Here is a 144,179-nt window from a genome sequence, read left to right as displayed (position 1 = left end):
TTGAATGAAATATAAACAACTGAAATGCAGCACTTTTAAACTAAAATATCACACTTTAGTTACAGGAAATGAATATTTAAAATACTCTTTTAAAAAAGCTAAATAAATGTACAAAATGATTCTTGGTTGTAAATTTGGACTGGAAATAAAGAAAGTTACATATGGAAAAAGTATCTCTAAATCTTAGAAACCAAAAATACTCACACACTTTAAGTCTTTTAAAGTACATTCAAACAATGCAGGCATGTGTCGACATGTCTAAAAGCAAGCAGCAAAAGAAGTGAGCACTGCACTGCACTCACAGCCTCTTGAGCTGTCAGTTCGGCAAAGGTGGTTAATCTACTAGTGATAGAAACAATGGGGAGACTGCTTAAGGGAATGATGAGCAGGACTGTAGCAACTGGTGGCAACCAAAACCTCACAAGAGTTGGGGTTCCTCTATGCTCCAACAAAAAGTCAAAGGATAGCTTCTTGATCCATGCAAACAAGTATCTCTCAGCTGATTTACTCTATAAAGACTGAACTCTTCAAACTGACAGATCAGGCCACCTTCATCTCATCTAAACCCATCCTGAGTCATCTGACTTTCTTTAGAGGACAAATACAATGAAAAATGACATTTATCTTTAATTAAGATGCAATTTTTATCTACACGTTAATCCACACGTGAGAGTCACTCACTACATAGTTTTTTAGATACACTGTTTGTTGAAGCAACTCAGTACATTTAGGCCTGTAGACACTCTCAAGACGACCTGCTGAAGTTCAAACTGAGAATCAGAGAGAGAAAGAAAGGTGTCTTTGGCATGGTTGTTGGTGCTAGATGGGCTGTCCTGAGGATTTCAGAAGCTGCTGATCTATTGGGATTTTCTTATACAACCATCTCTAAGGGTTACAGAAAAAGAGAAAATATTCAGTGAGCGGGAGTTCTCTTGGTGAAAATGCCTTGTTAATGTCAGAAGTCAGAGGAGTATTGCCAGACTGAGCTGAGGTGGATGAAAGTCAAAGTAACTCAAATAAGCACACACTAATTACAGACAAGGTATGCAGAAGAGCATCTCTGAATGCAAAACACACTGATCCTTGAAGCTGACGGGCTACAGCAGTAGAAGACCACACTGGATGCTGCTCCTGTCAGCTAAGAGCGACAAACTGAGGCTACAATTCACACAGGGTCATCAAAAATAGACAATATAAGACAGAAAAATTGGAGGTCCAACCCAGCAATAGTAAGGCGCACCTAAGAAAATGGCCAAAGAGTGTATAATGGAGTATTTATGCACAACAAAAAGTATAGTTCAGTAAACTATCTTCTGTTATTACCCTTTAACACTTACAAACCTAGAGCGACATGTACTTACCCAGGAGTGGGTTATAATTAGGAAAAACTTTTGCACAAAACAGGTGAAGATATTCTGCCATTGACATTTTGTAAATGTCAGTCGCTGGCATAAATTCATTTTATTATAATAGTAAAAGCTTTTATGTAGGTTTTTTTTTTTTCAACTAATATCAAAGTCAGGCTTCTCATACTCAAAGTTTGGTTTGTTCATGTGTTCTTTCTTATTGGTGACTAATTACAATCTCACAGTGCACCTGAACGTGGACTGAACCTGTATTTATTTCTGTTTGGTTTTCTTCAAGTGGGAAATCTTTGTTCTCACCTGCAAAAAGAGTTCAGAAAAAATAAATTAAGCGCGCTCATCTTGTGTTTCCTCTATAATTTTAACACATCATTTGACTCGATCCATAGACTCCAGTGGGAACAAAGATTTGTCCAATACAATTTAGATTGAAGAAATCCTATTTGCCTGTATATCTGCGGACACCGTTACACTGGGCACTCCAATCTTGACTTTCAGGGTGTTATTGTTTCTTGTTGTCCTGTGGCTGGGCAGAAAGCCTGTGACTCAGCTGTTTGCGTGCAGCATTTGAGAATAATGGATGTGAAGGCACACCAAACACGGACCTTTAAAAATGCATGAGTGCCCCCCAAAATCCTCCCTCTCCCCCCACCGAATAGAGCTATCACTGGTGCCTGTTATCTCCCTGAACCCCCAGGTAGAAAATGGTAATGATACCACTTAACATCGCTGCACATATGGAGGGAAAATGGAAATGCCAACAGCACCTCAACTATAAAGCAAATCAAATTGAAATATTAATCCGCTGATTAATATAACATTATGAGAGCCCATTCTCTTTGTTGTTAAACAACAAAGGGTTGCAAAATAAGCAACTGCCTAAGAGGTAAGGGGTTTAAAAGAGTCCCACAGAGGTGCTAAAGCCCCTTTCAAACATCATTACTCTGCATAATGTATTCCCTTCCACAGTGCTGAGATTTGATATTGATGTTTACTCATTTATTTTTTAATTAACGTTCGTTGTTAATGAATTCTTTGATGAGAGGCATTTTGTAAATCATTATCCTTGGAAGAGGCAAAAAGGGATGCATCGCTCTTGCCCCTTATACTCATGACAGAAGAAAAAATGCTAGGTGTAAGGGGAAAAAAGTTACAGATGAGAAGTAGGGTCATTGTTTAAAGTTTGTTTTGTGATGCGTTGATTTCCCCCCGCCTCGCCCCATGTTGGTGTTTTTATGATTGCGTCGCATCTACGGGGATGAGCATACCGAAGTCGACGGGGACCAGAGCGGGAGCTGGTGTGGATACTTAGCTAATTACAGGAATATAACTCAAGGCTTTCAGAGAGCCGCTCCAGTGGGGAGGACGGGTGCAGTTTTATCCACGGAGCCCTTGGTGGAACTCTGTCCTTCCCCTCTTTAATATTGATCACTGGGGAACTCTTGGAGAACAGAAAGTCGGCTTAGAGGCTGGGAAAGTTTGTCGAACCAACAGTTTACTCTTTCTCACAAGTGTCACGAGCTCAAATACTTTTTTCAGTCTCGTGGGCCACACTGAGTGATCTATCATCTATCTTCCAGTGCATGTGACATCCGCTTTGTGTTGTGCCATTGCCTTTTCTAAATCAGCATCATCACAGTTTAAGGAAGGAAGGAAATCTTGATCTCAAAAGATTCCTCAGTTGTAAAACCAATAAAAACATTAAAAGACCAAAACCAGCAACAAATAGTTTCAAACAAATACAGAAGTCTAAAGTGTGCAATTCCTTTGTGCTGTGGAGCTCCATTGTTGCACAAAAGCTTTTAAAACCACGCAGTTTAATCATTGTTGCATAAGGAATATGTTCCTTCATTACAATGAGGACACACATACGTACTGTAGCTCAGTCTGAGGGAATCTGACACGCACTCAGGATCTGGATCCTAATCCACTGTTGAAAATAGTTTGTTTTAACATTTATGTTTAGTGAAACCACTGAGATACATGAGACGTTTAAACTACAATATTGCCTTGAAGGTTTACCTGAAGGCTACAAGACACTGGTGCAAAATTCTAACATGCCACTTTGGGCTCTTTTGTGTTGCTGTGGAGATGTTTTTTCATTTTTAAGCACATTGAAGTTCTGTTTGTATTTCATGCTCAGCATATCAGCGTATCAGTTGCCAGTAATAATTAGAAAATGAAATGTTACATTGCACAAGTGAAAACTGAGCATCCGTCTGACGTTTTTTCAATTTATTTAAAGTTTTTTTGTTGTTGTTTTTATCACGCTCATATGTTCAGGTCCAGTAAGGTCACTTTAATTGCAGTGAGGTTTTATTATTCAGTGAATGCCTTGTTTTATCTATTTTTTAAATTTTATTTTAACTTAATTAATAGATTTTTAATAAATTATATAAACTAAAGGAAAATTCACTATATCCTTGTGCATTTTATTTTATTGCGGAAGCCTCTATGTTGCACTAAAGATGTAAATGGAAATATTACACATGATCAAAGTGGAATTTAAAATGAGACACTGAACAAAACTGATCAGCAACAACCACACAGTATAACCACTGTAAAAAGAGCGCAGTATTGAAAACTAAAAACATCATTGATAAAACTCATGTTTTAAGAGTTTTGGCATCTCAAGTCTTCATATTTTTTGGTTAATTTGTAAATCTGCAACAACTCATGTATTGTTTGGCCAAACTGGTCGCCAACAGTAAGCTGTGAAGCAAAGTTGCCAATATATCAAATGCGATACAAAAAATATATAATAAATATATGATAAAAATATATCATCACAACATGATAAAACAAGAAAAAAATGGATTTTGTTATAAGGGTTAATAAACATCTCAGTTCCCCCCCCCAAAATCAGAATTTTCTTGCTATTTTTTGATGGGTTGGGTCTTACAGCGCTAAGGTCGACCTTTAAGCCTAAGATGTTAGCAAACAGTGCAATTGGTGTATCTTTCTGTTTCTTTTTTCAATATCAATTAACTTTAAATATAAGTTTTTCTGTAAAAAAACAAAACAAAAACAGCTGCGGTGAGAGTGAGCCAAAACAGAGGCAGACTTAGGTGATTTTTTTAAAGTTAGACAGCCTTAGATTTCTAAAATTGCCACATTGACATATTTATTATAAAAAATAACGATTAAAGCTGTTTGAGCTGGAAACTGATTTGTCTGCTAGACATGCATTGGTGAGAAGAAGTAAAGGTGAGGCTGTTTACAAGAAAGCTCCAAAGGGTATCTTTACAGCGTAGAGAGGAGAGAGATCAGCAGGGAAATGCATCATTTAATAATGCTTTTCCAATATTGACAAGAAGATGCAGAAACACGTTTCTGAGTCTTGTTCAGGGACTTTGGGTTCATGATACTGTAGGCTAGTCTCAGTGTGAGGTTTAGACCAGTTGGCCACAGATGAGTCTCAAGCCCCCAACCCATCTGGAGCCACCTTGGAGATGAAGCAAAAAGCTGGAGCTTGTCCATCTCTTGGCAGGGGCAGTCTCGTCTGTACACATACGAGGCGGATCGTCTTTAATCCTACCAAAGAATTAATTGCTTAATTGGATCAATTACGTATCCCAATAGGTTGATGTGCGGTAGGTGAGTTAAATATTATTGAAGTGGTTTTTGTATCCAGGTTGTTATGTGCTAAGAGTTATTTGGATCTCGATCATATACACAAGTTTTAAATCTTACTTAATATCCATTTGCTCATGTCACAGTTTCGTTTCAATCATGCAAGCACTTTTTCAAGTTTGCGTCACTGAGCGACATTATGCAGTGCTTGTTTTCCAGACAGAAGAACTATTTTCATGACTTATGGCATTTGCAGTATCTCAAAGATCGCACTGCTGTTTTTCTTCCTTCAAGCCAGTTTTAAATGGAGCCAAACTGCACAGCTTTAAAGGCACATTCATCAAAAAGCGAGTGCACTGCAGATGCTGCCACTTTTTCCTAAAAAAAAAAAAAAAAAAAAAAAAAAAAAAAAGATTGCAAGTAGAATTATGGCTTTTCATCAGCCGATAAATTTCACTTGTGATTAATTGCAACACTCACTTTTGGGATCACTTCTACACAAAAGAGCATTTCTGCTTTGTAAAATTCATATAAAAGAAATGCAAATCAATGGTGTTCTTGGCACCAAACATATGCTGCCACAATGCCAACAAGCCTGCCCCTGACAACCCCAGCTGGGGGCTTGTAAGACTTGCTCTTGGCAAAAGACGTTTTTTCCACCCGCTTTGCAAATGATCACCAATTAATACGAACAGCATCCAATTCTAATTTTGCACCTGGTAAGATTGTGAGTATCTTGTAAAGCTCTTCTAAGCTATGGATCCAAATTACTGGATGCTTTCCCCCCCTCCCTTCGGGGATTGCAGAAGGGGGAAAAGAAAAAAAGATGGCAAAAGTCCATAACCTATTGAGACCAACATCAGTGGAAACCATGAAAATGACCGTTTAGCTTGAAAGGTGTTGTTCTTCAGATGATGAAAAGAGAATTTAGCTGAGGGGTGAGAAATGCAATGACGTGTGGGGTCTTTTACTCTGATTCAACAATGTGATATAAATACAAAAATAAATCTGCACAAACATACCACACAGGGGCAAAAGAAACACTCTTTCCAACTTCTTAATAAAAACTATCTGAACATTTATTCTCTTTCCTTGAATCCGTATAACTTCTTCCTTTGTTATCTCCAAAGGAAACTCACTTTGTTGTATCGTCACACTTGTTTTTTAAGTTAGTTTTCAGCGTTTCTAAATCGGCAAAATCATCACCATTGGGTACATTAGGTATGACAGTGACACTCTTGTTTCTATTGGTTTACAATGTACTCACAATTCGAAGTTTTTAACTCCGGATCCGAGCTGGCCGAGTGAGATCTCGAGGGAGAACAAAGGGAAGCGGAGGCGGCCTAGAGGGAAGCGAGCCGGCGTCAGGAACAGGCTGAGAGCTCGTGCACACCGCACACCTCTGCCTAGCATCCTGCTCGCCAACGTCCAGTCACTGGAGAACAAGCTTGACGACCTCAGGGCCAGGATAAAGTTCCAGAGAGACATTCGGGACTGCAATCTCCTCTGCTTCACCGAGACATGGCTGAACCCAGCGGTGCCGGACCACGCCATCCAGCCGGCCGAGTTCTTCTCGGTTCACCGCATGGACAGGACACGGGACTCGGGGAAGTCAAGGGGAGGCGGCGTGTGTTTAATGGTGAACAACAACTGGTGCAACAGTGCGAACGTTGTTCCTCTCACACGCTCCTGCACACCAAATCTGGAACTACTGTCCATCATGTGTCGTCCTTTTTATCTACCTCGGGAATTTACATCGGTCATTGTAAGTGCCGTTTATATTCCACCACAAGCGGACACGGTCACCGCCTTATGCGAGCTGCATGAGGCACTCACACAGCACCAGACACAACACCGGGACGCTGCGCTTATTGTGACGGGGGACTTTAATAGCGCCAACCTCAAACGCGCAGCGCCGAACTTTTATCAACACATCACCTGCCCCACCAGAGGTGAAAGGACACTGGACCACTGCTACACTACGGTCAAGGACGGCTACAAGGCACAATCCCGCCCCCCGTTTGGCAAATCTGATCACGCCGCCATTTTCCTCATGCCAAAATACAAACAAAGGCTGAAACAGGAAGTTCCGGTTCAGAGGAAGGTCGCGCGCTGGACGGACCAATCGGTGGCCGCGTTACAGGACGCACTCGATGACGCAGACTGGGACATGTTCAGGAACAGCTCCGACGATGACGTCAACGTGTTTACGGAAGCGGTTGTGGGATTCATCGGGAAACTAGCGGATGATACCGTGGAGACAAAGACTATCACAACGTTTCCCAACCAGAAGCCGTGGGTGGATAAAACCATCCGCGACGCTCTGAGATCCCGCACCGCTGCCTACAACACGGGACTCATGACGGGGGACATGGACCCGTACAAAGCCGCGTCATATAACGTGCGGAGGGCGGTGAAAGAGGCGAAGCAGCGCTACGGGAGGAAACTAGAGTCACAACTCCAACAGAGTGACTCTAGGAGCCTGTGGCGGGGACTAAGGACAATAACGGACTATAAAGCACCAACAACCGGTATGACGAACGCGGCCGTGACTCTGGCAGACGAGCTGAACACTTTCTATGCTCGCTTCGAGGCTGCAGCTAAGGTCTCCAACAATGCTAGTGTTGGCGGCGCTAACGGCTGCAGACAGGAAGATACTGCCAGCACCGGAAACGTGCTCGTCATCTCCGAGCATGAAGTAAGGAGAGCCTTCAAGAGAGTGAACACCAGGAAAGCAGCAGGACCAGACGGCATCCCAGGTCGTATCCTCAGAGACTGCGCATACCAGCTAGCTCCTGTGTTCACTGAGATATTCAACATCTCTTTATCTCAGTCGGTGATCCCCACATGCTTCAAAGAGTCCATCATTGTTCCTGTCCCGAAGAAACCCCACCCTGCTTCTCTCAATGACTATCGCCCTGTAGCCCTCACCTCAGTAGTGATGAAGTGCTTTGAACGCCTGGTCAGAGACTTCATCATTTCTTCACTACCAGACACACTGGACCCACTACAGTTCGCTTACCGTCCAAATCGTTCCACAGACGATGCCATCTCTCATCTCCTCCACACATCACTCACTCACTTGGACACTAGAAGGGGGAATTATGTTAAAATGCTCTTCATAGACTACAGCTCTGCATTTAACACCATAATTCCCTCCACACTCACCACCAAGCTGGAGCATCTGGGACTCAGCTCATCTATGTGTCAGTGGATCTCCAACTTCCTAACTGGCAGACCACAGGCAGTAAGGATGGGCGGACATGTCTCAGCCTCCACCACTCTCAGCACTGGAGCACCCCAGGGGTGTGTTCTGAGCCCCCTGCTGTACTCTTTGTACACATATGACTGTGTGGCCACTACCAGCTCCACCACCATCATCAAGTTTGCTGACGACACCGTCGTGGTGGGCCTGATCTCTGATAACAACGAGACGGCCTACCTGAAGGAGATTAGGAATCTGGAGAACTGGTGCCAGAGGAACAACCTCCTTCTAAACGTCAGTAAGACAAAGGAGCTGATAGTGGACTTCAGCACTAAGCAGGAGAGGAACTACCAGACCCCTGTCATCAACGAGTGCCCAGTGGAGAGAGTGGACAGCTTCAAATACCTCGGAGTTCACATCACGCAGGACCTGTCATGGTCCTGTCACATCAACACCGTGGTGAAAAAGGCCCGACAGCGTCTCTACCACCTCAGACGCTTGAGAGACTTCCAACTGCCCTCCAAGGTGCTCAGGAACTTTTACTCGTGCACCATAGAGAGCATCCTGGCGGGAAACATCTTAACCTGGTTCGGGAACAGCACCATGCAGGACAGACGAGCTCTACAGAGGGTTGTGCGGTCAGCTGAGCGCACCATCCGTTCCGAGCTCCCTGACCTGCACTCAATCTACAGCAGGCGGTGCTGGACCAAGGCCAGGAAGATCGTGAAGGACCTCAGCCATCCCAACAACAGACTGTTCTCTCTGTTGAGGTCAGGAAAGCGATTCCGCTCCCTGAAGACCAACACAGAGAGACTGAGGAGGAGCTTCTTCCCGCAGGCGATACGGTCTCTCAATCACACCACCACACAGTACTGACCCACACATATGGTTCTTACACACACACTGGACTTTCTGGACTTTGTTTTTGCACAACACTGGTCACTATATTCTTCATTTCCGGTAATACTTGTACAGCTGCTGTTATTGTGTATATATATTTATATTTAGATTTCTTCATACATTCTTATATAGTTCTATATTGTGTATTGTGTATTTTGTTGTACAGTTATTTTATTTTCAACTTTAATTTATATATTTTATCTTATTCTTCCCAGTTAAATTTACCCTTCATTCTAATTTGTGTTGTACAGTTATTTCATTTTTAACCTTAATTTATATTTTATTCCTTCCTAGTTAAATTTACCCTTTTTAATTTTTCTTTTTAATTTTTCATATTTATTTCCTATCTTATTCATAGCCTTTCCTTTTTTTGTTTTCTTTGGGTCACGAGCAGTTGTCCAAGCATTTCACTGCATATCGTACTGTGTATGACTGTGTACGTGACAAATAAAATTTGAATTTGAATTTGAATTTGAAAACTTTGAGAGGATGGTAACGCAGCAGCATCCATCCATGTGATAAATTCCAGATATTTCACAAAGAAATGAGACTTTAACAATTCAAAGGCGTTTCACGTCACTAATTGCTCATCAGAGTTCTAAGCATCTCTCTGTCTCTTTCTCTCTCCATCTCTCACTCTGAAATTGATACTCGCCATATGACTTATGATGGATAGGAAGCTTTAATGAGCTCTTACAAGCAATTAAGTAATCAGGGATCCCTGCTGCTCTGTGCTGGAGCTCGCAAGAGCAGTGACAAACGGAGGCCCATCAGTACTGTAATCAGCACAGGACACAGTCACCGCTGCTCACCACTCCCTAACCAAGGGCAGCAATGGGCCAAGCAGCAGGCTCCCATCTCATGTTATTGTTTTGTCTGCAAATAGTCTCGGAACTTTGTGATTTTGAGACATGATCTAGTCAGAGTCTCCGCATATCCACATCATCTTATACGCTGTTGTTTTTTTTTCTGAGTGGGGGGTGTAAAACTGCATTGTTGGTGTGAGACTAAAGCTTTTGAATGATGCAAAAAGAAGAGCAAAGAAAACAAAATCGTAGAAGTGTGGGAACAAAAAAGTGCAGAGAGTAGGTCAGAGTTCCAAACGGAGAAATGACAGACTTACATCGCTTTAAAGTAAAAATGGGCAATAAGGAACTGGTGTGGATGCAGGTCACGGTTAATCCTAATTAAGCTAATAAAGTAACACTGCATGGGAGAAGTGAAGTGAAAATCAGCCACTTTAAATACAGTCACAGATAATAATAAATGAAAAAGTTCAAATGACTGCTTGTTTTATTGTGAATCACACTTGTTATAATGTTAGCTTTAATTTGTCTCTTGCTCTTGGTTTTGATTTCTTTAAATGTAAATTCTTCTCCTGCAACAAAAACACTGAACCACTAGTTTAGTAAAATCTATAAAGGAACCTCCTGAGTGGAGTTTATTCAAATGGTGGCAACAGAGTGAACAGAGCTTAGAGGAAAACTCCACCTTCCACTGTTAAGGGGCATCACAAACAGATGTTTCTGAAAATGAATCATCGTTTATTATTTATTATTATTTATTATTTTATATGATGTATTCTGGCCCTGGCTCTGTATCATCATTAATGTTTTTGAGGCTGTTTTTTTTTTTCACCGATAAGCCGAAAAGATTTCAACAAACATGCAAAACAGACAAGGATACTTTTAATCTTAAGGTAAAAAATATATATATGTTTATACTTTTTGTATCAATCTTTTCTGCAGCTTTGATAAACAAACCAAATCAGGGTGATGCACACAGACTGTATACAAAAGATGGAAACGAGGGCTTGAAAATTAAGCCAACACAGACTTGTCTTGAACCTGTATTTTTTTTGCATGGGCAGCAGGGGGCGACTCCTCTGATAGCAAAAACAATTACAACAGTATAGAATTAAAGTATAAACTCTAATGCTCACTTGTCATGAAATCTTGGTAAAAACTTAACTTAATGGTTAAAATTTATGTAACTAAACTGGTTGTCTCCTTTGTCTCCTCTCTAGAAGAGTTATATTCTATTTGTATATGCCTTTTGTATTACTCTTTTACTTACTGTGCTGCTGTTTCTGGTGTTGTTTCTGTACAGTTTATGGGTGCAGCTGGCTAAACAGCTTTTGTATTATTATTGTATTGTATTATGATGGTACAGCTTTACTTTGCTATAGCTATGTGCTATAGTTTACTCTTATTAGTGGTTTTTACCTGTGAACATAATTCCACACTTATATGACTCTGATATCATAGTGTTAATTGTTTTATTTTTTTATTCTTTTATGTAAAGCACTTTGGCATGCCCTTGGCTTTTAAATGTGCTCTATAAATAAAGATTGTTGTTGTTGTATTAGTGATGAACTTAGCAAGCACTCCAACCTCAGGTCTATATTTGGTCATTTCTGGCTCCAAAAAAGCATGGTAGCAATTAAAATGTTAATTTTGAGGCTTCAAAAACAAAAACCAGTGTCTGACATTTTAATGTTGATCTTTCTTGTAGCATCTGTGTCTAGATTTCTGCTAGATTTCTTCTGATTTGGCCCTTTGAAGTGGAAGCATTTCCATGCTTCAGGAACTCTTAAAATGCTTATTTACGTCCTGTTCCTAAAACTAAATAAAAATAAATTATTTAAAAAAAAAAATGCTTATTTACGAAAGTGGGAAGAAACCACAATTTAATAATTTTGAGCACTTGTTAAAATTGGCACATCAAGTGCATTCCAAGTTCAGAACTCATTGTATCACATTGTTTGTACTGAGTCCAAACTATCACATTACAAGACATCTACATGGCAGTACGTTTTACGGGTACGTGTTTTCGAACACTAGCTATGACACATGATGTCTATTTTAATCTTCTGTTGACACCTAGTTTCTGCCACATTATTTAATTTTTACCAAATCTGTGACGCAATGCTCACGATTAGTTGTTTCGGGACAGTTTGAGCTTCCGTGTGCTGCATGTGGTAAACAATTCTTTTCTTTGTGACAAGGAAAATGAAATCTAATTGCAAGATTTGGCATTCTCAGCTCCCCGCTCACCTGGGGCGTCTGAGCTGTTGAGCTCCATGTTCTCAGCTCTACATTCTCACCCACCCAAAGCATGTTGGGCGCCCCAGGGCGGCGTAACACCTCTCCCACACTCTTCAACTCTTCTGAATAATTCTGCCCCGACCATACGTCTCATATCTCGTGGTGTTTTGGGGGCCTGAGATAATACGTTGCGCATTGAAAATCAAATATGTTGCTTATTAATAGGACGACTTTGGCGAACGCTACCTGGAGAAATGCCGGAGGAGAGAGTTAGGAGAGAGGGACGCCTACAGTGTGGTGTGCTTTCTCTCTCTTCTGTGCTAAGGGTAAAACAGCTGAGGGTGCAGATTTTTCATTGCTAAACTGGCACAGCTAATGTAGGTGCACACACACACACATAAACATAAGTGGGCTCACACACTCTGTATGGAAATCAGAGAGCCAGGGTGTGGTAGTTGGCAAAGCATTAAAAGCACAGAAATTCATGTTTACTGCATGCAGGGATAGAAAAGACAAATGGAAGAGAGAAAAGGAGGATAAAACTGTGGGCATAAAGGTCTACTCGGTGAGGCCTCATTTTAGTTTCATGGTAGAGCAGAAAACAACAACGGCAGACAAACACACGTCAGTCAAACAAAGCCTGGTGTTTGGGTGGCAGCAAACCAATGAAAGCAGTGCCACTTATTTTCTTTTTCTACCATCTGGTCTATTATATAGCCCTTATTCAAACACGGACTCCTGCGCCGTACAATTTGTTTGTTTCGTGAAACTGACTGAAAAGAGGTTGTCGACGTCTGATTGTCTCTCAGGCTAATCGACGAGTGAGCTGCGCCGCTCCGTGCGGCTAACTTGGCGTCATTTCCTTGGATTCCGTACAGATTGCACCAGCTAATTATGATCTAATAACTGGCAGACTGTCTGTTTCAATATTATTACAGGAAGAGTAGGTTAAATTAATAGCTCATCATCTGCCCCCTGTATCAGTCATGTTGTTTTAATGATCATAATTCCACCATTAAATCTTAATAATATGTCAAGATCATAAGGGAGACATGTCAATTTGGGGCTTCAATGAGAATTAAGCCAAGGATTGCTGAAGTTAAACCTGTTTTTCTTTCCTGAGAAGGCCTGATTGTGTTAGCTGTGTCCTCACACACATACACACCAGAAGCAGCAGAACAGATGCAGAGCTGTGTCTGAGCCAATCTGATATTCAAGAAATTAATTTCTAATCCCTGATTGATGTCTTGATGCTTAACAGGAAAGAAGCAGGGCGAATGTTTTCTAGCATTGGCATTCTCGGAGTAAATATTCTTGTTAAATTATGAGATTATTTCCATATATTTTTCATAGGCAATTTTTATCCTCAACAACAGCATCTGACTCACCTAAAGGCACACTTAGCTGCTGCTTTTGATCATATAACGACTGGAGGTTAATCTGGGAATTGACAGGAGGAGGCTTCGCTTGCATAGAAATAAGTTACACAAATCAGTTTTCTTTGTTTGGAACAGGCTATTATCAGCTGACCTGTGCTGCTACTGTATGATTTGTTGTTCTTCGTGGTCCTGGCCAAGTGAATTATCTGAGATTCATGTTGTTATAGCTGATTTTCTACCACTACAAAGCTAGTTTTTAAGGTGGAACTTGGCAAGTGTTACATACATTAAAATATATGACTCCAAAGTCCTCCTGTAAGCAAGTCAAGATACTCTAAAACCACACCTGGCACTTGTTTGGACTGTTATTCTGAAGCCACATCTACAGGGTATTGTAGATAGGACAATATATAGGATAAAAGTTTTTCTATGTACACAAAAGCGAAAATGGCTCCTGTGCTGCTGTCATTGCTCTCACGTTTTTCTCTCATATTATACTTCTGCTGCTAGACAGGACCTAAAGTAGCAGTAAGCATGGATATTACAGTCTACCCTACCACTAATGTAACATAACTGTATACTTATACCATGTTAACTCAGCTTAGTCTCCAATTAATGTCAGTATGACCTTTGAATAACATGAAATTAGTTTTCAGTTTAATTTGTTGTTTCTCTATATGAAATATACGGATAACCTCAGAAACACATCATGTACAGGTCCACTGTCTGATTTAAAAAATACAACACAAATTATTATTAAATGTAACTTTTAAATGTTCTCTTTATCAAATGTCACTTGCTGGACAGCCCTTGCCTTAAAATATAGCAACTGCTTTGCTGGCAAAAAAAAAACTTGCATGGAAATGATTTGTGTGTTTACAGATATTTTTTGACCTGCCTTTGAAATTACCTGCCATTTTTAAAAAAACAAACACCAAGTTACACCATCTATGGTTGCACTTCATCAGCAGAAGTCGGTAGCTTCTGGAAGGCAAAAAACAAAGAACGTCTAGAGCAGCGGTCCCCAACCTTTTTTGCGCCACTGACCGGTTTATGTCGAACAATACTTTCACGGACCGGGCTTTACGGTGTCACAGATAAATACAATTTAAAAAAAAACTAATACCAGTACCAAAAAAAGATTATTTATAACACACAGGAAAAGACCCAGGGAAAAATAACGATAAAAAGCTATAAAAACACAGAAAACCATCGATTTCACACCCGAGGCCCTGGTACCAAACGACTCATGGACCAGTACCCGGGGGTTGGGGATCACTGGTCTAGAGTGTGTAGGTGGGAACTGGGGCACCAGCTGCCTTCACAAAAAAAAAAATCAATCAATCAATAGTTTTTTGACAATATTATATTGATGATAAGATTTTGTATTTATCTAGTCTATTAGGATTTGACTGAATGTGCTGGAATGCCAAAAAGAGGAAAACTACATAGATGATTCATAGATTTAGTGAAGGAGGACATGCAGAGGGTTTATATTTTGGATTCTTTAAGATAGCCACCGTTTGCTTTGATTACTTTGCTTTGCGCACTCTTGGTATTCTCATGAGGCAGTCACTTGAAATAGTTTTCCAACAGTCTTGAAGGAGTTCCCAGAGATCACGAGCACTTGTTGGCCTGCAGGGATTTTTGGGGTCATTGCCCTGTTGAAAAATAAATGAAGGTCCAAGTAAATGAAAACTGGATGGGATGGCATGTTGCTGCAGGATGCTGTGGTACCCATGCTAGTTCAGTATGCCTTCAATTTTGAATAAATCCCCACCAGTGTCACCAGCAAAGCACCCCCACACCATCACACCACCATGTCCAAGTTTCATGGTGGGAACCATGAATGTAGAGACCATCCGTTCAAGTTTTCTGCGTCACACAAAGACAAGGCGAGTAGAACCAAAGATCTCAAATTTGGACTCGTCAGACCAAAGCACCAAGTTCACTGGTCTAATGTCCATAACATGGGTTTCTTGGCCCAAACAAATCTCTTCTCCTTGTTGCTTTTCCTTAGTAGCAGTTTCTTAGCAGCTATTTGACCAAAAAGGCCTGATTCACTCAGTCTCCTTTGAACAGTTGATGAAGAGATGTGTCTGGTTCTGGAACTCTGTCTTGCATTTATCTGTGCTCTAAGCTGAGGTGCTGTTAACTTGCGATTTCTGAGGCTGGTGACTCGGATGAATTTATCCTCAGCAGCAGAGGTGAGTCTTGGTCTTCCTTTCCTGGGGCGGTCCTCACGTGAGCCAGTTTCGCCGTAGTGCTTGATGATTTTTGTGACTGCACTTGCAGACAAATTCAAAGTTTTAGCAATTTTCCGGACTAACTGACCTCCAGCTCTTAAAGTAATGATAGACTGTTGTTTCTCTTTACTTAGCTGATTGGTTCTTGCCGTAAAATGGATTCTAATAGTTCTCAAATAGGGCTGTCAGCTGTGTACCAACCTGACTTCTGCACAACACAACGAATTGCCCCTAACCCCATTAAGAAGGCAAGAAATTCCACAAATGAACCCTGAAAAGGCACACCTGTGACCTGAAAACATTTCAGGTGACTACATCATGAAGCTCACTGGAAGAAGGCCAGGGGTTTGCAACCCTGTCCACAAAGCCAAGGGCGGCTATTTTGAGGGATCTAAAATATAAAACATATTGAGATTTACGTATCCATTTTTTCTTTGCTACATAATTCCATATATCTTCCTTCCTATATTTGATGTCTTCTGTATCTACAATGTAGAAAGTAGTAAAAAAAGTGAGTGGTAGTGTATATCAGATTTTCAGGGGAACAGTTACAGTTCTAATTTAAATATTTTACTATAGTAGAGTAGCTTTGCATGATTCACAGTTCATAATAATAATGCCTATATGAGGCCCTTGGTGCAGACCCTCAGTTCATCTACTGATAGCAACAAGCTGGTTTCCTTTTGGGTCCCTGTCCCTTTTAGCCTTCTGATTGGTTGCACCTCACAAACAGAAGGTTTAAAGAGCAAGTGGATGGGATTGCTGTGCTCACAACCAGAGCTATGTGTCTGATATTATAAAGGGCACAGAGGGGAAAAACTGTGTTGAAAGCAGTCTGAAATCTCAGATTTTGGCTCACATGGATTACTCCGACATATGTTGACTTCATTATTGGAAACTTTGGCCAAGTTTAATATGGGAATCCATATATCCATATATATATGACAAACAACGTATGACAGAAAATAAAGAAAACATAGTAAGTGTACTCTAAGAACTTCTCATATACATATTGTTTTTCTAGTAACATGTTTTACTTTTGGGATGAGTTCAAAAACGATATGTTAAATGTTTTGATTAAAAAGCCTGTGTCTGAAGAAAATCTCTTGTTAAGTGAAGACTCAAACGATGGAAGCTTGATGCTGAAGATCATTTCTTGGAAGACTCTTTGGATCCTCTGTTGGAATCTCAATTACAGCACATTAAACTTTGAAAGGCCTCCAAGGACCGGGAGTGAAGGCACTTTTTGGATGGACTTCTAGAGTCTCTAAAAAAAGGGATAAAATTCACTGCTTTGAGGTACAAACCTGTATTCAAATCACTCTTCCCTCAAGGTTTTTTGTTTTTGAGGTGGAGACAGTCACTGCATACAGCTCCCAGCTAAGAATAGCTGCAGGTGGGGAGGGGAAAGCAGCAAAGTGAGAAAGTGAGGCAACACGAAAGGTAGAGAGAAAGAGAGGGAAAATGAAGGGGAAGAAAAAAAGGAAGTGGGTGACAGTGGGGGAAAAAAAAAATAACCCAGGAGGGAGTGTGAATGAGACAATGGCTCTGTCAAGGAGTCAAACGATGTAAACATTATCAGTGTAACCCGGCAGTGACTTGGACTGGCTCAGGACTAAACACGACACTGGGACAATCAGTCTAAATCAGTCAAGAGTCTGAGGGCGTGGTGTGTGTGTGTGTGTGTGTGCGTGCGTGAGTGTGCGTGCGTGCATGTGTGTGAACAGTGCTGGATGGTATCAGTGTGGTGATGGCAGTACCCTGCTCCGAGGTCACTGCTCTGGTCACACATGTATATACTGTATTTACCCGTGCAAGTGTGTGAATAAGTCAATTGAAGCATAGCATGCTGCAAAGTTAATAAAAGACCATTGTGTGTGTGTAGGTGTGTGTGCGTGTAGGAGGGGGATAAAACAGTCAATGAATCTATTGAGATACTGCAGTCTGTATACAGTTAATAGGAGCGTCTGGATGGAAGAAACTGAGTAAAGGAAGCCAACATGTTAAGTTCACTGCTTCATTGTTGGAGATGCCACGTAGTGTACTCTATGTGCATCCATGTTGGTAAGAGTTACATGATGCACAACTCGGTTGTTGTCCAACATCAGTGTTTAGTTTACCTCTTTTCCTTTCTTACATTTCCTTTTGCAGAAGTTAAAATAAAAATATGAACAGCTGTCATGACACTTTATCAGTTTTTCACCATGAACTTCACTACAGTCAGCACAGTCAGCTTTAAATTTTCTTGCTACTTGATCTTCTCTCTCTCTTACCTTTTTCTCCATATCTTTGTTAAGTCCTCTCTCTTCCTGGGAAATATGTCAGCTGTACCTTTAGCTAACAGACACACTGGGTGACAAACTGAAACAGTTTGTATGTTTGCTGATATTTGTTGAGCTGTTAGACACATTGCATATGAAATTACCTGCCATTTACAAATATAAGTTCCTTTATGCTCGCTACTCTTCTGTAATGCTGGCTAGGTGCAGAAGTACCGTGACTACAACTTGTAGACACCTGCACCAAAAAAACAACCATTTTTCCAGATCATTTCAGCTCACTCTAACCACTGAGTATAGCACTATTAATGATAAATAAACTATATATTTAGCCTATTTCACATGAACAATAAGGAGCGGTGAGTATTTGTACTTTGTTATTTCTCAAATCTTGCAGTGGCCTTGGAGAGGAGATAAGATGGCTTTGTCTGCCAAGCTGACAGCTAAGGATCTTTTCATTCAGTAGTGATTTGGGTATTTGTCAAGTATAGAAGAAAGTTGTCATAACAAGTATAAAGTTGTGTGCTCTGAAGAAGGGCGTGTAAAATCTTTGTTTATTGTTATTCTAAAAGTAACCCTTAATAACCCTTACAAAGAATTTTGTGGAATTATAACTCATATGCCTTTAGGAGATGGTTTATGCTTCCACCACACCTGTAACCTACCATTGTGGATCATTTCTTTCTTTAAGCATAACAGAATTATGTGGTCAAAGGCTTACTGTGCATCCTGTCATTCACTGAGTACGAATACAGATTTATTTATTTATTTATTTATTTAGGACAGTGCATGTTAATGAACATAAATGTAAAAAAAAAAAATTACATGAATGTAAACATACCAGATTATAGCCAAGGGCTAATTTCCATCTGTTGTCCTTAAGCATAAAAAATAGACATAATAATTCATAAAAATTCAAAAAAAAAAAAGATAAAGTCAAGGAATGTGCTAATACAAACATAAACTGTTGTCAGTATTGAGCTGATGGTTTTTCCATTTTATAATTCTTTATGGTCCTCGTAGGATCTGATCTGGAACCAATATGATTAATCCCAATCTCCTAAAATGGGCTAGATTTTATAAATCCTGGAAATAAAGCTCAGCAGAGCTGCAGGGCTCCCTCTCAGATTACTGAAATTACAATATACCAAATGGTTATTGTAAAATATTCATCCATGACAAATACATGTTGCCTACCCTGGTTTTAAGTATTTTAAAGGAGGCATCTCATTAAGCCTCACTGTGACTTCTCTGGAGGTTGATGGTAAGTCAAGTGTCTCTAAATGTTAATTAAACTTACAAATTGATAATTGGCTCACTGGTTAAAATCTTCTATTCATACATCTTTATTTACAAAAAAGCACCAAACTGTTATGTAATTTGCCTATTAAAGTAATTATTCTCATGGTTATTTTTTTCCTGTATTTTTGTGTTTATTTTTTCTCATTTCAAACTAAATCTGATTCTAGCTTTGACTTACTTATCATAACTCTAACAACAGGTATTATTCCAAAATATGGAAAACTGCACATCAAGAAAGGGTGATGGCCTCTTTTCATCACAGTCAGGTATATTAAATGCGTTGTACCTCATGCATATATGCACTTCCAGAGCAGTTCTGCTATCTGCCTGCCTGTCTTTTTTTGAATCCCTTTCTTTGTATCAGCACATAAGCTCAACCCTGCTGTTCAAGAGGACGCCTAAAATAGAGCACTGGCAAAAATAACAATGTCGTTTCTCATGCTCTAATGCCAGTTGATCAATAGTAATTACCTACCTGTGGACCTGGCTAGTGGAGCTCCTTAGGCCCCTGGGGGTTTCACTATAGACAGCTCACAATCCAGTCCTAGGTAACTCTATAGGACAGACCTTTTAATTGCTTTGTTCACTGTGAGTAATTGAGGGTTGCAGCATGTATGCCACGAGGAGTGTGACTTCACTTGGCCTCCGTCTAATTAATCCCATCACACAAGCCTTCTGCCTTTAATTTTCACTTTGCGCGTGGCATCGTGAGGTGCGAATACAACTGGAAGTATAGGTTGGTAACTGTATATGGCATGCTGAGCCAGATGCACTACAAATGCAACCATATGGGTAGACACACAAGTGTTTCCATGTGTGTTTTTTGCTCTGGAGCATATTGTCAGATATTGGAGCCATCATTTCAGCACAACAACTGTCCCACTGCTCTGATTTGATCTCATTCCATGCTAGGCCCCAAATCAGATACATGGAACTGTATCAATATGGTTTCATTAGCATACTGATTAATCAACTAGTTAATTAGACACATTTCCTATAGACTGATTACACCTCCTGGACCTCTTAGTGTGAAGACATATAGAGTAATTTAATTATTGTAACTCTCAGATGATGCATCATAAGTTTTTTGTTTTTTGTATTGTTGACACAAAATATTTTAGAGTTCTTGAGATAATGCATAAATGCAACATGTAGCAGAGACCAGAGGAGCATTACAACATATTCTGAGGTTAGTGTGCTTATATGCCCGCATAATAGTGAAAGTCAGTTGGAAAAACATGCATACAAATGCCATGTTGTTTGTGGCTGAATAAGATATTTTTGAAGCCTTGAATTCAGATTTTGAGCCTTTTACTTTCATCTGGAATGACCACATTTGGATCACAGGGTAGAACTGAGGAGCTTTCATCTGGCATTTTCGTAATTCACTCTAATACTAAGTAATGCAATAACTTTTAAGTAGTTAAAAGCAGGCTGTGAAGAAACTTAACCAACTCCATCAAGTGTCTTTTATTACAACAGTCAACATGAAAAATTACCAAGTTATTACTCAAATAAGCCACACTCCTAAAAAGAAAAAATACAGTTTTAAAAAACATATCCATTCAGTTTTCATAAAGCTGTAAATGAGCTGAAGAAACCAAAACCGTCTGTATTGCTAGGCTGTGAATGTCTGTATGTCTGCCATAAAATCAGGTATTTTAACATGGAAGTCTATGAGTATCGACTCAGTTGTGAAGAAAGCCTCAAGTGGACATTGGAGGAATTGCACTTTTCTGCACTTAAATGTTGGTGCCTGCAGCTCAGTCCTCACCTAAAGCACCGCCATTAAAAAAATATTTTCTGTAATATGCAAATTCCAAAGGCCACTGCACAGCTGTTGTTGTTTTTAACCTTTTAAATTGTTTTAACAGTTAAAGTTAAGACAAAAGTTAAATTAGCAAGTTAAAATGGTTAATATTGCATTTAGTCTTTTTATTCTAGGAGTATATTTTCAGTATTTTCTACAAATATTTTCCAAGGTGAGCACAAAGAAACCTTTTTCATGTATAAATCATACGCATGACAGGGAAAGTCAAACATCCAACTTTTCAACGTCAAATGGCAACATTAATCCTACAGTTTGGGAAATATCAAGAAAATGCTTATGTTTAATAAAAAGGACCAAATGTGATGTAATGCATGCCCATCATCCACCCCAACCTCCACCACCCTTTCTTTCTTCCTTGATAAGTCTCACCATTTCTTGCACTGTACAGAGTGGTGTCAATTAATCCAGTAACCATTGAATTTCTGTGAATACTTTGGGGATTTGATCTTACTTCTTTCTCCAAGAAGCAATGATAGAAGTAGTACGATGCTCTCATGACACTGTAAAAGCTTTTTTGAGAGACATTTGAGATGACGCTATTGATGACATTGAAACGTAATATTCCTGTATAGCAAAACAGTTTAAAAAAACACTACCACTAAACATGCTAAAAAGGAATTGTCTGGAGCTGACAGTCAACACAGGAAATTATTAATGCACCTATATTGTCCTGATCCCTACATGATTTGCTTGAGATGCAAATATTGCGGGTCATTTGAAACACAAGTGGAGATGGGCTGGACAGAAACGAATACTAAATGAATTCCATACAAACAAACTCTCCTCCTTTACAACTTGAACTCTTTCCCTGAGCTTTTGGCCTCGTTTTGTCCTGTAACCCACACTTGCAGCAGTGAGATGGAGAGGGTGCCGCATAGAGGTGTGATGGGTGCCTCCGCTGGCACTGCCAGGCTTGGGTGGCCGTGCAACAGTATCTGCAGGCTGCCATCCTTCTGTTCGCAAGCATCTGAAGAAAGCAAACTGCACTGTTGCTCACACTCCCCGATCCCGTTGTTGTCATTGGCCGGCAGCCACCAATAGTGAGCCAACTGAGTTAACAGACACTTCCGCTCAGCACATAAGGAACCATCTGTTTTAAAAGCCAGAAAGAAATAAATAAAGTCCCCCCTCTCTCCCTCTCTTTTCCTCCTCTCTCCCCCATTTACTCTTTCTAACACAAGTCTACAATATGCAGGGCTATGTTATTATCCTGCACCTCACTGTTCATCATTTGCAATCTACAGCTAGTTACCAAAATTACTGCTGCGACTAGACTGAATCTCGACTGCCCTTTATTGGCTTTTTAAAATTGTTTCTGAATGAAGGAGTAGCCTGTCAGAAAACTATTTTATTCCATCTGTTTTCCTGGTAAATAACAAAATTGTCTATTTGTTTTTTTTGCCTTCACTGCCATCCCATAATTCAGCACCAAATGTGGCATTGCAGCAGTTATCACACATGACTCATTTGTAATTTATTGGACATTAGCAAGGTCAGAATCATACTGAAGCCTGATGTTTGTAACATCTTGAAAATCACGGTTGCACGCCCGTCTTGGCTGCCACGGGCTCCTCAGACATGCCAGCTTGTAGCTAAATAAATATTGGCTGAGGGGCATTTGAAAAAACATATTGTCCTGGCTCAGCACTTGGTCCCCCTGCCCTCTGTTGCCAAAACAGGACAACGGGGGTCCAGAGCAGAATCTCTTTTCACATGAGCGGTTTGGTCAGCTTGCTGCCTCAGCCTGCTCCTGCAGCCTTTGTGTCTGTGCCTACAGGTCCTCGAGTGTAATGTATTTACTCTGCTCTTCATCGTGTGGCTTGCGGAGGGGATCCTGGAAGCGTGCCATTTGTACTATCACACTATGCCTATGTTTCTCATGTGGCTTATGAGGACAATGGTGCGCTTGTCCCATGTGTGTTTTGCAGTTTTTATGATAGCCAGAGATATCTTTGTCACTCCTATTTATGACATGTGTTTTGAGACTGAGCCTCAAATATGAGTTAACCACAGCGGGGTTTGTTTTCCTGTTATTTTTAGAGTCTGCTGTGTGCTTATAATTGTTCGCTTATTTTCACTTGGAATACATTTTACTATGTTTTCATTTAACACCGAGGCCGTGGTGCTTTTTTAGTCTTATCTGATATTTAATGACAAGTGCAAAAAGAGTTATCATAGTGTATTTATAATCATGTTTAACACCTTTGCTTGTCTGCTTGATGACTCCCAAAATCTACTCCCAAACCTCCCTTTTTGCTGCACTTGCTATTTACTGTCCAACATTTCTCAAAACACACAGTTTTCCTCAGCTTTCCTCACATTAGTCTCCACACTTAACCCTGAGCAGGAATCCAGAATAATATTAAGAAAAAATATTACTCTCTGTATTCAATTTAACTGGCGAATACCTCATGAATTCCTCTCTATCCAAGAAATTAAGGTGTATCGTAACAAGTGCATTATTTAGTAGATTTGACATGGCTGCCACATATTCGCCAAGAAAGAATTAACACGCCCGTGGAAAGGAAAGCAAGAAGAAGAAGAAGGAATCTAGTGAAAATAATTAATTAACACAGCCTATTTCTAGTCCTCCTCTTAAGCCTATTTAAAGGGCATTAGGTATTATGAATGTGAGGTGGTCTAAATTTACCCCGTATTATCTATCTTCATCTGACTACATTAGTATACTTTTCCAGGCTCCTTGCTTGCTATTTAAATCTCATTGCATGACTCTGAAATCCAACCTCTCTTTTGCTTGTGTATTTCACACTCAGATTATTTTTCCCACCAAGATTAATCTCTCTTTATAGCAGCTGTGATCAGATTTACGCACCTGAAAACTGTTAAACTAAAAAAGATAAACCCGACATGAGTATTTGCTAAATGGGTGAAAGACGCCCGTAAGTGACTTCAAGAAATGAATTATGTATATGCTAAAGAGAACTCATTTGGGAATTAAGGAGGATGAGTAGCAGTCCATTTTGTGCCTGTTAGGGCCTACACTGGCTGCATTAGGGAGAGCTAATGGGCCCTGGGAGGGGGTGTGGGGTGCATGGGAGGGGGTTGGACCCTTTGCAGCCCAAGGTCTCCAGGCCCCTGTGACAGATGGCTGGCCACCTCGCTGGGTGGCTGTGGCTACAAGGTCTGTCGTGAGGTTGATCTGTGGCGTTGACAGCGTCGCGGAGATCAAACGACATTGTGGAAGGTGAAGAGACGGGTGGCGTGCCAGGCCAGAGAGGCAGAGACGGTGTTAGGGCTCAATTCGAGGGTTTTGGAGGAAGCTGCCAGTGCTGATATTTTTAGAACTAACTCACAGATAGCTGATATTTTACATGTTTGCATACTACCTGAAAAAAAAAAAGTCTTGAGGGATGTCTTTCTGTGAGGCTTAAAACCACAATACCCTAATGAGATAGTACTAGCCTCTCTAACAGGCTGTCATGAAATACACTAAATATGCTTAACTTTTTGATGACAAAATAAGTTTCCAGGAATAAAACTCGAGTTTTTCTCAGTTACAAAGCATTTGATACACCACATGTGCACATGTGCATTGAATATATATATATATGTATATATATATATATATATATATATATATATATATATATATATTAGGGGTGCAACGATACACAAAATTCACGGTTCGGTTCGGTTCGATACTTTGGTGTCACGGTTCGATATTTTTTCGATACAAAAAAATGTTCATGCATTTTTAATTTGTCATTTATTAAAATTATAAATATATATTTTAACTCAAAAGTACAGTTTTTAAATTTAACCCTAACCCTTGTGCGTGTTTTTTTATTTTGACAGCGAATGCGCACCTGCGGACCACTTATGTGCAGCCCTGGTTATTTAGCTCATCATATTGCAGCCACAGAAATTCTTTTGTCCATGAAACCATAAAGCTGCACTTTCTTTTTGCCTTATAGTCTGATTTGTCATAACTTCTCCGTTTTGTGGTAAGCTTTTCTTTGGCTGTCACTTCTTCACCCTGACCTGTCTTATTTGGCTCAGCAGAACTGAAATGCTTTTACACGCTCACTCACATAAGCTCAGCGATTCTCTGCGCGATCAACCTTTCACATGTTTAAGCTGCGGGAGATTTCACTTGTCATGTTTGCATAGTAAGCTAACGATTAATAAGACGATGTCAGAGGAATTGGTGCACAAATTATCATCACTCACAGATCAGTGCTGTCGCTCTCTATACACAGTTCGCACGATTGCAAAGTGAAAGCAAAAAAACAAGCGCAAATTCAAACGCGACTTCAATATGTCACATATTGACAGTGGCTCACCGATGCCAATGACATAATTACCCAGCTACATTTCTGAAAGAATGCAAAAGCATTGACATATATTTTTCCTACAATAGCCCGACGGGCAGGGAAGAGATAGATTTTGGTAGCCCGACTGAAAAAATCGCTAGCTCCAGGACGTCGGGCTAGCGATATTGCGAGCCCTGTATCTGATTGAGGAATCACTCATCTTTGGAAAAGAGAGTTTATTACAGAGAAATGGCTCTTTCCAAAATAAAAGCTATACTATCCGCTTCTTCTGGGCTATATTCTCAGCAGCATAAGGAGAATCATGTGCTAACAGCTGTCTAAATGACTCGGCTAAAGTTAGTAGCATGCTTACTTTTTTTTGGCTGCTTCCACTTGTCTTTGCACTAGGATGATGTCGGCGTAAATGTGCAGTCATATTCGTTGTGTTCCCACTAGTGCTTTCAGGTTAATCTTGTTGAAATGACCTTAACGCCACAACACGGCAAATCTCCGTTAACGAGCTACCGCCGATCGCTCCGTGCATGGGGCTAGACGGCAAACACGTTAACGAGCTAACTGCGCTAACACACTAGTTCACACCAATGTAATTGAGCATTGCATGGCACATCCAACATACTGTTTTACTTTAGTCCATGACTCGCTTACCTTCAGGGTCATACGTCACATGAAAACCAAAATAATTCCAAACGCCAGATCTGAATGTTGCAAGGAGAGCTTAACTTCTGTCTCGCTAGCTTGCCCTGCGCTCTTCCTTCTGACTATGCTGTCTGTGTTGAGCGCTCAGTGGATCTGCGCTCGACAGTGCAGCCTAGGCGGAGTAGTCGAACACAGATTCACTGAGCGCTCAACACAGACAGCATCGTCAGAAGGAAAATTGATAAAATAAATTACAAATGTTGTATTGTTCGATACATATGCGTACCGAACCGAAAGCACTGTATCGAACGGTTCAATATCGATACGAATATCGTTGCACCCCTAATATATATATATATATATATATATATTCTTGCACAGAGTACTGTGAAAGGTGCATGCACATATGCTATCCTGAAAGTGATAGATACAAATATAATTTGAAGATATGAGCAAATATGAACATTTTGTCAGGTTAGTCAGAAAAACAACTCTTTATTACATCGACAGTGAAAAACAGGAGTGTCCAATATCCAGTTTTTCATTGAGATGAAGTAGCCACACGCTGTGTTCTCATGTTTATTAAGACACCAACATTACAGCAAACAGCTTTCATTAGGTTTCATCAGACTCTGATCAAAGCTGTTTGCACAAACGCTGGTGTCTTCATAGAGTCTCCGAAATGAGAACATAACATGTGGCTACTTCACTTGGATGGAATGATTTTTTTTGCACAAACACATTGACTGTAGAGCAGTATGTTCTATTCAATGGGTACTGATAATGGTCTACTGTGAGTTTTTGCTAACTTTTACAACTGACAGAATGGTATTTAGTTTAGGTTTGTATTAAGGATCTGTTTCGTTATACCAAAGTAGTTTCACTTATTTTGTTTACAGCATTATCATGTCTTGAATGGAATTTATGAGGAGCTTTTTAAATGGAAGAAAAGCTTTTCATGGACTCAAGAAAATGACTAAGTGTGTTTTCGCTACTGTAAAACATGAACAGAATGTACTCTGTTGCACAGTAACAGTTAATTACTCCTGAAATATGCCAACATTCTGACAAACAAAAGATTTAAAAGTGTTTCTATGATTCTCAGTGAAACTAAAGAGTTGATAAATCCCATTTTAAAAAGAGAAAGGCATCAATTCCCCACCACCAATGCCCCGTGGGCACAAGAGGCCCGGCCTGTTAGGCGATTAGCCCGTCTTACATTCCGGGTGATCGGATTAGACGATTCCCACAGTCTAGTCTGAAACTACTCCCGACCCGCAGCTCCGGAGAGCATCTCAATATCCAATTTCACAGCTTTCTAAACCTGGATCACACAGGCTATTTATTACTGTCACAGTCTTTGTGTTGGGGGGTGGAAGGGGTGGGGAGTTAGCTTTTGTGTTTCATCTGTTTCGAAGCAGGAAGATGATCAACAAGAGAGAAAAAAGCGTAATGAGTGAGGGACCTGTGGTGTTGCCTGAAACCTCCCGAAAACACAGGATCCTTGTTAAATTAGACAACAACCACGCTTGTTTCAGCAGTCAGCAGCTTCTCCGAGACCTTTGATCCGCACGCCGGCCCCGGTGACTGAAAGAAATTATGACCCAGGTTTGTGTGTGTGTGTGTTTGTGTCCTGCAGCACACTGCAGAGTGCTCTCTAATTGATTAAAAAAAAAAAGAAATGCAAGAGTAAAGAGTTGACTGTACTTTGAATTTAGGAATCACGACCTCTGAAGAAAATGAAGGTGTTTCAAAAACTTTTTGATTACTGCTCAGAATTGTACTCAGAAATGGTGATTCTGAACAGATGTAGCCAAAATAGAGCCTCCTAGATAATAAAACCATTTATAAGGCCGTCTTAAACTGGACCAGCAGCTGTAATAGGGGCCTCCATTATAGAGGCTTTATAATTTCCCTGCTTTTTCCTCTTAGAGCCTCTGTTGTTCCTCTGAATTACCTCTGAATGATTTATGCTCACTGGTCTGGCCACTGATAGACCCTGGCAACACAGATAGAAACACACTTAGGGCTTTTTGGTGTGTAAACACGCTGTATTAAAAGCCAACTTGTTTCAAACAGCCAAACACATTTGCTGCGACGGGGGCCACTCGGTGTCATTTCACTTGTCAAACACTGCAGTGTCACAGCCAATCAGGAGACTCCAGGGGCAGCACAAGCCATTTAACCTGAGCAAACACAGTGCGCTGTGAAGCCTGAGGATGACTTAAGAGCCTGAGCAAACACTGGCGAGAGCCATCGGGCACGAATCAAGGCAGCCTGGCTGAGGACAAGTCACTCTGGTAATGGGTTTGTGATGACTCAAGATCGAGCGGCCATCTGTTTGTTACAGTGGGGGAGGACCACAATTCACAGTTCAGATACACAGAATATTAGCCGGTAGTGCAGCAGAGGAGGGGAGGATTTGGCTGGTGGCACAGGATGTAAAGCATATGTCCATAAATGGTAAATATGTTGATAGCTGAGGCCCTGATTCCCTGAGTTGGGGCCAGATAACAGGATTTGCATGGCGATTTTCAGCCTCAGCGACAGAATGCCTTTAAAAGGTGTAAGACAACTAATCCTGCAAGTGACCTTCACACTATTCACGACATACAGGTGGAAAATGCTGCAGTGCTGTTGTCCCACCAGCAGCTCACCGCTCACATGGAAAACTCACCACATATTTAAAGCACCAAAGTGTTTGCATTGGATTTCAATGATGGGACTTTGAATAAACCACAGTCATTTGTGTTCGGTCTGTAACCGTGAAGTTCATTTGAACAGTCAAACCACATACAGCCTCTGACGCAAAAACTGGTTCTCCTTGCACAGAGCTGCTCAGGGATAGTCCGCCTATGTAGTCCAGCACTTTACAGAAGGAATCTTACCTCTTGGAAATCCTTTAAGTGAAAGAGTACCATAATGTCAAGATACTTTAAACCCATCTTTGAATTAGTGAAATGCACTCAGTTAAAGTCCTGCTGTTAAAGTAGCAGGCCTGCACATAAACTGCTGGGTTTCATATGTTACTGTAAACCACTGTATAGCATATAGTGTTTTACATCTATAAGGCATAAACAACTTGGAATCTGTTATCTTTAAATATAGATAGGACTGTAAATACATGTAGAAGGTAAAGAGCTAAAAAAAAAGTACAAATACAAAGTACAAAGAATTATACTTGAATAAATGCACTTAATTTCTTTCCTCCACCACCAATGATAATGTCTACATGTTCCAATAATCTGCTTAAATTAAATGTTGGATTATATTTTCTTATGTGCATTTTCTTCTTAAGAACAGAAGTGTGGTGCTGAAATATTTTTGATAAAAATATTTACATTTGATTATAGTGCTCAGACAGTAAACACACAGGATATAACTAATTATCTAAAAAGGTAGCCCCGTCTTCACCTCATTGACCTACTTTTTCAATACTGAACAAGCACTCTTTACTCCAGTTTAGTGCCATTTTAAGAGGAAAACCCAAAATAGAAGCGTCATTCATCATATTAAAAGCCGCACTGCTGTTTTTACTTTTGTATATGTCGGATTAGATGTTGTTAAATATCCTCGGGGAAGCAATCAGGTGTTTAAAGTTAAGGGCAATTCCCTTCCCTACAGACAATCAATAAAAAAGAAAAACCTAAGCGTGGGGACTGTAATAGGCTCGGCTTGTAACCTGCTCTGACAAATTAAGGCAAGTGGTGTTTTTTCATTACTTACACATCCGTTTTCATTTTTCAAATCAGTGGAACCAATTAAACAATGCTTCCTTAAATTAGTCATTGATTTTTAGCAATAGTGACACCTAACAAAAGGAAATGATAACTTTAAGGGAGTGTTGCTGCTTTCTTTGTTGCTGGTTTTTTTTCATTACTGCCAGCACCAGACACAAAAGGACAGAAACAATTCACCTACATGAAAAAGCGAGGTCTTAAATTAGCCATTGATTTTTCCTCAGGTGTCACTTTGGTTAAATGCTTTGTGATTGGGAGTTTTCTTTCCAACTTGGAAATTGACAAGAGTCTATAATCTGCTAGTCTACACACACATACACACACACACCTGCTATGGTGTTTTCTTTTCCCACTTCCACTTTGTAAATTTATGACCTTGTCGGGACAGACATGATAAATATTCAGCTTGATTGAAAAAAAAAAAAAGATTTATCATATGTAAGGAATACATAAAACTGCCAAGAGAAGAAACACTGAAGCTCTTAAACTTTTCTTTATATTATGATCAATTAAAACATTTGAGAAGTGCTCATCACTTTGTTTTTCAGAACTATTTTATTACAGAATTTTTCCTATTGCCAATCCCATCCCACACACGTGAATCTTGAGAACAAAATTCAGAGTAATTTTTTTAATGCTGAAATTGACGGAAAAAAAAAGAGACAAAAAAAAAGAGAAATCCAGAATAGCAGGCCATAGCTGCTGCACTGTTTTTTTTTTTTCTTTTTTCCCCCCTGTTGTCATTTTCTCGAGACTAGAAAATACACTTACAATTTGAAGCAGCAACAAAATGTGCATTTACCTGATTATACAATGGAACAATTTAATATACCATGATTTTTATTCATCACATTATAAAACTCTAAATATTTCTTTTACGTTGTTTTTTTTTTTTTTTTTTTTAACCAAAAAGCAACCTATTAATGGCAAAGCAACAGTTTTTAAGCAAAATATACACCTCTCGTTCACCTGGAACAAAACCGAAAACAATTCAAGGGAGAAATTTGATTTTATATCTTTTTTTTTCCTTTTTATTGTCTGTGCCAATGAAATCAGATGTTTTTTGTTTTTTAGCTGGGGATGCAAACATTATCCTGAATATGAACTGACTGGCTGCTGTAACCACTTTGACTGTACATACACTTTTCACCTGTTATCCATTGAAAAACTGAACACCTGAAGGACGAATGAGTGACTCCTGCTCTGACGCATTACACTGCTGTTTACAGTGAATGACTTATTTTACAGCAGCCTGTAGCTTTGTCTTCGATCCTAAACACAGGCCATTCACGTGTGACGCAGAGAAAGTATTTTTTTTGTCATCCAGACATTTTTTTTTCCCGGAGTGCGTCCTTGTAAGCGAAAGTCTCATCTTTACTGACCCACAAGGTTGTTGAGCTGCTGAGGATCCAGTGGAGTTTATGTCATTACAACACTTACATGATGAAATCTACAGTCTGATTGGACGACGGGCATTGACGGACAGAGGTGCGGTGTTCAGACCGGTGGCGAGGCAGTTCTCACTGATAGCTAAATGTCTCTTTTATAATCACATTACTTTTTCAAGTCTATAATCATGTCACTTCACCATAAAAGTATCGTTAACACGTTTCCAGTACAGGATGAAGACAAAAAGAAAGACAGTCAAACAAATGGCCATCTTTTGTGAGTGTAGATGAGACGGTTTCTTTAGCAGGAGATCAAAGTGACCGTAAATTAGTCCAGTCTCGTTAGGGCGGCACATGCTCAAAATCATAAGGACTTCAAAAAACAACCAAACAAACGGAATGATTCCCACATTAATGTACAAACTTAAATGAGTAAAAAGCCAATCACATAGCTAGCCCCCGGCAGGCTAACATCGTGCCGTTCCGGTCCATAAAGTGCACTCTCCATCTTGCTGTGCGGTCAGAAAGACAAGAGCAAAAGGACGTGTACGTGTTTGAGACAGAGGGGAAGGGAAGCGCCGCTGCATGTGTGTGTTCAGTCTAATTCCCCGAGCGGCTGCGAGTTAGAGGACACGACAGTCTCATGTGTACGGATGGAGGCAGGTGGGAGGAGGGTAGGGTGGAGGTGTGGGTTTTGTGGGGCTGACGTTAATAAACGTAGCCCTCGCTGTAGGGGTGCGGCTGGCAGTAGGGTCCCTCCTGTACGTATGCCATGTTTTCGTCAAAGTGCGACAGCGGCACCGTGTCCTCCTCGTTGATCTGCCGCTCCATGTCAGTTTTCAGCACCGGCCGCTGATTGTCAGGAAACGCCATGGAGAACAAGGCCTCGGGGTCACACACGAACTTGTAGACATATCTCTCGCCAGCCACCTGGAGAAAGACGGAGAGGTCTTGTTTTTAAACCATTTTTCCACAGCATATTCTACAGTGACTGAGTGTAATCTTTCACTTTAATCCACCAGATGGAAAAAAAAGATTAAATATCTTTAAAAAAAATAATAAAAAAAACATTTTTTAAACTTTTAAAGCTGATCTCCAAATGTCATCAACAATTCTGCTTTGGCCTCCACACCGCACTAAAGAAGAGGTGCTTTGAGCTTTAAGTGTTTTCAAACAAGATACAGGATTAGTTAATAGCATTTGTATCCATATCATTTGATGTTTGTTTACAAAAAGCTTCATTAAAATTTGCAGTATTTGCATCTCTGCTCTCTCATTATACTCTCTGACTCATGGAGCCCCGCCCCCACTCACAATAAAAATAAAAAATGGCCGTTCTAATGCCGTGTGACTTTTGCGTTTTCACACATCGAATCTGATCTAAATTAAGCCATTAAAACACTAGCACCACACATTAACACATACCAACCAACCAAACGAGACAACAATAGTCCAGTAACTCGTAAATAGTATCTGCTGGCTTTGATGTGGATACAATGACTTGACAATTCTCCAATCGTTAAATAGTCAAATATTTTAAAAAGTGCACAAAAACTACTTTTAGGTGACTAAAATGCTTCGTGCTCCTGATCTAGAGCACAGCAGCACGTGGCTTTAGCTTCTGTGCTGGTCCCCTTTGTTGCTTTGGGGCATCCTAACCACCATGCATTGGTTTTTTTTGTTTTGTTTTTTGTGGATCAGTGTTTTATACAAACCCACTTCAAACAAATGAACTATCCCCAACCTAAGCGAAAACAGCTTATCCATTAAAAGAGTTATTTTAAAACACCAGAATAAATTATATAGAGTGGTTTTACTAAGTTTTCTAAAATTATCTTTGAGACACTGATTGCTTTTTTAAACGTCTTATGTCACACGTGGATTTGGTAGAAAATAAAGGAGCTATAAACTGTTCATCGCTTCTCAGAGGTAAAAGTGATCTCAGGAGCAGATTTATGTTTTCTTTGCTGTTTCTTCCTTATTTTATTTAAACTTGGCCAGCAGTTCTTGACCTCCAACCAGCAAAGTATAATTCCACCTAAAAGTGCTCAACCTCTTCTGACCTGCCTATTAATGAATGCTTTCTGGAGATGCTTCTAACTGTCAAACTAATACCTCAGGAAACAAAAAACCTGACAGAAAAGTGTGTTTATCCAGTATTCTGTTAAAAAAAAAATCATTACTCTTGATCTGAAGTATTTTTGCATAAATAATCTTATGACAATGATCACAGCATATGCAGTGTAGGTCCTAACTCTAAACGCACTAATTGATCTGAAAGAAACTTAGTCCAGTACCAAGTTAATCAACATCTATACAGCTTATGGAAATTATTTGTATAACAATCAAATCCTTACAAATTATACATGCGTGGTAGCTGATCTCAAAAAGAATGGTCATTATTTGCACATCTATTGTTTTTGTAAATATTTTGCTGAACAATTGTTTTACTGCAGGGACACTTTGACGTAGCTGGTTCATCAAACAGTGATGTTTGATGGTGATGATGTAACTGATTACTTTCCCTTATATAATGAATATGTAGCTTGCAAAGAAGAAGAAATATATGTATTTATTACTCATTTGTTTGCTGTTTATAAACATCTGTTTTTGGCATTACTACATAAATACTACATGCACTATAATGAAGATTAATTCAAAGAATAACTTGATAAATTAACATACATATCTGTGTTTCACTTTAAGAGTAAAGCGGACACGAGCCGCAAGCCTGGCAAAAACTGATTTTTGCACACAATACAGAAAAAAGCTTTACAATTACAATTTCTCAGCTATAAAGTGTAAATGAACTTTTTTAGCTGTTTCACCATTTTTGAGACACTCTTTTCCTTATATAAGGCACCTGGGGGAATGGGAGCGCCTTTAACACAGGCCAGGTATAGCAGCCAAATGAGTTGTTTTCATACTATGTTTACATCAAAAAAATCTTTTAGAAAAAAGGTGAAACAGTTTTGGATCCCTTTCAGTGTAACAGATGAACTATAACTGGTTGATACAACTTTTGTATTTTTTTTTTACCTTCTGCATGATTCCCTTCTCGTAGTAGTAGCGCAATGATCTGCTGAGTTTGTCGTAATTCATCGCTGGCCGGTTCTTCTGTATCCCCCACCGACGTGCCACCTTTATCACACACACGAACATGAAGACAATAAAGACAGTCAGTAAACAGAGCATTATCAGAAAGCAAACTTATCTAACACAAACGAGCACGGTTGCCCTGATTTCCAGACAGGAACGCTGCAGCAGCTAAAATGTTAAACAAACTTAGCGATCCATATTTTCCTAATAACAGTAATTAGAGCGCGTCCAGCTTGTGCAGACCTGACCAGGGATGTGTTCATTAGGAGCTTGTCACACACCCAGCGGAGGAGGCAGCAGATGTTACAGCACCTGTCTACCAGACCACCCGCCACCCGGCCTCACGGTCCAAACCCACAGCCCCACGGCATTCTCTTAGCTGCTCGCTTTTTTTAAACTCTGCTTTTTACTTTCATTTTTGTTTGTTTCTCACAGTTTATCTCCTATAATACCTTCCCCGATCAATGCAACTGTGTTTTTTCTGCTTTTTCTTTTTCACATTTTTTCTTGTCCCCGCAACCGCTGACATGCTGCAAATGCAGAAACCGCTACCTAACGTTTGTCTGCGGCGCCTCAAAGCAAATGCGTTTGGTCACCTGATGGCATGAATGGGGCCCCCTGTTAGGTGCAGCTGGCTCGTGCTTCTAGACACCATCGGGCTGCGTGGACCACTGCCCGGTACTCATCTATCTCCTCCATTCTACACTTTCACCCCCTGCCTGCACCCTGCATCCTCCTTCATCCTCCAGCAGTGACTGAGCCCCACTGTGTGTGATGTGGCCATACACAAACCCTGCCTCTGTTTCCATTTCAAAAGGCCCAACCGCCAACATGGGTTATATTTTTAGGAATATGTCCTGTGAAATATTTAACAGGAGCAGGTCATCAGGGTCACTTGGTTGGCTTTAGTGTGGACTGTAGAATATATAACCCTCTGAGGTCCAAGTCATCGTCTGTGATGATCCCAATCCTAACTCCAAACCCTTACCCCAACCTGTGTGTTAAAGAAAAGCAATAATATATATTTTTTTAAATGTAAGACGTTTTTGCTCCCTGTCAGTTAGAATGATTCCTCTCTTTGTCTTCTGATCAGTAAGAACTATTTTTTAAAGAAGTCTACTGCATTTTGAGAGCAGAAAATATTACTGATTCACACGTTGACCTCTGACCTCATTTGGTTTTGCAGTGATTTACCTTACCTTCTTACCTTCTTTCACTGCTTAATCACTTCGTTTTTTTTAACCAAAAGTCTACGACCCAAATATATTTAAGTTGTAATTACATAAAACGGTCCAAAGCAGCAAATATTTACTTCTGAGTAGCTGAAAGTAGGTAAACCTCTTAAAGATTTTATTGAACAATATATGTAGTGAAATACAATGCAACATTTACCTAAGACTGTCCAAAAAGCTTAAGTATAAAAGCCATGAAAAATAAAAACAGATTTTTTTAAAGGAGTAAAATTCAGGATTACAATATAGAAAAATAAGATTTTTTGTGACAGTGCCTTTGCGTGTCTCTTACCTCTTCTGGCTCAATGAGTTTAAACTCCATGCCACGGCCGGTCCAGGCAATGAAGTGGGAGTTGGACGGGTCATCAAGTAAAGCCACCAGGAACTGCCAGAGCTGCAGCGAGCCTCTGCGCTGGTACGACGGGCCCTCACGGTACAAGCCCGACTCCTGTTTGATGTCGCCTACAGAAAACGGGGCAAAATGGTTATTGTATGATGGGCAGAATCGTTGGTACGTGGCATACTTTTCATTTTAAGAGTCACTGCAGGACTCACCTTCCACCTTTTCAGGCACCACGCAGGTATCGTCGTAGAAGTGCCTCGCCACTTTGTCAAACATACAACCTGGAAAACAAGATCGGAAAAAAAAAGACAGTTTGATATCACATGAAGCAAAAACCCATACGTGCACCACCACAACATCCACACGTAACATCGTTGGTACCTTCAGTCCTGTTAGTGTGAGCCAGATAGCCGTCTTGCCGTAAGTAGACAGAATGGCAGCTAGGCACTTCTGCTGAAACCCAGGCAAGAATGAGAGTGGGTGTTAAAGGGCCCGAAGGCAGCATTAAGAACACTATCTCAGTTATCTGAGAGCAGTCAAAGCCTGTTCACTCAATGCACCACTGGCTCTGATTAAAGAAAATGCCCTTCAGCATCAGCGCTGCGATGGCTTCCAGCCACGGGCGAGCTCACTATATCACACTGCCGATACGAGCCCCGAGCATCTCCACTCAGAGGAAGATTTACAACTGAATAAAACACAGCGCTCGTGTGAAAACAGGAGCTGACACGATGTAAGTTTTTTCATAATACGAGGGCTCATGATGATTATTTTACACACGTTCTGAGATCAAAACTAAACGGACCTGCAGGTGTTAGTTTCTTTGACGTTTTCGCTGTGCAGCTGCAGCACGTTTAGCTAAAACGGTTGACGTGTATCTTCTCAATCAGCTTCTTATTATGACTGACTGCATCCAGTGTGAGTATACAGTTTTCTGCCAAAGCTGTTTGCTTTGTTTCACATGTTCTTTTATTTGTCTTCACGAGTTCTTCACTTGTTTGAAATGGACACACGCTTTTGTAAAACAGTCAAGATATACTACCAATACATTCAAAATGTGAACAAACACTTTTTGATGTTGTTTATGATGCTTTTCGCTGTTCATCAGGCCACGCCCACACTGGCCTGAGGAGACAGATCAGCTCAGTTCTTCAGTGGTGATAAATACTCGCTGATTCTGTACTTTATACATATTTAACATTGAGTCCTGATGTTTGAGCAACATTTCAGCTGATGTTAAAATAAACTGTGCAAAATGCAGACGGTCACTTTTCTGGGGTCAAAAAGGAACAATTCACCCCCCCCAACACACTTCCTCTGGTTCTGTGTTTTTCCAAGTTTAGATCGTTTTAATGCAAATTTGCCAGGTTTAAAGATATCAGCTCTAGAAATATCTGCCTTTTCCTAAATCGCACCCACCTTGTTGATTTCAAAGCACTTCTTTTCCTTATAAGATCTACCAACCAACTAAAATAGATTTTTGAGTGAACTGCACCTTTAAAAGTTCTCACTCGTGGTTTATCAATATCATGGCTATAACAAGAGATCAAATAAAGACTTGAATAATTCTTAAACCAAAAATGTAATTTTATATAGACATAAGCAGTTTTTTAAATCGTAGGTTTAAATGGTTAAGATAGAAATGCCCCACTACATAATTCTCTTCCTTCATTTACCGGTTGGCTTTACTACATTGTCCAATCGACTCTTCCATTTACTGTATATGTCCAAACCTCCCACAACACAGATGAGATGCTGCGATCAAAAAAACAGCCAAATGGGCTGCAAAGTGAATGTTCAATAAACAGACTGAAGCCCTTCATTTAGACCCATAAACATTTCTCTGAGCTTCATCAAAGTAATGGACTTGTAGAGGAAATTGCTGCTAATGAAATTACCAGATCCCCTCCCATCCTTCTCAACAGTCCAGCTCCAGTCAACATGCCCCACTGTGGCTGCTAATAAATTCACTCTGATGCTCCTTCTTGGACATCTTGGTCCAAGTAGTGGACACAACACAAGGAAGACCTTTTGGTATTTTAACAGTTGATCGAATATATTTCACCACTTTTGCTTTATGATTGCACACAATTCTTTGTAGACAGTTTACTTGTATCAATAACAATTCTTCTAATTGTTAAAGCCATTTCATTTATCTATGAAAAAACACTTTGCTTCACCCGGTGAAATGTAAGAATTGACTGTTATTACTAAAGAGAAAATCAAGCTGCCAGTGTCATTTTGGGCTCTGTAATTTTTGCCTGTATTTGGCCAAATTTGCGAACAAAAAACCCGAATAAAACAAGAGAATAATGGTTGATGCATATAACATTGCTGCAAATAGGCCAGAAGAAACCCAAGAAACTGTGAAAAAACAGGGTTATTTTGGACCGAACCTTGTTTTTCTTTTCTTTTCTATTTTTTTTTTTCTCTTTTTGATACATTTTTCAGTTGTGCTAATTGGCATTTAGAAGCCACATAGTTGTGAAACTCGGTAAACACATCTATTGCAAAGTAACGTTGCCACTGGAAAAGCGAGAAAACACCAAAAATCACAGCTGCCTGACTCCTCAATGACAAAAACTGCAGAGCTGCTGTTAGGAAAACCAGGTGTAACTTAAAGAGATGTGAATGAGGCACCACATGTTTTGGTGTTTGGAGGTTGCTTTTTCCCCCTGACTGGTCACACACACTCTCCTCCAGCTCTTCCTCTCCTGGGTCCACTCTGTCGCCTTCTGAATGAACCCGGCAATCCAGCGAATGTTCATTCATGTCCTGAGGTAGCCTCAGGCTCCACAGAGGCTCCACAGAGCCTCTGGCTGATGATTAGGTCCCTTTACTCTCTAACCGAAGGGAGCGGACAAGCGTGGGAGGGCAGATTCTGGATTGTGACCAGGCTCAGCCCCCTCCTTTTTTTCTATTAGAGCACCACAGGAAATGGCGAACAGCACAGACACCCAGCCCAACCAGATCCCCTGCCCTAATAATGGGCAAACTCAATAAAACCGCCCCCTCCCGCCATGTCTTCTCTCATTCCTGAAATGATAATGCTCTGGCAGCTATCACTTCTCTGCTCTTTCACTTACCAGAGGAGTTTGAAGGAGCACAAACAACAGAAATCTTTTCAAATCGCTCACCTGAGTCATAGGTGAAGTCCCTCGGCTCCTGCTTGATCATCATGCCGGCTGGGTATGTGTGGGGAATAGGGGCCCCCATCATGGCCGGGTGTTCGAAGAGGGGGTCGGGGTACTCCTGTTTGAAGCCTTGAGGAGGGAAAGGGATGTTGGGCTCCGACATCTGCCTGTGGTAGATGGGCCGGCCGTCCCGAGCCATTGTCGGCGGGGAGGGAAACGAGTGGCAAGGCTCTGAGAGCTGACGTCGAAATCTGAGACAGACGACAAATTCAGTGGATTCATGACACTGACTCCTGATTGTGAACGACTTGATGAGACAAAAAGGAGATAAATCAAGAACATGTACATTTTGTTTTACTAATCAATGAATCAATAAGAGAAGTGAAAATTCTGAAATCCGTAATGATGTTTTCAAGTGCTTGCCTTTTTGTTTCCCCTATGTTTATGCCTACAGGTGACCAAAAAAAGCAAAAAATAAAGGAAAGGTTTGGAATATTTGTCTGAAAATTGAATTAAAGAATCTCAAACCAAAATCAAATATACATGTTTATCCTATGGCACTTGGCTTGTGGTGCTCATGGGAGTAACTCAGAAGTAAAATGCCTCTTGTGTCCTGATTACTCTAAAAATCCACAAAACTTGTTTTGAAAAGTTTCATGTATAAAGTATTTTCTATATACAGTGCACATCCGCCAACTGTGTTACTGTGCAGAGGGATGTTAATGTTAGCTAACTCTATTCTCCTTTAATAATTTGAGAATCACAAGGGAAGTGTCATTTAAATCCATTATATTACATTATAAGAGAAATCTGACATTTTTACTCCTAAACTGGAAAATTCACACCTAAAAAAAATCTTTTGCTTGAAATAATTAACTTAGTAGGTCTGTTTGTTGTTTTTGTTTTTTCCATTCTGCTATTGATTTATTGAATGAGCTCTATTTCAAAGCACTAAAGTCAAGTGATGACCACATGGCATTCGATGGTTGGGAAAGTTGTCGTTTGCAGGCCCCGCCCACTGAGGATTCACTCAATGAAAAACAGAAACTCAGATGTGCATCTGCTGCTGTGACCTTATTGTAATCTATCCTTGGTACAACTGCCAGCTAAGATCACCAGATGTAAATGTGATGTAAATGTAAGAGGCTGCAGGCTGCAGTACCTGTGGTCCATAGTGTAGGCGTTATCAGGGAGAGGCTGCGAGGGCGGTATGTGGGTGTAGGTCCTGTCTGGTTTGGGCGTTGGGGCCGTCGTGGGTGAGCCATGATGAAGTGGGGACACAGGGGTGCTACAGGGGGGTGTCACTGGGCTGGAGGGCTTCATTCCTGTGGGCTGCTTCTGCTCATAGGCACTGGGGTAATAGCAAGAGTCAAAGATGCCTGTGTTACTGCCAGTGTACGTTACACGATTTAAACTCTTTTTAATTAAGGATTATTTAACTGATAGCTTCGTCTTAAGATGTCTGTATTTAGGGTAGTTTGGAACAAATGCCCTACCCACTCAACTATCCTTTCACTGTTTTCTAAACCGATTTGATTTACTGTATAAATTATGAAGCCTTGTGCAAGATTTGGATGTAAAGACTCTGAGCAGATGTCACAAAGTGAAGAAATGCATCACAAACTACCTCAGGGCATTTATGTCAGACTGCAGTTAGAATCAATGGCATTTTAAACCACTCCATAATCAGCGGTTCCAGAAACCCTCTGATTCAGTTCAGTTATAACAGACAATTAAAACTAACATGACTGCCATAATCTCACATAAATACCTCTGATTGGAAATATCTCGTTAATGTCTTCAGAGTCACCACCCAAAGCTGTACATATCTCGATGTCCTTTGATTTGCAGTTTGGAATGATTAGCAAGTCATTTCCAGTTAAATAAAAATTACAATGCAGAATGAAAAAGCCAAAAAAATGTCAAATGTATAGAAAGCATAAAGATTCTTCACCAAGAGTAAACTGACGATAAGCTAAAGTGAGTATTTAGTCATCACTGTCCTACAATAAACCTTCACACCTGCATTTATTCCTCTGTTAAAGTGAGGAATGTGGAACCAAATGTTATTTTCTGTGTTTTCTTTACAAATCTGAAAAAGGTATCATGTACAAAAGCATTTAAATAATTTGTAAAAGATGTTTTAAGTGTCGGTGGGGGGGAGCCCACCTGATGCTGTACGGGCACTTCTCTCCATACTGGAGTTTGAAGGGCCGCTCCTGGCTACAGTTGGAGCTCAGCTCTGAACACGGGCTGTGCAGCTCCCTCTTGATCTTCAGCTGCAGTCCGTGGAACGCCACTACGATGGGAAGGAGGAAGAACAATTAACATTTACACTCTGTCAAACTGTAACATTTTTTAAGGTTGTGACTATTTTTTTGTTCATTTAGCAGCAGACTGTTTCTGGATTGGCTTGTAAGTACCTGAGACAGAATTCGTACAATCACAGGACGGAAAAAATAAATGAATGAAAACTAAAACCGCTGTCTTCATTTACATCTGACAGATCCTTCACAAAAATTAAATGAGATGATCACAGTCTGGAAAAAAAATACTGCTTGTTTTATTTAAGTACAGCAGATTCAATTTCAAAACTTAAAATACAATTAAATTTCAGAACTGCACACAGCAGCTCTACCCACAATGGAAAAAGTCATGTTACAGTGCAGATACAAGCAGGCATGAATGTGCCAAGCCATCACTAATTAAGAGAACTCGTGATGGATATATTAAAAACACTTGCTTTTCTAAGCATCCATCTGCCAAAGGATATGACATCTGAGGCCATCACTTACACAAACAACTCACTTCAAATCCCATTTATTCAGCCTTTCCTGACGGGGACTCTGGTAGTGAAATATGACAATCATGAAACAGGGTGTGCGGTGAGCTCCAATAAATGCTTTATCTGCTTTCAGCTGGCTGTCAATAAGTTCCAGACGACAACAACAAGTCTCATTGATCTGAATGGGGGCCTGCGATCTCTACCTATGGCCCCACAGTGAGCTCGGTGCATCTGAGAGGCTGTTAAGTGCCTGATCAGTCCTGATTAACATCCCATCATCTAGAGTCATGATCAACGCTAATCCAATTGACTGTGCTTCTGAAGAAAAAGCCAGTCAGTCAGAATGAAGTCAGGCTCAGGTTGCCTCGCCAATCGCCGTCTCACCGCGACGGCTCACAGAGCAACAGCGAAGCCATCCCACAGCGCTCTATCAAACACAACAGAGGACCAGCCGCGGTTGAAGACGATCATTTTTGATTGATGTTTTAGACTGAGAGATGGCCCTCTCCTTTTATAACCAGGAATTATGAATGGAGAAAGTCCATCAACTCTTGGTCCAACTCAAGTGCAAACATTTAGATATTTGAGTACTAGAGAAACTTAAATATGTGGCTAAGGACTGTTTTTCTTTTAAATACAAGAAGGTCTCTGAGGCTACAAGGAGTTGAGAGAGAAGGATGTTTTGAGGAGTTTTCTCACGGCTGACAGACAGCTGCTGTACGAGCAGGGGTCGATCTGCCAACACCCCATCTGACGCACAGTCGAGCCCCCTGGGTGATGGGCCACACGGGCCCGGCATGACAAAGCTCAGGGGTTGTTTGCAGCCCTCGCTGGGGGCCTGACCTTTTCTGGGTCATCGATCGGAGGTCAAAGAGACATTTCCTGAGGGGAGACCTTTGTTGACGCTGGCATCGCAAAGCCTTGTTAAGAGATTATGGACTCAAAACAATACCTCAGCTTTGGCTGTCAAGATCACAATCAGTGTCAGGCTAATTACAGTTTACATTAAACACACATGAATTTGTTTAGTTTAAGAGCCGACTCCACCGGCTTCTTGCTTACAGCTCACCTGAAGCTGAACCATAATTCCTTTCTTTATTTAACAATGAATGACATTGAAACAACGTCTATAAAAATGCTGCCGTTAAACGTAAGCGCCACATCAGCTCTAAACAATGGCTTCATGTGTGCTGCAGCACAGGGCATTAAATTAGAAATGGAAATGTCACAATAGATTTTGTCAGCGGGGTGCCAAGGTACACAAATCAATAGCGAGGGCATTGCCTCTGACTAAAACAGAGACTTCCCTTTTAGTCCAGAATGTCATGCCCATCACTGCTTGATTGCTCTCATTATCTACATATTGATTAACTAAGATGGTAGGCAGTTTTAAAGAAGAGGCAGTTAGAACAATTACTGGGTCTATTTTGAATGCAAATGTTCTTTTCTTCGTTGTACCACTGACTTAAACATTGGGCAATTTGCTTTAGCCTTTGCAGCACAGATTAAACAGAAATCTTTCCTTTAAACATCGTGGCACATGCAAATAAAAAAAAACCTTTTTTTGCATTTTCCAACAACACTTAATTCGAATATTTTTATTTTAGCAGCCGTTTGTTTGCCAGTCCTTTCAGTACACTATCAGATAACTGTTGGCTCCGGCTGTTGTCAACTTTGAAGGTACAAATTGTGCGTTTTGGCAGAACGGGAGCCTACGTTTGGCAGATATTTCTCTAGTCCATTCATAAAAAAATACAGGTCTTTTGGCAACAGCGAAAAACCTTCCATTCCATTTTCACCTACTGTAGGTGCTCGCCTTTGCTGTTAAATGATGGAGGCTCAGATCTGCTGGTAACGTGTGGCCTCATTTTACACCTCCTCTACTCCTCCATTCCCTGCTAAGTTATGCTAATGGTAAGCATCTGTGTTGGAGTTTGAGACAAAGAAATTTCTCCTTCTCCTCCTTCAGCCTGAGGACACTTTCGCTTCGAGGCCGCTCACATGCTGGTTCTGTGTCGCATAGACGCAGAGTGCAAAGTTGACATTGAGAGAAGCTGCAACAGCTTCTCATGAGGAAAGATGAGTCTGGCCATGAAAATACAGAACACACCAGCTCATGTGCTGCAATATTTAAGCCTTCAAAATAAATGTCTTTCCTATTCTTTTCAGATTTTTTATTATTATTCTGTTAGGAATATAAAATCACAGCTATTTCACTATTGCTGCCAATTTTATTTCAGCAGTACAGGAACAAAAATTTAGGGGTAACATTTATTTTCTTTGAAAACATTCATCTCAATAAAATAAGATGTTTCTTGTTAATTGTAGCAGTTAGCTTACATCAATAGCAAACTAAATAGGACATCTTGGCTAATGCTAACTGTGCTAACTGTTAGCTTGTTTTACGTTTGATTTAAATCAAATTTGATAAGTTCATTAATAATTCACAACTGTCATATTAATATCTGTTGTGAATTATTTTAATGTTGTAAAATTCAATTTTTAGTTTTTTTAAATCTGAGTAAATAATGTATTGTTTTTCTATTTTCACCACGCTATTGAGGATAGGATGAAAATTATTTAAAGGGCTAAGCACTGTAACCTTTACAAATTTGGCTCAAACACGTTTTCAGACTCAACTATTTTCAAATGCAGATTAACACAAATATACAACACATACATGGGCAGTACTGAGTATTTTTGGAGCAAGGAGGTAGTATGTGGGATTTACACAAAACAGAGAGTGCCCACGTTGATCGTAACAAAGGGAGATGTTACCCAGTGCAACAGTGTGAGTCACTTCAGTGTTTTTGGAGCAACAATGGAGCTCACAGACGAAAAAGCTGCTGTAACTGATTTGTGTGGAATCAGTTGTCTGTTAGCTTTGGATTTCTCACTAGATTCGGTGACATTAAAAGTATTTAATATTGCCATTTTCATAACGGCCCCTATCTTCTCACTGCCTTTTCTTTAGGGTTAACTTCCAGCTTTATCTCTCCTCACCTTCACCTTTTTTTCTCCCTGTCTCACCGTTTGCCTCTCCATCTCTCGGCTTGGTGAAAACCCATATGGGAGAGCTGCCGGCTGGGATGCCTGCTCATGCGCCCAACCACGGTGCCCTCACCCTCCTGCCATCTGTTAGTGCCTCTCCAGCCTGCTGCAGGTTTGCCAACAGGACAATTCAGATGGTCAGCAGTCTCCTGCCACTATGGCCACCCACCCTGGCTACCTCTGAAGGACATCAGGACAGTCTTGGTGACCTCTGGTTATCTACTGTACACCACACTAGTCCATGTTGGGTTTTAGGCAAGGCTAAGTCACACCCATAGTTTAAATGTTTTGCCTTTAACACAGCAGTTGTCTTTAGTGTTGTAGTGTTCTGAACAATTATAAAAAGTAAAATTGATGAAACGAATCAAATAAAGTGCAGACATTTAATGGATGTTTTAGACTATTATAACTAGTTTAATGCAGTTTTATGTGTTTAGATTTAAGGCGCATTTATTCACTTTTGGAGCAACTTAAATCACAAGTTAAATTAAAAGCCAAATCAGATTAGGACATCTAAAGTCAAGTGCCTGTAGCCCAGCAAATCCCCTCAGGTTTGTCATTTCCAGAGAGCAGGAGTACTCGTGGCAAAATAAAGTGAGAAAAAAGAAAAACCCCTCTCGGGTTTCTAATCTAGCCCACCAACGGGAACCTTCTCGAGAATCTCAGGCTGTGATCTGAGTCACATGGAGTTAAAAGGCCTGTGATCTCGCTTGATGCCAAATCTCTTACAGCTTCATTTTACCAAACTGTTATCTGTGACCACTAAATCTTGAAATGCAATTAAAGTTGCCAAACTAAATGTCAGATGTGACCTTCTCTCTTTGTTCTTGTTCAAAACTCTAACTTCTGCCTTTTGTTCAACTTTCATTTGCAGGTTAAAGGGTGTTGAGGACACCGGGAGGTTTTGTATTTTTTCTCACAGTTTAATGTGCATTTTGGCTCAAATGAAAGACATGTGCTCTATCTGGGTCCCACTGAGTTCCACTCACTCAATTTCTGTCCCCACCTTGGCACTACTTCCTCCAGAAATGGGCCGTGCCAAGTAACCAGTCACCGTGTGCAACCACCGTATACAGCCAGGTGAAGTACGACCAACTAGCTTATCCTCATCACTGTGAGTGAAAAATGAACTCTTGTCAGACATTGGAAAATGTTTTAAAACTTTTAGGAAGTATTCTTAGAAACAGAATTTGTCCTTTTGTTGGATAAAATATGTAGAGCAAGGAGGAAAAAAGCACAAAAAAACAGATCATACTTGCTTTCATGCTTTAAAATCTCCAGTGAAGGATAGGGAGTGTAAAAGAAGGCCAGCCAACCTCCAAGTAAAGAAGGATAAATGCAGGAGTACTTAATATTACACCGCCTGATTTAGAAAATATAACCACACTCCATGGTTTGCACAAAAAAGGAGTTTGGGGAAAGGTCAAGGAGGAGCATATTTTTAAGATTTTATTAAAAAAGAAAATTCAAAACAGACATCAACTGACAGCAGTTTGGACTACCTGGAGTTAAAAATACCACTTCAACTACCTAAAAAAAAGTTAGCCACAATATTTTGATGTTTTCTTATGCAAATAAGTCACAGTGCAATAATATCTCAGTAGCGGTCCCAAGAACAACAAGGGAAAACAGAGACACACACACACACACACACACAGATAACCCCCCAACCCAAACCATGCACCTGTAGACCTGCACGATTGCTGCAGCTCTCCTGAGAGCACTTGTGCAAGCAAAGGTGAGGGCACTGAGAGACATGGAAAAACACACACAGTCACTTGCTTTTTACGCCAGTACAAACACACCAGTGAAGATGAGTGGAAAAAAAAAGAAAAACGCCACAGATGTTCACACACACACATAAACATAACACATGCACAGACAAAGAGACACAGAGAAAAGCGACATGGTTTCTTACTCACAGTTTTCAGTCTGGAAATCTGGAACGAACTGCTCATCATTGTCGGGAACTTGAGCTAAAGACACGAGCAGAGAAGAAGAAAGGGATTGATTGTTTCTGATGTTGATGGACACCGCAGCACTGATCACAGCTTTGTCCTCTGGCAAACAGTCCTCTGGGATGTTAGTTTGGCCAATCCCAGCACTGCCTGCTTCTGTTGTCAGTTAAAAAAAAGAAAAAGAAAAGAAGCCTAAAAAAGTGTTTTTAATGTGTTTATCATTTTAAATGTGCAGAAGATTTCAATATGCTGTAAATCTTCAGAGTCATAGAAATAATCATGCAAATTAAAATCAATTAATGAATTTAAAAAAACACATCTTAATAAAGATTTTTTTTTATCCATTCTTAAACTTTCAGTGGTTTTACGCATTTGTTATCCAAATATAGCCCAGTTGTTCAAATGTCCATTTTCTATGCACTTCTTTTCAATTTTATATCTATATCATTCCCTTTAAAAAGAGAGAGAGAAAAGAAAACAGCAAAAACACTTTTGATTTGTTGTAGAAAAAGAGCTTAATTTAATTTTTTTTTCTTTCTGAAAATAAAATCTGACTTTCACGGCTTGAAAGGGGACAAAAAGTCCCCAAGACGACAATTCTGATGCAATCAAAAGACTAAATAACCTTGAACTGCTGTGACTAACACATTCCCTGATATTTACTAAAGCAGTTGAGTCATATTTTCCAACAAACTCGTACCTGACAGATAATATTTTGACCGTCTACTTTCACTTCCTGAGGTCGACTTGTCCATTGACTGCTCTGCAGCCTCGGCTCTCGCTCCTTGCCAGCAGCCAAACACCCATTGTTAACAGTATCTAATTGGCTTCTTCCCTACTGGTGAATCCACCTGTACCTACCGAGTTAGGTCTGTTCCAAACCCTCCAAAGCTTCACCTGCGCTTCAAACACCCCTGCACTCAGGCTAATGCTAAAATAATGAAGCCCTGCTCCACTCGGGCTCCAATTAGGCATGTACATATTTATATAACACATATTTACACTCAGTGACAGTTCTTCATGTCCCTTAAGTTTCAGTCTCTCTGGTGATAGGCAAAAAGAGATTTAAATGTGTCATTAGCACATCTATTTATAAACAAAATGAGCTGGATCCTCATTATCACAGTATGTGCAGCATGCCTTGACATGTCTGGAGATCCTATTTTTTTTTTTAAATGACTGATATTCCTTTTTTGTCACTCTTGATGTGGTCAAGCGTGGGTTTATTTCTCTTCCCAGAAGTGAGAATTGAGGAGGGTAAACAATTAACAGATGAAGAGGAGATATTGCTCCTTATTTTCTAAAAATGTCAAGCGGGTGCAGACGCCAGAAAATAAATATGCACAAGCAACTTCACTCCATATGTTTGTGTAGTAGAGCTACCAGCTCTCTATTTTGGCCTTTTGGAATTAATTTGGCGGGAAACAATTAAGACATAACAGGAGATTTTACACAGGGCTACTTTTGTAATAAATTAAAGAAAATGTAATAATATGTAACAGATACAGTGTTAGGAAAACACTTACTCAAACCTTATAAAGAAATCAAATTTTTCCTAATAAAAAACCAAGTTCTTAATCAGCTGAAGCACCACAACATCTCTCGAAACTTCAGCGGACACAGAGGAGAAACAATAAAAATAAATTAATAAATTAAACACAAAGAAGGTGGCAGTCTCTCTGTGACCAAAAGGAAGTACAGGATGGATGAGTCACTGGCCTCAGTCTGTGAATGAGCCAGCTGATCTCTGCAACAAACTCCTGGGGAGAACGGCAGAGTTGGAAATCTGCCGCCATTCACAAAACCAAAAAAAGGAGGGAGAGGGACAGAAGGAAAACAGGAGCGAGGGTAAAGAAGAGGAAGGTTGTAAACACGAGGCCTGAGACTATTTGAATGGTTGTCTAAACCTGCAACAGCAGTAAGCAGGGCTGAGTTTTAAACAAATTTATCATTCTGCCTGTGACGATTTCCAAGACAAATGACGCTATCAGCACAAAAATTTTGCAGAGACACCAGTGCGTGAACAAAGGAAAAAGGAAAAACAATCTTAAAGCAAAAAATCTGAGAAGTACAATACATTTTTTGTTGTTGTTTTGTTTTGACAAAAAAGAAACTAAAACGAGTTTAAAATACTGTATGGAAGAAAGAAGGCAGATGTAGTTTTGGGGGGGGGAGGTCACAGATTCGCATGTCAACGATCAACCTTCAACATCTTGGGTCTCGGGATTCGGAAATTCAGTCTGTCGCTCATAATTTCTCCTCTCGTTCCAATTACCTGAACTAATAAATCTCAGAAATGGGAAGGTATTCCTTTTCATCTTAATGGACAGGAAGTCATTCATTAAATCTACAATCTTGAGGCGCACATCATCACATTGATCCATGACAGGCAGAACTGTAATCTTTAACAGTAATACCTCTTATCAGCCGCTGTCTCTTTTCCCACTTTGGATACTGAAATATTAAAATCGTGTCTTATTCTTTTACACACCCTGCGGTGCGAGCCGCGACGCCTCATCTCACCTCGCTGCCGCTCCGAGTCGGCTCAACTCTTCCAATATCTGTTTTAAAGAATACTTCTCATTTTTTAAAAGCTTTGGATTGCACTGCGAGCGTTTTTACATGTGTTAAAGAATAGATGGAGCGAATAAATGATTGAGTCTTCTTTGGCTGCGTAAAGGGAGCAAGCGAAAAATTCATCTCGACACTCTTCCAGTAAATGTTTTACGACTCTATCCTATGGTTAAAAAAAAGTATTAAAGTTTATTTAATTATATTGCACACGTTATTCTACGACAACTAGAATTATTGCTTTACGACGTGTGAACTGTTAGAAAAAAAGAAGGCAGCCTTTTATTGCTGCAAACGGGTAACAGAACACAAAAATTCTAAATTCACAAACTGCAGATGACTTGATTGACTTAAATGAAACAAGACAGTACAGTAAAACTAACATCAGCGTCTCATTAGACTAAATGCTTTTTGGTGTTAATGTATTTAAATGAACCAAATTATGAAGCAGAACATTTTAGCATTACAATATAATAACTCCAACTCCAGTTTTATACAATTCTACAACATTTTCAATTTTAATATTTCATTATCAAACCTTAATTTAAAACTATATGAAAAATGCACATAAATCAGTGAGTTTCTAACACATATAGCACTTTATACATTAGCCAACGAGCTATAGTAAAGCAAAGTCTAGAATTAGTCTAGTATAATAATAGTCTAGTACAATAATTGGGGCAATTGTAATCAAGTGACTTACAAACTTCATTTTAACCCTGTGCTTTGGACATTTTGCAGACAAAACACTAGAATTTGTTTTAATTGTTCTGGTTTATATATATTTGCAAAAACTACTTCAAAATCCAACTTTATAAAACAGTTGTGTTCTCTCACACTGTACAACTTTACACCATCTGTTTGCAAGCAAAGCAAACACTTCACATATATCTCAAATTATACTTCTTACTGTAAAAATATTTTTTTACTTGGATATAAACTTTGAGATTACATGCAATATTAAGGTACGTTACATCTTTCTGAGATGTCGACAAAAAAGTCCAACATGCATGCACAAAGAAATACAGCAAAAGTGAACAATATTCACCACTAACCAAAACTTCGGTGCTGCAGACACGGAGGAAAGAGGACGCTCGCACTTAAATCCTGAAGCATCACGTCTCAGTTAGACCACAATGAGCAAGTCTTGCCATTAGAGAAAAAAAAATTTAAAAAGCAAGAAAATTGTAATATTAAAAAAAAAATAAAAATCAGTTGTCGCTTTGAGAGCTGGCTGCTGTTTTGGAAGTTTGCGGAGAAAAAAAATTTCTCATAGATCCATTCTCTCTTTTTTTGCCACCAAGAAATGAAATTGAAGAAGACAAGGTGAAGGTACAGCTGTACAAGATAGAGAGGTGTGCTGAGAGGAAGCAAAGAGAGAGAGGGAAAGAGAGAGAGAGAGAAAGGGGAGAGAGAGGAGATGACAGAGTGAGTGAGAGTAAGAGAGCTGGTAGGCTACAGCAGAGCTCTGGTGGAGGTGGAGGTAGTGGCGGCTGGCGTGCAGCGCGTTAGCTCCTGCCAAAAGCAGAAGAGACAGTGAGCGTCGGAGAGCCTTCTCCTGGTAATTTGTGATGACACTCTCTGGGTAGAGCCTCCTCGGTCTCCCTCAAGACCCCTCGCTCACAGTCTCTAATGTATGCATGACACACAAGGTGCCTCTTCCACACAGGCTTTTAATTGGACTGCGACGCTAGGCATGTAACTCCAGGCAGCAGCCTCCCCCCCCCCCCACAACACTCACAACCTATTCATTTTTACCCATCTCTCCTCCTTTTTTTGCTCAAGATTTAAAACACTCACCTTCTGCTAGCCAAGTCTCCTGCAGCTGACTGAGGTCCTGGAAGAGCTCTGAAAGGGAAACCGAGGCAGAGATCAAGGTTTGAAGGCAGTTGAAAAACAGTCAAAGCTCAAGAGAAGTATCAGAAACAAGTGCATTCACTATTACTGGCTGATATGCCATTGGAGCTCACTGGGCATGTGTGCAGCTAATAACAAGTCAATTTGTGTTTCTGACCACTGAAAAGAGGCTTGTGAGAATCATCACAGGCCGCTGTGCTGTAATTGAGATTCTGTAGTTAGCAGCACAGGTGGCCACAAACCAATTGAATTTTGCTAAATGTTTAGAAGCCGTGAAATTAACTTCTCCCTCTGTCCTACCTTCAGTGTCCAGAGCCAGGTCGGACTTAATGAATTTTCTCTTTCTGTCATTTGCTGGCCTCTCGCAGCTCGTTGTCTTTTCTTGCAGCTTTTGGGAAAGAAAGAAAACACACACACACTCATCAATTTTTCTTCTTCTTGCTGGAGCAGTAATTCTGTTGTTGGCTGCATCACATGTGCAACTGAAATAGCAAATGAAAGAGCCTCAATGAGCCTCTGATTAATGCCTCACACACTTCTAAAGCTTGACCCATGCAAAGGGGTCTGTGCTTCACTTATCAGGCATAATTAACAAGTTGTTACATGGTGCATAACCAATAACACAGGGTAAAGTAATGGGCACCTTGTTTGGCTGTTTATCTTTGATGATTAGATGAAACTTAAATGGTCCCTGAGGGAGAAATGAGTGTTGGCAGCAGCAGAGAGAAAGACAGAGGTGAGATCAGAACAAATAGAATGCATTAGAGAGAACAGCCATCCACAGTACAAAAGGCAGAAAAAAAATCAAGATGAAGTATTTTCCTTAATGGGGTGGGAGCTGGAAGAAGAGAAGGATGAGTGAAACTGATTTCATTTCAACTTTTCTTCTTTTGAGGCAGTGATCACTCACTCTGGAGTTATAGTAAGGCACTTGCTGATCGTGAAATCCATCCATTCTGCACTGTTGTGGCTTTAACGGGCGAGCAATCTGCAAAGTCTCCAGTCTCCTGTCCGGCCACCCTTCAAACAGGCAGATAAATAGGAAGCAGGAATAAGGAGGAGAAGAACTTCGGGTTTAAATCTCTGTTTTATTCAGTGTATGAACCCTCTGATATTATTCTGAGCCCGGAATGACCGACGGCACCTCCGGCGATCATGCGGTACAGTTAAGTTGGTGCGTAAACGAGCAGCGCGCTGAGCTAGAGGGCGCACCAAAATGTTTTTCGCTTAGTAATAAACTTAGAAATGAGAGGAAGTGTGTAAAACTGCATGTACTTACCTACCAACTTCGCGCCGCTTTCATTTGCTGAGAGCTACAGAGCGGCTGCAGGATCTCCACAGTCCCGGCTGCTGCCTGCGCCTCTCCCCGCTCACTGTGTTGCTTTCTAGCGGCTTGGCATCGCCTCCCGGGGCCTCCCATGGAAACAAGCCGCACTCCGTTTCCTATTGGTTGTCAATGTCTTTCACTGGATCAGATTGCTGGCAGTCAATCACGCACGGCTGCAGGCGGTAAGCGCGGGCGAAGTCAATGACAACATTGTCGTGCGCTCATCTCGCTTTGTTTAAGTTTGGACTTTTGCGTTTTTAAGCCGAAACTAGCCACCAAACTTCATGACAACTTGGTGTCACTATTTTGTATTTACACTGAAACACATGCAAACTGCACCTGCACACCCCCGCCCTCTCGCGCACGTCTTCACCCCCTCTCCTTCTCGTTTTTTCGCAATCGCATACAGTGTGAGACACACAAACACACCACTCACTCTTCTCCCGGTCAAGTTTGTGTCCATGGTAACGGTGTTTTGAAGAGCCTCCAGGGGGACTTGCTGAAGCGCCAGCTCTTCCCTCTCCTGTAAAGGGATACTTTGTTGAGACCTGCAGAAGGCACTGACCTGGAAGTAAAGTCCAGGTCAGCGGGCAGAAAAAAAAATCCTACAAAAACAAACAAACAAAGAAATCCCACTGAACCCCGCTTCCTCAAACCATCGCTTCCTCAAACCATTTTAAATTAAGAGGGAAGTCCGGATCCCAAACCTGAATGTCATGGAAAGTTTTAATCGTGTAGTTTTACAGCTAAAGCATAACATTTGCTTTACATTTAATATTATGTAATACCAGTACCAAGGTTGGCCAGTACAGTTACTAGCAGTTAACACCGATATTAAAACATTAAAAGTTGCAAATGCACTTTATTCTTTCAATAGAAAAAAATATGGCTTCATGACTTCAAAAAGCCACTGTGATAATGTATACTAATAACAGGTTACGTCTGATCTGTGCATTTCTTTTCTTCAGTTTAAACAATACATAGAAAATGTTAGTTATGTGAAATAACCAAAAACCAGCATTTCGGAGAATATCGATGTGCTTATGTTTCTCTTTTTAGGCCTTAAACTGATGACACTGGTGTCAATACTCAAAACAAGATTTTGTATTGGACATATGGGTACTTATTTGTTATTCGCATGAACACGCTTTCGCAATTTACCATGAATTCTTCTCAGAGCCCGAATAAACTCTAAAAATAGTAAGTATGTGACATCCAGCAAGTGTTATTTATCATAACAAAATCTTAATTTAACTATTATTTTCAATGCCAAAGTAGTTAAGGGCAGGGATGTCAAACATACAGCCCCGAGGACCAAAACTGCCAATAAATACAACAATACAGTGACAGAACTAGAGTAAAATCTTTTTGTTTTTTGGAATTATTCTAGCCTGGAGTGAAAGTATTAGGAAAGTTACATGGTTTTATATGTTTTTTAACAGAATCTTTGAATCATAACATTGAGATATAGTTTTGGAATTTCTAATTTTTCCTCATGCATCTCAGGCTGTTTTTCATCTGTTCTATAAATGGATCACTCATTACATGACAACAAAATTAATAAAAAATAATGCCTTCTGTTGTCTGGCACATTTTTAAGGGATTTGGATGGGGAATGTCTTTCTTAGGTTTATGGTTTCAGCTTTTTAAAAATCTTGGCTACAGCTCTGATGAACAATTTCAGAATGTACTTCTTTATTCTTAGAATTTTTTTCTAAGTGTGTATGAAATGATTTTACTGGTCTTAAGATGAAAATTTGTCTGTATGTGGTCTATGAACTAAAGAAGTTTGACACCGTGGCTTTGAGTTAAATAGAACAGCATGTACATCACAACAATAAATAAACTTGAACGTGTTGTACATGTCAAGAAATATTCTGTGAGATTTAAAGAATCAGACTTTTCCGAATAAAATACTACTTTGTTTTGTGAATCTGATAAGTTTCTCACCTTAGATCTCTTTTTCCTGTTTGGTCTGACCGTTGTAGGATGTCTGCAGTTTCCTGGTTGCACACCTATATTTAAAGCTTACAGGCGTTATTTTTGAAAGAAGGTCAAGGGCAAAAAAATAATCATTACCACTGTCAGGAATGCTTTTTTGTCGCTGTTGCAGCTAAGTTGTAATTTGTAAAAATGTGTGTTGGGTGCATAACAATCAACATAGATTTTCTTGCAAGGATACAGAACAGATCTAGGATAAAACCCTGAAAGAGAACTTTACCAGTGCATCAAACACTTGACTGAAAGACGGGCATATCGGAAGTCAGTGGTGGTCACGCTGGTGCCATCTTGGATCCAGGCAGGGTTCCATTACCAGGCAGGTGAAGTGGATTTGAAGTGAAGTACTGTGTCACTCCTGCTGAACACCCTGAGGATGGAGAAACGCAGGTCAAGTGCAGGAGTCTACCCATCTGACACTGAGACAGCCAATACCCTAAACCAAGTGCCACTCCAAAAGAATATAATTGGGGTTTTCCCCATCTGTTTTATTTTCAAAAATTAAACTCAAGACACTGAAGTTACTCCAGATTACTACACTGTATTTCACTTGTACTTATTTAGCCAAAATTGAGGTGACTAAAAATAGGGGACAAGAATAATCATTATAAAGACAGTTAACCACTTCATTTGCTGCTTATCCTCTTTGAGCATTTATTGAAACATTTCTTGCATTCTTTTGTTCTATTAAAAAAAAAAGAAGAAGAAAAGTTAGTGGCAAGTGAAAGCTTATTGCCAAATATTTTTACATTCTAGTAATTTCACTATCACTCACATGGGAGTGAGAGAGAGAGAGAGAAATAGAGCTATCTCCTCTAGGATGCAAGATGAAAAACAAATGTTGAAGATCAGGAATTCACAGGGTGTTAAACTAACATGAACAGAATATATTTAATGGGAATGAGCATTAATCTTGGCAAGTTATACTAACTAATGAGTAGTTATTCAGTTTAATTCAATTTTATTTATGTAGTATAGCAATAGTGACTGCTATAGTATAGCAGTCTCCAGGTGCTTTATACTGTAAGCAAAGACTCTACAATAATACAGAGATTAGAGTTATGTAGATTCAAATTCCAAGTCAATATCTCCCTGTTGGTGAAAAGAGATGAAAAACCATGTACTATCTGGGTTTGCTTAGAAACAAATGGCTGCAAACTAGTGGCACAAAAATGAAACTAAAGCCATTGTCTCAGAGAATCAGTTAGGTCCATAGGTTTTTGGCTAGCAGCAAAAGTTTTGTAATTTTGCCTCTGTAAACCACCTCATTGAACTTTGACTTTAAATGATCATAATTAGATTGAAGTATAGACTTGCAGCTTTAATTCAAGGGGTTTGACAAATGTTATTACAGATGTTTTATATCTGTGCCCCATTTTCATAGGCACAGAATCATTGGACAATTGAGAGCTGTTCCCTCATTGTCCCATGACAAATTAAGCAGATTAAAGATCTGGACTTGGGTCAAACTTGCATTTGGTATTTTTATTGCATAGTATGAAGTCCCATGAGATACTGTTGCAAGCTAAGGAAGCCTTAGAATCATTAGATTTGGGGGGGGGGACCAAAATAAAACTATCAGAAAGATTGCAAAAACGTTAGTGGTGTCCAAGTCAAGAATCTGTTACATTCTTATAAAACATGGAGGAATTGGCCAGTTCAGCAAAACCAAACATCCCCAAAGACCACAGAAGACTGGATAGAGAAAGCCCAGTCAAGAACATTCAATGAGGGGGGAGTATCATTGTCAAGGTCTGCATGAAATCCGTTCATGAATGTTAAAGATGCAACAAGGTCCAAACCACAACTTACACCGAAGAACAGGAAGGAAAGGTTAGACTTTGGACAGATGATGACCAAGATTAGCTGGTACTGAAATAATGGGAAGGAAAAAGGCATCTAGAAGGAAAGAGGCAGCTCATGACTCAATTAATACGACATCATCTGTCAAACATGGTGGAGACAATGTTATGGCATTGGGCATGTATAGCTGCCAGTGGAACTGGGCTATTAGTGTTGGCAATGTTATTATAGTGTGTAATGGATAATGAACCAAAGCATATTGTAAAAGAGTTTCTCAAGACAAAGAGATGGGATCCTAACCCTATTCTTCGATGGCCAAGGCAGGTACCTCATTTCAACCCAGTGGAACATGCTTTTTAATTATTAAATACAAAACTGAATGGAGAGAGGGCCACAAACTCTGCAGTGGTGTACAGAGGCACATTGCAAAAAGTGGTGTAACTGCCCCAAAAGTTATAGACCTAACTGTACTGACCAGAGTTGTACTGCATGTGACAAAGAAATTACCCAACTTAGTCACACTGGCCATCAGTGTTCTATAAAGTGCTACTTTTCTAGTACAAAGACTGCATGATGTCCCCATTGTGCCTCTGTGGAAACAGAGCTGGTAATTTAGCTAATTCTACTCTAATCATTAACTTCTACTTAAACATTTCTAGTAGTGTGAAAGAAAGCAGTAGACCGTTGCTGATACACTGCTATGCTAAATTTGATAAACAGTAATGCAGACAATATCCTGACCGATAACAGCCTTGCATTTATGTCGCCCTTTTGTCAATTTTGTTCATACAGAAAACACAATATTATAATTGCAATTAAAGCGCCTACCTCATATTTGTGTCATACATATAATTATCAATTAATCTAGCATGCATGTCTCTGGAGGAGGATGGAGCACCTGAGGAAACACAGGACCAGAGAGGACATAAAGACTGCACTGATTCAAATCGTGCTGTTGCCTCAAAGCTTCTTTCTTTGAGGCAACAGCGCTAACTGTGACGCCCGTAGAATTTGAATCTGTTATACCAACAATCTTTTGACTAATATGTGACTACTATGCATCATTAAGGAGTAAAAGGTTAAAAAAAATTCCTGAACACAATGCCAAACAACAAGCTTTTTTATTGTTTCCATCACTTTTCTCAGTCAACACTGGCAGGCATAATTTCTTTTTAGACAACAACAAAATGGTGTGAGTTCTAGAGTGAAGCAAAAAGCAGAAAAATAAATAATACTGTGTACAAAAATACAACCTCACTGTATAAACGCTACACAATACAAAGCAAAAAGACATGGGAGACTCCTTGGCTATCGTCTCCGCCGGCATATGGCACTTATAAAGACCGAAACAGTCAAGCCTAAAATTCTTCCCAAAACATGCAAATGTGAAGTTCTATAAAAACAAATGCATTTATCAAGTGTGTCTCGCTGGTAGGTCTGTAACATAATGTCCCCAGAATATGAATAAGTGAGTACTCTTAGTCTTTGGTCATCCTGAATGAAATTAGTGCAGAAAAGCACTGAATAAGACCAATACCATCCAGCCACTTAATGCTCTGTATTAAGGAGGATACTCATAGGAAATGATTATCTATAAATGGCAACTGTGCATATGTTAGTGACTGTTATAAAATGTGACTGATTTTCAGTATTGATTCTTTAAAAGGTTGTTACCAACATGTTGAATTTCTGAACTCTCTTGGGCAGCCTTCTAGATATTTCTTTAGGAATAGTTCTCCAGGCTCCTTGAATGACATTCAAAGCTCTACTTTGGACGTTGGCTTCCTTTTGGTCTCTTCTCTGTGGAGATGATCCCCCAGTGCTGCAATTATCTTAAGGTTCGAGCTCTATGGAGGCCAAGCCATTACTTAGTGTCTTGTTTTGTGCTTTTCTATCCACGTATACTTTTACTGCATTGGCAGTGAGTTTGGGATCATTGTCACGCTGAAGAATTAAGCTTTTGCCAATCCAATGCTTTCCAGATGGTACATCATGGTGGATTAAAATCAGCTGGTAGTTTTGCACGGTCATAATTCCAATTTTGGCAAAATCCCCAACACCACTGGTTGAAATGCAGCCCAGAACCATGACAGAGCCTCCACTGTGTATTACAGATGCCTGTAGACACTCACTGTGGTTGCTCTCTCCTGACCTGCTCCAAACATATTTTAACTCAAAATGTAACATTTGGATCAACTCCACAAGACCTGTTACCGCTGATTTATAGTCGTTTTTTGTGATTTCTTTCCCTGTTTCCCTTCTTTAAGAATGGCTTCTTCATAGCCACCTTCATACTGAGAACATTTATGATGGGGCTTTGCCGAAAGGAGATGGATCAATTGAAAGGCCAGATGCATCTTTCCGGTCTCTGGGTCAAGTCTGTATTGACAAAGAGACCTGACTCAGGTGTTTTTGCTGTTTCTGAAGGACACGACTTCCATATGCTGTTTTAAGGACATAGTGCATGACATGCTAAAATAAGCCAGATTTTTGGCTAATAATCCCCTTGTTGGTCCAAAACACTATTTTATTCCAGTAAACTAAGTTATCTTTGGCATTAACTTTTTTGGGGGGATATTCAACTAAAGAAATGGGATCATGCTATTAACAAGGTGCTAAAGTTAAAAATTAAAACTGTCTTTCTGCTAACTTGTCTGTTACGTAGACAACACTGAATGATTTAAAAATCAGTGTTAAGTAGCTTAAGAAACAAAAAAACAAAAAAAATCCTCTGAAAATTGGACCGGATTGAAAATGAGTGTAAAAACAGCCAATATCCAAAGGAAAACTTTGAAAGCCTGTAGAATTGTTGCTCAGGAACACTATAAAAATTAAAGACAGTCTGGATACTTAGAAGCAAAATATAAAGAAATGAGGAATTTGCACAGCACTGTATATACATGAATGTCAATAGTAATTTTGTAGATCTTTCACTGTTTAATGGACGCTTACTTGTGCAGCGGACCGTAAACCCTCATCAACAAACATCAGAAAAAAATGAGTTACCATAGAAGGTCAAGCTGCTTCTTGTGAACATAACTATACAAGTACTTGTACTATACAAGATAAATAATGTTGTTTTCTGTGGCTTTTCAAAGATTTTCATTCTATTATGCCTGAGTACCTGTTAAGAAAGCACAGGATCCCATAAAAATGCAGATAAATGATGATGTGGTTGAAACAGAGCTGTGCTGTAGATGCAGATTCAAAAATGATCAATTTCCATAAGTGTCAAAAGAGATCATGGTCACTCATGCAACAGAAAGTGTGCACAGATCTGGTAAAACTGTCTGGAAATCTCTCGTGCAACGTAAAACAAAGAGTGTCATGCATTTTTTATGAGCAATCAATAATCATTCCTAATCTTTCCACTGACGGAGAAGCAAAACAGCCAATCAAAACATGACAAGGATGACTTGCAGGAAACATGAAACGAAAGCAGATTCTCTGTCTTTGCACTATTTGAAGCCATTCATGACTGAAGCGTAGAAGAGATGTCGGGTAGAGACACTTCACTTTTTACTAAACACTTTGGGAAAAATCAGATGCAAACTCCAGATATGTCATCTCCAACAGCACCAGCCTCTTTCACTGTCCATCATGCATCAGGGGTATGCAAATACAAAAATAAAACATTAGAAAACATCAATAGCAGTTAAATATGAATAAATAAATAAATAAATAAATACATCTCACAAAACACATTCAGCGGTGGGTTTGTTACGCATGGCACAGAGCACAACAGCAAAAATAAAAACAGAAGTTTAGAAAATAGAAGAACAGAAGTGAACTTCCATAAATAGCTTCAATATTTTTGGAGCGAAATTACACCACAGACTGTAGAAGAAAGTGTCAGTCCTAAACTCGCCTCGCTTTGGATTCAATGTGGGCTTCTCGGTGACATCTCCATGCTGCAGGCGACACATCCTGATCCTACACTTTGCTACTGTATGCTGGGCTATCAATCAGACAAAGGGCTCCTTTACAAACAGGCCCAGCTAAGATCAACCGGTGACTACTGCCCTGCAGGTGTGTGTGAGCACTCGGAGGTCTTGAAGGTTCAGTCTTTGCTCTCAGTGCGAGTTCGTCTGATCAGTGAAGAGAAGAAGCTTCGACCTTGTGGTGGTCCCATTAGCATGGGAGCTTGGTTCTTGTGAACGATCTCAATCTGGTATAAGAAAAGAGAGAGCTGAGATTTAGCTCAGAAAGGAAATGTGTTTTAAGCTGTCTGTTAACATCTTCACATAGCATTTTTCAGTAGCATTATGAAATCACTCAGTGCTTACTATACAGTAGACTATAAAAGGCAGTTTTCCCAATGTTGCCTGGCTTATAGGGAGCATTCACTCTTTAATCCACGATGAAAAAAACTGATGTCTTGTCAATTTGTCTTTCTGCTTTGCCAAGTGTTGTAAGCCATATTCACCCACTCTTATTATTTGTTTACTCCAGCACGCCTGCTATGTACAGTGCTGTGAAAAAGTATTTGTTCCCTTCCTTATTTCTTAGTTTTTTGCATATGTGTCATAATTGCATCTATCACACTATCAAACTAATTTTAACATTTGACAAAATCAACCCAAGTAAACACAAAACTGTGTTTGTAAAATGATGACTTCATTTATTAACCAAAAAAATACTAACCACACCCAGGCCCTATGATATTCTGAGTCGAGAAATGACTTAAATAGAACCTGTGTATAATACAAGTGCAGTTGGCTAAAGATAAAACACAAAACAGATGAAAAAGAAACTCTTTAGGATCAGTCAGTCTGAAAAGGTTTAGACTCCTTTGTAAACCTATGAAAAAACAATTAAAGTACAAAATTTCTGTTCTCCTTGACTTTTTCCAAAGTCATCCAGCGGACCAGACTGAAGTCTTTAATGGGCTGACGGGCCTCATGTTTGACACCCCTGATTTAGACTCAAACCACTGAAATATATATGCCAGACGTGACTGTAAGCTAAAATACTGACACATAACACTTAACACATAATATAGTCTACTTATCTTTTGATTCAAGCACATTTTCTTTCTGTATTAATTATTTTATTTGTTTTAGTGCACAATCCATGTTTTTGAAACAGCTCCTGATACTGTGAAACTATGTTTTTTTTTTGTTTGGTCTGTTTTTTGGGGTTTTTTTCGTACGACATTTCTTGTTTTCAGATAAACATAATGCGATAATTTTACAGCACATATACTTCATATATGTATTGATGTGATGCCACAATTAACAACAACAATAAACACAAACACAACAAAAACAATGGTATTTAAACTATTATTTAGCTTTCACAGCTCATTTACAGAAGACTTTTACCCATAAAATGAAAGTGCCTCCATAATCAACAAATGACTTTTTTGAATTATGTTTACCTTTCTTTTAAATCTCAGAAGGTTATCCCCATGAAATAATAAGGTCTCCATCCACTGTTCATTATACCCAGCACTTTATCCCCACAGAAGCAAATTCAGCAATGCATTAACAATTAAAAAAAAAATCCTCCATATGGATGTTGCGTCCAAATGGGTTCTTGTCAAGTGGCTTATGAATGCATATTTGAACGTCCTGACTACAACAAACTTTGAGAATCCCTGGGGTTAGTGACTCCGATAACATATTATTGTGGATTATTGTAAAGACTGAATTTTATATTATCTGACAATATCCTGTTTGCCTGCAATGATGCAATTTCTTTTAGGAGTTGCAACTGTAGATCGATGGAACCCCAAATATCAACCATCAAGGGTTGTCATATTAAGCACATCATTATAGAGTTGCACTAAGAGTCTAAACGCAGTAATGGGGAGGGGAAATGCTACCATCTGCATTCAAAGGACCACATTCACTTCAAAGGAAAGCTGCCATTTATTGTGCTTGCACTCTGACGCTGGAGCAATTACTTAGCTTTTGTGGGCTTTCTGCCATCATTAAACATGATTGAAGTTAATGTTCATCAAGTACTTTGCCATAAACATGATAGTCTTTACAGACAAGACAGTGGCCAAAAAAGAAAAAAAGATCTAAAGTGATACCTGAAATAAATTTGGATGGTAATCAAGCTCTGTTTCTTTAAAATGCAGCATTAAGTATTTATGTGGTTCAAGGGCCCATGGAACAATATGGCTTTTAGACAGAAAATAAAATAATTTGCTCAAATGAAGCATGGATGTAATGAGCTACCAGGTCACAATTAATCATCCAAATTAAGAAAACCGAGGGGGGATTTTACTTAGACCCTAATGAAGGTGCATTGTACCAGAATCAAATTTGGAAATATGGTGCCAGTTATTTTAGATCTACTCATCAGAGTGACACATGCTGCATTTAGCTTAAAATCTTAAATGGTTATGGTGTTAAACATGGTATGCATGCAGAGACTGATATGCATTTGCATAGCTCCTGTTGTTAATAATTAGTGGAACAACATCCAATTTGAAGTGTGATGTTTTTGTAGGCATTTAACGCGTTAAGTGATTCAGATGCAGTTCAGACATACAGAATGAAAAACTTTCCTTGGAAATCATTGCAGCACAATTATGTATCGTCAGAGCCCAACTTTGCTCTGTGTAGTTGTGCCAGCAGATACAAGAGCACTTGCAGGCCACTTGTTTTGTCATGGCTGGGCGATCCATATGTAAATCTCGGCAGCACTTCATCTGCAGTGGTGTTCTAATTAAAGCTAAACACAACCGTAATCAACGCAAACTCAGGAGTTTCCTTTTGAAAAACGAGCAACTTGGACAGAGAGAAAACACTTATCGAGGTACACGTTTGCGATCTAGACGATGAGCAAATTAGAAGAAATAAGACTTGAATCATTAAGAATTTGTTATCATAAATTAATGCACTAGAATATAAAGCAGCAACAGCTGAACTGTTATATTAATCTTAATATTAAAGCATATATATTTGATATTTTTTTAAACATGTATCAGCTTTTGGTTTGTTTGTCAGAAAGCTATATATAAGATATATATAAATCTTATAAAGTTTCTATCTGTCTTGTGTGAAACTTGTATGAAAAGCATACAAGAGTGAAAACAGATATAAGATCCCTTGAAAAATTATATAATGAAACTTGTATGTTTTGGATTCTTACTAAAACAATATATGAAAGTAATGAGAAAGTGGCCACTTTCATGAGTAAATCATATAAGTTTTTACTATTTCTTTTCCATATGGGAGAAGTCATTGAAAGAAGATTTAATCAGTCACTAAGGTGGGTCGCATTAATGACTCCTGGACATCTTAACATCTTAGACCATAATGTCTATAAACCAATACCTTCTTATGAATATGCAGATGCATAGACAAGGGATAAGTTTTCTGTTTTGGTTTTATAATGCAGTTGCAATAGAGCGGGCTTTGTTAGCATACAGTTAAATAACTGATGTGGTTTCAAAACCATTGTCTTTCACCTAACAAGCATTTAACTTTTCACTTTTGTTTTTTATCTTCATGATGCTCGTGTGGGGCATTTTCATAGTAGAACTCAAGATCTCCCACACAACAGTAACTATGTGTTTCCTCAGAGGTTCCTCAAACAGTCTGATGTTACTCTTTAAGCTCAGAATAAAAAACAAACAAAGAACTTTTTGAAAACTTGAATTTACAGAATGAGTCATGGATGCTCATTGCCACATGTTGGAAAAATTCTCAAGCATCAATATGACTGTCAGACTGCAGATTCCATATGTAAAACGTATTAATATTTTTTCATTTGCAAATCTTTTTTTTGTAAATGGAGATTACAAAATACTTTGCTCGATTCTTCTTTCACTGCCCTTACAGTTTACTTTATATTGGCATATAACTGTCTTTAGTTTGGATGAACCATTTGTGGAAATGCAGTTCAACTTACAGTGCACGGAGTCTGCATCCAAGGTTCACCATCAATCTGCATTGGAAGGGATTTACTGGTTCTGTAAGTGAAGAACGAGAAAACATGCTGTAACAAATCTTCACAATAAAACCAAATAAAAGCATTCTGCACCAGGATGCTTAAAAATCATCACCTTAATTTATACTCGTAGCATTTTTATGCTTTTTCTTATATGCCATAGCATTTGCTACCACAATAAACTAAAAACAATATAATAATTGGAAGAAACAGGCACAAAACATTGTTAAAGACTGACCTGATAGTCACAGAGGAGCACTGTGCCAAGCGTCGTCCAGCACTCTTCAGGCCAGTGTAGATCTGACCCATCTCCATGGCTCCTTCAAGTCCCACAACCTCCAAGAGCTGGTCAGACAGGTCTGAGACAAAAGCAAACAAAAGCAACAAAGCAAAGAAAAAACACTTTTTTAACCATGCAAAGTCCAGCCAAGTTTTGTCCTCATTGTGTTATAGTATCACTGCTGCTTTTGAATGTAGCTACCATTCACATGAGAGGTAAACAATGCAAAAAACTCGTACTAGGAGTGAGAAGACACATGAAACAAAGTACAAAAGCGAGGAGGGGAAGAGGAAAGTGAGAAGGAGGTGAGGAAGAATAAAAGAACATGACATGTGACGTTCCTCACTTCAGAGTTTGCCTTCTGTTGCTGAAATATTTAATATTCACTGTTTAAAAAAAAAAGATAGAAAAAAGGCAACAAGCTACAAACAAAACAGCTATTAATTAGATTGCACCGGCAATGCAAAGCAATCTTGTGATAATATAATTATTAATTTCTCTTCTGTTTTTCAGTTATGAGCATTGATTTTGCCCCTGCTGGAAGCCCAGTGTCACGCAGGGCCCATCTGTTTCGGAGGCCCGCTCTGCCTCCGACTCTCCATCAACTCATCCCTCCACAAATTAAGAAGCTGCTGCCTCGCTGTTGGTAGTATACAGACACTAATTGAAACTAAGACCCATTTTTAGGCACTCGGTGTGTGTGAGCGTGTTAGCCCCGCAATGCCGTGTGTACGTGAGTCGTGTTGGTTTCCTGAAGGAGTGTCGTGGGCAATGTTGCTGTTGCGGTGAGATGTTGTTGCCGCCGCCGAGCTGTGGTGTCCAGCTGTCACCATGGTGATGGACATGCGTCTGCCCCTATCTCAACGCTGGACTTTGAGTGCAGCACTTTCCAGGGTCGGAGTGGAAGAGTGTGTACACATACAATCCAGAGCAGGTTGACCTCCCTGACACTGAGCTTTAAAGTTGCTCCCCCCGTCACGTGACTTCTCACGTTGATGTGAACGGCTCATGCAGGACCATGGTGACATATATGATGGACAGCATCACCAAAGCGATAGGGATTCCTGTTTGCCCCGAGCTACAAAGATCTATTATACTCTAGAGCTCTTAGCTTGGGAAAGAATGCAAAGGCTGTAGCTGTGCTGGTTTAAGAAGGGCAGGAGGACCCTGTGCAGCCAACACACACACACACACACACACACACACACTGAAACACACTCACAGACACAAATTTGCTTTTAGTTACAACTTTTACGATGTCTCAAAGAATTAAAGACCAACCCTGATGAAAAAAACGAGCCTATTATTTTGTGAATTCTTGTTGTAAATCGTGTTGCTGCAGTGACATACAGTCCTGTATATCACTCATTTCTTTATAATTTGTTTTGTTTTTAGAGCTTTCAGGCCTTCTTGTGTGTAAAATAGAGGACAAAAGGAGAAGTAGCACTCCAACTATCTACAGGTGAACAGCATCTGAAAGCCAATAAAGACCTGATATAGGCCTTCAGTTAATCTATCTGCTCTTCACTGACTCCCCATTAGAAATGAGATGAATCCAAATGTATGGAGGAGGTAAGATGAGAGGTACCATAGTGAATGTCTACAGCCATCTGTAAAACACAGCCGAGGGCGTGTCCTAGTAAAATGTAAAGAAATGCGATGTGGCTCAAATCTTTTGCACGGTACTCTAGAAGAGTAGTGTGGTTAGAGCTGAGCTACATTTCTGATGTTGTACAACATCTGTCTCCCATATAAGTACTTTTATTTAAAGGTCCAAATAAGTTTCCAAAATTACATTTTCAAAGTTTATTTACTCTAAAGTCAGCTACACCAAAGTATATCAAGTATATTTAATTTAAAAGTAAAGATGCTGATGCAGTATATTAAGGTTGTGACAAATCATTAATGTTAGTTATGTATCAAGTTGTATATTGCTCACCCGCAATATACAACTTGACATACTGTAACTTAAGTTTATTTTCTTTTCTGAAAATGAGTTTACTGACTTTCTTACACTCCAGTGCCTTGCAGTGTACACTTATTTGCATTGATGCTGATACCTTACCTGGATCTACAGTCCAAAGAAATTAAAATATGTCCATTGGCACAACTAAACAGAATAATGAAACTGTTTAAAACTCAACAAACCCTTACCCTTACAAATTAAATTGTATTGTATTTCCTGATAGGAGCATTCGGTCTCATTTTTACAAAAGCCTGAAATGAACCTTCAGGCAAAAATTGTTCTTTCAAATTAAGAGTTGAAAAAAATAGTTTTCAAAATGATAAAAAAAATTACAGAAGCTATCCTCTGTCTCAGAATTGTAAGGAAATTGATTCTGATCAGAATCTTTTCTAATATGTCCATGTTCCACCTCTCCATGAAATGTCATGAAATATGGCAAAATAGTACAAAAGCACTAGTCTTGGAGGAGAAATGGCCTTCAGGCAAAACTTAAAATTAGGCATATTTTCATCTCTTTCTAAGAAACGAGGACACACGACTTCAATAAGGGTCTTAATGGACTGAAATCATATTTTATCTCGAGTGGGTTTTTTTGTGAATTTCCATTTTTTCTTCTTGAATCACCATCAATTATTCCATTTACGGGAAGTTCAAATGATTCACCTGCTACAATACAAAGCACACTCGCCTAAATATAGTAAAAAACCAACATGTTCTCAGAGATAAACTGGGAGAAAAACTGAATCACCTAACCGTTTAGAAAGAGGCCAATTTATAAAAAGTCATGATAAGCAGTCTATGGCCAAATATAAACCAAATCATCTTATTTATTTAATCTCGAATTAATATCCCTTACGTAGGTCAAGAAATCAGGATTTCAAATTGATAAACACTACAAGTGATAGTGAATGAAACAATGATATGAACCAGTGTCCGTATGGGACATGAAAAAGCAGCACACTGCGACTTTAATCTTAGCCACATCTTCCCATCAGAGAGAGAGATTAGAAACAACGTCCTTGTCACTGTCACACAACTACCTGTCCAGGCCAGTGGCTGCACTGACACATGTGGAGCGACAGGGTGAGAGCAGAGGAATAAAAGACAGACAGTGACGGAGCAGAGCAGGACCAGCAGCCGATCTGCTGAAAGTAAAACTAAAGAGGAATGGCGGAACAAGGAGGGAGGGCATGTGGAGGCCGATCCTCCAATGAAAGCTTCATGGGGCTTGTCACGGGGGATCAGTCCCAAGCATCAACCCCTCCACCCACACATGAAGCCCCTATTCTAAATAATTCACTCTGCAGCCATTCCCTTCCACCTGAGGGGCTTGTCTCCTGGCGTCACCAGCGGGACGATTTAACAGCTCCCGAAAGGTCAGGGTTTTTTTTTTTTCATCCCCTAGCCACCCACCAGCCCACCCCATCCACACACAGATGCAACTACACATACAACTTGACAAAAAATGATCTCTGCCAACAGTCCTGTGCGTCACCCTCTGCCCCTCTGGGCTAATGCACTCCTGTGTGTTTACCTCTAAATACGCTGTTCTCTTGATCTAACAAGTTTGGCTGCTCACCTTGAGGGCACCTTCCACAAGGGCATCTATTCTAAGATATACAGTACAGGTGGACAACACAAACACACCCACCCGCATCAATACACAGGCTCAAATGGGTATGGACACACATAAACAAAGGGAAATACTCCCCACTCACACTAAGTGCCTTTCCAGGTTTAGACTGTGGCCTCTATTTTTTTTTAAATACAAACACAGAAGTGATTGATTTTTTTTCAGGGATAAATGGAGTGTTCATCATAGCAAAGCTGGGCTTTGCATTGATCAAATGTGTCCCTCACAGTGCACATGTGCCACATGGTTCCTTTTTATTATGATTTTGCATTGGTTTAACCTGAAGTCTACTGAAATCCTTAAACCTCGATTTTTCTAACTGTCAGCAGGGGGTCGTCCAAAAAAAGAAGTCTGGTTGTATGGAAGTCAGTGAGAAAACTGCCATCGGTGAACATGTCCTTGATAATTTTATGGTCCTGGTTACAAATTAGGAGTCTTATTAAATACAACACTGCATTTCTTTTCTAAATGATGGTCATGTTTGATATCCAAGATGACACAGCAGAGTATGTTACAGGGCAAGCCTACTGACGGAAATGCTCAGCTCGAAGCATCAAAAAGGTGATGTTAATGTACTGGAGAATGACTTTTTTATGGGTTATTTATTGTAGGACTGAGTTGTGTTTCCTTGTCTACTTCCTCACTGTCTCTCACTTGTTTTCTCAGTTTTTTAAACAACATAAAACAGATTCATTTTGCACAATAAATGCTGTGACTGTGTAAAAAGAGTCCAATTTAAAATGTGCCACCTTTAACCATCTTTAAAGGCAAAGCAGCACCAAAGGAAACAGAAAATTGAATCACAACTAAAAAGAATGAATGCTCCATAGTGTGCTTCACAGAGGGCTTTTTATTTTCCAGAAATTGTGCTATGGCCAGTGAAGTCTCATAAGGGATCACTGGCAGCCATGTCTGGAGATCTTTGCTGGCTCGTCATGTCTCAAAGCCAGACACTGATTGTAACATCCACTTCATCCCCAGGTACAAACACACCATCTCAGCAGGAACCCTAAAAAACATACTGTGCATCACCTGAACAGGCACAGTTAGACATGATAGAAATAAAATACAAAAGCCAAGTAAATCCAGAATTCACGGCTGTGAGTCTACAAAAGAATTTAGAAAGACTCAACAGCAATGATTAGTAATAAAATTATTTCAATAAAGAACAGATTAGCAACCCGTTGTCATTCAAGCTATGTTGTAAACATGGATAAAATTGGGGGATATTGATATGAAAGCTTAACAAAAAGTAAAACTAAATTGTATTCCCTTTCAACAGGACTACAATAACTGAAAACACTTGTGCAGTGATGATATATTAAGCCACATATATATATATATATATATATATATTAGTTCTTACTATGTATTTGAAGGAAAAATTATATTGTCTGTAATTTTTCACTGCAGTACCAGAACATTCTGCTTTCTGGATATTTTCTACCCTTTGCTATTAACTCCCTAAAGCGGCTCACACAATTTCACCAGTTTCCACAGAGCAGCTGACTCATTGTGTTTCGTTCATTCATATATTCCCATTGATGGGCTTCCTTTTGACGTAAATGGATTCAGGGGTATGCCCAACACCCCACTCAGTCAGCTCCTATTAACAGAGCCTGTCCACTGGTGCCCACACAGACCATTAATACACAAGTGACAGTTCCAAACTGTGACATGATTGTACCTCTTCTTTGCAAACAAAACCTGCTGGCTGTGATTCACCTTGTCATCAGTGAAATATTAATGTGCTCAGGAAAAGTTTGGCCCAAAGTTTAGTCTTTGATCTGTCTGATAGGAGCAAGGACACAGACTGTTAGTGTCTGATGTGGGCTTCAGGGAGAAGAACCTCCTACACTGTCAAAGCTGTTTAACTTGCACTATTATTGTTTAACAGAGCAAACCAACCATGGTATGTAGCATGCAGAGGTTTGACTGCTGTTGATGACTCACCAATTACATGCCGACAGATTTAGCCAGAAATGTTCAGCTATTGAAAAAATAGTGGGCGTAACCGCTCCCAAAATAGTGTGTTATAGTAATCACATTACATTTTTCAGTCAGTTATTTTGTTACTCGTGTTACTTCATACATCTTCTTCATATATCTGGACACAAGGTTGACAACAAAAACCCTCCAAAACTGTCAGCTGATTTAAGTTTGTGTGCAGGAGGAGGAAAATGCTGGAGTGGTCTACAGCTTTGAGGAATAGGGATATGAACCTTACTTTTATTTTGACTGAATGAAAGGACGAATGCAAATACGAAATGCTTCACAGACAGACACAGCCACATTATTCTGTTAACACTACGTTGGCACTCTGGAAGCATGTGCACAGAAAACATGCTAACACAAAGCTAATGAAAACCCCCAGAGTGATGCTAAAGCTGAGTGTATGCAGACCCCAGCCCGGCAGCTAGAGCCTGAACTTTCACATCAGTTAATGCAATATGTACTACACCAAAGTGGCCACTTACCAAAAAATCAATAGGCTACAACATGCTCCTTCAAGCTATGTTGCTAAATGTGGCTTTGTAGCCACATAGCCAAGTATAACACAGGTCATTGGAGCATTTTATTTAGCAATAACACATTTTCTCTGTGAGTTTAGATTCGTAATGTAATTAAGCTTTCTAACCACAATGATTTCAGCATTTATGTAAACAACCGTAAAACTCGGGTGTCAGAGCTACCTTGAACCGCAAACATGAGTTCTTTGGGGTCGAGCACAGGTGTCCTTTTGTCTTGACCCTTCTTTCCTCCCTTGCGGTAGCCCCTCCTCTTCTTGCTTTCACCCCAAAGGTTGGAGCCACCATGCATGCTGGGAATGTTGAGAATGGCAATGCCTTCCAAGGAAATACTGCTAAGGTCCAGAGTAACACCATCGCACTTTTAAAAGAACACAGAAAGAGAAGGACAGATACAATCCGTTTCATCTCAAGCTTTGTACTACAGTTTGATACTGAAATAATCTATAAGATGATGAACCCTAAACAGTGTTTTTCCCCAATGTCTAAACCAGAATATATTGCTTTGTCTAAGTAAGACGAACCTTTGATTCTTAACCAGTTCTCACCCCAGAGTGTCAATGCTGCTGTTGTGTCATAACGTGACACGGCTGTTAAAAATATTAGTAAGCACAGGGAGGTCATCTTTGAAAGAGAAGGTAAGATATAAATTTTTCAATCCATGAACTGGAAGTCCACTTTGTGTAGTTCTGTTTTCAGTTACTGTTCAGCAAAGTATAAAAACTACTTTATTAGAAAAATAGAGTTGAAATAAGCTCAATTACAACCCCAGATGTTCAAATATTACTCTTATAACCTAAAATCAAATCTTTATTTCTAAAGTGTTCTTAAGGTAAGACAAGTTTTAGTTTCTGCTTACTCTCCACTATTTGGTTTAATTTAGGCACATAGCTAATATATGCTTAATCTTATCAAGTAGAGATCTAGGAATCAGAATTTTAGAAAGATGGGAGAGAACCAGAGCAGCTGGTTGTTATAACTTTAAAACACAAGTACACTTTGTACTAACTGCTTGACCCATCCTGCACTCATTTTAATTATGCTTAAAAGAGCCCAGCATGAAGGGGCAAGTGTCCTTATAGTTATTCTGTGTTAACCCAGAAATATTGTATTATATATTACTCTAAATGGTGCATTTTATCACTCAGGGATGTCTCATCATCTCCCTACCTGTCCTTCTTCAGTAATGTAAGCACTACTCAGCCCTAATTAATGAAGACCTCTGCACTGTGTGGATAGCTCTGAGAAGAGGGAAGATGAATTGTATAGACACCATCTTCATTATCACTCAATATCACACACAGCAGGGTCGTGTAGGGCTAATTACCTGTGTGTTACACTAAGGTTATGTGAGAAGTGGGTGGGGAGGTGCACAGATAGCCTTCACACATCCACACTTTGTCTGGGTGAATCTGAAACTAGTATACATTAGTGCTATTTATGGAGCAGCAGAAGACGAGAATATCTTAAATGACATCAATATTCTTACCTGACTGCTAGTGAAATACCCTTAATAATAAAGAATACATGATTGCTTCGTATCTAAGAGCTGAGATAAAGAAGAATAAGTTACAAAGCAACAAATTTCAAAATATATGCTTTTGCTTTTGTTTCTTTTCTTGGAAAAGTCTCCAAAAACAAAATACATGGTTTGAGTTACCTCAACCTCCAGAAAGTCGTGGAGCTTCTTACATGTGGCCGAAAAGGTCTCCGACGTGCCGAACTCAAAGTACCACAGCTTATTCTTTGTTCTGAAAAAAACAAAACAACAGGAACTGCAAAGGGACCGAGAAAAAAGGAAACATGGAAGTGTTTTCCCCACATCAAAATCTGAAGCTTGTGCTCTCTGTCTTTAGTCTCCTATACTGGATTATATAAAAAAATAGAAGACCACTCCATAAAGGTGGGTTTGTGCTTGAATCGTGTTTGAAAAAGAATCTTTTAATCTACACAGGAAATGTACTTTTACCATTTACAGCTTGCTAAAACCACACAGCCATTAATCCAAAAGAAGTATAATGTGTTTCATTAATCACTGAATTCAAAGCTAGTTAAGGAGGCATCTGAGGGAGCACTTCGGGTGGCCGTGCCCAACATTAAGGAGCAGGGAGGGGCATAAGAGGGTAATCTACCTGCCCTGGCAATTAACAGAGGACTAGGGTGCTGCTCCCCAGGCTTCCTACAGTGTACACTCCAGTCCCTAAGGCTGATGATCAATGACCTTGCAGGGGTGAGTCACCATCTGTCCAAACACTGCTATACTGTATTGTATTTTCTCTCAGGTACACAAATAAAATAAAACTGTAATTGTAATTTGATTTTCATTAATAAAGTAACATTAATATGTGCATCTTTGTGTAAAACAGGTGAAAGTAAAACTGCATGTCAAGGATAATTTGAATACTGCATTATTTATTTGGTTTCTTTAATAATTTAAACCCCTGAACAAGAAGAATTCATCAACTTTGCTTTAAACAAGATTTGAAAGAACTATTACTGATCACTAGCTCGGTTTCATGCAATTAGAGGAGGCTGGATCTTTGAACTTATTTTCTTTAAGCCGAACTTGTTAGATCAGGTCAGCAGCTTCACAATGACTGTATTTATGGGGAAATGTGGATGGAGTAAAAGAAGCCTAGAGGTTATTTTAAGACAGTCATGGAAAACTTGTAAAACACTGCACTGCTAATGTGAGTGTGATACTAATAAAAATAACTGCTTAACAGGTTATGACACTGTGAAACAAATACAGTGAATTAGGTCATAGATTTTTTACATTCAGCTCTGTTTACTGCTTTACAATAAGTCAACACTAACTTTTTTCACCATGCTATGAGGTAAATTACTCAACATGTTTCTTCTCAACTTTCTCTTTTTTTTTTGGCAAATAACCAAACCTCCTGCTGGCGACTTCAGTGAAAAGTACTTCAGTGCAGTAGATGGTGGGATGGTGGAGAAAAAATGGTCATTGCAAGCAATTCAATAAAAACATCAAACCTCTCATTAATCACAGTGATTTGTGCCGAGCAAATACCAGAGTAATGTTTCATATTAACAATTCAAGTGAAAATATTTTTTACATTTCTTCACTCTTTCCTCATCAAAAAGAAGTTTATTGGATATTGAAGAACATGTGAGACAGCTTTTGATGTTTCTAACGGGACATCGTTTATCTCAAAGATTCAAGGAAAGAAAAAAAACTACAACAATGCTGACAAGCAGAACTGAATACAGTAACAAATGTTACTCTCCTAGCTGGGATCAAAGCACTACAAGAGGAACGTATTAGTATAAGCACAGCAACAATCACTGAATTATTGATTTCCTCATTAGGACTTTTGTCAGGACCATTTAGTCACTTTATAAATGAGCTTTCATTAGAGTACTAGCAAGGTACACTTGATTTATAATGTGCAACATGGTCAATAGCAGAGGGAAGAAAGCAGAGGAAGGTGGTAAGAGGTATAAGGACGACCAGGGCCATGCTGGGAGAATTTACATAACACATTCCTACATCTCCTCCACCACCATTGTCATCATGAGTCTGTAAACTGGGCAGACGAGAGGGAAAGCCCAGGAGAACACATAAACAAAACCTGTGCAAATTTGCAAATAAACAAATGAAGGTGGCTACTCTGAAAAGCGTAATCAAATCTTGTGGTTAATGCAGAGAATGGACCCAGATACACTACATGCAATGTTTTGGACCTTCCATTCTTACTGCTGTTGTACTGAAACTGGTTTTGCTGTGTTAGATGTATATATATATATATATATATATATATATATAATACAGGGAGTGCAGAATTATTAGGCAAATGAGTATTTTGTCCACATCATCCTCTTCATGCATGTTGTCTTACTCCAAGCTGTATAGGCTCGAAAGCCTACTACCAATTAAGCATATTAGGTGATGTGCATCTCTGTAATGAGAAGGGGTGTGGTCTAATGACATCAACACCCTATATCAGGTGTGCATAATTATTAGGCAACGTCCTTTCCTTTGGCAAAATGGGTCAAAAGAAGGACTTGACAGGCTCAGAAAAGTCAAAAATAGTGAGATATCTTGCAGAGGGATGCAGCAGTCTCAAAATTGCAAAGCTTCTGAAGCGTGATCATCGAACAATCAAGCGTTTCATTCAAAATAGTCAACAGGGTCGCAAGAAGCGTGTGGAAAAACCAAGGCGCCAAATAACTGCCCATGAACTGAGAAAAGTCAAGCGTGCAGCTGCCAAGATGCCACTTGCCACCAGTTTGGCCATATTTCAGAGCTGCAACATCACTGGAGTGCCCAAAAGCACAAGGTGTGCAATACTCAGAGACATGGCCAAGGTAAGAAAGGCTGAAAGACGACCACCACTGAACAAGACACACAAGCTGAAACGTCAAGACTGGGCCAAGAAATATCTCAGGACTGGTTTTTCTAAGGTTTTATGGACTGATGAAATGAGAGTGAGTCTTGATGGGCCAGATGGATGGGCCCATGGCTGGACTGGTAAAGGGCAGAGAGCTCCAGTCCAACTCAGATGCCAGCAAGGTGGAGGTGGAGTACTGGTTTGGGCTGGTATCATCAAAGATGAGCTTGTGGGGCCTTTTCGGGTTGAGGATGGAGTCAAGCTCAACTCCCAGTCCTACTGCCAGTTTCTGGAAGACACCTTCTTCAAGCAGTGGTACAGGAAGAAGTCTGCATCCTTCAAGAAAAACATGATTTTCATGCAGGACAATGCTCCATCACACGCGTCCAAGTACTCCACAGCGTGGCTGGCAAGAAAGGGTATAAAAGAAGAAAAACTAATGACATGGCCTCCTTGTTCACCTGATCTGAACCCCATTGAGAACCTGTGGTCCATCATCAAATGTGAGATTTACAAGGAGGGAAAACAGTACACCTCTCTGAACAGTGTCTGGGAGGCTGTGGTTGCTGCTGCACGCAATGTTGATGGTGAACAGATCAAAACACTGACAGAATCCATGGATGGCAGGCTTTTGAGTGTCCTTGCAAAGAAAGGTGGCTATATTGGTCGCTGATTTGTTTTTGTTTTGTTTTTGAATGTCAGAAATGTATATTTGTGAATGTGGAGATGTTATATTGGTTTCACTGGTAAAAATAAATAATTGAAATGGGTATATATTTGTTTTTTGTTAAGTTGCCTAATAATTCTGCACAGTAATAGTCACCTGCACACACAGATATCCCCCTAAAATAGCTAAAACTAAAAACAAACTAAAAACTACTTCCAAAAACATTCAGCTTTGATATTAATGAGTTTTTTGGGTTCATTGAGAACATGGTTGTTGTTCAATAATAAAATTATTCCTCAAAAATACAACTTGCCTAATAATTCTTCACTCCCTGTGTATATATATATATATATATATATATATATATATATATATATATTAGGGGTGCAACGATATTTGTATCGATATTGAACCGTTCGATACAGTGCTTTCGGTACACATATGTATCGAACAATACAAGATTTGTAATTTGTTTTATCAATTTTCCTTCTGACGATGCTGTCTGTGTTGAGCGCTCAGTGAATCTGTGTTCGACTACTCCGCCTAGGCTGCACTGTCGAGCGCAGATCCACTGAGCGCTCAACACAGACAGCATAGTCAGAAGGAAGAGCGCAGGGCAAGCTAGCCAGACAGAAGTTAAGCTCTACTTGCAACATTCAGATCTGGCGTTTGGAATTATTTTGGTTTTCATGTGACGTATGACCCTGAAGGTAAGCGAGTCATGGACTAAAGTAAAACAGTATGTTGGATGTGCCATGCAATGCTCAATTACATTGGTGTGAACTAGTGTGTTAGCGCAGTTAGCTCGTTAACGTGTTTGCCGTCTAGCCCCATGCACGGAGCGATCGGCGGTAGCTCGTTAACGGAGATTTGCCGTGTTGTGGCGTTAAGGTCATTTCAACGAGATTAACCTGAAAGCACTAGTGGGAACACAACGAATATGACTGCACATTTACGCCGACATCATCCTAGTGCAAAGACAAAAACAACAAGCATGCTACTAACTTTAGCCGAGTCATTTAGACAGCTGTTAGCACATGATTCTCCTTATGCTGCTGAGAATATAGCCCAGAAGAAGCGGATAGTATAGCTTTTATTTTGGAAAGAGCCATTTCTCTGTAATAAACTCTCTTTTCCAAAGATGAGTGATTCCTCAATCAGATACAGGGCTTGCAATATCGCTAGCCCGACGTCCCGAAGCTAGCGATTTTTTCAGTCGGGCTACCAAAATCTATCTCTTCCCTGCCCGTCGGGCTATTGTAGGAAAAATATATGTCAATGCTTTTGCATTCTTTCAGAAATGTAGCTGGGTAATTATGTCATTGGCATCGGTGAGCCACTGTCAATATGTGACATATTGAAGTCGCGTTTGAATTTGCGCTTGTTTTTTTGCTTTCACTTTGCAATCGTGCCAACTGTGTATAGAGAGCGACAGCACTGATCTGTGAGTGATGATAATTTGTGCACCAATTCCTCTGACATCGTCTTATTAATCGTTAGCTTACTATGCAAACATGACAAGTGAAATCTCCCGCAGCAAGCTTAAACATGTGAGAGGTTGATCGCGCAGAGAATCGCTGAGCTTATGTGAGTGAGCGTGTAAAAGCATTTCAGTTCTGCTGAGCCAAATAAGACAGGTCAGGGTGAAGAAGTGACAGCCAAAGAAAAGCTTACCACAAAACTGAGAAGTTATGACAAATCAGACTATAAGGCAAAAAGAAAGTGCAGCTTTATGGTTTCATGGACAAAAGAATTTCTGTGGCTGCAATATGATGAGCTAAATAACCAGGGCTGCACATAAGTGGTCTGCAGGTGCGCATTCGCTGTCAAAATAAAAAACACGCACAAGGGTTAGGGTTAAATTTAAAAACTGTACTTTTGAGTTAAAATATATATTTATAATTTTAATAAATGACAAATTAAAAATGCATGAACATTTTTTTGTATCGAAAAAATATCGAACCGTGACACCAAAGTATCGAACCGAACCGAACCGTGAATTTTGTGTATCGTTGCACCCCTAATATATATATATAGCGAGAGAGATGTAGCTGAAGGCATATTTAGGCAAATTTAGAAGTAATGCAAAGTTTTGAAGACAACAACTGCATTCACTGACAAAAAGAGAGTTAACAGACACAGATTGTGTCAAAGTGCCATAAACTTAGCTGGAGATTTTCTATAAATGTATATTTTTAACTGGAGATATAACCTTGCACTTATTCCAAAATGTGCAAATGTAGAACATATGGAGGCATGACGAAAACGGTGAGAAAACAAAGTGCAATAACAAATACAACTGTTACATTTTGCAATCAGCATCTTAGCTGTCAAACACAGCATTGTTCCTCACATCACTCCTCATTTAAATTCACCAGCTTGGTTGTGACATAGTAACCCAGGGAAGTGTTGCATATGAATATTGTGACGTAAAGGAATAAAACCCAAAGTTTAAAACTAACCAAATAAATAAACTTTGTTTAATATTCAATGTGAACACATCGTAATGAGAAGATGCACCAAGAAACCAAAATCTGCTTTCTGGGGACAATTACTAAGTAATGAAACAGAAGTTGTAACAAGTTTCTAGCTCCAGAGGGATCAGCGTAAAATCTGATGAATCACTGTGATTGTGTTAATTGTTTCAGGGTTAAGAAAGTGCTTTCAGAGTGCTTTGTATCCTACTCCTTATCATAACTATTAGTTACTTGTAGCTAACTTGGTGATGGCCAGAGGGGCCGATGGCGCGATATGGCAGCCTCGCCTCTGTCAGTCTGGCCCGGGGCAGCTGTGGCTACAACTGTAGCTGCCTCCACCAGTGTGTGAATGTGAGAGTGAATGAATAGTGGAATAATGCAATCCATTATTATTGTACAGTTTCGTCGTGAGCAAAATGTTGAGGAAACAGTATCTCATGTTCCTTCTGGTATTATGGCCTATGACGAAATATGGATATGGACTTCTATGGCAGTTTAAAAAAGCAAATAAGGTGAGTAGGAGATGGAAAAAACAAATGATAACATTAGCGTAACAAAAGGTACTGCTGCATAACCTAAAGTAACTGAAAGTTGATTAACTTATATAAGATAATATAGCTGGAAAGCAGACCACGTGAGTCCTATTCGGGGGTAATTTTTAATCTTCAGTTACACAAATACTGGGATTTTCCATAGATGATCATTCTGGAACATATCGTGTGTATAACGGATCACATCCCAAGAGTATTGTATCATGAGTATGATGAAAGGGAAAATATTTCTTGGTTTTCATAGCAAGTGACCCCGAAAAACTACAGTCAAATGCAGGAAAGCAAAACACACTAATAAGAGATACAGCAAGAGACAACATCTGACCGCCCTGTCGATGCCCACCACTTAACCTAACAAGCTCATTGGGGCAACAAATCACCTCATGTCCCTGGTCATTAGATAATTAGGAGAATCTCATTGGCTACATCGTCCTGTCATTTGTTATCTGCTGCCCGATGCCAAACGCTGGATTCATCTGACAGACTGACTATGAGGAGCATCTTCAATAGAGAGACCAGAGTAGGGAGACCATTTGAATAAGACGATGCTTGTAAGGAGGATTAGGAGGACTCACTCTATGTTAAGTGTAATAAAAGCAAACATAAAGTACCCATTTACTTAAATGTTGGCTGATGTTATGCTGTCGAACCCTTGCAGGCATCTTTGAAGTAAATTATATTGCTGGTGAGAGCAATTTGCATTTTAAGGATGAAAAAAACCCCCAAACATCAGCAATAATAACATGTGCAGCAGGTTTGCAGTTCTCCGAGTAGCTGCAGCACCTCTGTTGTGATTGTAGCTGCAGTGTATCAATGCAAAGTGCACTGCAGTAATAACTTTAGCGGTGTACATGTCAGATCAGCTGTAGTACGTACAGCTGGCAGGCCAAAAGAAAACAGTGGCTCAGGTTTCCAGAGTGACTGAAGTGTGGTTTATTTGCACAGACAAATCACAAAACCAAGCTGAAAGAAGGAGGGAAAACACAAACTGTGTGACTAAGAGGAAAAAAGAAAAGAGCTTTAGAAAAACATTACAAGCTAAAAGGGAAAAAAAAGGAGAAAGCAACAAAACAGCCTGAATCTGAACAATGTTTATAAAACTGCCGCTGCTTGGTTACAAATAAAGGATGTCATAGGTGATGAGCTTCAGTGTAGCATTGCTGTCCTGAGGCCACAGCACCTTTAGATGCACTTTTGACTGGCCACACTGAACATGAAGCTCATGGTCATTGATTTTTTTTTTGCCCCCCCTCTGACACTTAATCTAACCCACAATGATCTACGACCTTATTTTCACACTAATTTCTTCTTGATCAGAGGTGATAAATATCACATTGACATAACCAACTCTTTGTGCATTGCATCAATGCACTGTTTTGTTTAACATGACACTGCCTGGAGTGCTCCAACTCCGAATGGCAGTTTGAGAAATGACCCATGGTGCATCGTCTTGCCTTCAGAGATGTAGCAAGCAGCTTGAAAAAGGTATTCTGCTGCACTGCAATGGATTCAAGGGTGTGTGTGTGTTTTTCTTAACAAAAAACAAGTGATAAAACTGATGTATAAAATCTTGCATTGCTGTGAGTGAAATGATAAGCCAGACATCCTAAATCTCTTTGGTTAACAAAGAAAATAGTTACGCAAGCGGAGCTGCGCGCTTCACCATTTCAGTGGCCACATGAATATGAAACAATAAAGCTATGTTGTTGCAGCTGTACACATGATGTGGTTCTACTCGTGAACTTAACTTTACAATTGTCAGCATTCATTGATAACTGACATAAACTTATTTTAAATGAAATTGTTGACTACACTTGAAGCAGAAGCAATAGCTGTCCTTTTGCTAACATACGCTTCTAGATAGATAGATAGATGTAAATTTTCACTTGGAATCCAAAAAACCAAACAAGTTAATAAACAAAAGCAAATTAATTGTGTGCCAAAGACAGGTCTCGCTAACACAATGTCTTTAAAATTCTCATTGTTAAATTAAACTCACGTGCACACACAGGAAGTGATGCAGGAAGTGATTGCTCATCATGCATCACTTTGTCACTACCGGCTGCTGGAGTGGACTTTACGAGCACTGGTTGCTTTGGAAAGCCTCAAATATATACTACTGTATATAGCCAAAGTATTTGGCCACCTATACATTACACATACAGGAGCTGTTGGGCCATGGAAACCCAAGCCAAAAAGCTGCTGGTGTACAGCTGTGCTGATTGTAAAGCCAGCAGAGTCAGCAGAGCGTTCGAGGTCTGTATGCCATGGTGGTTTCAAATGCTTCCACTTACAGTTGATTGAAGAATATCAAGAAGAAATTTGTCAGATTTGCTTCATGCAGTAATATAGCACACTCAACTTCAGTGAACTCACAAATGTTTGTAAAGACATTCTGCATGGCTAGGTCATGCTATACACCTGGGCTAACGGTATTAAAAACACCTGAATTCAAAGATTCAGAGGTGTGGCCCAGTACTTTTGTCCAGGTGTTTGTGGTTATTGGCAGTCACTTCAGTCACTTGCCTCAATGTTGAGAAAAGTTTAACTCGGAACCTGCCCATTTGGTACTACTAGCATTTTTCCCGCCGGTTGAGGATGCTGAATCTTTTTGACTTTCTATCATCTCCAGTTGCTTCATCACTGTGACTCGCTTCCTTGGGGCGATCGTGGCTCAAGAGTTGGGAGTTCGCCTTGTAATCGGAAGGTTGCCGGTTCGAGCCCCGGCTCGGACAGTCTCAGTTGTTGTGTCCTTGGGCACGACACTTCACCCATTGCCTACTGGTGGTGGTCAGAGGGCCCGGTGGCGCCAGTGTCCAGCAGCCTCGCCTCTGTCAGTGCGCCCCAGGGTGGCTGTGGCTACAATGTAGCTTGTCATCACCAGTGTGTGAATGTGTGTGTGAATGGGTGGATGACTGGATATGTAAAGTGCTTTGGGGTCCTTAGGGACTAGTAAAGCGCTATATAAATACAGGCCATTTACCATTTTACCATTTACCTTAAAATGTATCTGTCCAGACGTCTACATGCTCCAACCCGTAAAACCCTAATTAAATCGAGATAACGTTACTTAGATGAGCAAAGTTAACAGCGGTAGTGCTTTGGGTTATGTTGTGTTCGTAGGTTGAGTTAAATATTTTATTTTGTGCATTAATAAAAAAAAAATCATTGAGTAAATAAATGTCTCTATTTAACAGATGAAATAAAAGACATTCTAGGGTTTTTATACACCTTAATTAAACTTAACACAGCAATACTGTTATTAATGATTTTATATTATTTATACGACTTCAGGCACTTTAGTAACACATTTATCTACGGTCTACACATCAGCAGCACACCAGCAGGGAGCTGTTTGTTTCAGTTAGGTGGGCATGTGATTTAGCTTAATGTATAAGTATCAATTTGAACAGGTTAAAGTTTCATCACTTAATTGTTTATTTATTTTTTTACGTCCCTAAAGGTTGCTACCTATGTGCACATTTTTGCCTGCGCGTTTAGTTCAGTTTATACCTTTTTTGCTGCGTATGGGTCTGTTTGTGCTCCCACTGAGCTGAGGACAGGGCCACAGGTGAGATCCCTCTAAATTACACACAAATGGTCATTAATTATAGATGACACTTTGGTCGCAGAAATGATTTCATCCTCAAATGAGGGCAGCCTCCGCTGAGGTCCACCATGCTTGTGTGTGTGTGTAATTGAGTGTGTGTAATAGTGCCATCACCTGTGGCACTGCTTCCAGCTCAGCAGGAAACGCATACACACCTACATGCATACACACACATTAACATGGGCTGTCTGGTGTGTGTGCGTTGGTGAATCCAGCAGCCCCATCCAGCACAACGAAGTGCTTTGATGAACATACTCATTATGCTAAAGAGTGCTTCATGCCTGGGCTTCCCTGTGCCTTCAGGAAAGGTTAACTCAGGATGGTTACACAGCACAGCAAGAACCTGTGGGCACACAGGGGCAGAGAGGCTCTGGAGGAGTGTGCTGACGGTGTTAGATGTCTCAGGACCGAAAATAGATCTGGGTAAGCAGAGCAAATATCATCGGAACATCAAGGTGCCACGACGGATGCCACAGAACAAACAAACATTGCAGCCAGAGCAGTTTTCACACCGAAAGGTCCCAAATCAGATGTTTTCCCTCACAGATCTAAAATCATCTGATTAACGTGGAAAATGCTGCACGGAGACTTCATTGTTTTTATCATGTTATCATTGTTCTAGTGAAAAGCGATGCCAATGGGAAAAAACGGAATGGAAATCATATTTAACAAACAGTTATATGAATAAGAACGTTTTCACAGCAATCTTGGTTTCACCCCATGATTCAGCAATGTGAAGAACTACCTTTAGCAGCAACAACATGAAGTAATTGCTTTCTGTATTTTTTCCCATTCTTCTTTCCAACATTGCTTCAGTTCATCGAGGTTTGCAGCATTTATTTATTTCCAGCTCCCTTAAAGTCCCTCCATGGCATTTCAGTTGGGTTGAGATCTGGACTTGACTGGACCATTGCAACACCTTGTTCCTTTTCTTTTTCAACCATTCTGTCACAGATTTGCTGACTCAATTTCCATCAGGCTTTAGTTTTTAGAACAGATTATCTCAAAATCTGACTCTAGGATACTTTGGTATATTAAAGAGTTCATGGTCAACTCAGTGACTGCCAAGTGCACTGTGGTTGCAAAACAAGCCCAAATAACTGACAACGAGCAGGAAGTGCTTGTGCCGATATGCTGTGATAAATCTTCTGCAAACGTGGGACTGTGCATGATCACCAGAAAGCTCTACTTTGGTCTCATTCGTCGCGGAAATGTTGTGGTTTGTTCAGATGCAACTTCGCAAACCTAAGCTGCACTGCAATGTTTTTTTTTGTTAGTTTTATTCATAGAGAAGAGGCTTTCTCCCTAGCCATATTAGCCTTTCTCTAATAGTACTGTCATGAACCTTAACATTTAACATGCTGCCTGAGGGCCTGAGATGTAGCTGTCTTTTTTTCAGCATTACATGGTCTAACCCTGGGCTGAATTTTGATGAAATACCTACTCCTGGGAAGACTGCAGCATTGAGTTAACACACACCTGAAAGCTAGAGAACAACAAACTGCCATTTATCCATCCAACCATTCTCTTTTTATCCAAGTTCCTGAAAAAGAGCTTACTGAGAATTCAGAACACTTCTATTTGACAAGCCTCATCCAAACATCCACACGCACATTAATATAGAAGTTTATTTGATAACTGACATTCTGATTCCCGTTTAGTATCTTATACAGGGACACTTTAACATGCCCATTGTTTACATCCAGTTTATATGGCCATCTTTTCTTAGATGTAACCATGCTATAGCCACAATGTGTGGATTCTATATAAAATGAGGCTTGAAACAAGACTACAATAAATACATTGTTCTGTTTAGCACTGTGCATTGTTATATAGTTGTGGTAGAACAATGGTTCAAGACTATCACACCGCATGTGATTACACTGGGTTCTATTGTGCACTGTTTTTTCTGGTGTTACACATTGCAATTAAGTCTTAGAGCAGCTTATATCAATTTGGGTAGGTAATTTCTACAAGAATTTGTAAGCTGTAGGGAAATTCAAATAAGTATTGTTATAAGTAAAATGCGCTAAACACTGGAAAAATAATTACAAACTGATAACAAAGAAAACAAAAAGGCTGAGATGATTGTTTAGGAAATGTACAACTATCAAGCCAGAACATTTTTACCAATCATTTTTAAGGGAAGACAGAAAAACCTTTCTTGTGACTGTTATTTTGCCTCAATTTGCTGTCACTTTATTTCATATGAGTTACATTGTGTAAAAAAAATGACATTAGTGTAAACTGTACCAGGGTTGTGCCAAATCTGAGCACTGGTTAGAACATGAAAAAAGTTAACAGTATAAAAGAATGAAACTGTACACAAAAATCAAAGTTAATTTCTCAACTCTCTGCTTCTCCACCTCTCTTTCCTTGTTTCTCTCACCATCCATCTCTCCCCTCAGAGTTAGAGATTAGTGTATAATTACATGGGAGATCAGCAAAAAATGGGGGGGAAAGGGACCAGTATATTTTAACAAGGCGGTCGAGGAGGAGTGTCATGAGGGGGAGGAGGTGGCGCGGCCCTCGTCACGGGCCGACTGATTGTCTGCTTTTAATCCTCGACCTCATTATCACCTCCAGGTCCGGCAGTGGCAGTAAATGAATCTATCTGCCGAGTGTCAAATCTTCACACCTTCACCCTGGTAATCACCCCAAGGTGCAAATACAAGAGATAGAAAGAATGAGAAAAATGGAAGGAGAGAGAGAATATGACCCCAGCATTTCATCAACAAAATCCCCTCATTTCATAATTAGTGCTGTTCATTAATTATGTTATTTCTCTGGCAATTAAAGCTGGTTAAACACGTAGTTTCTGTAAGGTCACAGCGGTGACATAAATATATAGATTTTTGTTCATAAAACACCTATTACTGCTGTCATATAAAAACAGTCACGCTTTGACATTTCTCTCTTCACACATTGTACTGATGTCTCATACTTTTTATTATATATCGTGACCTGGAAACTAAATCTAGAGCAAAGGCAAAGCATCAAAAAGGATGACAGATAAACAATGGCTACATTTTAAATATCAGTATTAAGATGACATTCTTAGGTTTGCATTGAAGTTTATTAACTGGGGATTTATAAAACTGCAGATTTTGCTTGTATTCTTAAAGTGATATCAAAAGAGAAGTACATTCATCTGTTTATCAACAGAAGTATCTAATTAACCAATAGCATGGTATAAATTCAGAGGATTTAGGCATGTAGACATGGTCAGAACAACCTGCTGAAGTTTAAACAAAGCATTAGAACGGCAAAGAAAAAAGATTCAAATGTCAATGTCAGATGGGCTAGTCTGACTATTTCAGAAACTGCTGATCAACTGGGAATTTCCCACACAACCATGTTTAGGGTTTACAGAGAATGGTCCAGAAAGAAGAAACTATGAAGTGAGTGATAGTTCTCTGGGTAAAAATACCACTTTCTGATATCAGAGGTCAGAGCAAAGCTCAAATAATTTTAAACTGGTTTAAACTCAAATGCCCTCTACAGTCACCAGATATTAGTCCAATTAGGACCTTTATGACGTGACGGAATGGGAGATTCCCATCACAGGGTGTGTAGCTGACAAATTTACAGCTTCTATGTGATACTATCATGTCAATATGGACCCAAATCTCTAAGAAGGTTTCTAGCACCTTGTCGAATCTTTGATGTGAAGAATTAAAGCAAAACAAGGGGGTTAAAATGAAATGAGTAGAAAGGACGATAAATCATTTTTTAGGATAAGATAACCTTTATTAGTCCCACACATGGTAAATTTGTTAATTTGTTGTCTTATTTTAGTGACAATTAGGAACTCCTTTAATTTAAGAATCACAAAAATTATAATTATACTATAAAAAATGTAGCATGTATATTAAACACCGAAAAAGGAATATTTCAATTTTATTTAAACATCATCTGTTAAGAGTTAATCAGTTATAACAGAAATAAAAACCATATGTTGCATCGTCTCAGCTCTAAAGATCGTGTGCACCTTGTGTGTATATTTTATATGAAACCCAACAAAAACAAAAAAAAAGGAAGAAAATTGGATCTTTCTGAACTTATTTCGTAGTAACAATGCTTCCATTTTCTTTTTATTGAAATATTGCTTACAAGGTATATTCACTTTACTTTTTTATTTTAAAGCAAACTGTAAGTATCATTACATAGCTCCGTATAGTGACAAATGTTTAAGTGAAACCTTAAAGTGAATTAATATATTAAATCAGTTTCATGATTTTTGAATACTGTTAAAAACATTGTACTTGCTCAGTCTTCTTTAATTCGCTTTGCACCAACGCCTACTTAATAACAGTGGAATGAAATCTTCCCCTCAAGACATGCAACCCTTTGCTTCAGTTGTCATAGAAGTTCCTGAAAAAGAGCTTCCAGCTGCAGGAAAATGACTCAGTGATAAGTTGCAATATACTTCCAATGGACATAAGCCCTTTGGACAAATCTAACAAAATCTATGCTACCTTGAAAAACTATAATCATGCATTATTGAATTGGCAAGGATAGTGTGTAATAGAGAGATCCTAAACTCATTCCCCTGTGTGAATTATTAATTGAATTCAAATAACAGACAGAATAATTTTCTTAAAATATCTCAATCATTTTTCACTAGGACTTAAGATGGGGTAAAACAACAGTGATGCAGTCTGTATGCCTAAAATGTAGACGCACAATCTGATGGAGTGTGATAAACAGGAAAATAATTTACCAGCATCTGCAAAGGATGTGGCACCATGTTGGAGTGGATGATGACCACATAACACCCTCTTTGTTTAATGAGGAAATTCAGAGTTGATATAGTCCTTTCTTGCTTGCTGGCTCTTTTCCAACATGTTGCCACATCTGTCGTAATCATTGTCAGCATTGACTAACAGGCCCGTGTTTATTTGAAACCCCCTTTACTTCCGCTTGGACCATTTCACTGGCTTATCTGCATGTTCGTGCAGCAGAAGAATAGCTGGCTAAATGTTGTACTAAGGCCAGAGTAAAATATGATAATGAGTACAAATGGGATTATTAGGAGGCTGTGTGTCATCAGTCTGACTGATCCATGATGTCAAACTAGCCAAGCAAATTCAATTAGGCCTGCAATTACTCCCTGGCGCTAGTGGAGATGTATTGGAGATGTTAAATATTGATGGAAACATAGATGCCACATTTTTTCATCTCCAAAGGTGAACGCATCTCCTCAAGGTAATCACAAATGCTAAACATGTAGCCTGTCCATTCATCCTGCTGAGAAGAAACATGTTGTGCTGTCATAAAAAGGGTCAAACAGAGGTTCTGCAAATGCACTGCAGGTTTATTTAGACTGTGAAAAATGCATGATTTGATTTCTCTGAGATTTTCTTTTTATGTTTTATGAACTTGAGATTTATTTACATTGAGCTTGTTGGTAGAAATGATCTATCATAATGTCCTTCTTTTTTGTACCAACATATATAAGAAATATAAGAATAAAGGTGGAGGAGTTTGTAGTTAGACATGGGTGGTAGATGAAAAAAAATTTGAACCTTGCAATGTCACATAATAGCTTTTATTCCAAGAAAGAAATAAACAAGATACTAGATAATCACAAACCCTGTACTTTTGCAATCACTGCCACACTCATTAAATGATGGTGTACCATCCAAAAATAGGCAGGGGGTCCAATACAAGTTATAAGTGAGACAGATTTTTCCTTGATTCCCTTCACTAGCAAATTACAATGCTACAGATCAACAATACTGTGCAAACGTCTTAAGTCACCTTTCCTTTCTTGATATTTAAAAGGAAAGTGTGAAATGGGTGTAGCAATTTGGTATGAAAACCTTGATTCTTCACTGTCTGAACTCTCTTACACAAACTTTCTTGTAATTTCTTAAAGCAGCCTTCAGGAACAATTTTCCAGGCTTCTTGAAGGACATTCAAATGTCTTCTTTGGATGTCAGCTGCTTTTTATTCCATTTTGTCAAGATGACCCCACATGGCGTGCGCTCTGGGGAGGCCAGTCCATGACCGATGATGCTTTTTTGTGTGATTTGGGGATTACTGTCATGCAACAATAGGTGGATCAATTGAAAGGATAGATGTATATCTCAGGTCTTGTGGTCCTGACTTTCAGATACTGTTCCTGCACTGTGGATAGTTTTTACCCTTGAAATTTGCCATTTCCATTTCCTTCTAGTTGAGGACACTACTGGGGGACACCACATGCCAAGATATATATCTCAGCATGTCCTTGCTTTAGTTTTCAGGTAGTAACTCTCTCGGAATCACCCCATTGGTGCAATAATTATGCCTAATATTATGTCAAACTGTTTTATCTTAGCTTAAGAAATGGGAACAAGGACCGCAAAGTGTGTAAAGATACAATTTAAAAAATTGCTTCTTTGTTAAGCTGTCTTTCAGAGGATGCTAGTTTTCATTTTGCAGAAAAAAGGTGTCAGACACAATCAGCCAATGTCCAAAAAACAAACAAACAAAAAACCCTTTCCTAAAAACAAAAACCCTAAAAACCTTTTAAAGACCTTTAGAAAGACTAGAGAACTATTGCTATTTAATAAATTACAAGACAATCTAGCACATAGTGAAACAGGAGGAGCACAGTGAGGCCATGAAACTTCCGTAGTGCTAGGATTGTATGGACAAGTTAGTGAAGAGAGTGCTAGGTAAACCCAAACCAGACAATAGATCTCTACCATTAGTAACGTCCAAAACAAACTGTATGTATTAACTGCAGTCAATATTTTCAAAAAAACAATGCAACAAAAGGATGTTTCAAACAATGCCTGTTTGGGTACATCTACAAAATAGTGGTCCAGCTGAAAAACTGGGGAACCACTCATCAATATGTTTGTTAAGAGATATTGATTTTAAGCAGGGCCCCTCTTTGAGGATTTTGCATGTTAAGTTGATTGGTGATTTGAATTTAGTCATAGATGTGGATGTGACGGGGAATGGTTGTCTGTCTCTCCGGGTGAGCCCTGCCATTTACTGGTCCAGGATGTGCAATGCCTCTCGCCCAATGGCAATAGCTCCAATGGCCCAAAAGAACAAAACAGAAACATACCTGCTGTTAAACTTCTCAGGGTGCTTCTCTCTCATAACATGGAAACGATGTGCGATTGAGGCATCCTGAAAGAGACAATAAAATCGTATGTTTTATTGAAGCAAGTTGGTGTAATAGTTTAACAACAGATCATAAGTGAATTACAGTCTTGCAACCTCTAGTTTTGGACACTTTAGTGTATGGAACTCTAGGTAAAAAAATTAATTAATTAATAAATAAGCTCTTCTCTACAACAAAGTATTAGGACCTCATTAAGAAAAAAATTTATTTATCATTTTTAGGTTAAAGTCAAAATTCTGAGAATAAAATCAAAAATCTATTTTGAGAAAAAAATCGAAAGGTGGAGCTTACAGTTGTTCTTTCAAGACAAACTGCCAGTTTTAGTAAGAAGGAAGGAAATGATTTCCCTTTTAGCACATAAACACAGTGCGGTGATAAAGTGTAAGGACTTTGAAAAGATGGTGCAGAACGCTGCAAATGGTCAGATGGAAAAAACCACACAAAGTTGGAAGAGTGGATTTGTACGAAATGAAATGACTGGTAATGGACAGATGCGAGGTTATTGATGGTTACACCCTCGTGCAATAAAGAGGATGCATGTTGTATCACAAAACGGCAGATCAATTCGTTTCACTAAATCATCCACACAAGGCATTTTGTAGAGGGTACAGTCTTGAAAAAACAACTGTAATCACCACATTTCAAGTTTTTTCTCTTTAATATATTTTTTTAATGTGGCCCTAATAATCCTTTGTACTCATGTCATTACAACAATTAATAGCATGCAAAATTTTATTACGTTAAAGTTTAAATTTATGTCAGCTGATATTTACTCCACACTTCTCAAACATTGCAGGCACATCTTGGATGTCCATGGTGTTTATCGCTATAAGATTACAGGAGCTGTAGTACGCAGAAGGTTGCTAAGCTTTGGATGAAGTTGACAGAGACCCTGATGAAAACATGCTGCTTCCATACGGGCTAATTAATTAAACACATACTGCTCCTAACCACCCTACAGGAAGCTGCTGAAACCTCAGCAACCAAGTTGTTTTCTTTCTCTGTATGTACCTCGCCACTCGTCTCTCTGCAGTTCAGATTTTCTCCAATCTACTTCTAAACCTAAATACCCATAATCACTCATCATTCTCTCACATGACAAAGGTTTTTGTTGATTAATAACAATAACATTTTGAATATTGCACAGTTTTTCATAAAATCACAATGCAGTCAAAGGTACTTTTAAATAAACGATTTAAATGTATATGAAGTGTTTCATTTTAGTTTACCTGTAATCTCATTTTTGAAATGGAAAAAAAAGACTACTGCCTACTAATAAATTTCCCTTCACAGTGGTATACTTTCTTTGTATTAACCTGGGCATTAACTGTTTAAATGTACTGGAGCACAGCACCGCAGTTTGAGTTAAAATATATTGGATATTTTAATATCAAAGAGCATTTGTGCAAAAATGCTAAACAGGGTATTTAATCGGAACACCAGTAAGCAGGTGAACATGACATATGAACTCAAATATGCCGTAAAGTATGCACAAAACCTCTCAGGGCGTGAGGCCGGACTCTAATGAAGGAAAAACATAAATTTCCTTTAATTTACACTTCCAAGTCCGTGTCAGCAGAAAAACGTGTACTGGCCTTTGTGAAAAAACTCTGATGAAAACTTATCTTGCTCTGAAGACATCTCAAGAAAGAGTGAGGGAAAAGTTGCTGTAAACTTTCTGGGCTTGTTCCTCGCCCCCCCTCCGCTGAAGCAATCTGTTTTGACCCACTCCATTTTGAGTGGCACTATTGAAACAGCACCTACAGGGAGGACCCCCTGCTAGCTCTCTGTACAGAAATTTAGAAGAAGCCAAAAGAGAAAAATCAATGGAGTTTCTCTTGATGTCTCTTCAAGACGCTGTAAGCAGAAGACCAAAAGATTTCTTCAAGATCCCCGCAGACTCGCCTCACGCTTCCATCGTGAGCAAGAAAGGTGAGGTGATGGATATATCTGAGAGATTGTAACTTGATTTTCTTACAAACAGGACAATAGCTGCAAACAAGAGAGCAAAAGCCAGGAGAGGTTGTCTCCCCTTTGGTTTGGGGTCTATTATCTGAGATCTGTACAAGTGGAGCTGTGGCTTTGCAACAGTAAACAGCGATTTCAAGCAACCCAGAGTGGATAAAGCACTTTGTCGTTCTACATTGCTGTACTGTTTGTTTGCTTTAAATTAAAAAACTTAAAAAAGAAACACTCTAATGCTCCTATAACCAAAATACAGAACATTTACAGTATTCACATATAGTATATATAACAAAATATAATTTTATCTGTACAAATGTTTGATAAAAACATGAAAACTGTTCAAAGTCATATACAAATTTACACAGAAAAGCAAAACCTCTATCAAAACAAAAACAAAAATATTATTATATTAGCTTTATTTAATTTTTTTTTATTCAGAAACACAAACAAAAATAGAAAACAAATAGAAACAACCCCACCTGGAAAGCTTCTGAAACAAAATCACTTTGTGCTTTTGATGTTTTCTTTTACCTCCTAAATTATTTTGTGAAAATCAATTTGGACCAATCTAAAATATAAAATTGAAATTTGCGAATTACAATACTGTAATATTCTGAATATAAAATTCTTTTCTTTCCATTCTTGTAATAAATTACAAGTGAGCAGCAGGTGAATAGCTATTTTTTTCTTCCTTGCTCATTGTTTTCTTTTTTAAATTATTCACTATGCACCATGCTAATACACCAGCGTGCACTGCACATCTCGGTCAAGGGTACGCTCAAAATGTGTGTAGTATAAAATGACAAAATTGTTTCAGGGTTCTTTTTTGCGCCAAACACGACTTATCAAGAAATATCTTTTTGTTTCAATGGGTTTCAAATGTTTAATTAATATCTAATTATGTTTATCTAAGCAGAATTTGATGAATAACTTTTAAAAAATGTTGTAAGTTACAAAGAGCTTTCTTGGTTGAGTGTAATTTTAGCTGTTCTGCAAAATTGAGTTGAAAAAAAAAGTTAGTTAGTTAGTTAAGCTGTTGTGTTTGTCTAACTGGATACATTTTACTAGTTTTCTGACTGTATGTGTAAAAACAACACAATAAAACACCAATATGACAGGAGTAGTGGGCCAAACCTTGAATACATGTATGACACATTCTTATGCACTGACCCCCTCACAGGTCTGATGCGCCGTCAGCTCACTCCCCCCCCCTCACCCCCAGCTGCCCTCAAATAATTACCAATGTAAAAATCTGGCACCCAAATTAATACAGGACATGTGTAATGTCCTCTCATAGCTCAAAGTTTAGTCCAATTATGAGTGGGCTTCAGCGGTTTGATGTGCCTTTCACTACAGTGGAGAGTAATGGCTTTGACAGGAGTGCCAGGGTCATTAGGGCGACTGACTGCATTATGGTAGCGGAGTGCGCTCAGTGATTAGTTCTGTCTCTCACCCCTGGCCCTGATTGAGATCATTACACTTCACGTCACTTCCACATCCTCCCAAAGGGATGGCGTCATTAATTCTCAACCCAACTGGGCCATGGCAGAAGGTTAGGCTGGAAAAATTCAAGAAAAAGAAAGAAGAAGAAATACCTGTGCTGTGGGACAAGAATGAGATCAGAGAAAGTATTGTTCTTTTGTTCTTCGGTTACTATAACGCATTATTGGTGACTGACCAGTATCAGAGCAGTCAGTCAAGTTTAAACACCTCTGGCCTTTATTACAAGGGGACATAAGAAGGAAAGACAGGAAATGCACAAAGAGATGATGGCCAAAATCTGTCTGGTATGTGCCATAACCACTCTGCTTTTAGGATCCTCCAAATGGATCCTAAAATGAATACAAATTTAAAAGGACTCATGGAAATGACTTTCAAGCATATGTTGCCAGTGACAGTCATCGTCCGAGTTGGCTGCTATTGCTGATCTTTTGATTTCAACAGTGTCATTACAGAAACAATCTACTCTTCATCTGCATAATCTCTGAAGTAATTATTAGCTTGACTTGTCGCATAATCTTTAATGTAATTTTCTCATTCAACGGAAAGCAAAAAATTTGATGCAAACAAAATATTGTATCACACTCAAATCCATAGAGACCTCAAAGTCTTCTTAATCCCCCACAAACAACTTCATTTGTCATCATCGCGCCCACTGTATACTAATCCCACCAACAGAGCAAAGACAATAGGGGTTATAATGAGTTTATGAACCAAAGATGTCAGGCCAAAGACGTTTTCTCTCAATGTTTGCTTCAACAAGAAGCAATCATTAAAGCATTAAAACTTCACGTTTTTTTAGAGTACTGCATGTTTGGTTGACTGCACGTACTAACATTAAAATCCACCACATTTTGAGCAAAATTATGCATCTTTATGTTTCAGTCACACAAGCGTAAAAACAGGATGGCAGCCTCCTTGCAACTAGGAAAAATCAATGGTAACCTGGTGACTACACTGAAGATTGTCACAGTTGGCAATCAATTGCGAGTAATTGCTGCGACCAACTGGTCACCTAGAGGTTGCGTGTGAGACCCTACTTTGGATTGCACAGGTCACAATTATTTGGAAGGAAACTTGACTCCCAGTAATTGGTGAGTCAATACGGGACTTGAGTCAACTAGTTATCAAATGGTTTTACTCTAGTTATAGTTCTATATAATAGCAAGGTTGCAGAGCACCACAGTCTGAAGTTAAATTGCCAACCTGCACCTAGTCTGTCATTGCCTGCAATACATTTGTTATTTTTGCCAATTTATTACTGTTAGTCACCAGATTATGTAAACACATTCGATGCAGTTGCCAACTTGCCCTCATTCAGTGTCAAACTGATAGTAGACTGACTCTGTTTTATTGGTTTGACACACCAAAGTCGCTTTGAAGATGACAACTGGCTGTGAGTGCTAACAGACCTGGTCCTTGCCTTCAAAGCAACCATTTCAAAGGCAACAAGATCACAAAGTTATTGCACACAACTGCAATTATTTTGCAATTTTCACTGTTTTCTCTATCACTTAAGTTAAATGTTCAGTGAAAAAGAATGAAACCCAACTCTACAACTGCTCAAAGCTGCATGTTGTACCTTTAAAACAATCGCAGTCTTGCCAGTGCAGAAGTATCAAAATTTTCTTGAATGACCACTTTTAGGTACCAAAAAGAGAGTTAACATCAGTTTCGAAGTTCGAAGCAAGAAATAAAAATGTCTGCCTGGCAGTTTGGGGAAAAAAGAAGAAAAAAAGCAGGAAATAACTCACTTTTTAAAATGCATTAAGAGTTAATGTTATGCATTGTTAGGTAACAAGTCAGTGTTGACACACCTGGCTACATGAATTCTGCTACTAAATTGTGTTACTGATACATTAGCAGCTACTTATGTCTGCATGATGCATGCATATAGGGTATTGATACACTTTGCTAACAAAGATAGCAAGTGTTAACTTTAGTTGACTTAGTACTCTACCCTCGCATTCAAACATAGTCACTTCTGACTTTGAAGAAAAAAGATCATGGTGCACAGTTGCAGCTAGTATGAGAGGACACAAAACAAAAGATGGCTTCACAGTAGTAACAACAATCTTTTGTACATTCTGTGTTTTTTAAAAAGGCCCATTTGCATTTGGCTGAATGTTGTTTTTACCATCAACAATCTCCATTACAATCAAGTAGACAAAAATGTACCATTTTAACATAATGATGAAAAATGCTAATATATAAATGATATTATATAATTTGATAGCAATACATTTATTTTCTTGTTTGTGATCGCCTTTTTCAGAAGTCGATCTTTGAATGTTCACTTACTTGTTGTTTCTGAAAATGTTACACAAATAAATCTGACTTGAAAGTTCTCCAAATGAAGCAGCAGATGAAGTAACTTGTGTGTCTGACATTTATGCTAGGCTATTAATGCATTTGAACATTTGGATGAATGCTCTGGGATGTATTTCAAACTGTTACCACTTCCCCCTGAACACATCACCATATGTTCATCACTGTAGACAGATTACAGCTATTGTTCTCCTTTATCACAATGTTAACAAGACCCGTCCTCTAATATCCTCAAACATCGTCATTAAGAGCCCAGGGCTGGAGGTGTTATTCAACTAACATTTCTAGGGCCATGCATCACTTATGTCCCTGCCATGGTCTCTACAAATCTGACAAACCCGAGCGACTCCCTCCTCTACCACCTGTAAATGTCAATTACCATATTTCCCCCTGACATTTATCAGTAATGGCTAACACGAGCTACGTGAAATCAGTGTCATTATGGTGCTGATGGACAGGGGAGGTGCTAATGGATGCGTAACTTCATGCAAATACACAACAGGCCCTGTTTATCGATCAGAGACGGTAGAGGTTTGAGCACATCTCAATAAAGGTCTAACCACAATGTGATCACAACAAATAAATTGACTGATTAGGCTGTTACTGCATGTACTCCACTCGCTGTTCTACCTTCTGTATTCAACCTTCCAAAACAGTCAGAAAGAAGAATTATTGAGAGAGGAATTTTAATTTTAAGCACAGGAGTCCACACGTTAGCAGCTATTTCTATTTTTTTTCTAGGTTAAATTGTCTACTGGTATCATTCTTTGTCTGAGACTCTTTCTTACAAAGACTGAACCTTCCTTTGGTGTGTAAGGCATAAAAAGGTGCCATATTCACATTCTCTCAGCAGTGCACAAGTGATAAATTGTCTCCACTTACAGAGAGCCTTTACAGTATTTCAGCACAACACTTTCAATGCTTCCCATTCACCTGTTTACACATGCTCACACAGCAATGGCCCTGGCCTCCCAGCAGAAACAGCTTGAGGTTCAGTATCTTGCTAAAGGTGAGGATCAAACTATCAACCCTGTGATTAGTGGACAGCACGCGAGCCCCACAAGGAAATTTATATTGCAACTGGTTCATCGTTGAGAGTCTTTATTGTGGTTGTTTTTTATTGTTTATTATTATGTCTTGCATTGTGATATAAGCGTGTTAAAGCCTTTACACCCAACCAGGGAATGCAGCATCTATATAAGTTAAAATTGTAATCTTATTATTAGTAGTATTTATATTTCAACACATCACTTTACACATTGAGCCTAAGGTTGAATTTTTGGTTTTCATTGTAGTTTTTTTCCAGCTAAAGCTAAAGTACTTTTTAAACCCATAAAATCTTTAATTTTATCTTAATTTGCACATTGCCTTTTTCTTTTACACATCGTTCTTTGTTTTTATAGTCTTAGCAAGTTTACTTATTCATAGATTTTTTTTTGTTTCAATCAAAAACAGTCAAAATATTTATGTTGATGATTTTGATTATTAAAAATGTGTGAAGAAATAACACCAAAATCCCTGAGAATATGCAGATGCTAAACAGTTTACTGCTTTTTCTTTTGTTTGTTTCAACACGAGAGTCACATCTGACACCTAGAACGTGAGACTTACCCCAATCCCCTTCACAAGCAGGTGTTTTTGTAGTGAGAGGCATCATGCAATTGCTAAGCAACATGCAATTAGCTGCCATTTGTGTGTGTGCAGAAACAATTATACATAAAATCAAATACAAAGACTATTTACATCTAAATGTATTTAATGTGGACATCATGTTTTTTTCTTCAGCACTAAACACTATTAAATACTGTTCAAAGTGAGAAGATCTGACAAAGGGTACTACATCAAAATCATATAATATAAAATACCAACAAAAGGTATCTTTGCACCTTATTGTCTCAGTGTTCAACTTACCACTCCAATGGAAAAGTAGTTGTTTATAATGCTGTAAGGCACTGGGTCCCCTCGCTCTTCCTTGTCTGTGGGTGTGACATCAATCTTCCAGCGATCCAGCATCACCTCTGTACTGTTCTCAATGTCCCGCAGGATCTTAAGGAGGCTTTCGCCCTCATAGCCTCAGGAAGAATAAGATGAGACAAGTGAGATGTTAAAATGGGTCTAGAATATCTCGTGCCACATGACTGACACTTTGCAAACACAGGTGCATGGGCAAATACACGAAAATACAAGTGAGTTTCCAAATAATTTTTTATACGTGCATATAGACAATTTACCTCCAGTATTACTCAATTTTGTTACTTATACTTAATGATTTTGTTATTATAAAATCCTTGGGTTATATTGTGTTGGACATTTTTGTTTGGTCTTTATTTGGTATTTTGACCTATTGTGAAAAAATTAAGTCAGTTCACAAGTGCCAAAAACGGCATTTCCTTTTGAGGCTGGATCCAAAGTGAGTTAAAAATTGCCTCACTTACAGCAGAAAAAAAAATGTCTACAGCCTAGTTGGAAAAAAAAACCCAGTTCTGGTCTCAAAGTTTAATTTCTAAATTAATTTCAAATGTGAACTCCCCATATAAATAAGTATTTCTAGAGATGTAGCGGCTTTGAATAAAAACGGCCAAAACAGCATTTTTAAATGCTTGTGAAATATAGAATACAAATCTATAAATTCCTGAGCAGTAAAACAGACTAACACACTGTGTGGACAGCTTTGGCTAAGGTTATTTATTTATTGTTGAAGGTGCTTTATTTAGGTGATATTGGTCTCTGTAAAATTCTCCAATACATCCACCTCAGCTGGTCATGACAGATGGCTGAGCTTGGTTCTGCTTGAGGTTTTTTTTCCTGTTAAAAGGGAGTTTTTCCTTCCGCATGTCTCTAAGTGCTTGCCCATGAACTCAAAGCAGTCTCTTAAAATAAATAAATAAATAACTTTTTTTTTTTTTTTTTTTTAAAAAGCAGCTTTTCTTTGTTTTATATAATTGAATATTTATGTATTTGCCTGGAAAGTACAAAACATGTAGACATCACTCTGGGCATTCCACTGTTTGCTCTATTAAATCAGTTAATTTGCATATTATTTTTAGAGCACCAAATAAAGTAATTATTAGTTTTAGCCACATTGATGTTCCAGAATAATTAGAGTGTTACAAACAATATTAACACTGGATTTCTAATGCGGGACATTTATACCTCTACCTTTCACTACAGCAAAGGGATGTGAGGCCATGTTGTTGACTGTTATGTATCTGTTTTCTGTCAGTACCTCCTCCCCATCGCAGACATCTTGCCAGGTCGTTGCCCGTGCCAAGAGGAAGTATACACACAGGGGGGTTCTTGTCCAGGTTGGCCTTATCTAGAGCAGCAGGACAAATATCACAACAAGATGTGAAACAAGGCCAAACCAAGAAAACAAACTCACTGCAAGAACTTGCAAAGAAACCATCAAATCCCTTTTTCAGCCCAACTAGTAATACTAGAAGTCAACATGAATGTCCAGTTGTACAGTCTATTTCAAGAGGCACATTTTGCCTGACAGTTATTACCTCTCTTTGTTTTGATTGATAAAAAATTGAGGCAATTTTTGAGAGCCCAAACAAGTAACACATCTTCAAGACCAAACAGAGAAGGCCGGGTGTTTTTTTTTTTCCCTTCAAATGATGACTAATATGTTGTTTTCCAACTCACGTAATCATCCCATTTTACCACCTCTGAATACACAGGCTTGGATGTAATGAAAGTGTTCATATACAACCCATTTATTACGCTTTACCATTTCAGGCTGGACAACAAGAGTGCAGCAGCCTTTGAAAAATAATAAAAACAAAGGCAATTTTGCCAAAAAAGGAAATGGGGTGTTTAAGTGCTACAGTACTATGTTTATTACTTTACAGGTAACTGAATGCAGTATGTGCACATGTACTGTAGCACCTCAGAAGGCTTGCAGGTTTTTTTTTTGTTTTTTGTTTTTTTTGGAATGAACATGAGGACCAAATTCTTGGCAAAGTTGTGACAAAATAAAAAAAAAATTGAAAAGTAGCATATTCTGTACCAATGAAGTCCAGGATCCAGCCCACAGTGCCATCACCTCCACAGGCCAACACTCTGAAATCAGGAACATCTCTGAAGAAATTCAACCTGTAACAAACGTCTTACTTTTAGATGTCTTGCACTGGTTACAGAAGATATCTTTTATCTTCAGTTTTCCCTGAAAATAATTGAAAATGATTTTAAAAGTGAAGGTGCATTAAAATGTCTCTTTTTTCAGTCTTTCTTGCGTTTAAAATTCACATGACACAGACACGGTGTGCATATTATGAGCATATTTTTGAGCCTACTGCAACAGCACACTGCTTCACTGCAAACCCCCATCTAATCCCACAAAATAACACATGTCGCATTGATAATTATTCATTCAGTGAGCTAGCCTGCCTGTTCGAGGCCTAATTGGATCATGACAGGCAGTGTTCAGTCCAACTTCTTCCGTTCCTTCACAATAACAAAGCCCTAACTGAATGAGCCAGCCTCCGAGCCTCGTATGGCGGGTAAATGATTCGCTCAATTACTCTCCAACTGGGACCACAAACCATATTAGACGCAAAACAGACGGCCGCAAACATGAAAGGCAACTTTGGGGATATTTAAATACCAAGAAACAAACACTTAATTTGCTGTAATTGCATTATTGAGGCAGCTAATTGACAGCAGTGCGTGCGGCTGCCTCGGCCTGCAGTGTCCGACGGTGACCGTTCACCCTGCTAATGTGTGCTGCACTGAGTACACTTGACAAAATATTAACAAGGTTATAGTAGGAGAAGGTCATCTGGAATGTTCTCAACTCTAGGAAGAAGCCACGGATTCGACCCCAGACTGCAGAGGAGAGGCAGGTGACGCTTCAGCCACATCAACAGAGAAACAAACAGTGGCCACAAGGTCAGTCCCTAAAACTTGGGAGTTGCGTTGGCGCAGTGAAAGCTGTGCCAGTCTAAACCTCGTGGAGGGTTTTTTTTTTTTACCCTGTGAGTGCTGCTGTGTATTTATTTTTTATAAGACACAAAGATTCTGTTTTCACATCTAATCAAAGCCAAACAACGTGGCAGCACGACGCTGAGGCATTCCTGTGTGTTTAAACGCTGCTGGACGCAAACAGCAAAGTGGAGGAGCGTTGTGCATGTAAATCATCCATTCATTTTCTTAATCACAAATGTGAACCATAGGAAACCTGGAGCTGCCCACACCACCAGCCTGCAGTGAGCTGCTTGTCTGTATGCGCGATCACATGTGGTATGGCGAGCGTTTCACCTCTCTCTATCCGTCAGTCACTTGTGTCACCAGCTCTGCGTTCAGCCTTATGCATATGGAGTCGCTGCTCGTCAGCATGATGCTATCGTCTCCAGGATTTGTTATGTGTGAACTCACCTCATTTGTGTCTGTTCTGTCTGAGGGAACCGAGTGAGAGGTTTAATGCTACAGGCCTCTCTTGCATGTGATGGTGGTTATTATATGTGGGCAACAACCAAAAACACTACTGGGTGTGTAAACAGAAGCTCATTAGCTGATCTGATTAGTGAGGTAACAAACAAAGGGATGCTTTTAGATTTTGTGTTTTTCCTATATTTGCTTCTCCTTTTATAAACAGTTCTTTCAATTTTTCCGCAATAATTTATATAAAAAGACAATTTTCTTAATGCAAAGTAACTTACTACAGATACTGCTGCCAGTTATAAAGCTAATAAAGAAATATTAACACATAGAACAAAAAATATAAAACTAATGCTCAGCATAGTGTATCAGTAAAGAAGTTGTGAATCTTTATTTTTCCTTTTTTCTTGCTTTGTTTATACTATAATCATTATTATTACTATTTATTATTTTTTCAGTTCTTTAGATATATCATGGCAGTTGTTTTGGGATTTAATAATCTAAGAGCAGTCATGTTCACTTTTTTAATTACATTAGAAAACAATACTCTGATTTTCATGAGTACACTGAAACAGCCTTTTCATTTCTGTTAAGGCTGCTAATGTGCTTTCTGTGTTTATCTGTGGTTATAAGCTACAGTGTTTTTAAATATAATCTTTTTTTTTTAAACACAAATCATTTTGGAAAATACCTGCTTTTAGGGTTTAGATCTTAGATTGGTAAAAGATTTTTCCTCTCACCATATTTATGTGTCTGAAACACTTTAAAAAAGCAAACCTCAATCGTCATATGAGTGTGAAATTTGGATGCTTTAAACATAAAAAAAAGTAACCTGTGAAAAAATATATTATATTGACATTTAGCTTCTTTCATGGAAATAATACATTTTTAAAACGGTATCTCACACTACAGATGTGTGAGATATCACTAAACGTACCCTGGCATGGGTCCATTTTTAGCCAGGTTGTAGACTTGTCTTGGGTTCAGAAGATACTGGAACTTTCTGTAAATCCTACAGAAGAAATAAAAAAATAAAAAAACATCGGAAAAAACTAAGAAGCAATGCAAATGTCGCTCTCTCAAATATCACACATTCGTTTCCACTTCAGGGAATTTAGCCTGTTAAGTGCAAATGCAGTCCAGGGTCCAATCACAATGTAACGAGGCAGTGGACTGGGCAGTGGGGTGGGACATACCCAAAGTCCCCTTGAGGAGAAACCATTAGAAAGACTAATTCATTTTAATTTCAATTTCATTATATCAACTGGCTGAAGTCATATTTTGATCTCATAATTTAAACAAATGAGGGCCGGAGTAATAAGGAGTGAATGAATATGTTTCAGTAATAACCCAATTAGCCCTGGGTTAAAGAAGGGGAACCAGCCAGTGACATGACAGTGAGAAGGCTGTCTGAAGCAAGAGTGTGTGTGTGTGTATGTGTGTGTGAGAAAGAAAGAAAAGAGAGCTGACGGCAGAGGCGTCCAGTGCTTTAGGTAAATGTTATTTTGTTTTTATTTGACTCAGCAAGCCTAAAGCACTTGGCGGCCAGAGGCCACGCTGTTGCCTTCCCTCTGCGGCTGAGGAGCGGGGCTTTAGAGGCTTCATGTAGCATGTTGAGACAGATTGTGTACTTACCTCTCTCCCTGCTTCCCCCCGCTCTTCGGATTGACAAACACCAGCAGAGGATGAGTGCCCTCTATTGTTGTGATCTGAATGGGAGATGTCAAAACAAACTGTTGGTGTTTGGAGACTGCAGGATGCTTCACAGGAATTCACTTTCAAGCCATATCCCTCAGAAATTTTGCCAAGTATATACAGCACTTTCAAGGCATGCCAGTCATCTGATTCGTTACATACTGCAGTTTTCCTGTTACCTGGCTGGGATAATGTCTGTGTGTGCTTCATGTTTCTTCGCCTGAGTAAAAACTTAATCTTGGGTTAATTATAATATCTAATTATAAAGGAAGAGCTGTGATGGAGATTTTAGCCAGTATCTCTGAAACTACATTATACACTATCACAGGTCCCTTGATTTTTGAGGAACTGATACCTTTAATTTTCAAAGACACCTGGTTTTGCTTTTTTATTGTCAAAAAAAATCATGTATTCATTCTTACTCAAATAATTCAAGTAAATATAGTTTTTCACCGCAGGCGAGTCATTCTCAAATTTACGCCGACCCACTCAGATCTTTCATTGGATATTCAACCAGCAGATGAGCATATGACAAAGGATGTCCTTCATTATTTTTTCCCCCTGGTTCATTTATATCTTTTCCTCATTTTGCTTCATGAGACAATATCTCTGTTAATACTTTTACTACGACCTCATAACAACCGCTCCATTTGAACTTTTTCCCACTAATGATGATGATCAAGAATAGGTCAGAAAATGATGAATAACATCTCATTTTGAAATCCAGTAGGTTTGTTTCATAGGTTCTATTTTTCTGTTTTACTTGTTTTTTAAAGTAGAAATTGGAATGAAAATGTAAAATTCCACTGCAAAATTTTTAATTACAATTTCTTGCAGTATCTTCACTGTCCACCGGTGGGCAATTGCACCACCATTGTAGGTAATTAATACACGTGAACTACAGTGGTTAGAAGCTCCAGGTCCAGGACAATTAATCAGGATTGCCTCAAAATGAACCACAGCATCTGTGTTTTTGGCAGCAATAAATAGAATAGCATAGAAAGCATTTATTGTTGTTACACTACGCAAAACACAAGTGTGGCAGTGCCACTCCTGATTGGTGAATTAAAGTCACAAACACATCACTCACGGAAACAACTCACCTTACGTTACAGAAACTAATTCATGTTCTCTTTAAACATTCTGACAATAACAGACCTCTACATCAAAGACAGATAAGCCATATCCTGCTTGATGTTTGAGCATCACTTTTTGATATTTTTTGTCTTGTTTTCTTTTATTTTGGGGGTTTTGTTGACACCAATAAAATGTCAAGCTGACAACAACATTATCCTTAAATACTTTTAAATATTATTTTTAAAGTTTGGGACTATTAAACTCAACTTTTGAATGCAAGCTGTTTTTCTGGCTTCAGAGCCCATAAAGCCCTGTAAATACCTCTGACATAAAAAACAAGAAGTCCTCTATCTTACAGTCAGTCAGTACTCAACCTGATACCAAGTACTTATTTGCGACTGCTTTCTAATCAGCCAGACAGTTTGCCTTGAGTGACGTGAGAACGGATTTTCCAGTGTCTCTGAGTGGTAGTGAATCTGTGGACAGGCAGAGCCTGCGATGTCAGAGGCCGATCTCACAAAGCGCCACATAAACAAGCTCTGACTCAGCGGCCCCTGTTTGAATTACCCTTCCTGCAGTTAGTCTGCAACAACTCGCCCAGTGCTCTCCCTGACACAGATGAAGCACTTAACTCCCCCTGCCTGCTATCCCAGCAGGCCAAGGGTGAATTAATGAGCTCCCTGTCCAGTTCAGAGTGATCCATTACTTCCTGTAATTATAAATAATAATCTTGATTATTACGCTGGTTAGCCAGCGAGGAGCATAGATGGATGTGCCTGGGATATGATTCATCATATTTCTCTCTCATCCACGCGTAGACGTGCAGTCGCCACAGACGGCGGCAGGCTTCCATCGCCAACATGCTGGCTGACAGATATTAGAGAGCATCAGGCTGGACAAGGCTCTGCCATGGGATACTGATTACCAGCAGGGCCTGCAGAGTCCCATCATACAGAGCTTCATTTTAAAAACTCAGTATTCATGAAAAACGGTTTGATTTCTGGATGGGACCTTAAAATAATCCGACTGTATCCAATTTATGGCTGTGCAGAATTTAGCAAGCAAGCTTTTTAACATGTATTTCAGTTACTCTTTGTTTTTATTTATTTCAAAATGAGCCTATTTCTTGGCATCCACAAAACGTTTCAGGTCATATAACCACTTATTCTGCACCTGCACCCCAAATAATCGGACTGTCGTATATGTTCGCTTGTTTGTGAAGTGAAGACTTGTGCTTTCACTGGATTAAAACAGATTTTTTCAACTACTAACAGATTTTTCAACTTTTGTAATTTTAAAATAAATTAATGAATCTGAAAATTAAGGATTTCTCAAACCCCCTCTCCTCATTGTGGGCCTTTTCAAACTGTGAAGCATAACCTTATTATCAATGAAATATCTAAAAACAAATAAAATACAAAAAAACAAACAACAAAGCACGAATTCTGCACTCACTGTAGTATGGGCTTGTGATTAGTAAATAAAAACTATAAAAAAAATATTAAGGCACAAAACTGTCAAATGTCTTGAGTACAACCTGCAGTCCTTGGCCATCGACTGTGACAGAATTGGCTCTCTGCATCTTTCCTCTGCCTGACTGACTTGACCGAGAGTCCTTCCTCAGTGTAGACTGTCTTTCCTGTGGTCAAAGGTCACACAATTACAAGAGCATTGTTTTTTTTCCCTGCAATTAAATATATATATATGCATATATATACACATACATATATATATATATATGTATGTGTATATATATATATATATATATATATATATATATATATATATACACATTAGGGGTGCAACAATACTCATATCGATACAGTGCTTTCGGTTCAGTACGCATATATATCGAACAATACAAAATTTCAAAATTTGTAATTTATTTTATCAACTTTTCTTCTGACGATGCTGTCTGTGTTGAGAGCTCAGTGGATCTGCATTCAACTACTCCGCCTAGGCTGCACTGTCGAGCGCAGATCCACTGAGTGCAGCGCAAGCTAGCGAGACAGAAGTTAAGGTCGTTGCAAATGGCAACTGCCTAAATGGTAGCCTAAATTAAACCTCCCCACCATAAAACAGTATGTCAGATGTGCCACGCAATGCTCAATTACATGGGTGGGAACTAGTGCGTTGGCGCAGTTAGCTCGTTAACGTGTTGATGTCCAGCCCCACGCACGGGGCGATCCGCGGTAACTCGTTAACGGAGATTTGCCGCGTTGTGGCGTTAACGTCATTTTAACGAGATTAACGTTGACAGCACTAGTGGGAACACAACGAGTATGACTGCACATTTACGCCGACATCATCCTAGTGCAAAGACAAGTGGAAGCAGACAAAAACAACAAGCACGCATGCTACAAACTTTACCCGAGTCATTTAGACAGCCGTCAGCACATGATTCTCATTATGGGAACCTGATATGTTTAATATGCTGCTGAGAATATAGCCCAGAAGAAGCGTATAGTATAGCTTTTATTTTGGAAAGAGCCATTTCTCTGTAATAAACTCTCTTTTCCAAAGATGAGTGATTTCTCGATCAGACAAATTATTTTTTTTAAATTATTTTGTTGTTTCAGCAACATTACATTTAAAAACTGTACTTTTGAGTTAAAATATATATTTATAATTTTAATAAATGACAAATTAAAACGGCATGAACATTTTTTTGTATCGAAAAAATATCGAACCGTGATATTATTATTATTATTATTATTATTATTATTGGATAGAATAGTGCATAGGTAAATACATGGTTTACTGCCAGAATTGGAGTGAACTGTGTGTCTCGTATCTGTTGCTGTAAAGTCGTCTCTAGAGACCTGCTCGTTTTATGACTACAATGACGTGAACAGCTTAGTGTAGGCTGCAGATTTAGTAATCTCTAACATTTTTTTTTACTTTTAGCAGAAAGAAGGAGTCAGAATATAAACTGTCAATCTTAATATTATATATCTGTAATTTCCCAGTAGTTTTCCTATAAGTTCACATTTAATCTGTTGCTAGTTGAAGAATTTCAGTGAAAGAAAAGCTTATTTTACATATTGCAACTTACAAATCTGCCATAACCAAATAAAAAGTTTCAAACATAAATACAAAACAACGAGGTTATTAATAAAGAATTCATGTTGTAACTTTTTATGTTGGCTTTTGACCTTTTCTGGCAAACTTTCCCCACATAAGTTTAAATGGAGTTTTTATTGAGTAAGTAAGAGTCCTTCCTCGTGAAGCGCACTCATACAATTTTGGAAATAAACTTCTACAAAATAATTTGGTGCCATTTCAGAGCTCAGTGGGAGAACACAGGCTGATGATTGGATCCTCAGGTAACAGTTCCAAACGAGGTCAGGTTCACCGAGCCTCGGGACTGCTGACCCATCAGAAGTGAAGTCTTACCAGAACGATGGGGCAGATTGAGTTGGGGGGCAGGATGTGATCCTTCAGGGGTCCACAGTCACACTCAGGTTTCACATGTGAGGCACACTTGTTATGGAGCTGGAGGAGGTGGCAACCGTTATTAACAACCAACTCGTGTCAATAAGAGCTCATGTTTAAGTGTACAATTTCAGGTATATGCTCCAGACTAATTTACATTACATGTGTCATTGTCTCCATTTTATTTTCTATTAACGTGCAACTGCAAACAAGTGTTTTGGGAGTGTAAATTGGTGGGATGACTTGTGAGGTAGGAGAGGTGCAAAAATGAAACCCTAAACAACAAGAAGCAGTGGGAATATAATAAGGAGGTGGCTGGCTCTCCTCGGGTGTCGGCTCACCGTGATTTGACACCAAACACAGTGGAGCCCAGTCAGACCCTGGTAACACTTAATGGTTTTGTGACACTTGTCACACTTGGTGGGGCAGTTCCCTTCCACCCAGAAATGATGCATTACCTGCAGAGAAAAGGAGAGATAGCACACAGAGAGGGAAAAAAGTGAGAAAAGAAACATGGTGCAGAAAAACAAGATATATACAAAAGCACAAGTGACACAACAATTAAAGAAAGCAAGGAGGAAGGGAAAAACAAGCAAGAAGGAACAAGAAGGAAACAAGAAGGAAAAACAGAGAGTGAGGAGGAGAAAGCAAAGCAAACAGTGCTGTCTGCATCCCCGTCTCTAAACTAGGTTTATCCTGGTAATTAGAAATGCTTAGTAGCAGATTGAGTTGTTGCAATTCCATGAGAGGAAGAGAAGCCCTTATCCTAAGCTCCACGGAGCACTGCTGATCCAAGCGTGCCGACTGGTAAACACTCCAATTGGACGTACCTCTGTGTTTTTCTTGGACTTGACATAGGTTTTGATGCAAGACAGCGGAGCGCGAGCCACACAGCGCTCGTGGACTGTGTACTTGCAGACTGGAGCAAAAAACAAAACACAAAAACATTGTTTTGAATGAGCAAAACAAAAAAGAACAAAGAAGAACTTCTCTTTTGTTGTAAAGTATGTACACTAGGGTTTGAGTTATGTGTTTGTTCATCTTTTTATAACTCAGTAAAGGGTGCACTGTAGGAGGCTGAAACACATGCAGGTCTTATCCTTTTAAAATAAAAGTCTCTGTTAAACTGTTTACTTCTCCTTTATCTCCACCTGTCCTGTGTTTTAGACAATCATGTGGCACTAAATCAAAATTATTAGACATTTACTTTTTGATGTCAGTTGTTTTATGTAAATATCCTTATCACTACCTTTCATGCATGAAAGGCCACGCAGATCTTACAGATCTTGCAATGTTACATTTCATCTTTTTAAACAGATAAGTGCATCTGTCAAACCTGTAACACTGACTGAATTACTCACATGAGCAGCAGAGACCCTGCTTCCCCAGTCCAATTAGCATGTTGAGACACAGGTTACAGTAGGCTGGCTTATTGAAGTGCTTCAGTCTCCACACGTGCTGCCCGTCATCTTTTACGTTCTGCAGCAACAGAAACAGGTGCAACGATTAACTGATGGAACAGTCACCGAGTCACTAATCCACCGCTGTATCACATGGCTTCATATTCAGGCTGGACAATCACCAGTTAATCATCTGATTGACTAAATGTGTTCCTTTTATCGCAAGTTGAATTCTGTACAAAAGCACTTTGTAGTTGATTTTGTTCTTCTGGATGCAGCGTTTTCAGTGGGAGAAACATTTCATCACTTACCCAAGTGACTTCTTCAGTCTCAGCTGATTTGTGAAACAGCTGCAATCAAGAGATGAGATAAGAGTCCATCTTTCACCATCTCAGGCCCCCTCCTCGGTTCAGCCACCGTTGTTTCCTTTTCACATAAATGGCCTCCTTGACTCCATGCTCAAACCAGCCTTCCTCCCTGTGCACATCTTCATCACTGAATGAGTGGCCTGACAGGGTAGCTCCTCCATGTTGCGCTGTGTTTGGTTTCCTCTTGAACTTAATCGTGTACACCATATCGCTCTGTTTCAGGTAGGAAACTGGGTCTTTGCGGTGGATGAATCTTTGGAGTTTTTTTGGTCTTTAAAAGTCATTGAGACTGTTTTGAAAAAATGTGTCTCGGCTGTTCCGAAACTCCTGATGCATAACGGATCGCCAATGGTTTTTGCTTAGGCAGCATTTTTCCGTCTTCTCTCCTGGATTGCCTGGAGTGTTCTCCAAGCCTCTTCCCAGCTTCCCATGCCCAGCTGGGATAACCACATTTACTCAGGGCTTCTTTGATATGATGTTCTTCTGCTTCCCAGTCCGCTGGGATGCTGTTCACTCTCTTACAGCTTTGATTGCAGCCATTCTCCAACTCTCTGTGAACAGTTCTCATGGCCACAAATCAATGGCGATGACAATTTGCATATTAATGATCATGAAACTACCCTCATGGCTCATTCTTAGGAAATGGTGCTAGATTCCGTCATTATGTATTTGTAGTGCTTATAAAATTTGGGAAACATGCAGTTAGCTGAGACTGAAGAAGTCACTTGATGAGTGATGAAACGTTTCTCCCACTGAAAACACTGAATTCAGATTAACAGAATCAACTTTTGGGGGATGTCATCAAGACAAAGCATTTTGATTTTCTTTGTATATTATTCTAGGTCAAGCAGTCTAAATTCAGTAAGGACAGAAGGCATGATTTTCTGTTACTCTTTTGTAGTAATATTCATTCATAAAAAAGGATACGTGGTAAGTTTTTATTAAAAGGTAGTCAAATGCTTCCACCTAGTGGAAAAAGAGTGAACTGAAAAGTCCAGCTAATGTTGTAGCTCTTTGGGAATTAAACTATGCTATGTTTTTACATTTACAACTTAAATAGTCAACTTTAAATTGGTTCTGTGCCTAGCTTCATCCCTCGAGTTATGTGCCTTACTGTACAGCTTGCTGTATCAAACAAAAAGTGTTCTTCTGAGAATGGTCAAGTCAAAGTCTGGGCTAGAAATGAGTGAAAAAGCAGCCAATTTCTAAAGACTTGGAGAATTTTAGTTTTAGCATAGTACTGTACTAGCATAGCACTGTGCATCTAAGAAAGCTTTGGGCTTCTCAGTATTAGCACCAAATGTGACTCTCTCTGTGGACTCACTGTCTCCAGGCCCAGCAAGACTAGCAGGGGGATGGTGGTCATCCCTCCCTGGATCCACTCTTCCAGTGATACAGTACCATCGTGATCGTAGTCAATCTCCTGCATCATTTCCTGAAGGATCTACAGTAAAAACAACAACAACAACAACAAAAACCATATTGAGTTGAGTACACATGAGTACACATGATTGTCTCAGGCTAGTAAGCAATATTTTCATGCATACTCTATTTCTCAAGCAACATAGGGTATGAATATACTCCTTACTGGTTTCAGCTCAGTCACATCCCATTCCAGGTACTCTGCGACATGCATCATCTGGGAGACAATGTGCTCTAACTCCTGCGGCGACACCACAGACGGTCATTATAGGCACAAAAACACTGTGTTTACCTTTCTGTATGTCGCAGCCTTAAGTTAATGTCACTAAATTTCTTTGGCATGAATAGACTGATGAACAGCTCGTAATAGCAGGTTGGAAATGTCATTCTTCTGCAGAGAAGAGTTGCACACAGCAAAAACAAAGGCAGTGTGGGAAGCACTCTGAAGCTGAAGGTTTAATTACAATGGTTGGTTTTTGGGGGCAGAGGCGGGTGATGTTATTATCTAGTACCACACTGAATCACTATGATGCACTTAGGCTATCTTTAAAAACTAGAGTGTATGAGTGTAAATGAAGAGTTCATACTGTTTTTTCATTTTCTCTTAAATTCTGAGTATGAGTTGGGTCCCACTGAATGGCTATCTCTGCCTACATTTGTATTCTCTCTGCCCTCTCATTAGTCCTCTGTTTTCTATTATGCTTTCTATCTGCCGTCCAATAATGGGTGAGAGATGACTAATAATTGAATACGTTACCAAACCCACTCCACCTTCTCTATCTCCCTTTTAACCCTTTAATTTAAACCCCCACCCCCTCCTACACACTCTGGACAGATAATGAGCAGTGCTCTTTCATTCATAACTATGTCCGAGCCACAGATTTTACTCATCCTTGTTTTTCTCCATTACTCTTCCCATTTCATCCATTAATTTACTTAATTTATTTAAATGATTTTGTTGATGGAGAAACAGACATACAGAGAAATAGAATCTGATGGACAGAAATGATTAAAAAAAATGGAGATTAACTGATAACATTTAGAAAAAAAGATCAAGGGAGAAGAACTGAAGAAGAAAATACAGAGATATTAGAAAGATAATCAGCAAAAAACGTTATCTTACGTTTACAAAAGACAGCTTGCAAATCATATAGTCTATTATTATGAATCCACCCTTGAAACCATCGACTATCATCTGATGATAGTTTAGCTGTTAAATATTATAATTTTTTATTTAAAAAGTTATCTAAGTGGTGAACAGAGCTGGATATCTGTTACCTGACAGAAAAAAAGTCTCAGAAACCCTGAAAAACTGAAAATCTATGTCATCGGACAAGCCACTGGATTGCTTAAATGCTCACTGACCACTTTATGACAGTAGATATTCCTTGTTAGTACTAGTTTGGACCACTTTTTGTTTCCAGAATTAACTTTATTCTTCATGTCATAAATCCAACAAAGGGGCTGGAAACATCCCTCAGAGACTTTGCTGCATATTGACATGATAGTATCATACAGTTGCTGCAAATCCATGATAGGAATCTCCCATTCCACCACATCCCAAGGGTGTTCTATAGGATCTGGTGACTGTGGAGGCAATTTAAGTACAGTGAACTCATTGTCATGTTCAAGAAGCCAGGTAACATTTTCCCAGTGTTTGGTTTGATGGATGGATGGATGAATGGATGGATGGAGACTTTTATTTGTCACATGCAAAGTTTACACCTGCAGTGAAATAGGACCCCTCCGACCATACATCCATAGCACAGACATCACATGGGAAGACAGGTCTAATTTTGTTGAGCCCGTTTGAATTTCAGCCTCAGATTCCTGTTCTTGGCCAAGTTAGTGTTGCCTTCCTATTACAACAAACTAATCCGGCCATTCTCCACCTACCTCTGGCATCAACAAGCCATTTCTCCCCATATAATTGCTGGATTTTTTTTCTGTTTCTCTCATATGGATTTTCTCTATAAACTCATCTGCTTATGTGGGTAAATCACAGTAGCCAGTCAGCCATTTGTCAGTCAAGAATACTAATTGGCAAGTGGAACTTGAGCTTATATAATGTTGCATATATAATATTATCAATGCCATAAAAGCTCACAAAAAAACAATAACAAAACCATTTTGCTCATTAAAAACTAAAGTATTCTGAGGTAGGATCCTGATTTTGTAAATCAAAACAAACACTCCAAAAGGGAAATATTTACCGAGCTGTCCAAGGAGCCATTTCCATCTGTGTCGTAGAGTCGAAACATGACTATGGAGACAAAAAGAAAATGTCAGCTTATTGTAGTAACATCCTGGATTCTCCAAAGTTTCTCCGCCTTTCAGGTCAGTATTTAGTGCCACTCTAGCTTTGGCTACACTCTTCAGTGCCAATATCACGTCAGTGTACGCAGAGGAAAACCAAAGTCTTTATCTCAGCAGCTGTCTCATCAGCCTCTGAAGCTGCAACTTTAAGTGTCCCCCAATTACCACTTAAAAGTGTCACCATGGAAACGGACAGCTCCTAAATCACAGATGTGATTGATCATCTCTTAACGTCAGTAATTTTATGGCACTGTGACAAAATCTTGAATCACTCCTCACTTCTTTATATTTTTGTGTCAAAAAGCAAGTCTGTTTTTTTTGTGATTTAAACCAATAATATTTCTGACCTTTATTTTTTGGTTAGTCTTGCTCTTATTTTCAGTCTGGTTCTTTGCACCTTACAGGGGAATGTATTGGACTCGTTGAACCATGATCTGTGGATCATTCAAGCATAAAAAGACCCCTTACCCCCCCCCCCCAGGGGAGCACATAGCAGAAAATTTAGCAACTTTGTTACTAGTCGTCTGTCTACTGTTACAATTTGTTTAGTTGAATATTTAAAAAGTTTAAAAGATAGCACAGTCTGATAGGCAAAATAGTGTTTTTGTTTTTTTGAATCCCCGAAGAGTTGAACGCGTATTTCGAGACGATGTGCAGTGTGTCCTTAAAAACCGTAGGGAAACTGAGCAAGTAGAGGACAGAAAAGTAGCAGGCCTAAAATCCTATTTACAGCAGATGAGCATATAAACAGTATCTGAAAACCTGACACAGGACCCGGGAGAAGGAAAGGAAATGGTGAGAAAAGCCTGGGGTATGTCAAATTACATAAGAACTGGACTGAAAATCAGTGGCAGCAGGCCTAATGGAGTGACGAATTTAAATTTGAATATCTACAGTCATGTGTAAAACATGGTGGAGGCTGTGTCATGGTTTGGGGCCTGCATTTCAATCAGTGGTGTTGGGGATATTGTCGGAATTAATGAAATTATGAACACAGAAAGGTATCAGCAGATTATGATTCACATTGGAATTAAGCCTGCTGCGTATCATATTGCCTGTTAGAAATTTTTACCTGATGCAAAACTGTCATATTGCAATGTTGTTGCAATAGCAACAGAGTCAGAACTGCATGTAAACATTCAATGATGATTTAGTACCTAAAATGCTTCATCAAACTGCAACAAAGTGAAGTATTTTGCTAAATATGCAAGAAAACTTCCAGCTAAAGGTGGGAACCGCAAACTTGTTTCACAACTTGAGGCAAAAACACCTTACACATAGCATATGTGCATATGTGCATCTCTTGCAGAGTTATATAAAGTTTTAAGCACTTCTCTACTTTTAATTTTCCAGGAAAAATACTAGCTAGACGTCTTTGGTGTTTGCACCTGAAAGGAGCCCAGACCTTATTTGCTTATTGAAGCAGTGGGGGAACATCTTGACAGGGAACAGCACAAAAGCCAGCATCACCCAAAGACTTTTGTAATATCCTCCAAGAAGTTTGAAGAACTACTTAAAAGCTTGTCCAACATCAAAGCCAAGGGTGGCTATTTTCAAGCTAGTTATAACTGCACAAACTCTGTTTTTTTGCCTTACTATGGTATTTCCATGTATTTCTGTGTGTTTGCAGTTTTTTCACCGCTAAAACTATTTCTGATGTTCCTTGCAAAATATAATGATATGAAGGGTTTTGCACAGTACTATAAGAAGTCCTGCTGAGCTGTGACAACAACATCAACAGGAAATGGCTGTGCACACTGTTTCAGGCTAATGCCTATAAATAGAAAAAAAAACCACTGCCCCACCTCCAGCCTGGCTTGGGTGCAGCACATCGTGGCTACTGACATCATCACTAAAGAGTTGATGTCACATGGCAGCTTGTCAGGCCACTAACGAGGAGCTAATTGCCAGTTTCCAGGGAAACAGAGGTGATGGTGGTGGCTGATCCTGGTGTCTGCTGTTGGGTGGAGGTTGAGGGTGTTAGAAGGGGGTGACTGTAGTGATCAAAGAGGACCCAAAAGTAAAAAGAGCGAAAAGGGTGTTGACATGATACCATGCAGTACAAATGGGCTGAAATAAGAAAAGAAATTTCTTTCAAACATACAAATCTTTAAAATAATTGTGACTGCAAATAAGTTCAAATGTATCTTCACTCAAACCCAGCTGTTTCCTGATTACTATTCAGGTCATTGTTATCATCTAAAAGAAAAATGAGAACTACATTTTATGGACTTTGGTGAGGCCAGTTAAAACTGTAAACAGGGATCAAACATAAATAACGGCAGTGTGACAGTTGTAAGTGAAACTTGATATGTGTCCCAGGAGGTCTGCATTGAAAATAAATAAATAATTTTTAAAAAGTTAATTAATAAAAAACTTACTCACCTTTAACAAACTGCCAAAATTAATTTTCCCCCACAGAAACAGCTTTAATAAGCCACAACTTGATTAAGTTTGCATCCACATTTAGTAGAAAGTGTGGGTGCATTGCTGTATATGTGTACTACTGCCCCCTGTTTATTAGTGGAATAATGTTACCAAAATAAACCCTTCACTACACATTTTATTTCAGAAATAAATATTAGGTATAAATAATTAAACTACCTTTTATTTAAAAATCAACAATAAAAAGAAAAAACGGTATTGTAAGTTTTTGTTAGTTTTGACCTTTAATCATTTTGTTATCATAAGAAGTGTTTTCTTAAAGTCTTTAATGCCCTGTAGCAAAAATACCTGAAAGTGGGAATTTTTAAATTTATTTTTATTGTCTTTCTCATTTTTATTTGTACATTTACATGCAATTTGTATTTTTTAAAGCTATTTTAATTTTTAATGAACCTGATGTAAATAAAGCAGCACATATATGTCTAAGAACCACTTTAAATCTGTGCTGTGCCTTTTCAAACAGTCCAGAAGAGGGAGCCATCCTCTACCAAAATAACATGTTAAAGCCCACAGCGGTTTACAGGGACAGGGTGCAGCAATGACACATCACCCGTAGTTAATTCCATAATGTGTTCCCAGTCACAGGTACCATCTGCTGAATTATTTAATAATCCCCTTTGCTTAATGGGAGCAACATTACTCGATAATTTAGCAGAAGCATGAGCATTATAGCAACACAGAAAAAACGGCTGCTGTCCAATTGAGAAAACTTTGTGAATAATATATGCAATGACTGCAATTAAGAGGTGTGTCAATAGACTGCCAAAATGAGGTATCAAACACCTGTTGGTAAAGCTTTATGGGAGCTCAGAAGATCACTTTAAAAGAAGGTGATCTGCATTAAGACAGAAAGTGGAGATGCAGAAAAAAAGATTGATTTTTACATTTATAATAAAATAGGCATTTAGGCTGTGGCCAGATTAGAACCTCTGAGTTTAGAAAACCCAAAATGTTAATGGCTGATAAGACTGGCTGCAAGAGGAAACATTTTACCTTAATTCGTTTTAAGTAAAGAATAATGCAATAAGAAAAACAATTCGGTTGAATGCACTTCTTAATTACCAAAAACATCTCAGGAAAGTCTGACTCACTCAGATAAAATGCTGAGAAAAAAAGCAAACCAAACAAAGAAACCAGCAGGTACAAAGTTATTAAGGAAATATTTTGACTGCAACAAGACATTAAAACAGAAAGTTTGAGTTGAGTATTTTACTAATTGTTGAGCATCATTTATAATAAAGGGAACTAACTGCTAATTTCCAATTCCATAATTTTATTCTTGGACTCTAATCAAGGAGTTTTGGATGAGTCGATCCATCCAATTTCTTACAGAACCAGTTTTAGCTTCCTTCTTCCAACCCAACTTTCTTGTCATCGGCCAACCAAACAAAAAGTTTGAACAGCAGGTGGGTTTCTGTTAGTAGATTATATATACATTAGAGTAAAAAGTTTAGAAACAGCTTCTCATTTAATGTTTTTTCTTTATTTTTACTACTTTATACATTGTAGACACATACTGAAGACATCAGATATATGAAGCAATTTATATGGAATTATGTAAAGAAAAATGTCAAGAAATTATGTCAAGAAAAAATTTATAAACAACTCTAAATATGTTTTATATTTTGGATTCCTCAAAGTAGTCTCCCTTTGCTTTGTTGACATCAGTTGTGTTGTACAGAAGTCAGGTTAGTACACAGCTGAGAGCCCTATTTGACAACTGATAGAATTCATATTATGGCAAGAACCAATCAGCTAAGTAAAGAGAAACGACAGTCCATCATTACTTTAAGAACTGAAGGTCAGTCAGTCTGGAAAATTGCTAAAAATTTGAATGTGTCTCCAAGTGGAGTCGTAAAAACCATCAAGCGCTAAGACGAAACTGGCTCACATGAGGACCACCCCCAGAAAGGAAGATCAAGAATCATCTCTGCTGCAGAGGATAAATTCATCCGAGTCACCATCCCCAGAAATTGCAAGTTAACAGCACCTCAGATTAGAGCACAGATACAGTGGCTTGCAAAAGTATTCGGCCCCCTTGAACTTTTCCACATTTTGTCACATTACAGCCACAAACATGAATCAATTTTATTGGAATTCCACGTGAAAGACCAACACAAAGTGGTGCACACGTGAGAAGTGGAACGAAAATCATACATGATTCCAAACATTTTTTACAAATAAATAACTGCAAAGTGGGGTGTGCGTAATTATTCAGCCCCCTTTGGTCTGAGTGCAGTCAGTTGCCCATAGACATTGCCTGATGAGTGCTAATGACTAAATAGAGTGCACCTGTGTGTAATCTAATGTCAGTACAAATACAGCTGCTCTGTGACGGCCTCAGAGGTTGTCTAAGAGAATATTGGGAGCAACAACACCATGAAGTCCAAAGAACACACCAGACAGGTCAGGGATAAAGTTATTGAGACATTTAAAGCAGGCTTATGTTTTGGTAGCTCTCGTGACTTTAATAGCAACGCCATAAACGACACTGGGACAGCTCTGTCTTAACGTGGCGACTCCGTTTATTGCCAAACTGCAACAACAAATACACACGGCACAACCACCAGAGGGTGCTGCATGAACCATTGAATTAGTCCTTACCATAACATCCCCCTTTCTGAGTACATTATAACCATAATGTTTCCTGTGCTAATCCACATTTATGTCAACACTACATTCACTGCAACTTAACTTGTAGCTGAATATTTCAATGCTGTTACATTAACTTTTATTCTGTAACGGACATTTATTGTTTCCACTTTATAACAATTATTTTATTTAACTGTGTGAACTTATCCAACTATGAAGGTGGGGTAGACTTCCCAATCCTTCCGCTGAGTGAGGGGATTATTCTGCCCCTGGCTGGTCACTCAGGTGCTCGAGAGTACCTACTACCTACTTCAAAGTCTTTAAGGTATCTCGGTGGGTTTCTGTCTCTGGTGGGATATCTTTTTTTCAGTAATCCGGTCATTCGGTGGTGTAAGACACTGCTGTGCCTGGTTCGAAACCGGGCTGCTGCTGTCTTCTGGTATGACAGGGATTTGCTGTTCTGTCGGTTCCGTCTTGGTCTCTTTTAGTGTGATGAGATGGCTCCTGTTTCGACGTAGAAGTCCTCTCGGGGTCTCAACAAGGTAAAATCGCGGCGTCTCTGCTCTGCCTGATATAGTTCCATTTGTTTTCATGTCTGTGATCCAGACTTGATCTCCTGGGTGTAGTCCTGTGAGGTCTTGTGCTCTGTGCCTGTTGTTGAACCATTTCCACTGTTTTTCTCTCTCCTTCCCTTCTCTCTCTCTCAGTTTAGTGATGTTTTTCCAGCCTGGGTTGAGGCAGGATGGAAGTATGGGAACTGTGGTACGAAGTTTCCTCCCCATCAGAAGCTCTGCAGGGCTATGTCCATTGGCAAGTGGTGTGGCGCGATATGCCATGAGAGCAAGATATAGGTCTCCTTCTTTCTGTAGAAGGCTCTTTACTGTTCTCACTGCTCTTTCAGCCTCACCATTGCTCTGAGGGAATCTTGGGCTGGAAGTGGTGTGGGCAAAGCCCCACTCTGAAGCAAACTTTTGGAAGTGTTCTGAGGAGAATTGTGGACCATTATCCGACCTTAACTCTGTTGGAATGCCGTGGCGTGCGAATATGGACTTTAAGTGGTCAATCACTGCTCTGCTGCTGATGTGGTAGAGGACAGCTTAGCTATTTCTATGTATCGTGAGAAATAGTCCACTGCAACCAAATACTGGCTGTTACTCCACTCAAAAAGATCAGCACCAACTAACTCCCACGGCCGTGTAGGAAACTCAGTTGGCATGAGTGTTTCTCTGGGTTGCTGTCTCACCTTTGCACACATCTCACATTCTGCTACCAGCTGTTGTAGTTGAGAGCTCAGTCCTGGCCACCATACCGACTGCTTGGCTCGTTCCCTGGACTTTACAATGCCCTGGTGACCTGTGTGCAGTCGTGTCAAAACATCTTTTTGTAATATTCTTGGGATAACTATACGCATACCTTTTAGGAGAAGTTCATTTTCAACAGTCAGGTCCCCTGCATGCTGGTGGTATGGGAAACATGGACCTGGTATTTTGAGTTTGTCCGGCCAGCCATTCTTGCAGTAGAGTTTGATTTGTTTTAGTATTTCGTCTTTGTCTTGCTGCTCTCTTATTTGTTGTAGTCTCTCCTCTGTTGCAGGAAGACCTGAAATCACCTGATGTGCATACAGGTTCATTTCGTCTCTTAATGTCTCGTCACAAACAGTTTTTTCTGGTGCTCTGGACAGCACGTCTGCAGTTGCGATGTGTTTGCCTGGGACATGTGAGATGGTGAAAGAGTACCGCATTAATCTCATTCTCAGTCTTTGTACTCGTGGTGGCAGTTCGTCTAAGTTCTTGGAGCCCAAAAGTGGTACTAAAGGCTTGTGATCTGTCTCAACATGGAACTCAATGCCTATAAGAAAATCAGAGAATCGCTCACATGCCCAGGTTATGGCTAACGCTTCCTTCTCTATTTGAGCGTACCTCTGTTCCGTGGGGGTTAATGCTCTTGAAGCGAAGGCCACTGGTTTGGTTGCGTCATCCTCTTGTTTCTGAAGTAGCACCGCTTCTAGTCCATAGGAGGATGCATCAGCTGATACTGTTGTTTGTGCTTTGGGGTTGTAGAGTGCCAAGTTCGGTGGTTTACTCAGTTCTGCCTTAATGTTGTCAAATGCTGTTTGTTGAGCCTCACTCCAACACCACATGTTTTTGGTACTGAGTAGTTCTCTCAACGGCTGTGTTTTCTCTGCTAAGTGGGGAAGGTACTTGCCTAGATGATTAACCATTCCTAGGAATCGTCTCACTCCACCCACATCCGTGGGCGCTTCCATGTTGCTGACTGCTTTCACTTTCTCCGGGTCTGCTTTGACTCCTGCAGCATCGATGATCTGTCCGAGGAACTTGATTGAGGTCTTTGCAAACTCACACTTCTCACTTTTCAATGTCACCCCAGCTTTTGTGAGCCGTTCCAGGACTGCGATCAGTCTCTTGTCGTGCTGGGTTTGTGTGTCAGCATAAACCAGAATGTCGTCCATCTGGCAGACGACTCCTTCCAGCCCCTCTAAAAGCTGAGACATTCGTTTTTGGAAGTGTTCGGGGGCCGAAGATATGCCAAAACAAAGTCTATTAAAACAGAATCTTCCGAATGGCGTGATGAAGGTTGTGAGAAGAGCTGACTGTTTGGACAAAGGTATTTGCCAAAACCCTGAATTAGCGTCGAGTTTCGAGAACACTTTCGTGCCCTCTAGTTGACCTAGAGTGTGCTCAACTGATGGCAACATGTGTCTTTCTCTTTTCACTGAGTTATTCAGTTTGGTCAAGTCCACGCACACGCGCACTTCTTCTCTGTTTGGTTTAGGTACTGGAACCATTCCTGCACACCAGTCGGTAGGCTGCTCTACTCTGGAGATGACACCTAACTCTTCCATACGAGCTAGTTCTCTTTTGACTTTGGGTAACAGGGGAAGCGGGACTCTTCTTGGAGTTGACAGGGCAAACGGTTTGGCGTCTGCTTTAAGCTCAATTTTTTATTCCCCCGCCATCCGGCCTAACCCACTGAATAGTGTTGGAAACTGCTGCTTCACTGTTTCTAACTGAAGTGAGTGACACAGTTTCTATGCTAGCCACTACCCGAGTGCTACACTCGCTATGCAGGCTTAGTAATCCTTGTGTCAGGTCTGCTACTACATACACAGCTGTACTTTAGCTTTGCTTGGAGTGCTCAAGTTAGCAGTAAATTCCCTCTAACTGTTAAGGGAGACATTCCCACCCCATATAGTTTCAGATCTGTGGGTTGCAGCTGCGGTTTTTGTGCTAGAGTGGTGTACTCTTTTTCAGGCAAGACGGTTACGTCCGCTCCTGTATCAAGTTTTTAGCCAGCAGTCTGCATTGTTTAACTTTTAACTTTAAGTCCAACCACGCATCCTCTGTTCTATCTGAGGCTACTGTTTCCAGAAATGCTATTTCTCGTTTCTTCTCTGTTACCCACCCGCTGCACGTATTTTCTCTCCCACTGCCCCAACCTACATACTCTTGCGTAGTGACCTTTCTTTTTGCACTGATTGCAGAGTACCTCTCTGGCTGGGCACTGGTGTTTGCTGTGAAAGGGTGTCTTTCCACATCGGTTGCATTGGCTTTTCACATTCCTCTCTGTGGTTTGTGGTACAGTCTTTCGTGGTTTGAAGTGTTTCGTTTTTGCTTTAACAATGTCCACGTTGCAAAGATTCTCCTGCTTGAAGTTGTTTTTAAGAAGATCCTGTTGTTTCTTAACAAGTTCACTTTGGCGAATCCGTATCACTGCTTTTTCTAATGTGAGCTCCGCATCCATTTGTAGTTGCTCCGAGAGTCTCTTGTCTCTTATTCCAACAACGAGTCTGTCTCTTATCATTTCACTGTGCAGCGCCCCGTAGCCACAATGCTCAGCCAAGGCATATAGGGATGTAATAAACCTGTCTGCAGTCTCTCCTGCTTCTTGCTGCCTTTGGTTGAACTTTGCACGTTCAAAGATAACATTTCTTCTGACTACAAAGTGTGCCTCGAGTTTGTCTTTGAGAGTGTGGTATTCACTCGCCTCCTCTTCGGTCAGGTTCAACGAGGTGATCACGTCTTCAGCTTCATCGCCCATTGTATATATCAGAGTGTTAACCTGGTTTTCGTCCGATTGTAGCTCGAGTCCGGATGCTATCCTGAACCTGTCGAAGCGTCGGATCCATTTCGGCCACTCTTCCGGCTTTGAAAAATCAAACTTCGACGGCGGTGATACTTGAAAGGCTGCTGGTGCGGCTGCCATGCTGCTAGTCGCGAGATGCTAGTTAGCGTTTGCTAATTTGTTAGCTTAGCTCTTACTGTGGCTGTTAATGCAAACTTGCAGGGCGAGTTCTCTCCGGTGAGGAAGTTTCCGTGTTCCGTTATGTTCTTCTTCTCTCCCGAGCACTTCTGACACCATGTTTTGGTAGCTCTCGTGACTTTAATAGCAACGCCATAAACGACACTGGGACAGCTCTGTCTTAACGTGGCGACTCCGTTTATTGCCAAACTGCAACAACAAATACACACGGCACAACCACCAGAGGGTGCTGCATGAACCATTGAATTAGTCCTTACCATAACAGCTTAGGCTACAAAAAGATTTCCCAAGCCTTGAACATCCCACGGAGCACTGTTCAAGTGATCATTCAGAAATGGAAGGAGTATGGCACAACTGTAAACCTACCAAGACAAGGCCGTCCACCTAAACTCACAGGCTGAACAAGGAGAGCGCTGATCAGAAATGCAGCCAAGAGGCCCATGGTGACTCTGGACGAGCTGCAGAGATCTACAGCTCAGGTGGGGGAATCTGTCCATAGGACAACTATTAGTCGTGCACTGCACAAAGTTGGCCTTTATGGAAGAGTGGCAAGAAGAAAGCCATTGTTAACAGAAACCCATAAGAAGTCCCGTTTGCAGTTTGCCACAAGCCATGTGGGGGACACAGCAAACATGTGGAAGAAGGCGCTCTGGTCAGATGAGACCAAAATGGAACTTTTTGGCCAAAATGCAAAACGCTATTTGTGGAGGAAAACTAACAATGCACATCACTCTGAACACACCATCCCCACTGTCAAATATGGTGGTGGCAGCATCATGCTCTGTGGATGCTTCTCTTCAGCAGGGACAGGGAAGCTGGTCAAAGTTGATGGGAAGATGGATGGAGCCAAATACAGGGCAACCTTGGAAGAAAACCTCTTGGAGTCTGCAAAAGACTTGAGACTGGGGCGGAGGTTCACCTTCCAGCAGGACAATGACCCTAAACATAAAGCCAGGGCAACAATGGAATGGTTTAAAACAAAACATATCTATGTGTTAGAATGGCCCAGTCAAAGTCCAGATCTAAATCCAATCGAGAATCTGTGGCAAGATCTGAAAACTGCTGTTCACAAACGCTGTCCATCTAAGCTGACTGAGCTGGAGCTGTTTTGCAAAGAAGAATGGGCAAGAATTTCAGTCTCTAGATGTGCAAAGCTGGTAGAGACATACCCTAAAAGACTGGCAGCTGGAATTCCAGCAAAAGGTGGTTCTACAAAGTATTGACTCAGGGGGCAGAATAATTGCACACGCCCCACTTTTCAGTTATTTATTTGTAAAAAATGTTTGGAACCATGTATGATTTTCGTTCCACTTCTCACGTGTACACCACTTTGTATTGGTCCTTCACGTGGAATTCCAATAAAATTGATTCATGTTTGTGGCTGTAATGTGACAAAATGTGGAAAAATTCAAGGGGGCCGAATACTTTTGCAAGCCATTGTAAATGCAAGACAGAGTTCCCGTAGCAGGCATGTTTCTACATCAATTGTTCAAAGGAGACTGCGTGAATCAGGCCTTTTTTGTCAAATAGCTGCTATTAAACTACTGCTAAGAAAAAGCAACAAACTGAAGAGATTTGTTTGGGCCAAGAAACCCAAGGAATGGACATTCGACCAGTGGAAATCTGTGCTTTGGTCTGATGAGTCCAAATTTGAGATCTTGTTGGAAAACCATTTCAATTGACTACCTCATGAAGCAAAGTTTTTATCACTCAAATTATACTTCAAAGTAGTTTAAAAGAAATTGGACTATATACAGACAAACTCCTACTGGATACAAAAAAATAAAAATAAAAAAAATAAAGCTGCACTGAGTCCTCACCAAAACATGAATGGGTCTATATGAACATTTACTATTGCAACAGGAAATATATTCCATTTAAAAAAAATTCTTCTTTGGTTATTCGTTTAAAAAAAGTCTACCACTGACAAGGATTCCACAAATCTTTCATCAAAGCCCAAACAGAAAAAGAAAATGTGAAAAACTGGCTGAGCTAAACATCCATAGGCAAGTCAAGGACCGAGAGCTTTTCAGAGCACAATCACAGCTTGAGAACAAAGGTCAACATTTTTCAAACCTTTACTGAAGGTTCTTTTTAAGGTTGTCCCCACACTTAAAAAGCACATTCAGAAGGAACCACTTCACACCGTTACGAGTCTTTTTCTAGATCTCATTCAGTTCACAGAGATGTGTTTTAACACTGGTTATTTTTTGACCATGAGTTATTTTTTTTGACCAAAGAGTCACAGTTTCTTAACAGAAAGGTTGGTGCATATGAGGCATGTGTGGTTTATTATTATTTTGCTAATAAGCACACACTAGAGCATGCATCCACAGACAAAGAGATATCGCTTTGCCAGGAGTCACTGCTTTGCTCCCTCTCACCCTCTTGTCTTTTTCACTGGGCTTCAGTTTGACCTTATTTGGCCTGAAAAACTGCTTTTCACCCACTGAGCTCTAACAACCAGTGACATTTCTTCTGCCTACTGGTACCTCAGTAGTTTGGCATCTGCATTTTATCTTTTTATTTGTATATTCAAGGTTCCCAGTGTTTATTGCATATTGCATAGTGTTAGGAGAAGTACAATCACTATCTGCACATTACTGCTGATGTTTACTGCATATTAACATAGGCCCCAGACATGTGACATAGGATGATACTCACATTCAAGCTTGTCCTCAGGACGCCCACCCTCTAGCAAGGAGAGGTAACACACAATGTCCTTAAGCTGCACTGTGTCTAGGGGCCTGGGCAGAGTAGGGGTCTTCAGAGGGGTGGAGTTGCCTTTGATCAGCTTTAGTCCTGCAGGACCAACACATGAAAGGTTAAAACATCCTTTATGCCACCTCTAATGTTAGCCCAATAAGCTACTGGGTTTGGATGTCTGATATCAGTCATATAGTCAGAACAATCTGCATGTGTATGGTGTCTAGGGATGACAATACTTCAGCCCTATCACATTGTGTTTAATGGTCCAAATCAATATACTTATTATTTACAGCCTCATAATTTGGCATAAAATGAACAAATTGACACATATTTTCATGCTCTACATTGCTGCAACTCTGCTGTTTACTCTGCTTTAGCTCTTGTCCTTTTAAGGTCCCACTCTCCTTTGAAAGGTCAGCTGGTCCACTGAAGATGAGACTATAGTGGTTATATACATAAAGGTTAATGCCACTGTGACAGCCTCTCATTTGTGAGTATTGGAGAACTAAGCTGTTCAGTGAAAATGCTATAAACGTCACAATATAGTACATAACACGTACATTACAGTCAAGTACAACATGTAGAAAAACCCAATCAGCTGTTTTGTTTGTTTGTCTTTTGTTTGTTTCTTTGTTGTTGTTTTTAAGCTGTAACACTGGGATTTTAGCTGTGCAGAGAAGCAGGTTATAAATGTTTTGAAAGGGGCAGCTGTTTTACATTAGTCTTAATGGGTTGTGTTTCATTCAATATTCCGTGTTTGTACCACAGTGTGACAAGAAAAAGAGAAAAATATGCAAATGAGAACAGATTTACTCGAAATTTGTCAGTGTTAAAATGCAGTGTGAGCAGAGAGGGTAGGGCAGAGGCAAACACTTAGTAGTGTTAGCTACATTATCAATTCACTGTGCTCACATAAAATAAAAGAAAACAAACAGAAAACATAAATAGATAATGTTTCTCTTGTTGTGGGAAAACTAAAGCTCAAAATAAAGCCTACAGGAGTGAGTAACATCTGTACTCCTACTCTGTAGGAGTATGTATAAAAACCAGCTTTACAAAATTAAAACACACAACATCAAATCAAAGATTAAAAAACTAAAAAATGTAAACACTAAGATTAAATCTTAGAAACCATTTTCACATCAATAAAGACACGCAAGACTCAAATGCAAAGTCAAAACAGCACAAAATAATAACCTAATAACCTAAACTAAATGTAATAGTTAAAGAAGTAAAATGACAAAATGTCAGATTGTGCTGAGACATGAATTCTACTGTCTCTCCAATTCTATTGTCTCCCAGGCCATGAAGGGCCTTTAAAGTAATAAACAAAATCTTAATGTCACTTTGAAAACAAATTTTTAGGGGTCTTTCTATTGCATTTTTAATTTACTGACTGATTTCTGATTGATACCAGTTTAAATAGTGTTACAATGGCCTAACTGAGAGGGAAAATCAATCATGACAAATGAGTGCCATTAAAAGTTAATACTTAGCAAAATTCCTCAGACGGCAGTAGCAGTAGCAAGATTGGGTAACTTTAACAATAATGATTCCATAACGACCTCACATTCATCCCATGGGTGGATAAATGTCATAGGTCATGACACACAATGAACTGAAGAGAATACTGGGTTTTTTAAGTGACCATAAATAGAGAAGTTCTGTTGTTTAAGAGAAAACGGATACATTAGAAAAATATGTCCCTTATAAGTGCAAGAAAAGGTCCGCTATTAATGACACAAATTAGGGCAACCGTCTACCAAATGAACTGTGAAGACTAAGCTTTAAATTTACTGGACCTGAAAACAGGAATTTGGGTTTGGTTTCTCATTAATGTCTGAGTTTCTTCTTTAAAACGTATCACTTGCTTCATTCTGTGTCATTAGATGGACACAAAGGATGATGGGAGGGCTTATAGCTAGCATGCTGGATCAATAAGGGCGAATCGAAACACTCGCACAGGCTGCACTGATCCAGTTTCACACAGCCTCGTAATTGGGGCAAACAACGTGATCAAATGCTGCATGTACAAAAGATCATGATATGAATAATCTAAGTTAATGGCCTTAGGTAAACTATATTTCTTGTTATTTTTCTAAGTTTTTTTGTTCTGTGGACAGCTTTTATCCTGATTGAGTTAAACTTACATTTAATACATGAGTAAATACAGTAACCTGTTAAGATTCTTTAAACCTTTGAATCAAACCAATTACCAGGCTGTGTATTCAAACTATATTAGGATATTATGTTTACTCTTTATGATTATTAATTTACTTACTAATGCACTACCAGCTAACCAAGTATTACTTTCAAGAAAAAAATAATGCCTCTATGTAAGGCTACAAATGAATTTATAGAATGGCAGTTATAGAAACCTCATTGTTTTGCTGTAAATGTACTCGAGTACTCCTCAATCCCCACAAGGAAAGTTTTCAATTTCCAGTCACAGAATAAGACTAGTAACTGGAGAACATTTTTTTTTATAACCTTTCTATAATAAACTCATTTTTTCCTGTGGTTCAATGGCAGAAACATGTCTAAATCTGGGAGGCAATTCCATTATTTTAACTGTGCTTCAAATCAAATGTAACAACTAAAGCCCACACACATCATCACACATCATTTTTAGTTATTGTTATTTAAGGTCACAGTAATTAGGAACAATGCAATGTTTTTGGAGGAAACCTAGTTATGAAAATTTTACATTTAATCAAGCCTACACAAACATTTGCTACACATTATTTACATAGTTTTAACAGAAATTTGTGAATAGCTCTACTACAAGGTTATCTTTCCCAAAGCTGGGAGTCATGACAATTCTGAGTTTGTTTTGTAATTATTGTTAGGACACTTAGAATGAGGTCCAGTTGTACTTTATCTGAAGCTGACATTTCACACAGATGGTGCAGCTGTCTTGTTTCATAAAACAAAGCTGATGTTTTTGTTAGACAACCCATTATTCCAAAAAGTTCTCCACTTAAATAACAATATACACTTACAGCTAACGTCTTAGATATGATTTTCCATCTATGCATTATGCCAGAAAAGGTATCCTCCAAAAACAGAGTGCTTATGACAGATTTGTTCACTGCATGTAAAAAGAAAAGAAGAAGCTATATCTTAAAAATGGTTGAATGTATTCAAAAAAATTCAGAATATTTGGTACCAGATGTTAATGCTTCACCAGTAGGAAAGAATGCATACAATATGGAAATGTTATGTTTTAACTGAATCTCTTGGTTTGGGCTTTATTTATTTTATTGTATTTATTTTTATTTATTTATCTACTCATTTACACACACACACACACACACACACACACACACACACACACACACACACACACACACAAGCAAGTTCATTATTAATATTGTTGTTAACATTGCTATTAAGTTTATATATGTTTCATGTATTTGTTCTTATAAGGCAGACAAACAGATGTTTAAACACCTTTTTTATTTATTATGGGAAGAGAAAATATTTTTCCCTCATTTTCTTTTATTTATTTTTAAACCTTGAGTGATCTGCTTAAGTTTTCCTTTTGGACCTATTATACATGAAGTAAAGCTGAACCAGGAGATTAGCCAACTCAAGCTCTGGCAGTATAGTCAATAGCTAGTTCACATACACACTGTTCTCACTGCTTAGTCACCTTGTGTGTCATGATATCACACTGGAGAAATATACCACAATAAACTGAACATTATGGTTATACAAGTTTATTGTTCAGTTTATGAAAACCATAAATTAAGATTACATTTTGTATTCTGACATTTTTATTGAGGATTTATTAAAGGCCGCCAATATTAGAAGTGTAATAAAAACAATACCAGGACTGTTTTGCCCAACTTACTCTGAGTTTATTGTCTCAAAAATTCAAATCATCCACCCCAACCTCCTTCCTCTGTGGACAATGAAACTTCATAAAAACCTTATCTAATGAGAGCTAGAGAGCCTGGTCACTTGAAGATAAAACACATGTTGCTTTTTAGCACTCAGTGACACGAGACAGACTTTATTATTAATTATCTGAGCTGGTAGGCAGTCCAGGAGGTGTCAAAGCCAAGTGGCAGTGCAGGAGATGCTGTCTGAATGAGGACTGATCTGAAGTGTTAAGTATTATTTTAATATCAGTTAGTCATTACCACACACAAATGAGACATTAGTATATTGCTATAAACAAACAAAACTATTGCCAAGACAATTGGCAGCTTCTACACTACAATTTACACTGAGTGCCATCGGGCTGGACTTGGCATTAAATTGAATAAATTGTCCAATGGCACAAAACAGAAACAGTGATGGCACCATTTTTTTTTCACACGGCAAAGGAAGAGTAAAGTGATTCATTCTCTACGATGACAATAACAATCCCCAAAAGAAGCGCTGTGAAGGACGAGAATAACTGACATATTGGCTGAACCTTAGCAACACAAGTGGGGATGTTTTCTTATGCACATCACTGACTATAAAACACCAACATGCTGTGTTTATGAACTGAGGGCATGTTAGGGAAAGAATTTCTTTTCTACACTTACCAGAGACTCGAGGTTTGTCAGAAGATGAGGGACTGGGTTTGGGTCCTTTGTTGCTAAACGACATGAAAAGGTGTTGACAGAACTCTTCAGGGAGTTCACTCTCCAGGAATGTTTGCATAAAGACCTTAAAGCCCTGGAAGTCAATCTCCTAAAACAAAATAAAAATAAGAGCGCTAGTTGTTGGATTCAGGTTTGAGTTAACTGCCGAGGATTTTCAGTATCATGTTTTCAATATTTTGCAAAATGTTGCACATTTTTGTACTTGGCTATGTCTGAATTGTTTTGGGTTTTAGCTTCTTTTAGCTTCTTTTATTTACTGCACTATGTGAGGCCTTCATACAGATGCCTTTTTATGCAGCTTTGATGACAACTGTTTTTGTTTTGTTGTGTTTTGCTAGCTGTATCAATTTGCAAGTTGTGTTCAGACAGATACAACAGTGAGCCTATTTTTTAAACATCATTTTGCTCACGCACATGATTATTACCAGATTGTGGTAAACACTTTAAGGGTTTAATATTTTCCTGCAATAGGTTGCATTGCCTCTAGAAGTTTCTACAATCCTTAAGAGAGTTCAATTATTTAGTGATTAGAGAAACTAGAAAAACACAGACAATAAATGAAAAATAAATCAAGAGGAAGAGACAGCAGATACCTGGCTGAGAATTTCCTGCTTCTACACTCCGCAGCATTGAAGAAAGAAAGAATCGCGACATATTCATGGAAGTATCACATGGTTATGTCATTTAAAATGCACAAAACAAGCACATCACATATTTACACACATTTTGAAAATGCAGTTATGTAGTTGTGATTATCTGTTATTGAATTAGAGATTTGTGAACTGTTATGATGCAGCAATTAGTAGTTGAGTATGCATTTTTTTAGTTGCATTCTTGATTATTGTTTTATCTTTAAAATGTATGCATGTTTAAAATCTCTCTAAATCACTTACTCATGTTTTCGGAAAGAAATGCTGAAGTGTGATATATGCTTGCTGTTGGCATTTCCTGAGTCAATAGACTATAAACTATGTGTTATATAATCCAGTATAAACTGAACATACCTCTTCTGGATTGTATTTAGCCAACACACCATCTCCATGGAACTCCTGCAGCACATCCTTCAGCTTCTTGGTTGAGTCTATGAGAAAACATTCAGACATACTTTATTTGTGTTATGTTTTATATATGATTGATATCTACATAATTCGGTTATATGATATAGTTCAAAGTACTTTGCATCTTCTGGTTTTTAATTTATAAAAACAAATGTGGGTTCATGGAATTACCCTATCTGCAGTAGGTGTCATTTTTTTCTGTACCCATGCAGGTGTGGATGCACCTGTAAGTGCTATAGAGGTATGCACGTCATGCACTTAGTATTGCTGATTTAACTTGGATGCAGCATTTTGATGCCTACAGGGAGACACGCCTCCATATGTGAGTCAGACCTGTGAAGATGTATCCTGCTCTACCAACTGTAAAGGTCAGACCATGAATGAAACCTGACTTAATATCTTTTAGATCATTTTTTTTATATTAACCATTATTCAGGGCTTCATAAAATATATCATCCACATTTAGTACAACTACAAACCAGCCATGGCCTTTAACAGGACACGTAAACAGGCATGGCAGACATTTGTAAAAGTACCTCAAGTTCAAATACAGGGCAGGAGTTGAAAACACCAACCGGGGATAACAACTAGATAAAACAGAATTGTGAACACATGTAAAGGTCACAATAACATACTAAAACAAATACAATACCAAATAACTATTTTCAGCAGGGAAGAGATGGACCATTAATGAAATATGCAGGCTGCTTGCAAAGTGAATTAGTACTTAGATAAAGGAAAATGCATCAGGTTAATTCCCCTAAGATGTAAAAAAATGTGGTAAATTACAAGTTCTGGGAAAAAGTATTCACTTGAAATAAAATAATACACAAACATAATACACTTAACTTGTATAAGGTACTACTTCTAAGGCAGACAGAAGAATAAAATAGCCCTGAATAATTTTCATTTTTTATTTTTGGTAGATACATCTTTAGCATTTTTAAAAAATACTTCTCATTTATGATGTAAGTGCTATATTTTGTCGTGACATGGAAAAAGAAATCCTGAACACTCAGTTTATAGTTGTAGCAAATTAACAGCTAGAAAACTACAAGTGTGAATATTTTATATACAGTATGATCTAATTTTATTGTTAGAGGTAGAGTGTACAGGATTTAAATATACCAAAACCTTTGTATTCCTTCTAGTCCATATGAACAGCTGGTGTATTTGTATAGTCAAATTACTGCATCTTTCAAGTTAAGGGGAAAACTAAGCAAATATTTACTGCTCATTACTTATTAATAACCAATCTCTATACACCCACTGGCTGAGATGCAGATGTTTGTCTAGCATTGATGATTGAGGCGGTGCCTCGGTGTGGTTGTTGCTCGGACCTCAGCTGCAGCTGGGATTTCATCCTTCTGCTGCTCTTTATCTGCTGGATAATTTTAATTCCACTACCAATTCAACCTGCAGCATTTCTGTGACAGATGTGCCACTGCTACTGCATGCAGGTATTGTTACATCCAGTGCAGACTAATATGGGACAGTCAGACTCAGCATAGGCAGTTGGGGGACAAGGTGGGTGAATGTAGTAAATGTGAATATGAATACAGTATATCTGCTCTAGTTATCTCTCTAAAAGCAGTCGTACACACACAGCTGAAGGTGTGCCCACTTTAACTGTGGTCACAGTCGCGTGTAGCATATATTACATGATAATACAACTCGATATGGGTAAATATTAAATGTAAACATTATGTAAAGTTAAAAATCTGAATTGAACCACACAAAAATGATATAACTATTGTCATTTCCCTGAAAGAGACAAAATGCCGAAGACTGCTGTGACTAAAAAACAGACTGAAATCACCACAGTGGCTCATTATTTTCACTCTCTGTTTAAGCACTCAGCACTGGACAAAAATAACTTCATCAGGCAGAGATTTGCTGTGATAATTACTGCATGCTACAGAGAGTTTATGAGCCCTACTGCTGAATCAATTTGCTGCACCACAGATACCAGGTTCTAATGTTAGTGAAGTTAATTTTCTCACATTTCTCTCTAAGCACAAGTTGGTGTGTGCACATTACAAATTACATTAAGAAGCTTGTTTAAGTTTGTGCTTCACGTATGGTATCTTTCTGCTCTCTTTATACAAATGAAAAAGGCCTGTGAGGGATATTTTTTATGTTGATAAGTAATTACTGTTTAATTACTGTTTTTCATCGTCACCAACAGATAAATATTGGTCAAGACGGCCTACTGAAATTCAAACTGAGTATCAGAATGGTGACTAGAGATGATTTAGGGACTTTGTGCACAGCATGATTGTTGGCATCAGGTGGTGGATCTGAGTGTTTTAGAAACTGCTGATCTGCTGGGAGTTTTCAACACAACCATCCCTACGGTTTACAATAAAGAGCCCAAAAAGAAGAAATTATCCAGTAAATAGCAGCCCTCTGTGCAAAAATGCTTTGTTGATGTCAGAAGTCAGAGGAGAATCAGCAGACTGCTTCGAGCTTATAGCAAGGCAATCCTTACTCAAAAAACCACTTGTTACAACCAAGGAATGCAGAAGACCATCTCTAGATGCACAACATATCAAAAAACTGAAGCAGGTCACAGCAGCAGAGGACCACACTGAGTGCCGATTCTGTTAGCTTAAAAACATGAAGCTGCGGTTATAATTCACATGGGATCACCAAAACTGGGTACCAGAAGACAGGGATGAAAGCTGAGGAATGTTTCCAGCACCTTGTTGAATCTGTACCATGAATAATTAGAACAGTTCTCAAGGTAAAATGGGCTCCAATCCAGTTCCAACAGGGCATAACTGAAGTGTCCAGTGAACACATGTTTGTCTGCTTGTGTGTTTGAGCTGAAGAAATGTTTCTAGAACTAAAATCCCAACCTGCTATGAGGTAAATCGAGCAGCCCGGGAAACTGAGGTTATGCTGCTGTTTATGAAACCGAACAGCATGCCCCAGATTTATAATCATCTGATCTGTTGAGAGGTTAGCCTTGCAGTTAAGGAAGGGAAATAAAGCAAATAAGAATAAACCTGTATAAAAAGAATTTGATAGAAAAAAAAAAACGTATTTCAGAGAATCAGACCTTAAATAGATGTAGTCTGCTATAGAGCCACCAGTTACTATACAAGAGCTTGGACCTTATTTACCACACTGCAGATTCTGAAGAAAAGACATGTCCAAAAATCTATGTGTTATTGCTAATAATAGCAGGTATTCTGTCTCTATTTGCATTTGCATTTGAGCTCTCTTCCCCTCTCGACAGCAATTTGTCACCTCCTGCACTAATAGCTTTGGATCTTTGATTTTCTCAGGACGCATTTTACCAATACAGACTAGAAATAAACAACCCACACTGAACTGACTGTGTGTCATCATTATTGACCATCTTTATGAGCACACCAACTACGCAAAACCATTACCGAGCAGAGTGATTATGTATCCACTGCCTGTTACATTCAGCAGGCACAGCTGAATTACAGTGTGTTTTCTCTATCAGGATAATGATTTAACCATTCTGTGCCACACAATAATGAGGAACTACAGAACAGAGATGTAATGTTTTTGAGGCTCATAAACACTCTGAGGATTTTTTTTTTACCTTCTTTGGTAAATAATTGCCCTTCTGTTAAACAGCTCACTGCCACATAACTTGCATTAGTAAATCTATTATATGGATAGAAGCTCTTAATTGTTGTGAGCCAGATCTTAGGTGCCTGCCTCAGCACACGGCCATTAAATCGTTATGAAAGTGTGAACTCCTCACTCTAATGAGAATGAAGGGTGAGATGCAGTACAAGGGAGATAAAAGTAGAGATTAAAAAGGAAGGCGAGGGGATGTGATGTCCATTGTTATAGCTCAGATAAAGGGATATTTTAATAACCTGTAGCTGCAGAGGGCACAAAGAATCGCCCCAAGCTCATTGAAACATAATTATCCAGAAACTGTCTTCCACACACACACATCCACGTGCATGTGCCTCCACACATGTGTAGATAATTGCCCATTATGACCACTATGTGTCTTTTTTTTATTATACTTCTTCCCTTCTCCCCTTTCTTCTATTTTGAATGATTCAAACCCAAAATATTTGCAAAACACGTAAAAACCCACCATAATGCACTATGTGCCAAAAAGAAGAGGAACGTTTCACAGAATAAAGAACAATGTTGTTTTAAACCAAGTGAGAAGCTGGTACAAGAGCTAAAGAGATGGAAAGCATTAATTATTAAGATTCAAACTAAGAGCAAATGAAATAAAAAATTGTTTCAAATGACTAAAAGATGTCTTGTTTGGGACTGAAAATAACTGACATATGAAACATCTACTGTGACGTTACACAAGGACACTACAAAAACACCACTTAGGTTGTAGAAACACTGAATACGTAACAACTATTCTTCTCCACAGCTAGTTCCATAATTTGTCTCACTTTAAACGATTTACTGTGACTGGTGTTCGTATCTCCAGCGTCTGTCCAAAACCATGCGTGGGTGGTGCACGGCGTCCTGCAGCATGCCAGGTATCATCATATTTTCCATTCCTGGTACCATTTCAAATGATGAAATGTGTCAACATGTTGGAGTGTAACATAAACTCCAGGAATCCAGAGCGCAGCCTGGTGAGCAGGGAAGCCAACTGTTGGGCTGCAAATGAATCAATCATAGCTCGCCACAAAGATTAAACGCTTCAGCAGCTTCAGTTTTCTACATCAGCAAGACAAGTTAGAGCAGGCAATTACAACGTCAAGATTATATAATTAGAACAACTGATGTTAACCACAGCGACTCTAGCTGCACTGCAGTTTACATTAACAGACACACTGTTGTTGTTACCGTGGTGGTTTGATGCTACTGGAGAGAATATGTGTTTGTGCGTAGTGCACGGGAACGTCTGGGTTTTGCTTCCATTTATGAGGAGGATTACGGAAGGCATGATGCTGAAATCCTGCCAGCTTTCCAAGAACTTCCAGTGACGAAGTGAAAACTTGCCTCAACTCAAAACTCACGTGTGAATTGGAGAAAATTAAATAAACAAAGCAGTGACACGAGTTAATGAGGAGATACTTAAACATATTTGTTTTGCTTTTGTAGCAGAGAGTTCGAGCAGAATACGTCATCTATTTCCTTTTTTGTGGAGGGATCAGTCTAGGATATGTTTATCCTAACAGCTTTAATGTTTCAGCCTGTTAGCAAACAGGATAGCCATTTTTTGTTGTTGCAGAGGTTAAATTCTCGTCTTTTTTATATAAGGAAAACTATGTCGACCTGTTGCCAATTAGAAACTAACTAAGAGTGACTTAAATTCATTACAAAACACATTTACTTGAATATGAAAGGCACGTAGAGTAAATTATTATTAGAACCTTATTTCTAAACAACAAAAGTGATATTCCTCAAGAACAGGTTTCCTTCTCTTTTTTTTTTTTTTTTAATCTTTATAGGCCTCAACCACTCAGGGAACAAAACATTCATTGCCTTAGTTATTGCAGACTAAGCTTTGCTTTCAATTCCAGCCTGCCATGTCATAAATAGTAGGAGGGCAACACAAAGACCTGATGTTATAACAGCTGACATGTAACCTGTAGATGCTGATTTGAGTCCTTGTTCAGTTGGTGGGTTCTCCTCTCTCAGGATTGTTTTATTTTTTTATTTATTTTTTTTATTTTCTTGTTGTTATGATGCTCATTCACTGCCAGGGTAGTACACAAGTAAAAATATCCTTTTATAAAAAGAATAAAATGCGCAACACATCTACTGGAAAAGTAAATGCAGTCACACAGTCGTAGGCTCTGTCTCAGTGCCATGCAGCCTGTGAGAAAAGAAGCACTAATGGAAAAGTCTCCTATGGATTTAGCAGAAGCAAAATACTCATTTTCCAAACTGCAGAAAAAAAAAACATGATGTGATGATCTACCCTTATGTTAAAGTGCGTGGGTTAACTAAGGGAGAAGAGCACCTCTGTGTGTTAACTGATTGCATTTAAAGGCTGTGCAACAGGAGACTTTGGAGGTGGGCTGTAATCTGTCTTTCCAATCAGAAGTGTTTTCTGTGCTTTTTTTCAATTGGCTGAAAACAACTTTCTCAACTTTTAATTGGCTGTGCAGGAAGATGGTTTGGGTGGGATTAGCTCAACTCTGTCCATAACTAAAACTGGCCTAGTGAGTGATCGGGCTTTTCTCAGTTTCAGTGCTCTCCTCATGATACACCCTGAGGTAAACGAAATGTGGCAGCAACAGCATGCTGATTCCAAATATAGAGTGCAGGCTTTTCAATTTAAAATGATTCTGGTTCACTAAGACAAACATGGTGGTAAAAACAAAACTGGGAGGTGCATGCATTTCATGAAACTGTAATTTTGCATGCATATCCATTTTGTCTGTAAGGAAAAACATTTCTAAGCAAGTGCAGAATGAGGCCCAGTCTTATTGTATAGATCCCAGTAAGAGAACAATATTCTCCAGAATGCTGGGATGAGAAATTACAGGAAATGTCCGTGTATACTTACCGGCTCAGTTATCTAATCCCAAGTATCTCTTTTATTTAAAAAAATCTGCTGATGAAAAGTCAATTGCAGTTTTCTGCTTCTTCACAATAAATGTTTTCACTCATCTGCTCAAAGACCAAAGTCAGCATTAAGCTTCAATCAAAACAATGAAACATTTTCATATTCCTATCCTCCTCTGATTATACATGACGTATCTACAGAGAAGCATGTTTCATGCTGACCTGAACAGAGAAGTGTTTTAATGGCAACTGTAGATCTCGGTATCACACAGAGGAGTCACCGTGCATGACTTCAACATTTCAACTATTTATCGTTTGGATCAGAACATCAAGAAACTTGTTGATTTAACTTCTGTTCGAATGTAGGCTGAAAACACAGTTGAATACAAACTAGTTTAAAAGATGGATCTGTGTATATAACTTAAACCTGTAGGTGATCTACAGTTTATTAAGATGTCACCAAATAGATTTTCACCTTAAATCCTGCACTCAGAATGTAGACAAAACTTTATACTTTCAGGACAAAAAATGAATAAGGAGTAGTATGATGTAAACAAATCTTGTTGCTAAAGAAAAACAGAAGAAAAGGTGAGAGGGAATAATAATGACTGTTTGGTGACACGGTGTTTGTGAGACTGCACATAAGTCCATCTCCTTTGCCTATCCCTTAGTTTAATTCTCATAACCCTCTCTGGTTAGACAAAGAACTAAATAAACCAGACACAAACCAGACAATGAATCTGGCTTTAAGCATTCCCAAGAAAGCATATTGGTGTATTTCTACTACAAAACATGGAAAAAGTACACAGTAGATATCAAGTTACCAACATTTGATCAAGAGACTGAAGTTCCAGTCTCCTGCTGTTAGGTTAAATCATCACAAATACTTTGTAATAATTGACTCTCAAGCTACCTGACTGTGATTATGAAAAGAAAAAAAAATAATGAAACAAAATTCATCCTTTCAGAAGAATCTAAGCAAATTTTCTGAGGTTACCATGGTTCTGAAGTCTGGTCATAGACTGTCATGTCGTAACACATTAAGGCTGAGCATTTTTGCTGTTGAAATTGGATGTGATGAGTAAAAGGTTGATCTGACTGACAAACAGAGGGGCTCTGCACGTTTTTCTTCCTTTTTGGCTCTAACTGGGATTTACAAAATTCATGTTGTATTTATTAACACATGCAACTAATGACTGAGCTCAGAATTACTGAGGCATCGAGGATGACAAACAGTCATTGTCCTATAGACTTCCATATGACCAAGCTTCTTTTTTGGAACTAGGGGAGTCATCTTCCTGCTGGCCATTAGAAAGATTCCAGGTTTAAGGCACTGGTTTGTCTTTTCAGACCTTGAAGCTGTATTCCTGTGCTGTGGTCAATCCTGTGTGCAGTTTTGACTTCTCCCTGTTCCTGGTATTCTAAATACATGCATGTTAGATTGATTGGTGACTCTAAATTGGCCACTTATGTAAGGCAGATAAAGTGGTTTGCGCTGTGAAAGTACTTTGAATGGTCAGTAAGACTAGAAGACGCCAGTTGCAAGTCCAACTTTTGTATACAATATACATTTTAGGCTGCAGTTTAAGGACACAGATATCAACCAGACTGTGTAATGTCACCTCTTATTGTCCCTGAAGAAAAAGCACAGCTTCCTTAACACAGTCAGATACAAACTGAGAGTACCTCCTCTACTCACACTGAGTGTATTCCTGTAGCAAGGCGAATTCAGCTGGGGTCAGTGTGACCCATTTGTCCTGGCTGCTCATTGTGTTCAGGCCACGTCTCTATATCCACCGTGCATTCCCCGTGCAGCAACACACAGCAGGGAGTCTCACACTGGAACACAACAAGACATCAAAATCAGCCCGATTCACCCCCACAGACATCTTTTCTTTACATAATGTCAGTACAAAAAGCAAAGCTGGTAAGACGCAACAGCTTTGTTGCTGAATAAGACACAACAGGATTACATATATTCTCTAATTAGCTGGAGAAAGCAAACATTTGCTGGCACATTTTAAAGCAATAAAGAAATAGATACAGTATTTTTCCTCTGATAATCAGAGCACATTTTTTCTTCCTGCCTGTTCCTCCTTCTGCAGCTGCCATCTCAACTAAAATGTCCCTCTTCCTCTGCTAGATCTTGGTGTTTCAAGCATTGAGATTCGTGTTTGTTAGCCAGAGCAGGATGAATAATTTAAAGTTTAAGACATGTTGGTACAAAATACACTATCATTAAAAAATTTGATCTTTTTATACATAGAAACAAGTCCCAACACTAAAAAACAAACAAGTGATATCTAGTCCCATGTATTCACAATTCAAATTTATGAAAATTAAAAACTATCAACCCAGGAAGTGTAATATTTGTGTTATACATAATGTCACAACTCAAATATTGCAGTATATTCCTGCCTATCGTTGCTTTGGTGGTTTTGAACCTTGCACTTGGAATATGCATTTCAATAAAGAGATTACAAAAAAATAAAGCCAGTTATAAAAATACATAATTCGACCATGGGTGTGATGTATGTGCAGCGCTGCAGGAAAGAAAATAAGCCCTGAATCTAAAGTCAGCTCATCTGTTTTGCTTAAATGGTTACATCATGAAATGTCTGCAACAAGTGGAGGGATCCTTGTATTTAAAAAAAAAATCCTAATTTGGACATTAAAAGATTAAAGATCCGCCTTGGTGCTGCTTCAAAGCATCATCCTGAGCGGTTGCTATGAAGACAACGTGATCAAGTTCAGGCTAAATGGGTTTTTGTAGGCAGGTACTTCCATTTTTGAGCAGAGTCCAACATCCAGGGTTTCACTGGAGGTAAATTAAGTAGCGTCAATGTTTGTGCTTCACCAGTACTTTTGTCTGCATTATAACAGCTTTTAAAGCATGATGTCAAACAAAACGTGTCAGACTCTGTGGCTGATGTAAAGCATTGTGCTGCACTTAGCAAAGGCAAAACACAGAACATCAATCACATGTAAAACAAAGGTGTGCAAACATTAATTTCAGGTTTGACAGGAGAGTATTAAGGATTAGATATCGTATCAGAGAATGGATAACATGCCTCGCTGATTTTTGCCCTTTAATTAAAGCAAATACTGAATTGCCACGCAATGCAAACACATCTCTGAAGTAGTACCAATTCAGCCAACATCACAGCTCTGCTGTTCAGATCCACATGACCTTGCTTTCCCTTTTATTTTTGTGGAACGAATGTGGATGCAGTTGGATGTTTCTGTAGGTGTCACTCAGGCATCTGTGTGGGTGTGTGTATGTGCGCGTGTGTTTCACATTGCCTGTGAAGGATTTGACCCAATAACTGGGAACTGAAAATCTGGATCAACAAGTGTTCATTCATGTGGAGAATAACTGTGTGTGTGTGTTTGTACGCTTGTGTATATTTAATATACAATAATGTGCTTGGTATGAGGTATGAATTTGTGTACTTTAGTTTGAAATCATATCTAAGATCATGTGTGTGTGCGTGTGTGTGTGTGTGTGTGTAAATACGCATGTGAATGAATGTTCAGAAAGCTTGTGCCACAGTTACTCTGAAGAGGTGATAGGCTAAATCAAGCCTATATACTTAATTGAGTGTCTTTATTATTATATACACTATATAGCCAAGATAAAGCAACACAATATGAAGCCACCGGTGCTGCTGCCTTAACACACTGCGTGCGTGGGAATCAGCCTCCCTCACATAAACTTTGATCTGCCTCTGGAGCTTAAACTAGAAACGCTCTGCACTGTCTTTCTTAATGTTTTGCACAGGCAGCAAAAAAAAGAAAAGAAAAGGAGCTGATGGGAAATCTTGTTGTTTATATCAGATCTCCACTGAGTCTAATTCCAGCACAGAGATACAATCTCAAATATAGTACTGGTGTGTGCAGTACGTTCCTGCTTCGCACTGCACTGTAATCATCCTCCTTTTCGGCGTTGCCTGACTGCAGTGCATCCCCACAAAAACACTCAGCTGGCATCCTCTGAACAAAACCCAGCTCTGCAAATGTTATCAGATAAGCTTCATTGTCCGTTAGTAGTGCAGTGAGGAGATAACATGTAGAACCATGTGTTACACACCACTTGGAGAAGATCTTAGCTCAGACACCACTAATGCTTTGACACAGAGAATCAGTAGGTAGTGGCCACTGCGACACGCAACACAGGGAATCAGATGAGAATTCAACATGCCTCGCTCACCTGCTGCAGATCTGGAGTTAATCACCAAGACAGATGAGGGAGGAGTCCTTTTGGGCAGGCGTTTTCAGATGCAGCTCCTCACTCACATTCCTGCCGTGCCCTCCTCTTGATCTTCTCTTAGCTGCAAGGCAAGGTGGGTGTTGTGCAATTAGATGGAGTGGAAGAGTGTGTATCTGTGTAAGAAAAAGAGGAAGGAAGGAGCAGCAGCAGCCCTCTCTGCTTCCTGTCAGTGTATGAGTATGTGGATGGGTTAGTGTTTGTTTTTCTCTGAGGCAGAGTCTGGTCAGAGCAGCATCACAGGGGATGTGGGGTGGTGAGAGAGAGAGAGAGAGAGAGAGAGAGAGGATGAGGGAGAGTAAAATCATCCAGCGCTGCTCTGCCTGCAATGATCAGTTTCCATACTCCCGCTCGCTCACGTCACATCCCTCCATCCCTCCCCTCTACTGCTCTGTTATTCACCTTCCCCTCCCTCCCCTGAAAACCCGGAGGTCCTATGCTCTCTCGCTTTCACTCTGGCTTTCTCATTTCCCTCCCTACTACTCCCCAATTCTCTCCTCCTTTCAAGCTATCTTCACTCTGGTCACTGTGTCACGCATCAGCCGACCACATTAGCATTCCAAACGGCAGGCAGTAAGTGCAGCAACCTGTAGGATGTTCTCTCCAGAGGGCTGAAAAAAGGTGGGAAAACTAGAAAGATGAAGACAGAGATGTGAGAGAGGGTGAAGGGTGAAGCACAAGTTGAGAATGAAAGATGAGAAAGGGTGACAAATAGAGTGGAAATAGAAAATGACAGAGATGATGCGCAGGAGGTGGAGGAGGTGGAGGAGGTGGTGGAGGAGGAGGGCACGCTTTTTGTGAGCAATTTTTTCCATTCTCTTCTCCCATTTTTGCACAGAGGACACACAAACATAACATCAAACAGATATGAAAGCTCGTTTTCAGTACCCATCAAAAGAGTATAGTCAATAATGAGAATATTTGTGATTTTTAGAATAGCTTGTTAAATGTAGCTAATCTATAAATATATGGACCTAACACTGGTGGTTATAAATCCATTTGTAGTTACTAATTTGAAGCTATAGACACACAAAACAGTTACGAGATGCTTCAACCACAGTGTAATTTTAATATATGTATAGAAAAAAACAGTATAGGTTATGTTGATTTGCAACAGTAAGCGCAGCAACAATGTTAACAACAATACCAAAAACAACATGAGATGAGGTACATTATGAGCATCAGATGTCTAACTGACTAGTGGCTCAGAAACCCATCATGTCAAAGTGCTTGGCATTAAAGAACATATCCACCCTTCCTCTACCCCTGTGTAGCGTAAGCCTACAAAGCTTATAGATCCACAGAGAATGCCATCACCATGGCTCTCCATGTCACACTGACCTATCTTAAACAGAAGAGGGCATAGTATGTGAGGATGCTTTGTATTGACTAAAGCTCTGCATTAGCTGATAGGTTTCAATATTTGTGGTTTCAATAACTTCCTATTTGTATGAATCAAGGATTTCCTGTCTTACCACCACCACAGTCAGATTTACTGGAAGGCTACAGACAAATGCAGCCCACTTCTCCCCACACAGCCTGAACACAAAACAATCATTAAAACTGAATATGTCACAATAGCACTGGGACTAACTTTAAATATGAATTAGAAAGCCTACAGAGATTAAATCTGCAAAGCAGTAGGATGGTGTAAAAGCTCAATTTGTTACTGAGCATCGATGAAACAAAGAAATCACAGACTGCAAGAACCTCTCCCTGCTAAACATTAAAAGAAGGTAGACAGGTGGGTTACCAGTATAAGCTGCATATATGTATAAAAGTCGTAACCACCATGACATCGGCTTCTGGTTTCTGGCTATAAACAGTAAACAGCGTCTGTGTCTGAAAATGTATTCAGAAAAAGCAATCTATCTGAAGGCTTAACTGGTGGTGAAAGCACTTACAAAAAGACTGATGGTCCTATAAAAGTTACTCATGTGATGTCATAAACAAATAACCCAAGAGTTGTCTGCCAAACAGGATGTGATATAATCACTAGTTGCTAGGGAAAAATCTGTAATCCCTGACCGATTGCCAAGTATTTCCTGCAGGTTGCTGAAATTGTCTGCAAAGACGTTGCTGTATCAAAAACCTCCTTGTATTTGCTTTGGTCACGAGCAGACTGTCACAGTTGCCTGTAGTTTGCATTGAAAAAACTGACATGTCTGCAAACACTCACTTACTACTTGCCAAGCGGTAATAAAGCTTAAAAAAGTGCAATGCAAATTTTTACCTTAAATTCACGAATTCTCGATTTCTGGATTACATCACTTTTTTTTTTTTTAAAGTGATGCAATCCAGAAACAGTTATATAAGAAATTCTCCAAAAGTCACCAACACGCCACCACACAGTTAGAAGGTCCAGTTCAGTAACTCAAGCCTTGACAGCCAATGGCTATTGGCTCCACATACTTTTGTTTCTAGTTGTACAAAAATTTTAACTTCATTTTTACTCAAGCTAGATGCTTTAACATGGGAGTCTATTAGGACTGACTTGCTTTTGGAGTGTCAAGTGGCCATTTGAGGAGCTGTAGATGTTTTGAGATAAGATAAGATAACCTTTATTAGTCCCACACGTGGGAAATTTGTTTTGTCACAGCAGGAAGTGGACAGTGCAAAAGTTATGAAGCAAAAATTAGAATACAATAAGAATGAATACAGTACACAACTGTACAGAATAAAATAAAATAAAATACTATATACAGTAGAATAGAATATACAATAAGATAAAAATAGAATACAAATGCTATATACAACTGAGTAAAAATACAACGATGCCAGAAAAGATTATTGCACTTAGTGTTATTGCACATGTGTGGATGTGCCATTAGCACTGGTGCAGTTTCTATCTTGAAGATTCACAGAAATCTTGCATGGTTAATCAGTCCTGCCTGCCTGGCCACTTAGGAACTATTTGGTGAGCTATTTTTACCACTTTTCTACATAGTGTACTGGATGCATCACAGGATGGCATACCAACTTATAACAGCACACAGGAGAATTTTCCTGAGAGCGATAAACTATCCTGAGAAAAATAAAGGTTTCGCCTCACTGGGAATAAACTGCTTTGGCTTTCAAACAGTCATATCTCTAAGATTAAAATAATGCTTCCTTTTGTGGCTGTATTTAAAAAAGAGGGACAGCTTCCTTAGGTGATGGGTGTTCATCCTTCATTAATATTCAAAACACAGTCGTTGACATTTTAGACATTTGAGCTGATACTCCTATTCAAAGAGATGCATGCTGAGTGCTCACATACAAATTAGCTCAATTTGGCCTCAGTTGAAGCAATCAATAGTAATGAAGTCAGAGGGTTAAAGCCACACCACTAACATATGAAATGTAAGAAATCTCCCCAGTGGCACAGAATGACACAAATTGGCACAAATTTAACCGAAATCAAGTTTC

At 39.2% G+C, this 144,179-nt stretch overlaps 2 protein-coding genes across 18 annotated transcripts; both read right to left on the bottom strand.

The window, feature by feature from the left end:
• Positions 1-30,527: 30,527 nt before the first annotated feature.
• etv1 (ETS variant transcription factor 1) lies at positions 30,528-53,142 on the bottom strand. Of its 17 annotated transcripts, none has more exons than XM_040030697.1 (14): positions 52,499-53,139; positions 52,126-52,235; positions 51,859-51,906; positions 51,516-51,603; positions 51,159-51,206; positions 46,752-46,943; positions 41,163-41,292; positions 40,156-40,344; positions 38,997-39,244; positions 36,241-36,312; positions 36,072-36,140; positions 35,809-35,978; positions 34,225-34,326; positions 30,528-32,115 (listed from the first exon to the last, which is right to left on the bottom strand). In XM_040030697.1, exons 2-14 carry the CDS (start codon positions 52,168-52,170, stop codon positions 31,894-31,896), a joined length of 1,623 nt encoding a protein of 540 aa, XP_039886631.1. In that variant the 5' UTR covers positions 52,171-52,235; positions 52,499-53,139; the 3' UTR covers positions 30,528-31,893. The 17 variants fall into 17 exon arrangements, with proteins under 17 accessions (XP_039886631.1, XP_039886629.1, XP_039886633.1 ...); XM_040030695.1 differs by having other exon boundaries at positions 52,495-53,138; XM_040030699.1 differs by having other exon boundaries at positions 36,241-36,309; positions 52,495-53,136.
• A 5,085-nt stretch (positions 53,143-58,227) lies between these two features.
• On the bottom strand, positions 58,228-141,511 carry dgkb (diacylglycerol kinase, beta). Its single transcript, XM_040030694.1, has 25 exons — positions 140,715-141,511; positions 138,204-138,343; positions 129,965-130,041; positions 129,554-129,574; positions 128,901-129,048; positions 124,315-124,452; positions 112,230-112,279; positions 110,183-110,257; positions 109,919-110,038; positions 108,188-108,305; positions 107,657-107,745; positions 107,168-107,284; positions 106,788-106,886; positions 104,929-105,030; positions 102,255-102,328; positions 101,557-101,631; positions 99,250-99,335; positions 98,464-98,553; positions 97,149-97,309; positions 89,385-89,449; positions 72,319-72,409; positions 70,824-71,019; positions 64,490-64,610; positions 64,213-64,273; positions 58,228-60,511 (listed from the first exon to the last, which is right to left on the bottom strand). Exons 2-25 carry the CDS (start codon positions 138,271-138,273, stop codon positions 60,404-60,406), a joined length of 2,352 nt encoding a protein of 783 aa, XP_039886628.1. The 5' UTR covers positions 138,274-138,343; positions 140,715-141,511; the 3' UTR covers positions 58,228-60,403.
• Between the last annotated feature and the right edge of the window lie 2,668 nt (positions 141,512-144,179).

This window comes from Simochromis diagramma, unplaced genomic scaffold, assembly GCF_900408965.1.
Source record: "Simochromis diagramma unplaced genomic scaffold, fSimDia1.1 OVJJ01000361.1, whole genome shotgun sequence".
In the NCBI taxonomy this organism is placed as follows: Eukaryota; Metazoa; Chordata; class Actinopteri; order Cichliformes; family Cichlidae; genus Simochromis; species Simochromis diagramma.
Note: the sequence above shows the minus strand (reverse complement) of the source record. Positions and strands in the feature narration are given on the sequence as shown.

Coding starts and splice junctions, on each gene's coding strand:
- dgkb (XM_040030694.1), bottom strand. CDS start 138,273: ATGAGCAGCCAGGACAAATGGGTCACACTGACCCCAGCTGAATTCGCC. Junction 129,575..129,964: donor CTAAATACAATCCAGAAGAG/GTATGTTCAGTT, acceptor TGCGGAGTGTAG/AAGCAGGAAATTCTCAGCCA. Junction 106,887..107,167: donor GTGTTTGGTGTCAAATCACG/GTGAGCCGACAC, acceptor CACCTCCTCCAG/CTCCATAACAAGTGTGCCTC.
- etv1 (XM_040030697.1), bottom strand. CDS start 52,170: ATGGATGGATTTCACGATCAGCAAGTGCCTTACTATAACTCCAGA. Junction 46,944..51,158: donor GGAGACTTGGCTAGCAGAAG/GTGAGTGTTTTA, acceptor AACTGACAACAG/AAGCAGGCAGTGCTGGGATT. Junction 34,327..35,808: donor AACTCATTGAGCCAGAAGAG/GTAAGAGACACG, acceptor TGTGTGATAAAG/GTGGCACGTCGGTGGGGGAT.